The sequence below is a fragment of the Sprattus sprattus genome, assembly GCF_963457725.1.
Source record: "Sprattus sprattus genome assembly, chromosome: 5".
Lineage (NCBI taxonomy): Eukaryota > Metazoa > Chordata > Actinopteri > Clupeiformes > Clupeidae > Sprattus > Sprattus sprattus.
The window spans coordinates 18,369,022-18,513,200 of NC_137924.1; the positions used below are offsets into that span (position 1 = coordinate 18,369,022).

General features: G+C 45.1%; 5 protein-coding genes across 5 annotated transcripts in view; 2 read left to right on the plus strand and 3 right to left on the minus strand.

Moving 5' to 3' along the window:
- The window catches only part of ppp1r1c (protein phosphatase 1, regulatory (inhibitor) subunit 1C), a gene marked incomplete at its 5' end in the record, with an annotated part of 15,054 nt that extends 7,140 nt beyond the window's left edge, over positions 1-7,914 (minus strand). Inside the window, 4 exons of the mRNA XM_080838434.1 lie at positions 2,259-2,325; positions 2,967-2,998; positions 6,489-6,549; positions 7,834-7,914. Coding sequence (XP_080694560.1) covers positions 2,259-2,325; positions 2,967-2,998; positions 6,489-6,549; positions 7,834-7,914 — 241 coding nt within the window. The remainder of the gene's footprint in view (positions 1-2,258; positions 2,326-2,966; positions 2,999-6,488; positions 6,550-7,833) is intronic.
- Positions 7,915-12,073: 4,159 nt separating this feature from the next.
- On the minus strand, positions 12,074-33,244 carry itprid2 (ITPR interacting domain containing 2). Its single transcript, XM_080839695.1, has 18 exons — positions 33,141-33,244; positions 31,888-31,930; positions 29,849-29,898; positions 29,071-29,124; positions 27,057-27,099; positions 26,615-26,713; positions 25,978-26,204; positions 23,107-23,810; positions 22,481-22,529; positions 21,452-21,537; positions 18,723-20,222; positions 18,048-18,122; positions 17,532-17,647; positions 15,459-15,603; positions 14,950-15,006; positions 14,211-14,666; positions 12,886-13,022; positions 12,074-12,275 (listed from the first exon to the last, which is right to left on the minus strand). Exons 1-17 carry the CDS (start codon positions 33,172-33,174, stop codon positions 12,918-12,920), a joined length of 3,843 nt encoding a protein of 1,280 aa, XP_080695821.1. The 5' UTR covers positions 33,175-33,244; the 3' UTR covers positions 12,074-12,275; positions 12,886-12,917.
- Positions 33,245-48,508: 15,264 nt separating this feature from the next.
- Positions 48,509-49,570, plus strand: neurod1 (neuronal differentiation 1; the record flags this gene model as incomplete). Its single annotated transcript, XM_080840012.1, has 1 exon — positions 48,509-49,570. The coding sequence occupies one exon, from the start codon at positions 48,509-48,511 to the stop codon at positions 49,568-49,570; it is 1,062 nt and encodes a 353-aa protein (XP_080696138.1).
- Positions 49,571-52,733: 3,163 nt separating this feature from the next.
- On the plus strand, positions 52,734-94,237 carry cerkl (CERK like autophagy regulator; the record flags this gene model as incomplete). The annotated part of the gene is made up of 13 exons (XM_080839483.1): positions 52,734-53,091; positions 63,754-63,987; positions 74,735-74,866; positions 78,538-78,601; positions 83,482-83,624; positions 87,686-87,760; positions 90,505-90,682; positions 90,913-90,981; positions 91,255-91,286; positions 91,421-91,526; positions 92,332-92,428; positions 93,667-93,866; positions 94,156-94,237. The coding sequence occupies 13 exons, from the start codon at positions 52,734-52,736 to the stop codon at positions 94,235-94,237; spliced, it is 1,770 nt and encodes a 589-aa protein (XP_080695609.1).
- Positions 94,238-95,413: 1,176 nt separating this feature from the next.
- On the minus strand, positions 95,414-118,538 carry itga4 (integrin alpha 4; the record flags this gene model as incomplete). The annotated part of the gene is made up of 28 exons (XM_080840009.1): positions 95,414-96,147; positions 96,532-96,651; positions 96,922-97,020; positions 97,365-97,490; positions 97,990-98,115; positions 98,604-98,711; positions 98,827-98,914; positions 99,119-99,208; positions 99,789-99,862; positions 99,935-100,033; positions 100,180-100,330; positions 102,103-102,179; positions 102,345-102,497; positions 105,657-105,811; positions 106,476-106,630; positions 107,128-107,173; positions 107,896-107,986; positions 108,473-108,567; positions 109,263-109,371; positions 111,786-111,923; positions 112,054-112,119; positions 112,874-112,959; positions 114,931-115,060; positions 115,153-115,220; positions 115,481-115,607; positions 115,861-115,967; positions 117,885-117,997; positions 118,345-118,538. The coding sequence occupies 28 exons, from the start codon at positions 118,536-118,538 to the stop codon at positions 96,055-96,057; spliced, it is 3,084 nt and encodes a 1,027-aa protein (XP_080696135.1). The 3' UTR covers positions 95,414-96,054.
- Between the last annotated feature and the right edge of the window lie 25,641 nt (positions 118,539-144,179).

Here is a 144,179-nt window from a genome sequence, read left to right on the forward strand (position 1 = left end):
TTCCTGCTGCCTGTATCTTTAACTATTGTAAATAAACCAACAATGGTGACCTTTTACAGCTCCCACAGTCCCTGTTGGTTACCCACACACTAACACACACAGCAACACAGCAACACACCAACCACGTCACTGCCCGGAGTGGCTTCTCCCATTATTACAAGGGTTACGATCTATGACCACGTAACGCAAGGAAGATACAATCACATACTGTGAAACTTCAACACAGAAAACAGGGGGGTATACGTGAAACATCTAAACGGTCATGCCCTGTGTTATTCATAGCATATTCACATTCATTCACTCTAAAGTGACACAATAAGCATAGATGATAATGTTATTCACAGTTCAGGGCACTCAAATCCATGACTTTAGGGCAGAAAGCAGAATATTCCTGATAGCTGAACCATGGAAAATGAGCCTGTCAGCCCTGAAGGAGAGCTATGCTATCCAAGTGCTCCACTCACTGAGCTAATTCACCAGTGTCTGAATAACACCAAAGTCTTGGGCTAGACTTCTCACAGAGAGTATTATGTATAGACCTAAAGTATAGTAAACCTCAACTGTAAATTGCTGTGGATATGAATATCTGTTACAAATTAATTTAAATGCTGTAAGATCTGCTTCTTGAAAGAAAGCAAAATTACAGTGAAACTGTGACTGCGCAACTTGTGTGTCTACGTAATTTTTCATCCGGGTGATTGTCACAGCCTCAGTAAACTGTCCTGGTTAACCTGTAACTCCTGTGTTTTCCTGGTCTGTAAGGTGAGCACTGAAGTCAACAGCAGGCAGAAGAGCAGACAGACATCCATAACCCCCCCAACCCGCCCCTTCCCCACCCACATCCCCACCCCCCTTTGCTGGAATGAGATGAGTGCCGTTCTACTTAATGAGATTTGAAAGGATGCTGAGTGTTCACTCATTACATAGAGCACTGGTCCGACGGCCGTCTGTCCATTTGAAAGCTGGGGTGGGGTGGGGAGGGGAGGCACTAGAAGGATCCGTGGATCAATAGAAGAAGCTAATGTGGATTTAGCACGTCCATTACAGGAAATGCCTTGGCCATGAGTCAGCGAATCAGACATTTGGTGCCGTTTCATATTGTCTTAAAATTCCCTGTGACAGCAGCCACACGTGATTTCGTCGGACTCAACGACCGAGCCAAGATTCTGCTCCAGTGAAAGAGTTTTGCCCTTTTCTGAACAACAACCACATCAACAGGTCTTTCATAGAAGAGTTGTTGTTCATTCACTGACTTGAGAGTCCATGATGCAATGGGCATGATGCTTTTATAATGGAGAGGCAGATTAACAATACTGAATGCGAGCATGTGTGTGGGACAGGTTTCGCTTAAATTTTCAATCAACGTAGATGTGACCTCTGCACTCATCCCTGTAATTATCTAGATGTGCAGAGCAGTTTCAATCAGGGTTAACAATCCAGTCTCTGTGATGCTATAAAAAAACGAACATGGTCTATTCTACTTCCAGGAGAATGAGTGTGATTAATCTTCCAGTCCATAATATTCTGCATCCTTTTTATGATCAACTGTTGAGGCCTAACAGTGCTGTTTCCTTTTGCATGCATGCTAACATACTGAGACGTTCTCTGTCCCCCTTTGTAAGAGGCCGTGCGCCACCAGTGTACCACTCTCCACAGACCCACTCACTAAGGCGCAGGAAAACTTAATAAAGAAATGAGGCTAAACAAAATGTCAGAAATGCGGGATGGTGGAGCAGGAAGAGACAAACTCAAGAGGAAAACAAGCCTGATAAAATGCAGGAGGCCAACAGCCAATCAGATGTCTGCAGTTAAAAAAAATAAGTACAGTGATTGGCTCAACATAACATACATGAGTGAAGATACAAGGCGGCCTAGCACAGAGGGTGTAGTTTATATGTCAGACCTTTTTGTTTCTGTGTGTGTATGCGCATAGATATGCATAATCATGACAGTATATGTACTGTAGGTTTGGGCCTGTGTGAATATTTATGTATAAGCATGCGTGTGTGTGGGTACGTGCACATAAGAGGTGCATGTAAATCTTCCTTTTTTTATGTGTAGGAGTGGGTGTATACATATGCATATGTGTATGTAGGTGTGAGCGTGCATGCATACAATGATGAATATGCTTGTTTGTGAGAATGTGCCTGAGTGTGTATGTTTATATATATGGGTGTGTGAGTGTGTGTTTGTGCATGCAAGTATGTATGCATGCGTGCGTGTGTGTGTGTGTGTGTGTTTGTGTGTGTGTAAAGCACCTCTCATGGTGGGCGGCGTGTAAACACTCTGCTTCCTCTGTGCAGGGGAGAGCTGTGTGCTGGGAGCCTGGCGGCAGCGAGGGGAATGGAAAAGAACAGCATGAGAGCACAGATCTGATTTCAACAACCCCCCACCCCCACCACACCCCACCTCCACTCTATTTCAGGAGCTCCGTCCCTCTCAGGTAATCAATGACAACCGCATCAGAGAGAGCGTCCTCCATACCGCACCACAGACCCGGCCTGCTGCTCAGGCTAACCTGGGCTAATGTGGTCAAGCATGTCTGTGGGGCAGTAAGTGAGGAGTGGGGAACTGCAATACGAGTCCAGAGTTGGTTCACGGGTGGAGTGGGGAGGATTGCAGTAATGAGGCTGTTGAGGATGCTCTTCTGGCTTTATACTATACATGGTAAATACAAAGGCAGTTGTATGGTACTTACACCTACAGGACTAACACACATAGCACATACAACATACTTAATATATAAATATACTTATATAAATATTTGATTTTGTATTGTAAGTATGTAAATAATGTAATATTAAAATTTGAAATGCCCTGTTAACATATGTCATGCCCAAAATCAGTCATAAAACCATTTGTCAGGTACAGTTGATGCTAAGTTTTGTAATACCCCATAGACTACAACTCGTAAGATACATGAAAAAACATGAAGCATCTATAGATTGTGCAAAAGATAAACATACCTCTCCCTGGCCGCTGGGTGTCTGTTTGTCATCTTTAAAAACAAACAAACAAACAAACAGAAAACATTCATGACTCATCCTGTCCATTTCCTCACAGTGTTCCCATTGATGGCTAACAAAATAGGCCTGTCCAGCCAGACAGCAAGGTCCAGTTTAACACAGAAGCAACACACCCGCCATGATCATAACCTGCTTAGTCATGGTTGTATAGTGAATCATTTATGATCTAAAAAACAACAACATATATTTCATTTAATAACACACAACCAGCAACGAGCAATTAGTCGAAACCATGAACCATGACTTTGTGGATGCGAAAAAGAAAGGCATTAGGCTATGCTGCGGGAAAGCTCTGTCCGTGAGATCGTAATTTTTCCCAGATTTAGACCCAGAACACATTCCGTCGATCATTCCCTTAGCCTTAACGACCTTTAGTGAAGTAGGATCGACCTGGTTCACGCATGAAATGACAGCAGAAATGCCTTAGACAAAAATTACTATCAATGGTTCGTTCCTTTAGCTGAACATGCTCTTTATGTTTGCCTTACATTATAAATTATAATATTTTACATGTTTGTTAGTACAGAGGTTATACAACTGCAGAGGGTTTGAGGTTACGCAACCATGATTTCTTGACACATTACGTGGAACGGTGTAATGTAATTTTCCGGGCCGAGACTAAACCGTCCTAAAATTACGTCTGTTTTGACTTAATGGAAAACCTCTCATCCACTGATGGAAATAATCATCATTAAATCTTTAAGGAAGGAAAATGGACACTAGCAAGTTCTTTGGCCACAAGTTACACAACACAATCCCTTATAAAAGTAGGGAAACGCGGGTAGAAATATGAATGAAAGTGGTCCATCTGTGATTAATACGTCCATAAGCATAGGAAAAGCGGGACATGAGCACGCTTACTCTCAGCTTCCAGTGTGCCCTGGAAAGAAACACTCTGAACGGTCCCACGTTTCGCATGAAGCACCTGAACAGCTCCCACTTAGACTTTGCCTTTATAGACGCTCCAGCCGCTTTGGGAAGCTAAGGGAAAGAGCCTGTTTATGGCCTGATTAAAACGAGCGCGGCGACACGGCTAGCTGAGGAAAAAGAACACAGCAACCTGTTTTAAACTTGACTCACCAGAGAGGGCTGTTTTATTACTAAGGCTATTACTTCGTCAATGCACCACTTTGTACGCATGAGGATGTTATTACTGAGTGGTATTGTAAAAGAGCAGCAGCTACCAGTGCCCATAGGTTTGGAACGGATTCAGTGCACAGTAACGCAATCAGCAGCGCCAGGGTAATGCATCCAAGCTGCTGGGCTTCAAACATATCCTGAGAACTGTAAAGATATGTCCCAGAGACTGTGAATCACGTCACAGAGCGGCCATGTGACGCAAAAGTTTAGGAATCTACAAAGATGGCTCTTTTAACGAGAGAAAAACTGTTTTTTTTTTGATCGTGTGAAGAAATACCAACTGGACAAAGGCCTGCTTGTTGTTTGAATGCTGTCCTGTACAGCGCTCCCACGTACACCCCCTACTACTCGCATCCAAAAAGTGGAAAATAAGCCCCAGTCCACCACTCGAAGCACACAGCCACACCAGCCCAATAGCCCCCCGTTTGTGTGAGAACCAAACCAGTGCATATAATCAGGGCTTAAAGTGGAGAAAAGTAAACCATTTTAAGGCTGATGCCTTCCAACCATTTGTCCATGGAGGATGCCAGCTATCATACAGCGGGCACAGCTTGGAAAACTAGGACCCAGGAAAAGTGTTTTGGAAACAAATAGGGTTTTGAGAGCCAATCATCCATAGAGCTCTTCTGCAGTGGAGTGAAATAATCACTTGCTTTGGTACACTAGAGGGGTCCCATTGGCAGCAATTGCATAAAGATGGGGTATGATAGTGCTTTGGCTGAGGAGGGAGGACGATATAAACACATGCTTGGGGGGAGAGGGAGTTAGCTGAGGAAAGATCTGGACCAGCGTGTCTTATGGAACGTAGGCCTACGTAATGAGGCCATTTTCAAATCTGCGGTGTTGCATTAGTTGGTGGGTGATGGGGCTGGCTTCTGTTTGGACATTTTAAAAGCAGCCTTCAAGATTTGTTGGCAGCTTGTCAAAGACTTAGAATATAAGATGGCTGCGGGTGCCAGATCAGTGAAAAGATCATGGGTAAGCACGGCCCTCATGGGTTCACAGCTTAGCAGTTACCAATGGAATATTGCCACTCTCTTCCTTGATGGACATGATTGTTGTGCAGTCCCACCAATAACCATGGAAAGTTACCTCAAAGGCTGAACACGATTTCAATCCATCGCTGTATACATTGTTCATTTTGAGCTGCTAGACCACCAGCTCCACTTTCTAGGACCATTATGGAAGTTGACACCTTACATTTTTCAGCGAATTCAATTACATTTTATTTATACAGCGCCATAACAATACAATTGTCTCAAGGCGCTGTACAGAGCCTGAACCTGAATTAAGTAGGGATGTTTTGGCTGGAGGTGTACTGTCCTGTTTGAAGTAATCTCACATGGTCACATGCCAGCTCAAGGCCATTTTGCGGCCTAATGATGACTGTGCCTCAGTGGAGGGGAGTATGTACTGAACTCTGTGTCTTCAGCATGTAACAGATGTTAGGTTCAAGGGAACGGACGAGTACTGACAGTTCTGCTACAAATGGCTGATGATACGGGGTGTGAAGGGCAAGAGCACAGAGTTGTTCTGTTCTACGTGGTTCTCGCTCGTTAACGCGACAGACCGTGAAGAGGGTTGTGGCGTTCTTGCGATGACTACGTTTGTTGGATTTGCCGCCACCCCACTGGCTCCATATGCTGAAGCCACATGGAAGGATGTTTATGCTGATACCAGCCGGCGACCCCAGCATCACACACACACACACACACACACACACACACACACACACACACACACACACACACACACACACACACACACACACACACACACAACATGCTACGCTGCTCTGCACTCAAGGTTAGATTACAGAACACAGAATCTCCATTGAACTCAACTTAACAACCCCCCCCCCCCCCTTCAGCTGGCTCATAGCATGAGACAAAACATTCCCCTGCATCATCACTTACGCCACTGATTATCAAACATTAAGGTCATGTTTGGAAATGTCTTTGTTTTAGTGCCTGTGAATGTAAAAAAAAACTTCTTTTTTTAACTAGTGTATGAGTGTTAAGTGTTATTCTTAATTTACCTACACTGGCAGAGCTCATTTGTATGGTAATTACGTTGATGGGAAACAAATTCATATTTAAATTCTGTCAAGCTAATCACAGCCTAAATTATGAATCGCAAATGATTCCAAACAGAGCTCATTATATCAAGAGAACAATAAATGTAAATGTCTACCATAACTGTCTCTGAGCTACTACCTCTGAGTGTGTCTGAGTGTGTCTCTGAGTGAGAGCTTCACGGCTAATTTCTCTCAGCTTTCCCCTTCTAAGCTCATTCATGCACAGAATACCAGATCAGTCTTACCTGCTGCGTTTGGATCATTGTAAATAACCAGAGTGGCAGGTGTGGGCCTTCTCTTTCGGATCTAGAAGGACAGAGGTTTTTACACATTACATTTGATAAGAACTTACCCCCTTCATTAAGTCACAATCCTGTTCCTGTAACACAAACTCAAGCCTTAGCATAAGTGCACTTTTCCAAACTGAACACTGGAATCTAATAAATGAGGACACTAGCGAACAGTGGATTCTAGACTGCTTCATTCTCGGAATTTCCCTTGGACACTGCGTGCACATGTGTGTCAAACTATGATGCACGGAGACTGGACATCAATTCAATCAATGACTGAGAAGACATGGGGGGGGATGGGTTGCGAACATTTACAATGCTCTGTTGGCGACACATGTCCAATAAGACATGATCTCATATTAAGAAGGCCCAATTCATTCTCATCCAAGGACATCACAATCAATGCAAAAGCACTCGAAAGAACAGGCAAAAAAACACTAAACCTTTCACCTACAATCTCTTCCATTTTGTTACATCATGGTTTTCACGCCTGTTCAGTGATATAGTTGATGAGGCACAAAGGAAAAGGCCTGATAAAGCCTGTTCTAATGGCGGTCTTAGTCAGCACAGCCATGCTTGAAACTGATTGGACACCGACCTAGCATCATCATAATTTTTTTTTTTTTTAGCACTTTGTTGTTGCCCCACCGTCAGCAAAAGTTCACCCCAGATAAAAGAGTGTAGCACATCGTTTCTGGCAGGGGAGCTGCTTGTGTGAAGCGTTTCTTATAATACAGATGACAGCCTCACAATGATGCACACTATGGTTATTGCTATGAGCATTTGCTTTTCTAAAATAGAAATGTCCTAAATGAAAAGAGGTATCAAGGACAATCAGTGAAGGCACCTGAGATTTCCCTGAGAAATGGAGTATTTTTTTCTTTGTGTAGCACTTGACACACAGAAGAAAGAAATCATCCTCTCCACAAAAACACCTCACACAGCAGAGCTGTTCCATAGACTACCATTAGCTCTAATCCCTATAATGTGCCCATATTGCAAAATAGATTTACCAGAAACCTGAACAAAGCAGAGAGCCCTTTGAGTGGGTCTCTAGAGGACCCCAATCCCTCATCCCCACCACGCACACACACACACACACACACACACACACACACACACACACACACACACACACACACACACACACACACACACACACACACACACACACACACAGACACACACACACACACACTCCATTACCCTGAGAGGAATAGGAGCTTTCCCAGTCCCAAGCACTCTCTCTCTCTCTCCTCTCTCTCTCTCTCTCTCTCTCTCGCTCTCTCTTTCTACTCACATGTTCGGATGCCTGTGGGTCCAGCTGGCTCTGGAACAGTGGCACAGAGAACTGGATCTTCTTGGGACTGTTGGGCTCCATGCTTTCCTCGCAGGACACGCAGAGTGAGACAGAGACCCGAGAGAGGAGGGAGGGAGTGGGGATAGTGAGCGTGAGAGAGAGAGAGAGAGAACGAGAGAGCAAGAGAGAGACTGAAAGGAGAGAGAGAGAAGACCTACTACTGGTGAGCAGCTGTGTGGCCAAGCTTACAGCTTACAGCAGCAGCAGCCTCCTCTCTGGCCCCCACCTCTTATGAGCACTCTGACTGCTCTCCCTGGACTGCCCGCCTCCCTCTTGCTCCACTCAGAGGGAGAGAAAGAGAGAGAGGGAGAGAGAGAGAGAAAACGTGGGAGGTGTGTATATAAATATACGTACAGGAAAGTCAAAGGAAGGAGAGATAATATGAGATGATAAACAACAAAAGAAGAAAACTAAATGTAAAGTGAGAAGTAAGTGCGAAAGAGGAGAGGAAGGGATGAGAAGAGAAGGGAGGAAAATACTTTGGTCACGTCCCGACCCAGAAAGAAACAAAACAACAGATTTCTTTCCCCGGCCTTCTTCCACGAAATCTCAAAATCAGGCAAAAGCAGTGATGGGGCTGCTCCACCAATCTCAGTCTCCAGCACCCCTGCACTCGCTCTCAGACTACCAGCAGCGCTGTCCTCCTCTCTGCACTGGACTCCCTCTCCAATCGGCTGCCTCCCACGATGGGCTGGGCTGGGCTGGGCTGGGCAGGGCTGCTATCTGTGAGATACAGCGCTGCCTCCTCCCTCTTTCCCCAGTATCATTAGCAACACTCACAGAAGTGCAATATAAACCCCCACCGGGACCTGCTGATGCGTCCTCCATTATTGATGATCCAAGTTCAGGAAGCTGCTGGTAATTTTTTCCCCCTCCTCATTCCCCTTCCTCCCTCCCTCCCCCTCTGCCCTCCCTTCCCAGGCTCTCTCTCGTCACTTTTCCCTCCCCTTTCTTTTTCCCAGGCCAAAGTAAACCTCTGTGTTTTATAATGCAGGACGTCCTCAATCAACCATGGCACGTCATTTGTGGATTTTTTAATTATTCAAAATGACTTCGGTGGAGAGTTATGCATCAATGTCCTAACAGGCTTTTATTTTTAGGTTGACCTGGCTAATATTGTCAGTGCGGCAGGTTTTGTTCATTATAATTCCTTCTAATGAAACATTTACAAATACTGTATTAGCCATTTGTTCAGCTAACCTCAATGAGAGGACTTGAGGAAAGACTATAAATGGACCACTCTTTGAAAAGGTATTTCTTTGCTCTTCGGCTGACAATCTGAATGAAAAACACAATGAGGCCAGGAGGGAAACTTCAAACAGATACAATAGGGGGCACAATTCTGAACTCTAAACTTTAACTTTTACAAAAATAACATCACTGTCTTTTACACAATTATTCACAAGTCTGCACACAACCTCTCTAGCACAACACTGTAGCCTAGTATTTGATAGAGAGCAACTAGACGCTCGACATCCCTCCATACACTCATTAACTTTCCTATGTGCTGGTAAGCTTTTTTTCTGGACAGTTCCATTGCATATCACAAGTGCTTCAAAACACACTGAGGTGGGACAAAATGTTTTTCATGACCAGTCAACAAGTCCACCTCTGTAGCCGTTGGCGCGGGGCCCTTCTGCCCCAGCTCTTGTTTGTGCCAGTGCACCAATGGTGCCCATTGAGGTGGCATGAGGTCATCCCCCCACACTCCAGGAACACCCAATGCACCTGAGGAAATGCCAGGGAGTTAGAGTAAAGCCTTCAGGGGGTCGAAGGGGTTGGAGTGGAGCCAGAAGACCGCGGCATGGCTTGATGTTGGGAGCTAGGCTGCGTTAGAAGGGACCCCTTGGGTGTCGTGACTTGAAATGTAGGGTAACCTCAATCGACACAGTTTAGTTGTTTAACTAACAGCTCACATTTATATTCAGGAGGAATTATCTGTTGAGAATTAGGTCATCGGTTTTCCACTGGGTTGCCAGGTTTGGGGTGCCGCACGCACGGCGCCACACTCACTCCACACCAATCCAGGAAAAGCACATTTTCCAAAACACACACGCAAGCCCCTCTCTGCGCAAAACACCACAACCCAACACAGGCCCCGTTGTTTCCTCCCAGAAGCGAGAAGGAGTGATTGGAGGGTGAACAACAGTAGGAGACTGAGAGTGCAGACATGCAGGGTGCACACGAGTCCGCCAGACTCAGTCTCTGAATGCACAGCAATCTTCTGGTGCCAGCAGTCAGCACACAGGACACAGCAGGTACACAAGCCAACTTCCACAAGCTGCAAATCCTCCTAGAAAGTAATAGGCCCAACAAAAAAAAAACCCGGCACAGTTAATCTTTTGTAAGAGTCTCTATACATTTTTGGAGGAAAAAGAAACCCTCTCAAATGATCTGAGATGAACTCGAGGCTTGGTCTGTAGATGCAGTTAGTATGTATTATCATGACTTTACCTGACCGCTCAATGACACCTGTGTGTCAAATCACCAGAGCAGACCTCTTCAGCGGCAGCTCTTTCAAGAGTTTATCCCTGTGGTGTGTCTGCCAACCCCATTCTGTGGCCCACTGCACAAAAGGGCTCCTTATAATATCAAATCCCTTAAGCACCCATTCAACCTGCAGTGCCACCGACAGATTCATAATGTGGCCCTGTCTGAGAGACACGTTTCTATGGCAACACGGGCCCAGATTGCACAGCCAGTGATGGGGAAATGAGAATGACATTTATTCATTTTCTTCATAAACATGGGTGTGTGTTTATTTATTTTAGGGACCTTTTTGAGTGCTTACAGAAAAGGGCAACAGACAAAGAGGCGATAGCACTTAATTTAAATGAAGCTGTTGGAAGGGCCTTATCATCAAGAGCAGTGTGAATTGCTGGGGCATTGTGCATATTGTTCACAATAAATAGGAAGTGGCGTTGAGTTGAATGTTCAGCTGAGGAGATGAGATTTTCTGCATGGGACAAATTAAGGACCAGGGACAAATGAAGAGACAAAAAAAACTAAACACAATGGTATGAACCATTGTGAGCAACACCTCGAGAAGATGTCATACGGAGGCAGATCCTTGCTAAGCTGTCTGCAATTATCAGCTCCCTATTGTTTTATCTGCTCATTTGTAAAGCACTTTGAATGTGTATGTATGTGCTGTTTTGCATTAGATAAACACCACCACAACAGATTTACTGAAAATAAATAAATCTTTATTAATGATCTGCTTTAGACATCATCCCTCATGCATCCCAGAGGTGACAAGTTAGCAAAGTAAAACATAGTGCTTCCCTAGCACATAAACTGCAGTCATACGTACAGGTAATACGAATCAATTAGTATTACAAATCATTTTAGGACTTAAGACAAACAACAAGAACAACAACAACAGCAATAACAACAATAACAACAGCACAAACAACAGTGATGCAACAATCCCTGTGGTCTCTCTCCCTTGCTAAGGTGAGGAGATAACACTCTGTGTACATCCTCCTCGTAACACTTAGCTCTAGTTTCTCCATGTTACACCACATTTAAAATAAAGACCTAAAGTAGTGCTGTCTACAGAGGCAAAACTTATTTAGGAATGTGCTTTAGGCTATTTTAGTTCTTTGTCCTCGTTAGGAGAGCGTGATAGATTACAGACATAAATATAGCCGACGAGCGGAGACAAATACGCATGGCTGAGTAGGACCTTCAGAAGTGGCACACCTAAAAACAGTAGTTGCTATTGGTCAATTCAAGTTGCGAGTGAAATGTATTGCACAGTTAGTTCCTCACAGAGGCTGCATTAAAAGAGGAGGGTGGGTCTGTTTGTACAGTAGACACTGATCTGGAAAACCACATGCACAGTTTCACGTATGCATCCAGACAGACACACAGGCACATTCACACACAAGTGCACTTGTACAGTATATATCGACACTCGACAGCCGCTCTCATCGAACTTCCTCACCTTTCGACAAACGGACATGCACGTGGACCAACAGCACATACTTAAGCACATCCGGCAAAGTATCAGCATTTACCATTGTACCATCAATACAGACGGGTCACCACCCCCGTACCACTCCCCAATAACCCCCCCACCCTATCCCCATGACCTGCCCCCCGGCACCATTCCCAGCCAACAGCGGGGGTCACAGTTCCCATCAGAGGCAAGAAACGGTGTTTGCCAGTAGGGGTGCGTCGTACACATACAGCAGCGTTGGTGTGTCGAAGAAGGGGGTCTGCGTCTGTGTCCCCCCACTGATAAGGGACGAGACCGGGGGCTGGTGGTGCTCCGGGCTGGGGAGATCTCTCCTCAGTGCAGGCTTCAACAGTGTTCAGCACATAAACCTCTTCAGTAAGAGTTTGTGTTTTCCTTTTTTTTTTCTCCTCCTCTTCAGCTGCAGAGAAGGAGGGAGGAAAGAAAGCTCAAAAAGAGGAGGTGATGTGCCAATGTGACAGTCGTCAGTGACAGCTCTGAAGTACTGTGAGGAGAGATGTCTTATTTCATCATGCAAGGGTGGAGATGACTTTATTCAATGGCTTTATGACTCAACAGGACAAAGTGGAACTAGTGCAGCCCCCGGCTGTCTGTCTGTCTGTCTGTTTGTCTGTCTGTCTGTCTAAAACACTGGCCGCAAAGACGATCCACGTCAAACTTTTATTACAAATGATGTAGTCATGCGATATAAATAAGCTTACCATTCAGGTAGAAATGCTTCCCCAGCAAAATTGTGTAAAACCAGGTGTGTGTGTGTGTGTGTGTGTGTGTGTGTGTGTGTGTGTGTTTGTTTGTGTGTTTGTGTGAGGGGGGGGGGGGGGGGGGGTGTAAGGGTAAAGCAACCTTTCTTTTGTTCATTGACTATGCTGGAATGGTACGTAAGTGCTCAATTTCCTGCCCACTCAAGCAAATCTAAACATCTAAATGAGATGGGATTGCTTGGTTTATTAGAGCAAACCTCGCTGGCATTTTAAATGGGTGAAAAAAAGGTGCACTGCGCTTGGCCTTACCTCTCTCACAAATCCCCCAGTCTGCTCACGGCTCACGGCTGCTCTCTCGACACCACCACACCTCTTCTGTGAGACACAGCGGCGAGGAGCTCGCTCAGGATCTCTTGCCGGATTTCGTCAGCGATGCTGTCTTTGATCTGAGGAAAGGTGACGTGTGGGGATGAAGTGGGGGAAGACGAGAGGAAGGGGGAGGGAGCCCAAAAAGAAAAAAGGCTGTTTGAGAGAGAGCAAAGAACAGAATGGCAGTGTTTTTTTGTGTGTGTAAAATCTCCTGGCTGGCCCTGGCCTAGCCTGGCACGGTGGCGTAAACACATGGTGGAGTTAAAAAGAGTGGCTGGCATCGCCAGGAACATACTGTTCCACACAATACACACACACACACACACACACACACACACACACACACACACACACACACACACACACACACACACAGAGAGAGAGAAAGAGAGAGCCATGAGAGAGGGAGGGAGAGAGAGAGAGAGAGAGAGAGAGAGAGAGACTGAGAACATCTCTCTCAAAATGCACAAAATCCTGCCAAACCTATGACATCATTCTAAAAGACACACGAGGGGAGACAACAATTATAAATTCACACACACACACAAAGTTGTGACTCAAAGACAGGTCCACTGATCAATTCCAAGTTTCCTTTAAAAGCTAAAGGAGGTGTAAGACAATTCGCCAGGGTCTTAAATGAAGCTGACAAATCTTTTTAATGAGCCGATCTAGGCAGTAGCGATGTTGTCACCACCGCACATCTGTCAGAGGAAAGGCAAGGACAGGAGGGAGGACATGTCTCAGGTGATGCCAAGGACATATTAAATGTGTTCAGGACAGAGTTGCTCCTTCCTCTTTGGCTCTCAGATGACCAATGAGGTGAAAGATACAGAGCCCCACTCTTTGAAAGAGAAGCTTCTAGAATACATTGTATAATACATAGCTCTTGTGACAGCGTAGCTAGTACCAGTACAGTACACTGTGAATGGCACTGTATAAATAACTCGAAAAGAACACCCATTTTATGCAAATACAAAGCATCAATGTGCTGCACACTAATACTTGTTGGTTAGCAAAAAAGTTGGTTTTGGAAATTGTTTTAGTTGGTTAGAGACATACGATTCAAAGGTTCTTCCCTGCTGAGAACCAATAGGAGGATGGCAGCCGAAGGGTTCTCAAGAGAATTCACTGGGTTCTTTTAGAAACAGGTATTATAGGCTAGGCCTCCCAGCTGCATCCCCACCCTGGGAGAGCTCTGCGGATGTGAGGCATGCTGGGAAGCATTAACACTCAGAGTGGACATCCCTCAGGCCGCTGACACTCACCTCTTTGATCAGCTGTTGCATGTGCGGGTTTTCTGCTCCTCTCTCGACTCCTACTCTTCCTCCTCTTCCTCCTGCTGCTCCCCCTTCCCATCCTCTCTCCTCCAGCAGGTGGGGTTGAATAGCTGCCTGGCTCCCCTGCATCCCTGTGATGGAGCCTCTCTCCATCCCATCTCCTTCATCTCCCTCCACCGTCACGGATGGCCCTTCTTCCCTCTCCGGGTCCAGAGGCTGCGAAGCCTCCACCCCGGGCCGTGGAGGAGGGGCCGGGGTGAGGCAGACTGTGGCCCGGTAGAGGCCTCCCTTCTGGGGTGACGAGTGTCCGGAGGCCCTGCTGCTCCTCGAGGGGCTGGCCGTGCCTGAGGAGCGCCCCGACATGGGGGTGGTGGCGCGACTGAGCCCCCCCTCGTAGCCCAGCTCAGACTGCAGGTACAGCTGCTCCCTCAGGAGGTCAGACAACTGGGGACACATGAAGAAAAAAAACAAATCAGACAAATAAAAACAAACACAAACGTGCACATGAACACACACACACACACACACACACACACACACACACACACACACACACACACACACACACACACACACACACACACACACACACACATATATATGAGCCTATATATAAGATATATTAGCCTGAAAGAAGAGCAGAGAGTTAATTCATAAGTGCGCACACACACATACACACACACACTAATATTGTTATGCGAGCCTGTAGCTGTGGCGGCACACTCACCGGCTCAAGGGCTGAAGAGTTGGACAGGCTGTCCAGACTCTGACCTCTGTGCATGGCCTGTAGGAAGAGTCACTCATTACAAGGGGACTAACAAACGAGGGTATGAGCAGCTTAAAACAGCCGTGTGGTAGTCTTAAAACATGAACCCTAGCCTTATCTCAAAGACAAAGCCAGCTAAGAAGTGATGGTTTAGGACTACAGTGACAGTGGTCCCAGTCTCTTGTCACACAAGGCTTTACATTATCATCATATTTTAAATAAGTTAACAAAAGAAAACCCTGAGAATTTTATTTGGGGTACAAATATGATTACAATTGTCACACTTTCAACAAGACAGGAGTTGATTTCATTTCAATTGAAAGGAGACTTGCTTACTGGATTCAGTAAAAAATATTGTTGTACTATGACAATGATGTTGGGTCTGTGAAGGATCCCCAAATGCGTAATGTTAAATTGTTCACACAACAGTATTTCTATGGTATGGAGATGCTGTAGTGGAAGACACTGACCATAGGGTGGCGGTAGAGGCCAGGATGCTGAGCGGCGCGGAGCTGCTCGTTGAGAGTGAGGAGACGATCCTCCACCTGCAGCTCCAGGTCCTGCAGCTCCTGCCTGACTGCACCACGCAGACGCTGCAGTTGCTCTGCCTCTAGCCTGATGGGTGTGGGGAGAGAGAGAGCGAGAGAGAAAGATAAGGTACAATGACAAACTTCATCTCCTCACGGTCATGGATATATACTACTGCAGAACATCAGGAATATATATATGGATGTCAGAGAGATAGAGAGAGACTGTTGAGGGGGAATATATTGGGTACCCATGAAGTAAGTATAATTTGGGACTAATAAGAGCATTATTTAACTCCATCGTTCACAATGAAATCTCCCTCTGATAGTTGTACATGTTTCTCTTCAGTTTGGTCTGTTGGACATTCTATATACTACACGTTTACAATTTAGTTCATAAATAGGATCTGCAAATCTTCCATAATCCACCAAATAACTGCAGTTATTAGTTTCAACTGCGAAAGAAGATTGAGTAAACGTCACAGCTAGACTAATCAAGTCAACTTTACGGTTGTGCTTCAAATACAACTTCTAGGCACCACTTCACTGGAGATCAATATTTGAATTAGTGTTTCCTTCCAGACACACTGAAAGCTATCAAACACTGTGCACACAACTGTGTAAATTAAGATGTTATTTCTCTGAGTGGCAAAAGAGAAACTAAATCCAAGATAAGTACATGTACACTTCCTTCAGCAAACCATGCTAGTTTCCTTTGATATGCACAAAATGAGCCTTAACAAATACAGACACTGAACTGTGGATTGCATCTATTGAGTGTCAGTAACCTCATCCGCATCTTAAACCACATACCACACCCAGTGGTCTAACAATACAGGGCCAGTAAGTGCAGCTTCACAGAAAAATCAGTGATAAGTGCGATAATGGCAAATTGCACAATGTGTGGACACACACAATGTGCAATCTATTAAGGCAACATCAAAGTTTCCTTGTATTACTCTCGATTATGTCAAACAAATATTTGAAATATTAAATATTTCTAGAAATGTGGCTTTTAAACGTAAAAGGCAAAACGAGAAGAAATGATAAATCTTACTGTTCCACAGATGAGCCTATTTGAACACACATAAATAAAATGCATTTGCTGCGGCAGACAAACACACACTGCACATGGCACCATCAAACTTTTACAACACAGATTGCGATGCAAACTGAAGTGTTTGTATAGATGTGTGTTGTTATATGAAGTAGTTCAACAGACAATAAAGCCTCCGCATATGAACACTCTATGAAGTGGCTTACACAGTCCCCACTCTGCATCACTAGCTTGGTGAGAAGTGCTCTGGAGCACACTTCACTTCAATGCCAATTTAACATGTCTGTCTGTCTGTCTGTCTGTCTGTCTGTCTGTCTGTCTGTCTGTCTGTCTGTCTGTCTGTCTGTCTGTCTGTCTGTCTGTCTGTCTGTCTGTCTGTCTGTCTGTCTGTCTGTCTGTCTGTCTGTCTGTCTGTCTGTCTGTCTGTCTGTCTGTCTGTCTGTCTGTCTGTCTGTCTGTCTGTCTGTGAGGAAGGCGTGATGGGTGAAAACATGATGTCTACAACAAAGAAATATCCTAGCAGGTGTACTATTAGGGCAAAACTGAACAAGGCTTGTCCTTTTCTACACAGAAGAAACACAGATCCCTATACACCCTGGCAGAAGACCATCAAGGATATGCGTGTGTGTTTGTGTGTGTTTGTGTGTGTGTGTGTGTGTGACTGAGTGTGTGTGTGTGTGTGTGTTGGGGGGGAGGGGGCTGGGTTGGGCAGATGATCAAGTTCTAGTATCAAAGAATCATACTACTTGGCATACATCAGTTTCTCTGACAGAGAGAGTGGTGAATGAACTGTACAGAGCTCTTGAAATTGGACTTTAAGGCCAGACAGGTGTCTGTGTCTGTGTCTGTGTCTGTGTCTGTGTCTGTGTCTGTGTCTGTGTCTGTGTCTGTGTCTGTGTCTGTGTCTGTGTCTGTGTCTGTGTCTGTGTCTGTGTCTGTGTCTGTGTCTGTGTCCTCACCTCTCCTCTTGACTAAGGTGCTGGTAGACTTGAGACTGCTGTCTCATCAAGGCCAGCTCCAGGTCCATCATCTGCGTACGGAACACACTTAGACTCCTCTTCCTAAGCTGCAGCTCCTGGAGCAGGGGTGGGAGAGAGGGAGGAAAGGCTCATTACAACTGATAACACACACAAACACATACGCATGCACACACACACACACACACGCACACGCACACACACATACTTATATATATAAACACATGCTAAAACAGACACAAACACACAGTTATAGCCACACACACACACATACACACATGCTTAAACACACACAAACACACACTGCAGATAAACTTAATCTCCAGAACACATTCATGTTTTTCAAGAAAATGACACAGTCTTGGGAATTATAAGAAAATTGATTTTAGCTCTTGACCACACCACTAAAAGGGGGACCAGAAATAGCCACAGGGGACCTTATGAAATCAAATTCCCTCTTCTAGGAAAATGTTTTCACAGAGAAAGGCAAAGGCTTACCTCATACAGCGTCTGGACAGAGCTCTGTGGACTGAAGGCATTGGTGAGAGGGTCTTCAGGACGTGGGGAAGAGCCCTGCCAAAAAACAACCACAAACCACACAGAGACTTTCAGGAAAACATGTCTCAAGGCAAACCACAACTAGCTCACGGTGTGTGAGTGTGTGTGTGTGTTTGTGTGTGTGTTTGTGTCCTTGTGGCTGTTTGTTCTCTGGGAGGGACAACCACATCAGAGCAAGAGCCTCCCTTATCACACAGCATGTCTCAGTTATGGTTAGGCCTGACATGGATGCTGTTATCAGTATCAGTATCTGTCATCAGTTAGAAGTCATGGGTTCCTCTTTCCTGGAAGTATGATACGGGTCATGCAAAAGGATATGGACATGGTCACATGCTCTGTATCAGCCACAAGATGTGTTTAAATAAACAATATATTAAAATGTGTAAAATAAATAACAAATATTGATTTAATAAAACCACACAGTGCCACCCAGTCACACTTGATGACTCCTGTTGTGTTCTGAGGAATGGTAAAGAAATTGTGTGTGCGTGTGCGTGTGCGTGTGAGTGTGCGTGTGCGTGTGCGTGTGCGTGTGCGTGTGTGTGTGCGTGTGCGTGTGCGTGTGTGTGTGCGTGTGTATCTGTGTGTGTGCCTGTGTATGAGCTTGGTACCCACCTGGGCCAGGCTCTGCACAGTTCCTCGGATCTCGTGCAGGACCCTCCTGAGCTGCATCTCAGTGGTGGAGGGGGCTGGCAGGGGTGCTGGCTCGTGGGGGAAGGGAAAACACGGAGGCCCAGAGTACTGTGGGTTGTAGGGCTGTCCGAGGCGACTAGGGGGTGGCATGCTGCTGGGCAGACTGTAGGGGGCGCTGTGAGGGTGGACGAGGGGACTGTAAGGAGGGATTGGAGAACTGTAGCGACTATCAGGCTGCTGCTGCTGAGGGTACTGGGGATGGTAGGGGGAGCTGTAAGGCGAAATGCCATGTCCTTGACCATAGGGGGTACTGTTGAGCATGCTGGTACTCTGCGGTGGCGTGAAGAAGGCACTCTGAGGCGGGTTGAAGAAGGGAGTCTGGGAGGGCGTGAAGGAACTGCCAGTGGGCTGGGGGAAGGCGCCGTTGAAGGAGGAGTGGAGGCTGTTGTAGGGCGAGCTGCCCGGCCCTGTGGGGTATGGGGAGTGGTAATGGGGGAGCTGGTGGTGGGGGAGGGCGTGATGGTGTGTGGGGGAGAGGGCGTGATGCTGGTTCAGGGTCAAGTTAGGCACGCTGCTCCAGCCGCCGGCCTCACTGAGCGGCCGGTGCGGCCAGTCGGGGGCGCTGTAGAGGGAGGTGTTGGAGTGGGCCAGGTGGCTGGGCAGGGTCAAAGGGTACGGGGGGATCCGTGAGAACGGCCCGTCCGTCGTGGCAGAAGCGGAGCTCCTGTCACCAGCAGGAGAGTTTATGATGAGAGTGGTTCGGCAGCTGGACTGCCCTTCCTCATCCTCCACCTCTTCTTCGCCCCCCTCATTGTGGCCTTCCTCTTTGATGGAGCCTTCCTCTAGCGCCCCCTCCGGTTCTGGAGTATAGTGATAGGCGAAGGAAGTTGGGGTGCGGTGCCGGATCGAGCCGTGTCCCAGCTGGATGCGGAGCGAGGAGACCACGCGTGAAGGGGTAAGCATGGGGGTGGGCAGCGAGCTGGACCGCAGCAGAGGGTTCCGACCTAGACGGGCCTTGCGAAGTTCCTGGGCCCGGGTCGGCGCCCGTCCAGCGCTGTCCTCACACACCGAAGAGGAGCGCTCCTGTGCCCGGTGCAGGGCTAAGTGGACCTGATCAGATACACCACGTCCGCTGGCGCCCATCACCTCACCTGCGCCATCTAACGAGACCCCAGCCTCTGCTTGAGGTAAGGCCTCTGTAGTAGACTGGTTGGCAGTGGTAAGACCAGGCTGATCCGCGGAACTGACTGGCTGGAGGGCTTTAGTGGCGGTCAGGCTGGAGATCTGGTGGACGTTGTACTCAGGCACCTCCTCTCCCTCCTCCTCCACCTCCACCTCCTCCTCCACCTCGCTGTGGGTCTCCAGCCCGGCCTGAGCGTCCAGGTCAAGGGGTGCAGTGTCGGCGGCCAGAGGGGTGGTGGGGTCACCTGCGTGGGACGTCACCGTGGTCTCGCTGTCGCAGCTATCTGAGCTGTCCTGCACCTGTTTGTGAAGGAAACGAGGATTAGAAACAAACTAGAGAGCTTTAGGCCATTCATCCTGTTCTTTCTCCATGCTCTACCCTTCCACATTTCACTAGTCGGGACAATTGTAAATATTTTATATTTAGAGAATTTAGAGAAGAACTACCACAAGTTGCTTCCATCCCATCACAAACCACACCCCTTAGATAAACCACTTTGTGTGTGAACTACTAATTCTACCTCAGCATTCCTAGTGACTCTGGGCCTTCACATGACCCAGGATGATTGAGAAGTACAGAAGCAATGCAAGTTATTTGGGATGACGTGGTGTTCAGGTAGCAGAAAATAATGCACGCTTGAGGGTGTAATGCTGGAGTAGCTGGCTGTTATTCAGCTTACATAGCAGTTGCCGCACATATATTTAGGCATTTAATATATAGCCCACAAAGGAAACACTTGCATCAGTTTAGAAAGAAGCTAACCTGTTTAAATGTCAGTGCTACTTTCTTTAGTCACGAACAAGCATAGCGTTGGATGGTTTGCTTGGTTACAATACATTTGTTGCTAAGGCTGTATCCTTTCGCTTGCTAGCTGTTTCAATGCTTGCCACATGTTATGTAACTAGAGAATTAATCGCGTTTGCACCACTTGGCAAAATGAAACAATGAGAGTTTATTTTATTCATTCTTTAGCTTGTCTGACAACTATCAACTGTTATTTATTATGGTTGTTATAGTTTTAAAATACATAATATAGATTAGTGTTTCCCAAACTTTTTACAGTCCCGTAACCCCCCCCCCCACACACACACACACACACACACTCATAAAAAAAAATCATGTAAACATGGAATGAGCTCCCGCTTCTCTACACAGGGCATCAGCGAGTAGAATTCTGACGAGGGAGCTAACCGTTGTGCCCATGTTTTGACTTACATACCTGTAGCTATTTTTGGCAGTGTAATTATTTAGCTGAACACTACAATGTATACATAAGTGTATTTTTGATATTGTGACTGGGCTATTCAGACTATTTAAGATGTCATATCTATTTATAGGTCAGTTTGAAAATGTAACGGGCAAATCACATATTTCCGTACCCCTGGGGGTACACGTACCCCAGTTTGGGAAACACTGAATGATTAAACTTTTTTACCAGATCTACTTTATAGGTATCCTGTTATACAGAATATATCGCCAATCAGACAAGAGGATCTCTCATCAGTGGGGTATAAAGCGAGTTAATTACCTTCAGATAATTAGCTGAGCAATCAGTGGAGGGGTCTTCAGCAAATCCACTACTGTCAGACTGCTGGCTGGCTGTCCTCAGCAGTTCTGTGGAGACAGACAAATATTTATAATCCTGAATAAATCAGATAACCAATGAGCCTAAACAGGCTCTTACAAGACTCATAACTATAAACAAAAGGACTTCATATTTACTGACCAATAAAGGCCTCTCAACCAAATCTAAGACAGCTGTATACTTTCTGTTTAGGGAGCAGTGGTTCAGCACAAGCATACCTGATTTAAGGTGCTATTAAATTCTCATTATCTTCCTGAGTAGACACGTTTGAAATGAGAAATGAGGGGGGAAAAACATTCATGTTGAACGGTCAACTCTGTCAAGTGCTACTCTGCAGCGCTACCGAGCAGTACACAAAAAGAAACTGCCACAAGGGGGCAGACTTGGATCAGTTCTGGAGATCAAAGCCTAGTCTCAGGGGGTATATTCTACCGAGGGTACTGAGGGGGCATTATGGAATGTTTTTGAGCTGATGCACATTAAGACTTAATGACTTTACCAAAGTAGTTTTGTCCCTAAGAAAAAGAGGTTAGTTTTTAACTGGTCAGGCAAATTAGATTGACGTGACCTGTATTCTTAGCAGCAAATGTTCTGCATTTAGCACAGGCTTAACTCAATCCCTTAATCAAGAATAGTCTTTGAATATCTGCTTTCACTTGAATAATCAAAGGCTTGAGGCCACATTGTTTTGGAAAATGGCATAAGAATTTAATTAAATAAAACTGTTTATAACACTTGTTTGTCTCAAAGGGCAAAAGCACTGTGGCTTTACGTAACTGCAGAACCATGAGGAATATATTTAAGCCTCAAATACCCTGAAACAGCTAAAAATAGCTGACTGATATTGGCTGAAGGCACCGTTGATAAGTCTCACAATAGACAGGGTTAAGGACAGACAGCATTCCTGGCATATTCAGTGCAGTGCTTCTGGTGTTTTGCGGAGAAGCAGGTTTCACTGCAGGGCAAACTCACCACTGCCAGCTCGAGAAGTACTGCGTGTGCCAGGCTCGTCTTCCTGCAGCTGCAAACAAAGACAAACACATTAGAATCACTCTTTTAATACAAATTTAGAACATTTCAGACTTAAAAACAACTGTTTCAATTATTTCACACATTTAAAGCATTTAACCACAAACAACTGCTCAACCTTGGTGTTCAACACAAATTTAGTTATATGTCAGACTGTTTTCTCAGCTACCCTGTGCAACATAAAATCCACTGTGGACACATTTTCTTCGACTTGATAATTAAGCTGTCCACTGCATCACCACAAAACCGAGTCACGTACCACCAGGCATTAGAAAGACAAAACCAGTCACTTCTGCCTATTCTCTAAGGGCAAACATGTTCCCGTGCTTCCTTTATTTTTAGCTTCATGTCACGACCTGTGGCTTTCTCACAATGCTGTAACCACAGCGATACTGTGGGAGTAGTATTGGATGTGGGAGTATGGGAACAGCCCGCCTTCTCCATCCGGCGTGGGTGGTATCTACAGCCTTAAGCACTAACCCAGAGACTAGTTCTATGTGGTGGCATAAGTCAAACGAAAACAGACTGAAGCGAGGCGAAACAGAAACAGGCTCGAGTGGTTTCTCTACCTCGTCCATCTCGAAGGACTCGCGGGCCTGAGGGGAGGTGCGGAGGTGGTCGAGGAGCGGGTTGGGCAGCAGGTTGGACGGCTCTTTGTCCGGCGTGGAGGTGATGGTCCTCTGGAGGTCCCGCTTGCTCCCCAGCTCCTCTGCCTCGCTCCCCGCCAGCCCGCTGTCGCTCTCCTCCGACGCCACGCTGATGCTCACCAGCACCGGGGTCTCAACGCCCAGCACCAGCCCCCCGTTAACGGAGCCCAGGTGTGGGGAGGTGGCGACGGCGGGGGCGTTGGGGGCTTCTCCGTTGCTGGAGCTTTCGGTGCTTCCGTGCAGGGCCTCCTCGTCCACCGTGGCCAACGGGGGCGAGTCCTTCTTCCTGTATGCCTTCTGGGTCTTGACCTCTGTGGGGCTCAGGTGCTCTTCGGCTGCGGTGCCCCCGAGCCTCGGGCTGCTGGTGTCAGGATTCGTCACCGCGGCAACACCCTCAGCCCCCTCGGCCGAGCTGGCGAGCAGGCTGTTGCGCGTGAGGCTCTTCTTCAGCATCTTGACGGCGTTGAGGGTGGAGGGGGTGCGGTTGAGAGGCGGCGGCTCCTTGGCTTCGGCCTCGGGCTCCACGATGTTGCCGATCTTCTGCATGGGCAGGCCCGACACCTGCGAGTAGAGTGACGAGAAGGCATTGGCCACCGTGGTCAGCACCTCGATCTGCCGAAAACGACCTTCAAAACAAAAGACAGAGAGAGAGAGAGAGAGAGATGTAAAACATTCCAGGAGGCTTAGTCATCAGAATGCAATGCTTTTGTAAAACAAACAGCCTGAAAGTATTCTTAAAATACCCACGCCCAAAATACTCAGCTCAGAAACAGCACCGTTGATAAATTTAGCAGCAGAGATGATTAATGCTGTGCGGAAGGGAAAGGTGTCAGATCATAGAGAAGTACAGTACATGCAGCACACTACACTGGGATGGGAGGGGCGCCAGCCTCTCCTATTTATCCCCCGTTCACAGCCTTACAAGGCACTGGGAGACAGACACAAAGGCAGGAAGATGAATGCCATGTACATAGATACGAGGAGTGAAGGGGAGGAAAAAAGGCCCCACTTCATTTCCTTTGACATGCGTGTAAGTGTGATATGACATGCTACATTAAGCCAGCCAGGCCGGGGAATTTATCACTTTCTCTGCAGACTTTTCCTGCAGTCGCAAGAGCCCACTGAGTCAGCAAGACGGACACCGAGGCTGAGAGAGGGAAAGGCACTGGCAACACAAAAAAGGGACTGAATGTCTTCAGTCGTCTTAAAAAAAAAAAAGGAAAAAAAACACACAAAAACAACTCTCTTTTTTCTTTTTCCAACAAGGGGAAGAGGACACGTTCTCTGGTTGATCAGAAGACGCAGGGGGACATTTTTTCAGAGAGGGAAAACAGCACTTACATAAGAAAAGTCAACATGCCTATGGGAGAGCCATGCACCCCGACTCCAGGCGGTCTCACAGATCCAGCGGGTTATGAAATGTCCCCAGTGCTGGGGTAGTGTGTGTATGTGTGTGTATGTGTGTGTGTGTGTGTGTGTGTGTGTGTGTGTGTGTGTGTGTGTGTATGTATGTGTAGGCTGGGGGTTTGGGCTATGAAGCTTTATGAGACCTTTGATATTTAAGACTGCTCCACGCTCTGCTTTTCCGAGCCAATGCATACAGTTGGTTGCAACTTTAGCCAAATTATTATACATAACTGTCTCCTATAATTATACACAGATGCACCCTGTGCAGTTTAAGGTCCTTCTTACATCATTAGGACTAGCCGAGAAAGACTATACTACACTACACTACACACATTAGTTGTGTCAATGCAGGACGACGCATAGTATACATAGTATTTTGCAGAAACACAAAGGGAAATGATTGACAGACACTGCCATCAATGACCAGCACTACTGGCTAGAGCAGAGGAGAGTTATGTAATCAGCTATCAGGTCCCAGCGTGCGCGAGAGGCCAGGGCCCTGAGGCCGGTCTGCACAGACCCCAAGCCTCCAGCCACTTCAAAAGAACAACAAGGGCCCTGTTCCGGCCTGTTCACACATCCTCACGTCCCCGTGTTTCTCTCCCTCGCTTTCTCTCTTCTGTTCCTTCCTGTTTCTCTCAGGGCCTGATTTGTGGCACCCTTTCTTTGTCCGGTCATTGCCAGTTTCACAAGAGCTATGCAAATGTAGGGCACAGCTCGGGAAACTGGCAGAGGGTTGGCACCCCCCTGGCAGCAAGTGAGTGAGCAAGTGAATGAGAGACAGAGAGAGAGAGAGAGAGAGAGAAAGAGGGAGACAAGAAGAGAATCGGGTCTACCCCTTCTCCAATGCCTGCCATGCCATGCTGTGTACCCATGCAGACAAAGGCCCTCTTGTGCTCTTGGGCTTCTAGCTCTGTCTCTGGCCCTCTGTTTGTCTGTGTCTCTCTGAGAGGCTACTGGATGGACGTGGGCTTTGGGGAGTAGAGATGGGGTGAGAGAAAAGAGAGAGAAAAAAAAAAGTGTTGTGATGTGGAAGAGACGTGGTAGGTCGTGATCTGAGTCATCTAACTGGCCAGACCCCAATTAATTGCTGTGCAAACGTGCATGCACACACACACACACACGCGCGCAAACAGAGAGACATTTTTCCAAGTATTTATAGTTTCCTTTTCCCGTTTAGAGGGAGATTTCCCGAAAAATAACAAAAAAAACTAATTTAGCAACAAACCTCAACACTTGTTTGTGAATGACATTGCACACATACATACACATACAAACACAAGCACACACACATACAAACAAACCAAAAAAACAAACAAATAACTCCCCCCCCCCACCCCTCCTCATATTGTACACCCACGGACACTACTTCGCCTGCAGACCTACTTGTCAGGGCGTAGTTGGGGTTCTCCAGCTCCATGCGCTGCAGCTGGGCGCTGAGGTAGACCTTAATGTCAATGCCACGGGCGCCGGACGAGCTGTTGAAAAACCGCGAGGGCACCTTGGAGGACATGTTGGGCTCCTCGCGGCCGAAGCCCAGGTTGTAGAGGATCTCCTCGGGGTCCTCCTCGTACAGTTCCAGCAGCTCCGACACGCTGACAGAAGACAGACCACTAATACACGTTAGAGACGGCCGCGCATGCAGGTCGCCATTACACATCGCCTGAGTGTGCATTAGAGGTTGGATGCAGAAACTCTCTAAATGACACGTCCAGGGGAATGTTCAACAAAGCAGGTTTAGAGGTTAACTAGATAGCTGCACTACAAAACCCCCAACGCTTTCTTACTTAAGTCTGTTTTTAAGTCTGTACATAAGTCTGATTTGGGAATTTGTCAGGTATTACATCAGCTGGCTAACTGGCTAATATTGGCTAATATTACTACCTGGAATACTCCCCTGAGCATGGCCCAGAACCATAACTGATGACTAACACAATAATGACTAAACCAAGGCCACACACACACACACACACACACACACACGGCAAAGCAACAGAGAAACCTGTTCTGCACTGTTTTGTACCTGGACACTGTAGTGTTGCTCTTGCCGGAGCCCGTGGAGTTCATGCTCCTGCCTTTCTGCTTGAACTGAGTGCGCTTCTCCTCGGCTGGCACCCCATAGCTGACAGACACACAGACAGAGAGAGAGAGAGAGAGAGAGGGAAAGAGAAAAAAGAGAGGGGGAAGGAAGAGAAAGACAAGTCAGAGGATGAGGGTCAGCTATAGGTAGAACCCCCTCAGTTACGCCGCCACAGACGGTGAGCAGAGAGAAGGGAGACTGACACACACACACACACACACAAAGACATAAATGCACATACAGACACACACCCACATTCACAGACACGTAAACAGACATAACATACAGACATAGACACCTACATACACAGACGTACATGCACAGACAGACAGACAGACAGACAGACAGTCAGACAGACAGATCCATCTTAAGGGGGCTCACTTACCATGGGACCTCAGCTTTGGTGCCGTTGGGCTGGAGGTGGTTGGCTGCAGTGGACAAGAGAAGAGGAACAGTATGAGAGTGTAAAAGTGGAGAGAAGATGAAGAGTATGAGAGAAAAAGAGGGAAGCATGTGAGAGGTGTGAGAAAGAGGAGGGCATGAGCACAGAAATCAGAGTCAGATGGCTTTAAGGTCAGGCACCACCCAGCTCCCACATGCTGCCGCATACCAGTGGCTTTCCTTGCTAAACTACACACACACACACACACACACACACACACACACACACCACACACAGACACACACACACACACACACACACACACACACACACACACTCAAACAGAGACGTCTTTCCAAGTATTTTTAGTTTCACAATCCTTTTCCTGTTTAGAGGGATGAGACCTTGCCCGGAAAATAAGAAAAACACTTTGCGCAACAAATGCCAACACTCATATGTTAATGACACAACTGCAACTTGCACAGTGTAACTGTATCCACCTGAAATCCTCAGGGACCTAGACTGATGGTAAGCGCTGGAGCTCTGGTCTCTCTCCAGGCTTGCTCTGCAGATCAAGCCAGGCTCTAGCTCCCACTGGTGGGGAAGAGAAGTGCAGAGGGCTGCATGCATTTACCACCACCTTCACCCACCCCAAAGCATTAATACACACACACGCACACACACACACGCACACACACACACACACAAACGCAAACACACACACAAACCAAACACACACACACAAACGCACACACACACACACACACAAACAAACACACGCCCTGGAGGACCGTGGATCAAAGGCACCATTTTCCACTGAATTAGGCTTCATCCTCGCAGGAGTGCCGCTTTAGAGGGATCAACGCGGCCTTCCATGCTACACTGCGCTGCCGCCTACACATACTAGCTCCCAAGTGGAGCGGAGCCGAGACGTGTAGAGCCAGCCAGCTTGGACACGCCTGCCCCCCCCCCCCCACACACACACACACACACACACACACACACACACACACACACACACACACACACACAGGTGGTTGGAGAGGCAGACCTGGCATCTAATGACAGCGAGACAATAGATGCCCCCGCTGTATGAGATGCTCTCCCACCCCGGACCACCATCCCGTGTGTGTGTGTGTGTGTGGGTGTGTGTGTGTGTGTGTGTGTGTGTGGTTGTGTGTAGCAGAGTGGGCATGTTGATTGGTTACTGTTGCAGCCCACTATAACACTACCATGACAGTATATGCAATACAGTCCTCTCTGAGTGTGTAGTGTGATATTAGTCCTCTCTCAGTGTGGACAGAGAAAGCCAAGGCAGACCTGTGAGCTGCGCGTGTGTGTTTTCTGGCCAAATGGAGCCTTTACACAGCAAACACACTCTTTAATTATTTATCCCCTGCGCTCTCACGCTCTCCCTCCCTCCCACACACACACACACACACACACACACACACACACACACACACACACACACACACACACACACTCACCAGCCAAGAGGTCAAGAGGAGGGCAAAAGCATGAAGGGGTGAAATGGGAGATACCTTATCTGATCTCACAGCCCCCCAGTCCTTTGAAAAAAGAATACCAAATATGTACGCGTGTATATGTGAGTGCCCGTTCTAGTAAGAAGCAGTAAGAAGCAAAAAAAAAGGAAGAGAAAATTCCAACAGGATGAAGTGCTCAAACCAGGAGCTCTCTCTTAACAGGACTGTTAAGGGATTGAATTCCAAGACAAAACACAACACTCATTCTCCCTCCTTGTGCTTGTTTGACAGCACGCTTCTCTTATCGGCTCAGCTCCATCCGCACACCGTCGCTAAACCGTCAAAACACTCGGGCAGGCTCTGAACAAGGCAACGTACTTGAAAGTAATTAGGGGCTCTATTGAGAGGAAGAAAAAGGAGAGAGACAAAGAGCGAGAGAGAGAAAATGAATGAAGAGGGGAGAGATAGAGAGAGAGAGACAGAGAGTGAGACAGAGAGAGGAGGTTGGAAAGAGGTGGACCAGGACTCACCCTCAGCTCCCAAGGAAAGGTCGTCTTCAAAGCTGCAGCCATTCTTTAAAACTCCTGTGAAACCCAGAGCACAGCCGTCATGGCTCAATGATGCCACCAAATACATGCAGCCAAAACCGGCAAACCTCAGCTGTCGGAAACACGGCAAACTGAGAAAAGGTTTTGAAAGCATTCAATTAACACACCAACACACACACACACACACACTGTCCTTACTCCCAGACACCCATACAAGAGCTATCGCTCAAGGCGAATGCCAAGGCAAACATGTACGGTCCACCCTCAGCCGTTTAGCTTCCTGCTGGACTTACATTGTGAATGATCAACACGCGCTACCGTATCATATTCCTAGGGTGTAAACGCACAAGTGTGCTTTTCAGCTCCGCTTCGGAGACCTGAGGTCATTTCTGGTTGAGGTAGAAGGGTTGTGGGACTTCAACAGATGATCCCTAGTCCCAGTGCAGTATGTGTGTGTGTGTGTGGGGGGGGGGGGGGGGGGGGGGGGGGATGGGTGGGAGTGTGTGCTCTTGGTGTGTTCACTCCAAAGTTCACGAGGTGTGGTGGGTTGATGCGGAATCACTTGACAAGCGGATCCTAGCGCTGAGTAATCTTATCGCCTTATGACCTACCCTACAGACTGCAGGGGTTGTGAAAGCGAGGAGGAACAAGTTCCGACACCATGACCGGGACACACACACACATTTTTGCTCTGACTCTCTCTCTCACGCACTCTCACTGACACCCTAACATACACACACAGTGTTTTAGTGTAACTCACCCTTGGTTGGTGTTCCACTCTGTTCATCCAGAGAAGCCCCCAGGGGAGTCCTGCAGACACAATAGATACACGTCATTCCACCCACTCTGCCAGCTCTCTCTCAGACACACACACACACACACATCTCGTTTCCAAAACAGCGCCATATTTCACTCATATTTCAACACACAGCCCACACACTTAATAACTCCACCACCACACCTATCAGTTAACAGTGGCGCCACTCCATACCTATAAAAACAATACGTATGTACTGACAAACACACACACACACACACACACACACACACACACACACACACACACACACACACACACACACACACACACACACACACACACACACACACACACACACACACACACACACACACACACACACACACACACACACACACACACACACTCTTGCTCTCCCTCAAATACACTCATTCTACAAATTCTATATACCCTAAAAGAAATGCCATTACGGAAATGCCATTAAACAGCTGTAGCTTAACTGCCCAAGCAAACTTACAATCCACCACCATCATACTCTCCTGCCTCTTTCATGAAGCCAGTTTGTAACGCTTCAGCGTCTGTAAACGTTGTGAGGAAAAAAAAAACAGCAACCCATGCAAGTCTTTTGAGGCTAAAAATAACTCAAGCGACACATTACACAGGCATTACACAACTCCGACAGGGGCGCTCCAGTATCGATCAAAAAATGGCCTCAAGACAAAAAAAAAAAAGATGACTGCCTGGGTCCAGGAAAGACTATGGCAAAATGCACACCCTGTTTCTAGACTCAAGGCATCAACAAAGTCTGTTGCCAGTGAAGACTGACACGACAATCAACCAATGACATTCAGCCAAACTGACTATGAACACAGCGCTAAAGAGATAGCAAAAGGCAGCTGATGAGGGTTCAGGAAGGGTGGCCAAGATCCCGTCCGTTCACTTCTGTTCTGGTATTGTGGCAGAGGTTGGGTGTGTGTGTGTGTGTGTGTGTGTGTGTGTGTGTGTCTGGGGGGGGTGGGGGGGGGGGGGTCATGGGGGGGCGGGGTTAAAGGAAAACTTTGGGATTTTCAAACCTGGGCCCTATTTCTAGATCTTTTTGGGTCGACAATTTGACAAGGGACACTTTACAATTCAAATCAGTCCAATATTGTGTTACAATGCAGTGAACCAACAACCGGGTTGCTAAATGGTTGCACAATGGAATCCTATGAGGCAAGCATCTGCGTCAAAGTAAACCACTTTTTCGCCACTGACAGGCTCAAAAATGTTATTTTAAGTGTCTGACAACATCTTTACAGTTATTGAGCTAAACAGATGCAGGTGTATCTCTGTAGGGATCCTAAAGCATGTCCGAGCTACTCTCTCCAGCAGCATGAAACCGTATGGAGGATGGCCATTTGGCTGGGCCAGTAGAGGCAGGAAATCTCACCTCGTCCCCCCACCAATGAAAAAATAAATAAAAAAACATCAAGGTCAAATATTTAGAAGAAATACTGACAACTTTTGTGGTTGGATGTACAAGGGGCCCAGAGAAAACTATGTGACAGAGAAAACTATGAAGCCAATGTGAACCAGGAAGAGATAGTTCATCATGGTCTCCCTCCCAGCTTTTTTTTTTTTTACTGTAATGCCGTGTTCACAAGGAAACTCAAAATGTACAGTGCCGAAGACAAGACATAAATGTAAATTAGAGAGTGGGGGAAGTAGAGTGAAAAGAGAGTGGGAAAGAGAAAAAAAGGAAGAGATAGAGAGAGAGAGAGAGAGAGAGAGAGAGAGAGAGAGAGAGGGAGGGAGGGAGTGAGGGAGATCAAGTGAGAGAGAGGCATAGACAAAGAGAGAGTGAGAAATAGACCGCCAGAGAAAGAGAGACAGAGTGAGAGAGAGTGAGAGAGAGTTCTCCTTGCCAGAGACTTTAGAAAATCCTTGATGTTCTGTTCACTGAGCCTGTCTGGCTACTTAGAATGCAAGTGTAACCGTGAACATTGTTCTCATCATTTGCATTTGAATATATGAAGTTGCATAATGTTGCACCACCCTACCTGCAGTCCTGGAGCCAGCTTGCTATTTTGTTGGGTATACGGCCTAAAAAAAAAGGAAAGAAAAAAAAATGTTAAAACTAAATGACCACAAAATGAATTAAAGTATGTACATAAGCAATGCAAAAAAATGTTTGTACTGCCAAGGCTCATCTTAGTAAGTAAAAAAGGACGCTACCACTGTGCCAACTGAACTCCTCCTCTGGCAAAAGAAAGCGAGCAGTTAAGGCTGTTTATTGAATCTTAATCATTTTATGGCGGCTTGCATGGAGCTGTGTCAAGAAAACGATGAAAAAGCCAAAGCCTCTGTAATCTCAAAGCTATTGCCTTCTGCACTTCATCAGTCTGTGCTTACACCAGAGCATTTTTGCTGAGGCTCAGCAGAGTACTAAAAAACTTTTCACCCTCCTGGAGTGTGTGTGTGTGTGTGTCTTAAGATGTCAGGTCAAACTCAAGCCCAACAGTGCATGTGTAAGAATGATGCAGGCGTAGATCATCTCACCACTATTCCCTCTGGAGTGAATTATCCCAAACAATTATCACCAAGCATTTTTTTCTCCTTTCTTGCCACTTAACAGACCCCTACAAACCACAGCCCTCCTGCCACGAACAAATGTTATGGCATCCCTCAGATTTGGGAAGAAATTTCACAAGTCTGAGGTTTGCCAATCAGTGGGATTTAGACACCAAGGGAACACATGCCTTCTCTCTCTGCTGATCCGACTACATCACCAAGCATTACCCAGCATTCCTCTGCAACTTGCCTAAACATTAATAATTCGATGCTTACAAATTGTTACAACCCTTCAAGCTACTAAAATGCAGGCACCTTTGGGGCACAGGATCAAATCAAGCTTTACCGTAGCCAAGGAAGCATTGTCAGTCAGTAAGCAGAACTAACCTCAGTGTAGTTCCTTCAGTAGTTTCATTACAGCTCAGCATTTCTCTGTGCAGTGCAATCTGGACCTTTAAAGCCAGAGGCTGGATATGTGTGTGCAGTGTTCTCCAAACCTTTAAAGCCAGAGGCTGGATATGTGTGTGCAGTGTTCTCCAAACCTTTAAAGCCAGAGCCTGGATATGTTCTGTGCGGTGTTATCCAAACAAATCAGAGTCTGGACATATTTTGTGCCACGTTTTCCAAGTATATCAAACTCTTGCCTGGGTATGTTCTGCACATTGTTCTCCTAACCTATGAAGCTAAGCAGACTGCTAACAAGGAGTGTTGGTGTTGGTGTTATGAGGGTTAGCGGACCTACCTGGCTCTTCGGCAGCGGAGGGCTTCTCTTCCATGGACTTAGCGGGCACTGGCTCTTCAGACCCGTCATCCTGGGACTCAGGCCCCTGCCAGGAGTCTCGGCTCTGTGCCCAGGCCCTCCTTTTCATGGTGGCAGCCTTCCATGGGTGGTCACGCCCGCTCAGTGGTTCACACTGCTCCATGTCCATCTGCGCTGGCTCTCTCTCTCTCTCTCTCTCTCTTGCTCGCTCGCTCCCGCTCTCTCACGCACACAGCGTGTGTGTGTGTGTTACCACAGCAGGGGGCAAGTTACCTGGGGAGGGAAGACAGAGATAGGAGATCAGGCTCAACATCACATGACGGCAGTCCTGAACATTCCCTCAACTGGCGCGTGTATGTGTGTGTGTGTGTGCACACGCGCAGACACACAGACACACACACAGACACACAGACACACAGACACAGACACAGACACACACCTCGATTGATGTCTAGTTTACAGAGAGGTGCTCCGTTACATCACATAGGCATGCAAGGGACATGGCCGTCATTGCAAGATGTGCATCCCGTGAACCAACCTCGTAAAAGTCAAAATATTATTCCTCATATGTTTATATGGGTAAACTCTTCTTAGTATGTCACCCAACAGACCCTCACAAAATGTACAGTACAGAGAGAAGTCTCTGTGAAAACACTTTGAACTTCTGATTTTTTTTTCTGGCCTATATATGGCTGCATGCATTGCACACCCACCAATACAATGCATGCACACAGAAGACAAACCTTCAGAGGCAGGATCTCACAACAACATGCATAGAAACATGCAAATACAAGCAACGCACACCAAAAACAAAACAACATATTAGATAACCTCTTACCTAAGCAAGCTTTAAAAAACAACAACAAATAAACCCAAGTAAACCCATTAACGTTTAGGGCAGTATTCTCTGAAGGGGACGCTGGTGGTAATTCTAATAAGAAGAGATGACCGAACAGGCTGAGGAGAAGTGACCAATGCCTCAGTGTTCGTCCTTCCCACAACACCAAAGGAGCTAATGCGCCGGCGCTGGCCGCATGGGAAGCTGCACCGTACGGCGGGATCTCCGACTGGGATAGATGGTGGAGCTAGAAGTCAGAAAACAAGTAGAGCAGGAAATGTCTGTTTAGCTAAAAGATTACAAGCTGGTGCCGAGTCATTTCCTGTTTTTTGGGGCCCGCCGCTCTTCTGAAGGAATCGGACAGGGAGAGTCGGCCAAGTGGGATGGATTTATCATTCAAGAGTATAATCTCCAGAGGCTCAAATAGGAGCTATTATTAGGGCATGCCTATTTCCAGAGCCATTTTCATAAGCAAGCAGGAACTAGACTCAGAGGCCCTGTAAATACAAATGAAATCAACAAAGCACGTGATGGGGCTCGACGTGGCATGAGGACCAGAGAAATCAAACAAGGGAGCGCGTGCGTTTGCTCTGAACCAACATCCCGGTGTCTGGTTCCAGGCCCGGCACGACCGACCGCGTGAGTCAATGCAAACTGGATGCCGTGCGTCTATCCGACCATGACGCCCACACACTGCCCTCCCTCCGCGGTTTCACTGCGCTCCGTCAGACAAGTAGCAGCGCAGACAGCACCACAAAGCAGAGGTCATATAATGTAGCGCCGCTCGCATACTGCAACAGGACTCATCGCAATGGTTCTGGCTTATTCTCAGGCAAATCCAGTGACTCATCTGGAAAATGCTTAATGATTATGCACTCTGTGACTTTCAATGCAGTCGTCAATGAATGTCAGCGCTCCCAGGAATTCTCTCTCCCTACTGACAGGAAAGCTTACATATGGGCAAAGTTTGGAACATCAAGGCACCTCTATCAGTTCATATCATATTTACGAGGATTACTGAAACTCATTAAAATAAAACACAAACAGAGGGTTCCTCATTGAGTATTTACATTGGTACCTAGCAAACCCCAGACAAACCAGTGTGTGGGTGTGTGTGAGTGTGTGTGTGTGTGTGTAGTCTTACCAGTATGCGTGGAAACTCTTGACATACAAACTGATGTCTTTGTTGGGGATGCTCAACAAACAAATTAAACAACCATTGCCGGCAAAAGAGGAAATTAATTTTCTTTTTCCATGACACAAAGCCACTCCACGCTAAACACTGTGATTTACTTAGACAAAGACTCCAAACAAACTCCTTTGTCATTGGAAGCGCAGCCACACAAGATGCATCTGCAAGCTGAGGAGGACTGCCCTTTAGAGATGACGGTCTCTGTGTAGCGTCGCAAACAGAGCGCAGCCCCCCCCCCCCCCCCCGGACCTGTGGTGCCCAGCCACCACTGTAAACAGCCCCTACAGAGAAGCATAGCCTGCTTTAAATGGACACAGGCTGCAGAGAGACAGATGAGGGGGGGCATTGTTTTAATCTAAATAACTGTCAGCCTGCTCCGCAGAACGCGTGCTGCACTCCTGCTGCTGCCTCAGCAAGATGAGTGATGTCGCTGGCCCCCCACTCCCACCTCCCTGCACATATAGTTTTTGCTGCGCGCAGACAGAGGAAGCCATTTCTCTCTTGTGCTTCGGACGGACGTAGCCGCCAGATGTTCAGGATGCAAAGATAATCATCCAGATATCATGTAATTCAACCCCCCCATCCCCATCGACACACACAGACACACACAGACACACACAGACACACACACACACACACACACACCACCCACCCCCCACCCCTCCCAAACATCCAGGGATTCCAACTTCACCATCCCCAGCGCAGGCTAACAGCAGGAACAGCACATCCAGCTGTTTGCCTCATGACCAGCACCAAAACCAACACCAGCATTGCACAAAAACATACAGACAGAGGAAGCAGGGAGTCCTCCTAATAGGACAGCCCTTTACCATCTAATAGGGGAAGCAACAGAGAGACATTAATCATGTTTCAGCCTATCCTGTCAAAGAGTGAACGTGATGAAGAGAAAAGAAAATATGCGTCAGGAAAGAAAGAAAGAAAGAAAGAAAGAGTTTTCCCCTTTGATTTGACAGAAGGTGTGTTGAGCATTAAGTGTACCCCTGGAAACTAAAGCCTTGCCTCAAGCGTTGATGTTATTACAGAACAGGAGCGACACTGGAAACCAGAGGGGGGCTTTTTCTCTCTCTGACCAGAATAGACTGTTAAAGCTTTGAACGCACTGACACTGTGCAACACATCACTGTTTTCTTTCCTGGTTTGTTTCCACTTCACAGGAATGAAGGAAACACTGGCAACAGTGACCATGACAAACACCTGGATGTCAGAGCTACAACACAGTCGAACAGTGGTACGTACCCCCCATCCCCCATCCCCCATCCCCCATCCCCCAGCCACCAGCCACCAGCCACTTTGTCCCATCTCCTCCCGGACAGAGTAAACATCAGGATGGCTAAAATTAAGCATAGAAATAAAAACCTCCTGCTTTTAAAAAAAGACAACTATTTTTAGGCTCTTTAGTGTACCCCCCCACACATAAACTGGCCTTGACCCCTTTCTTGAGAACCATAAAGTTCTAGTTCCCACATGTTCACTGCCAGAATGGGCCGGGAGTTGTGACAAAGCCCACGTCCCAAAACTTTTGCTTAACTTCTAAGACATAACAAAACTCCTCTCTCACTCATGTTTGCCGAAAATAAATTATTTAGAGATGCAGACACCAATGTGGGATTGCACACTCTCTCAATTTCACATTCGGAGTCAATAAGTGGTTTCAGTAAGCTGATGATTATACAAATCTGTGATGTTGGTGACTCACACTTCAAATTTAGCCAGATGGCATAATCACATTATTCACAAAAATTAACTCAGTGACACATTACCTTCAAAACAACAACAGCAACAAAATGCCTAGGCTAAACTTGGCTAACTTTCGACTTACCAGAGATATATTTGATTACAGAACAATATTCAAAATAGAGGTTCAAAATAGAGAGCACTAACTCCTTTCACACGCCACTGGAACCACACCTGCTACACCTTCTTCCTTGCAGGAACACATGATACACAACACTCCTTAACTGCCACACTGCACTGCCACTTCGTCTGAGCTGGGCAGGGCTGGGCTGCTGGCATCACGAGCGGCTGCTGCCATCCTGGCCTGTCAGCAACAAGAGAGAAACGTTCCGGCACAAACTAGCTGCTCCATTGTGGTATTGTTTTTCACAAGGTGGAGCGCCAGGCAGGGTCAGATACCAGAAAAAAGGGCAGCTACCTTCCTGTGCCACACCTCTGGAGTCCTTCAGGGACCAGTGAACGGACCCGAGCTAAAAAGCTCCCCTGGGACGTGAACTTTTAGATGTTTTATAATAACCAAGATGACGCAATGCTCACATCAAAGCAACAATGTGGGTTGTACTGCGCCAAGAAGCCGTGAAGCTGGGGGGGATTTAAAAGTTAATTTGGCACACACCAAATCACTGATGCCTGTCGTTATCTTCTCAATCATCAGCAATTTAATCAGAATCAGCGCCTGAGCGACATACTCAGACGCTCTCAGCCAAGTGCAAACAGAACCAAACAGAGGGCCATTGCTGCAAGGTCTTTCATCACATCCCCAACCTCTTCACAAAGCCAGACAGGGATCTGAACAGTGCAGAGCAGTGAGGCTTTCCAGGGCTTAAGCCCCTGTCAGACATCCTCAAAAAGGAATTATGAAACACAAGGGCTACATGCATGAAAACGCCAAGCCCAAGGAACGATTGGTAACGTCCCTACAAAAAAAACCCTTTATTTTAGATATATGAGACAGGCTGCTTACAGCATCAGCACTTTTGTTAAAGCTTCTCCTCCTCTTGGCACCAAGTACATTTCCGCTCAGGCTTTAAACAGAGAGTAGTGGTGAACTGGGGTTTGCCGATAAATCCAGCACAGATCAAAATCATCCCTATCTCGCAGACAAAGGACATAGCATATGTCTAGAGTGAAAGCGTGCTTGTAATCTCCAGGTGTTATGTTTAAAAAGTGGTAGAAGTTATACCTCTCTCTATTGTCTTTCAGCATACACAGATTTAAACCAGATTACATCAAAGTGTCCCCTTTGCAAAAACGTTACAACCAGAGAACTAGGCAACCAGAGGTGAATCTCCCTTTGCTGAAAGTGCGGCAAAAAAACAGAGAAAGATTTTAATTGAAAAAAGCCATGTTACCACTGCCAGAGATCACCACAACATATGCTAAAGGAATCTGACAGAACCCTGCGCCAAATGTAGGGGAACCTCATGAGAGGCTCTGTCCTTGGACATCAACAGGCCCATATTTCTTCTTCAGTGGAAAAGGGGCTTTTGTTGGACAGCAGGAACACAAAGTTTCTTCAAGCCCGCACAGAAGGCCAGAGAACACAAACTGTACTCTTTGGACAAAGCCACAGGCTGATCCTTTAGATCGGTTCAGGTTGTTTGCTTTGCTTTTTTTTCTGTGTCTCAGCCATGTGGCACATTTCGTATTCAGGACATAGCAGTACTGGCCAGACAAGAGGGGGCTGCAGAGGAGATGTGAACAGGGGTACAAACTAAGACAAGGTCAACCGTTAGAAGACACCTACTATCACATGAAGCAGATCAGAGAATACTGTATTAAAGATTGTGTAAAGATTTTATAAAGAAGAAAGGGTAACAGGTTCAGCATGTGATTCAGATAAAATACAAAAGCCACTGAAAATTCTGCCCAAAAAGCCTTGTGCTGGGAGCCAAAGCACACCGTGTCATGGCTAAGGAAACATTTGGGCCTAAGAGTGATGACACAAATAACACACTTGCCAGACTCATTTTGGAGCCTGCTTCTCTTCCCTTGGCTGTTCCACTGCCAGAGGTAGAGCAGATTCCCGCAACCCCCTAAATCGACCAGCTGACAATGGAGCAGATCGAGTTTAAACCTGCCAGACCTGAGCCAGGCCTGGGCCGAAACCCAACCACCGTCTGGACATCACCACCCCCCCGTTCCAAGGCTGCCCGTTAAGGTACAACAGCAGCGGGCAGGGACACAGCATGTACCAGCATTATCATAACATGGTTTAATCATTAGCCCGGACAAGGTCAGTGTTGCCCGGGGTTTCAATTTCAGCAACACGAAATAAACCTGGTGCAAATGTCCAGAGACTGCCATAAAGGTGAGGTTTCGCTTCCATTTCATATAATGTGCGAGGCAGAAACACGAATGCATCCCAGCAGAGAGGATATTGGGGAAGGATAAAACTCTGCTTATTGATGTTGGATTAGCTGAGTATATAGTAAAGTGCTTGAGAAAACAAGCGTGTGTCAGTTGTTCTGAGAAGCAGGAAGGTTCTGGAGCTCACTGGAAACAATCCAAGTGCTGAGACCTTCACAGAAAAAAATCAGTTGCAAAACAAAAGACTGTGAGACTGTTAAACTGCTAGGATAAAGGTGCATACCCACTGACACGTAGGCAGTCTTATGTTTAAAACATGAAAACTTATGTATGAAATAAATTCTAGCTGTGGTTAAAATGCATGCTGTGTATCAAAATCAAATAATTTGATACTTACTCATTTCAAAGTTCAAATACACTTATTCTGGGTAGTTTCAAACAAGGTAAATAAAGTGTCTATACATTTTGAAATGTGGGCATTTCACGTAACCTTGCCAACAATGCAATTCTACCGCCCTCGTAAATCTACTGCGATGCCGAATCCTGGACAGATGTTATAGAACATTCTGTGGTTGGAACAGTCACTTTGTGTCACTCCTCCTCCCCCCCCCCCAACCAACACACACACACACACACACACACACACACACACACACACACACACACACACACACACACACACACCAACAACAACAACAACAGCAAACATAAAAGATAAAACACACAAACAGTTAATTCATCCTCATATCGATTACACACACTGCCTGTTAGTCCATCCATCTCTGAGTCACAGCGCTGGTTTTTGGGGTCTGTTGGTGGGACTACTGCCAACTTAATTTCCTGTGTCCGCAGCCTCAATCCCTCCCCAAAACCCAGAGGGGACTCACTCTTTTCCTTCTCCCACACTTGAGAGGTGCCCATCAGTGTGAACTGACTGACTGTGATGTGTCTGAAAAAGTAATAGTGATGGTAATAGATGTGAGGGCCTTTGCCTATCAATGCGTGAGGAGTGTCCTGATTGGGCCAAGAACAGTAAATTCTCCCTGATTCTGAATAAACTTGACCTATGGAACTCCGTGATGCTATGGCAACACAGACTTCCTCTCTTCCTGAAACAATAATCCTGCCCTGAACACCATGTTGTGTGCTTTGCGGAACTGATACAGTGAACGTGAACGATTACATAAACGCACCTAGCTTGGTGCTACAACTAGGATTCCAGCCAAAACTAACTAAAACTAAACTGCTAATGGAATGCGAAACAAACAACCAGCAAAGTTAAATACTGGTCACTTTTATAATGATTAAGAAATCTGTGCAATTTAGGAGCCTACACAGTGGCTGATGTGTCGCCACAAAAAAAGGGGAAGGTAGGCTTGTACAAGTGGGGAGGCCTCATTCTTTTCCGGATTAGACATAAAAAAAAACTCCACGGTAGTGATCGTGGCTTTCTTGTTTGGCAGGGGTGGACTGACTCTCTTTCACATCTCGCCCTCTGAGAATAATGTGAGGGAACATGGATCCACCCGTATTGGCTCAGCAAACACAGAGACATAAACCAGCCCGCTGAGCTAACACCTGTAGCCGGTGCTCTTATCTACAGGCGCCCTTACAAGCCGCTGTGTTCCAACCTCAGTTTGCACAGAGTATGGTTGCCCTACTTTTTCTACATCAACAATCAAGAGTGGAAAATACACTGTGGGGAAAAAAGGGGAACACATCTGAAACAGAGAACTGCATTGGCGCCCTGTTATAAACGAATGCCACCGTCACTAGGTCAGCAGTTAACTAGGTTAACAGAGACGTAGGGCTTTAATTATTTAATAGTGTAACCGAGGACTGATCTGAGAGAATAGTTTTTAAATAGTTCCCAAAGAATATGCAAAAGAATTTTACGGATTAGGCTACTTCCTCAACGCAGACTACATAAGCAATGGCCTATTAGTAGATTCTATTACGGTAAGAAGACATGCAGTCACAGGAACAGACAGAGAAATACCTGCATACTAATACTAAAGCGGAAATTGTTATCCCCTCTATCTATCGGTCCATTTATGACATGTGCTAAATGGAATGTTGGAGTTGCCGTACCTCCTAGGAGGGCTTAGTACGTTTAAATTTCATAACACGGTCCCACTGCTGAAATGTGCACATGTTGAACCTACCTTGCCTGTGCACAAACACACACACACACACACACACACACACACACACACACACACACACACACACACACACACACACAGAGGGATAGGGAGAGGGGGAGAGGGAGGGAGAGAGAGAGAAGGAAAATCCATATTTTACCAACCTATCATGCATACAGGCTATTGATTGACTAGATTTTGCCTTCATACTTTTTAATTATATAATGAGCGGCTACTTTACCAAACTGTTTCTCTCATCAAGTGTATCCCAAGCGGAGAGGAGTAAGCGAATTCGAGTAGCCTAACTGAATTCTAAAGGTGACGAGCATAGTTTGGCAATCCTTACTGCCAACAAGCTTACTGAATGCGTTCGTAAATCATGAGAATACTTTACCATGTCATATTTTAATCTTTCAAGAATGTGTCAAACAAATGCGCAAGAACAAAACTGCAAACACACGCGCTTTCACTGATGGCGACAAACTGGCTGTCCTCCAGGTGATATGAGCATGATAATACCACCTACACGTAACGATGCTTCCCACAACCCACACCCTTCACGCGCAGGTACCCCTACTTCATCACCCAGTTAGACTGATTAAGCATAGGCTATTAGCTGTCCCAGTGTTAATTGCTGGTTGAACTACAAAACAATGATATATCATGTAGCTGACGAACGAGATGATTCAGTTCATGACTTGCACCTTGTCGTACCCGACATGGCTTGCAATATTCTTGTAGTGCCAGGATTCTACAGCCAACAACGCACACCTTGATAACTGAAAGCAACATGGTGACAAGGATGAGATGGTAAAACCTTTTCCGCATTCCTGACAAAACACTTCTCCTGCTCTTCTTTTCCTTCTCCCAAGTACAAACTGTCATTACCCTCTGCATGCGTCTAAGAAATTCTGAGTGAATCCTAGACTGACGCAGATAAGATAATATACGCGCCCACTCTATTAAGACATCTCCATTTGAATGACAATGAAATGTAAGGGAATTAAAATGATCTTACCATTGTAACACTTCTATGTGGAGTTCAAAAGATCAAAATCGGTGCTGCTCCGTATCATCTGCCAAACTTCACCGAACTTCATGGAACTAAGAAACTTCCGCTTCCGGACAAAGTATAAAGTAACATAACAAGGGCGAGTCTGTCTGGAAAACAGAGAGAACTTCTCCAAAACTTTGACCGCCCTGAAACCTGCTGGAGAAAAAGATAAAGTGCAACAACAAAACGGAACCAATGCAGACATTTTCCAGCTACAAAGTACAGCCCATGCCCCAAAGTCAGGGCATCATCATAGTATGAAAGAATTTTGAAAGCGATTACGAATAAGAAGGATAACAATTCACAGGTGACTTAATAGAATATAAGACTACGTTCAGAGCATCATTCTGTTTGAGGCACAAATGTTTCGAGCAAGGGGCGAACAGGGAAATATTAGAATAGCATAGATTTAAAAAGTAATATTACTGATGAAACAGACCTGTCCACGCAGCCCTTAGGAACCAAAAATCTCCCCATGTTATTACATATATTATGTATAATCATACAGAACTATGAGTTAGATTGCAGATGTTGTGCATGAAGTTATTTGGTCATACATGCAGTCTGCATTTAAAAATGGGATTTGAGGGCTATATCACAATTGCAGTGTTATGATTTCACCACATGAAGGCGCCATCGTAGGTGTATGCCATATTGTTGGGAATTTCTGGGAAAAAAGCCTCCAGACACTTGCAAAATAATATCGTACTCTTTTCAAAATAACATTTGTTCTAAGTTTTCAGTATTATTTTCTATATTGTCATGTTATATGATTATCTGAGATGATTATCATAAATATAAGACAAGTTCGTGGTTGCAAAATGATTCATTAGTGCAAAATGATTTAGTACGCAACATATTCAATCTCCTTGTGGTGTAAGGGATGTTATTGGCACTTATTTTCTTACTTAACGCCTGTATTTAATTCCAGCTTCAAACCAGAGATCGTTGCAAACCAGATGGCTTGTGTGTTCATGACAATATTCCAACATTTCCCATGAGGGTGCAAAGCAAGGTGATAAATGGCTCATTATATTGATTTAACTACGGAGAGCGGCAGGCTTAAACAATGGGTATATGCATGGGTATTTAAAATATCTTCACATATTTCTGTGTTTTCATCATTCTTTCGAAGTTATAATGGAGGCTAGCCGAGATTAACACAAAGAGATGGGGTAGCTGTGTCATTTTCTGGCTGTCAACATCTGTGAGCAAGCTCTTGTGGATACTTTCCCAAGGTATCCTATCCTAGACTGGCAAAAAGAGAAAAAAATAAACATTCTATAGTTTTAGTCAAACTGGGCCATATACGTAGGCTATAGGCCCTTCATCTGAGGATATCGGATATCAGAGGAAAACTTTAGAATATAAGTTTAAAGTTTTTACACTTTTTTAGTTGTTTACAACAACCTCATAGTTAACATGTATTAAACTAAACGAGTGATATGGGTTAACGTTACAAATACGACCTATATTTTACTTGACTTGTTTTGTGTAACTGCTGTTTCTTATAGAGGGGAAACCAGATACAGTTGTAACACTTTTTGCTTCTTTTGTACTTTTTGTCTCGTTGCAAACAAAAAAGCGACACCTTTGTGACACGTTACATTTGAACATATATACATCTTTCATCTCTATATATACTTAATTAATTCAAGCACATGCCGTACTTTTTCATCATCTGAATGCAATGAGTTCCTTGGTTACAGTTGGAACGTGTGGGGGATAGTCGTGACAGTTGACGGAGACAATTGTAACATACCAGTTTGAAGGGATAAAGTACAATTTACTGAAACTACATTCATTATTTAAAACAAAACAATGGTGAATAAGGGTTGTTCTGTATATTGCCGTCTCTACAGCGTTTGTTTTCAAAATGTCAGTGAGATAGACGCTTTCCAACCACAGTCACGTTTACACAAAAGTGACTCGACTATTTCGCTTGTTGGTTGCAACAGATTGCAATGGATTTTACAACTGTCCTCAGTCGACCTCTCCTAATGTCTGATAAGATAATTGAAATATAACACATTGTATGCATCTAATAATAATACTAGCATCTAGCTCGGATAAAAACAAAGATTTCTGTTTAATCTTTTGACAGAGATTGAGGCACAAGATGAAATGTTGAATGTAGCATCTTTGGACCATCACATGAGAAGGCTATATGAGTTTCATCGCATTAGTTTCGACACGAGTTAAGAAGTGAAGCAACTTAGAACTGTCCCTGTCAACCAGGTGTCCCTATAGCTATATCGCCTGTGATTATGTGTGCGATAGGCCTCATAAGTCGAAACCATTAATCACCGAAGCCACAAGATGGCACTAGTGTTAACGAAAAAGAGGCAATGACCAGTGCTCTATAGTGCGTGACTTCTCGGAGTATAGCCCGCTGAAATACTTTAAAGCTGTACTTTATGGGTGAACTTTTCGTTTAAGAACTAGGCTAAAGTGCTTCAGGGCCAGTTCGTTCAAAAACAAAACTCTGACTCTTGTTTACCCAACCATTGCTGCGTCTCCAAATATGTCAGTATAAACCTTACAACTGTTTTTAAGTTCCAACTCCCAAAGGACCAAAATCACAGCTTCCACCACGCCGTGATTGTAATTTTGAGATATGAGTAGCTCAGTAGCTGAGAAAACACCGTGTCGAACCCATATATTTTCGATCATGCTGCACACAATACAAAATACCTGGTATTCCACATTATTTCATCTGGGAAATTACAACAGCTGGAAATAGACTAATAATAATAATGATTCATCAATAACAATATAATGATTTTCAGTCGCAGTGACAACAAAAAAAATAAACATTATTATTATTATGTTGTTGTTCTTTTCTTTTTGATGGTGTTCGTTGGTGTTTTAGTTAGGCCTACTTAATATCATAATCAGTGGGCCAGTATATAGGCCTAAGCTGTGTAGGTTGGACAGGCTCGTAGATGCAGCAGGTGGTCTTACCTGCTATACAAATTCGCATTTGCTGAAGGGGGCTCCTTTAATATGAACCCTGTATTGCGCTCGGAGGCGCAGCTGGGTTATGAGCCAAAAATTAACGTCTGTAGGCCTACCTCTGTTCTAGCGTGATTTATTGCACCAAAATACCAAAGAACTAATCAGCAGTGTAACTAATTAATACAAATCTGCATTTTTGCATATGCAATTAGTGCGGTGGGAGCGCAATGAAACTGGAAGTTGAATTCGTTTAATAAAGGAGCCCACCGAAGCGCACACACATTGCTTTTAGGTACAGAAAAGCCGTTAAGGGAAAAAGTGCTATTTGATGAGGTACAGGAAATGAAAGGTCAGATCATCAATATTTAAATGACACCTAAATTTTTTTAAATCTTAACTACAGTGCACACAGAGTTAGCATCAAAATAAAATGTAGGCCTAATGTTCTTCGTTTTCTGTATCTCAGACCAGAGTTGTTTAAGACCGGTTTTGTCAGATTTAAGCGTAACCTCATAACAAAGATTCTCCTGAACCTGTATTTAAGTCATGACAGAGATAGTGCCCTATTCAGTTTTCTCTCAAAAAATATTTTACATGTGTTTCAAAACACAAGGGTGTTTAGGAGTTGGGTCTCAATAAGCACTTTTCTTGAAACGGATTGGAGCTACACTGTATCGTCTATACGCCGCATTTGTTCCACTGACTGAGAGCTGTGCACAGATTTAACAGAAAATACTGAAAAGTGTATTTTCCCTTGGGAGTTGCTGTCGGTGGTGCTGAACTGGCTCTCTTCGCTCCATGGTTTACATGGTAACGGGTAACGGAGAAGTAGGGCCAAGTAAACAACCCCGCCTCCCAGTACGGCAGCAGCGTGTGGACTTTCGACTAAGGCAACTAGTCGATTTATGAGGAATACTAGTAGCTCTCTGTCAGTGGATGGAGGCTTAGTTACTATGGGCACTTCACTGTTACCTGGTTATCAAATATCGACCTAGCTCCACGTCTTTGCGCTGCGCCATTAACAGATGTCAGGTGTAGATAAGTCAGAAGTTCGCAAACAGAGCAAATGAAATATTTGTCACGCATCACCAAGCACCCACATAAAGACCTACCTGTACGGTAAAGTCCACATGTTACAATTATTCGTTTGGAAATTAGTTTTGTCTTTCATTGAGACTGCAGGGAAATGTGTGCTTACTTAGTTTTGCCTATAAAAAGGTCAACATGTAGAATTGCACATCGGAACGTTAAAATAAAATTATTTTATAACTGTTCTAGATTTATAGTTTGTTTTCGGCTTCATGACAGTTGTGTGGATAGCAGATGCCTCCTTTCATAACATAAAGCAACAAGAAAAAACATTCACAGATAACAATTAACTTTCAACAAGTATGCACAACCACCTTTAATTGTTTCCCTATGGAAATTCATGTGGTCAGTAGTTTGACCATTGTGTCTCATTTGCTTCGCTGACTGTCCAACGGTCATCATGTCCATTTTTTCCATAGGATTATATTAAATTGAATAGAAAGCAGATTTTGGACGTTGGATCAGGTTAGTGAGCCGTGAAACAGGCTTTTGTTAGCGCGCGTGCAACTCGCGTGCCGACCAGCAGCTTGAAAAGAAAGGACTCATTATGAGGGTCTCGCGCCAGACTCCACAACTACTATTTACAATATATCACCCTCGGTGAAAAAATATGACACGACACGAAGATAACTCTTTCCAGCATACTTCATAGTCTACCAACACAGGGCCTGTACCTTCAACATGACCTGTCAGTCATGTGGTACATCTAAAAAGTCAAAGAAATTACTTACAGAAATGTTATTTTTGTTGTTGAATATTTCTTAAAATTACTATTCTTATTTTGTGCTGCATTATTAACTACACGCCCAAACAGTAACAATATAATTAAGGAGCGTGATCATGCTTAATATTTTCTCCTGGACACAGCTCGATCTGATCATTAATTATTACTAAGAAAAGCTGCTCGACGATTATGAGACTAATTTATGATTCCCAATAAAGAAAAATCCAAATAAAGACAAGGAAACACGTGTTCAATGGGATGGGCGAGAGAGATGGTCGTGATTGAATGTGTCCTATGCTTGAAAGGGTTAATTCATCCTGCGGGTACAAACAGGTCCACGGAGTCTCTAACTGGCGACAGATGGCCACTTTCTTTTGGCCACAAAGGGATGGAATACGGAGCTCTGGCGAATACAAATGGAAGATGTCACGTGACGCTTGGGGCCGTTTTCCTGACGTAGTTGGCCATATGGCGCGTGCCGAGGAAAGAGGTGGGGTTTGCTGCCAGTCATTGGTGCAAGGGTTTTAGCAGTAGCCATAGATATACATGTTCATCTCTCAGCATCAGCTGCAGCCGTATATAACCGGAGCATCCCTCGCACAGGCACAGTCCATTTCTACAACCTTGCACACCAAGAGGGGTATGAAACTATCATAACAAGACATTCAGCAAAAACAGGTATCTATGAGTCCCACTAAGTTTATTGTTGTTTTTGTTTAAATGCAATTGGGAATTGGGAATTTTCAAAAGTACACATTTGCTATTTACTTGTAGTGACAGAGACACATGCTGCTTGTGACAGGTGATGTCGGGGAGCGCCTGTTAACGGATTTCTAAAAACAATTTCAGAATATGATTGTCTTCGAAGTTTGATTTGGGAGTTGTTCTGATTTAATTGTCTTCAGAGTCTTTAGACTTGTTTCATTGCACTTTAGAACCAAATTTGTATTTAGTGTCCATGTACTAACATTGAAACCTCTCAGTTGTTTTTATTCGTTTCGTGGTTGAACATGAAATAACTATAAATGGTGCAGTTCGTTCACATGTCAATTGTCATCCCTCCTCGAGATGCATTTGAGTTGCTAAGAGTGTTATCGCTTTATATTCCGATTACTGCGTTACATAACAGCATTGACAGTCCGCAGTGATGATTTATTACAGCCTACAGGTGATATTTTGGTTTGCGTGGCACGACTGAGTACTGTTCTTCTCTGTTTGAATTTTGAGACAACCCTGATTGTCATACTTACAATTACTTTTTTTGTTCTTTCAAACAGTATTCGATCATGACCAAGTCACATACTGAGGAGAGCATGATGCTGGAGTCACAGAATACAGCCAACTGGACAGACGAGTGTCATAGCTCCCAAGACGAACACGACATGGAAAAGAAAAATGATACCATGCATAAAGATATGGATGATGAAGAAGAAGACGACTTTGACGATGAAGAACTCGCCAGATTGGAGGCAGAGGCAGAGGATGACGAGGAAGATGAGGAAGAAGAGGGAGATGACACCAAACCCAAAAGACGCGGACCGAAAAAGAAGAAAATGACAAAAGCTCGACTTCAGAGGTTTAAACTCAGACGCATGAAGGCGAACGCGCGGGAAAGGAACCGTATGCACGGACTCAATGATGCCCTTGAGGGCTTGCGTAAAGTTGTGCCATGTTACTCCAAAACCCAGAAGCTGTCAAAGATTGAGACCTTGCGTTTGGCGAAAAACTACATTTGGGCTCTCTCTGAGATTCTGAGATCTGGAAAAAGCCCGGATTTGATGTCTTTCGTGCAGGCCTTATGCAAGGGTTTGTCACAACCTACCACGAATTTGGTGGCAGGCTGTCTCCAGCTGAACCCAAGAACTTTCCTCCCCGAACAGAGCCAGGAAATTCACCCTCATATGCAAACAGCAAGTGCTTCCTTCACTGCACACCCTTACTCTTACCAGACACCCGGTCTACCTAGCCCTCCTTATGGTACAATGGACAGCTCCCACATATTCCATGTCAAACCACACGCGTATGGAAGTGCGCTGGAGCCGTTCTTTGAAACCCCCCTGACAGACTGCACTAGTCCGTCATTCGACGGACCGCTTAGCCCACCTCTGAGTGTGAACGGGAACTTTTCCTTCAAACATGAGCCTTCGTCTGAGTTCGAAAAGAACTACGCCTTTACCATGCACTATCAAGCGGCAGGTCTAGCGGGACCGCAGGGGCATGCCTCCCTCTACCCAAGCTCTGCACAGCGTTGTGACATACCGATGGAAAACATTATGTCCTACGAGGGTCATTCTCATCACGAGAGAGTCATGAATGCCCAGCTAAATGCTATATTTCATGATTCATGAATCAACTGAGACTTTGTAACAGACTTTGATTATTAAGCGTTGAGGTGCTCGGGTGTACCTCGGCGCGAAAGCGCAACAACATTATATGCTTAATCTTATGTATGTATGTATTTATTGTTGTTACTGCCTTTAGGAGAAGTGAGGATGCATATTCTCTTTCACCTTATGTATTGTATTCGATAGCGCTTCTACATTGTGGTCACGGGAGGATAGGTGTGACCTTATTCAGAATGTGTTAATTATCCATGTTACAAAATCACAAGCAATAATTTGGAAACTATGCAATTTTGAAACAAGATACTGGGCCAATTATGAAAATAAATAGAGATTTCTATATTTTTCAACCTGCATTTTACTACTTATCTATCCCATGCTGAATTATTTTGTTGTGATTTTGTATAGAATTGTCAATTAATTTTTATAAAGTCGAGTTCCTACATCATTCCAACCATCTCCATTGTCAATGTTTTATAAAATAGAGTTATCTCATGTTTATACGAAACAGTAATTATTCTAGTTATTATACAGTGATGTTACCAGCAGGCAAGTGCTTAAGAATCTGTTATGTTGCCTTAGCAATTATTTACTGTAAACCATGCAAAATTGCACAATTATGATCGTTTCTCTCCCTTACAGTGTTATGTTTTCCTAACAATCAAGAATGCTTAATCATTCGAGAGAAAACTGACAAATGAGTTGGGAGTCGCGACAGTCGCCCACATAATTGGTGTTGGAAGGGTTTTGCTGATGTACATAAAACGTTTGACTATCATCTGAAAAATGCATCCTCTGTACAATCTAAACAAGGGACTGTCATAATAGAACGATAATAAACAATCACCCTACATTCATACTCAATTCTTTCCTCTGGTTGTTAATCAGTACGACATAGATCATTCTTGACCATCCCTCCTCCCTTTGCGCAGTAGATGTGTTGCATGTGCGCCTGCAGTCCAAAAAAGCGTGGTTACGTCTGGATTTGTGCTGTACTTATGTTTGTAAAAATGTAGAGTGATGTATTGCTGCAGCATTCAAAGTTTGGTTGAAGACCTTTGAGTACCCTCCAGCGTGGTTCTAGTTCCAGTGGGATTATTGTATTTATGTTGATCTCATGGAGCGCACTCAATGATTTGTAGAATAAAGTGAATGAGTATGATTTTGCTATTGTTCAATGCATTAAATATTTTACTACTTATATTGAATGCTGAGTATTATCTATAGTTCAACATTTACTATCTGGTTCGGTTTGTAGCTACAATCGACAGGTTGATCATCCATTTAGGCTTGCTAGCTAACAGGGATTTAATAAAGTCCTCTAGGTCTACAAACTGCGTAAAGAATTTTGGCCTACACTGTCTGAGCTTTTTAGATTTTTTGCAATCAAGTCTTGGCTGGTTAATATTGACACAAGTCGTAAGAGATTTTATTTATTTTAAGTGTAGCGGGATCACTTTGGATCGTTGACAGTATGGCCAAATTTCAATGTCACTGCCCTCAGTGGCATTTGGTTCTTTTTCTCCGCATGCACTTGGACCAAGACAGGTACCTCTTCAGGGTCCTTCATACTTTGTTCTTCAAGACTTCAGGCACTGTATCGGATCTTGAATCACAAAAAGGGTATTGGGAAATAAAAACACGGAGCCTTTGGCTGAGAAATCACATTTTCCAATTAGCCAAAACTTGTGCTGTTAACACAGTGCATTGGCCTACTTACATCACTTGTCACACATCGCTTATTTACATCACACAAAATTCTAATGGTTTTCTAAAAGGTTTTTTTCCTCTCTAATAGTTTTACTTTTTGTGGGATGATCTGAACGCATTCCGATGTTATAAACCATTTCACGCATAGAGGGTTTCATATGGAATCTCATTGGATGACATTAAGAAACACATGGTCACAATCTGTTAATTGTCATCAAAAAGAAATAGAAAATATGACAAAGAAACTGAGTGCAGCGTTATCATGAAACAGGCTACACGGGAACCGGGAATCCAGAAAGTGTATGATTGATGTACATAAACGCCTGAAGGACAGAACTAAAGCTTTTCTGCCATACCACGAATTGCTGCAGTCAGTCAATGGGCATTCTCGTGCCACTATATTTTATGCAAAGTGAGAGAGGCACAGATGTTACTTCTGCAGGGGAGGTTTTAATTTATGAAAATGATCTTTTTTATGCATGAACACTCACTGCATAAACCTACATCTAACCCAATGGGCTAAAAACAAAAATCACGTCAAGGCTGAAGCATTGGTATTTCAGGTTCCTTTCTATTGACGCAGTTTAAGAGCAATGATCACCTCGCTGATACAAATGATCAACAACCTTTATGAAAGCAGTAGAAGAGCTTGTGCGGAGAATCAACCAGAACAAGCCAGTTGTCTCTCAGTAGGCCTACAGCAATTTGTATTTTTTTTAATCGGAAACTTCTGAGATTTTACACTGAAGTGTGAGTGTTTGTAGGAGAACTTATTTTTTTTAGGATCGAGTGTGACTAATGCACCAACAATAATTACCTGGCCAGATGAATGTATTAGAGTATTTGCGTTTTAACTGCATAATAGCAAGTTATTTTTAATCCGAGCTGAAGACATTTACACCGACACCCGAAGGGTTATAAGGCAAAGACGTGTTTTGGCGTCCATGCCTTAGGAACTGTCCAAGGTGCTACTAAAACACCTCCCACTTTAACGACGCCCCCCAGTTGAAAAGTTAGTGTTTACTAAAGTGATATTCTCCGCTAGTACATCTATGTTACGACATTGCTACTCCTGCTAAGGCCTAGGAAATTCATAACTTATTGTTGAAATGGAGGCTTAGAAACACACCATTTTGTTGTTGAGAAAAACCATAAACTGCACAATCGGGTTATATTATCACAATTTCTACAGTTTGACAGACAAGCAAAATGGATAGTCAGATGCACTTCTGTCAGCTAACGTTTACCGAAAAGAGTGTTCAAAACAGACAGCTATTGTGAAAAGTAACCGGCGCGTGACCACAATAAGGTACGCTCCGCGGGGGCGCGCGCCACTGAGGGAGTCCAAGCGTGCCGCAAAGACCACATAGGCTGCGAAATCCCAGCAAGCGGGAGCGCGCTTACTCTACAATTACCACACCGAGTCGATCTCCGAAACTTTGTCGTAAATAGAGAAGTAATGTTCGAAACTCCACGGAAATCGAACAGCGTTCGAGGAGGAGTCTGGTCAGAGAGCCAGGAAGAGTTACGCGAAATGCAACCGGTGTCTGCCGTAGACACAAGCAGTCGTGCTAAGAAGAAAAAGAAAAAGAAGAAGCCACAACCAGGCGGTAAACGCTCCGTTTCTGCCCCTCAGTTAAGCACTGAGGCGCTCCCTGAAACTGTTAGCTCCGAAAGTCTACAAGGCGAATGCACTCTAAATAACAATGACGAACCGATAGTTAGGGGGATATTTCAAATAGGGAAACGGAGCTATGATGTAGTTCTAACTGCAACGCGGGTTACATGGACTCCCATCCAGCCCGAGACCCCTACAGGTGAGCCGCGTAGTGTTTTCTCTGTTTCCATGACAATTAGTTTCTGTTCCTGCTTTTCTTTCTCCAAACCTGTAGGGCGGCCGCATTTTCACACCAAACATGGGCCAAGCAGAACATGGCCCACTTGTTGGAAATAAACCCTTTGATAAATACAATCTACAACGCTGGAGGTACATGCGTCAAAATACTCTATCGCTAGGTGTGACTGTAAATTAGCCACTGGTACAACAGGGATTAAGGATCCTTAGCCCGTGTTTACATGTAGAACTAGAAGTGGTGGCTGACCGACCATTACCTTAGAAGTAGGTTATGCCCTGTCATGTTTTTTTTTTTCTGTGACAGTATAACACTGTTGCAACCAATCAGAAAATACTTTGGCAAGGAAGGCCTGCCGAAAACCTAGAATGAGAAGATCATTTAGAAATGAATTTGTGACCACCATCGTTTGTTCAGTAGATGCATACAAGTTTCAATCTTTTTATAAATGAGCAAATAACACTATAACTCAAATGGTTATTTGCATATTATGGTGATTTGCTTGGAGAAGCTTGCAAGTATTATTACTATATATTTTATTATTATATTTATATTCATATATATATATATATTTACAAACTGTATCATTAAATCATAAGGCATGTGGTCATACAGATTTTCACACAGGCTGTATCATAGCATCCAAAGACTAAAAGGTTATGTTGAAAAAAAAAATGGAAAATGTTAGTGATGCCAAAAAGTCCTGTGTGACAGATGTGCTGGTAATAGACCCCGGTCCACTGTTGTGACCACCTAAAGTAGGGCATCTGCTAGTCTTGTAGACAGTTAGCAAATGTCCAAGTAAATGATACTCAAAAACTACCATCTGCATCACTGCACAAGGAAGATAAGCATATGACTTCCTTTTCACAGGGTAGTCTCTGCAATATGCTAGTGCACTCACTAATGAAGGTAACAAAGCATGTGTTGCTTTTTAAACTGGTGGGCATTTTGACACACTTTGATTTAATAGCCAAAATAAAACCATGCATTGGCAAACTCCAAACTTTCAAGTTTTTCTACTTATAAACTTAGATATTATTATCAGTATCAATACACTGACTGGCTGCCTATCTATGGTTTGACTTTGATTTCTTTCCTTCCACTGTATGCCAGGAAAGTCGGTCATTTGCTTTTACTGCCACCCAGGGAAAAAACATTAATGGGTGCATTATGTTTGATCATGAAGTGAAACTGTTTCATCAATAACGAGGAGAAAGAGAGAATGAAGCGTTTTGATTTGTGTCCAGGAGTTTAAAGGGAAAGCATGTAGGCTATCTCTTCGTGATGTTGTTGTTTTTGAACAGGGCCTTCAAAAGCCCCAGCAGTGCCTGGTGCAAGAGGGGCTCCATTTTGCTTAAGCTTTATAGACAGTACTTTTTTTATCTGTGATCCAAGCTAATGTTATTAAGCCAGCACTCTCATTACACAGAAAGCAGCCATCTAATAACCCCCTATGGCCTTTACCAAATGCTATCATGAAACTGCCAAAAAATGACACACCAGTGCTGATATGCTGGGATGCTTTATTTGATGCTTTGTGATTCTGTTGCCTGGGGATAGCGGATCAAAACATCTCCCTCTTTATTCTTCTCTAGAATCGACAGTGAATTGGACAATAACTCTCAGCACTTTGCAGTATTGTGTTATTAAATGGCAAAAAAACGGCTGTGCTAATTTGCTAAAGAGGGCATTTCAAAATTGCCACAAAAGTCTGATTACAATTTTCAAATGACACATTTCATAAAATGTTTCTCTGTTGTTCTCACGGCATGGTGTGAGATGCTACAGCACCTCAGAACAAACATCCCATTGTGGGCGTACTTCTGTGCAGGTGTCTTGTCAGTTTATGTTTTGTTTACAGTTGAGCGTCAGTGCCTCTCAGCAATGACCTGAGCACACAAAGCACAGAGCTGCCTCCTCTTGTTCTGAACTCATTTACTTGGTTTCTTAGTTCCCACTGAGTGTTGCACTGCTCTGCCGTCTGTGCGTCTCAATGATATTAGCACCTCCAGTCTGCACTGTGTGGAGATGGGATTATTCCCTTGCTGTTTGCTGTTCTGTGGTTTCATGGTTATACAGTTGACTTGATGCTAAGAAACACTAGAGTAGCCGGATATGTTTTTCAATTCGATTCAATTTGATTTCTAAAGTGCCAAAACAATGCAATAGTCTCTAGGCACTTTACAGAGCCCAGGGCCTGGGTTTTTGGAAATATCTTGAGAGTTCATAGCTGAAGAGCAGTGGGGAGATGGTGATGGTGTAGCCTATGTAAGTGCATGTTTAGGGGGAGATATCTCAGGCTCCATCCTTGGTTTGTTTACTGTATCGAAATGGAATTTGTTGATGGAAAAGTAGTGAGCTGGATTAAAATGCTATTTTTATGACTGTAATCTTTACATACACATTTATGCACTGGGGGATTTTATTTCTGTGACCTCCTATTTTAAAGTTCAGAATAGATGACTGCTGTGTGGGTTTATAACTATTAGTGAAAATATGCTTCTTTTTCTCTTTGGCCTGGGGTCTTGGGCCTCGTTTCCCAAACGCGAAAAAGCACTTGAAATCGGTCGTAAGAGGGATCCTACGTTGCAGAGCAGTTTCCCGACGGCGCACTTAGCTTAAATTGTTCTTTCGCTGAGAAGAATTCTACGTGTGGTCAGGACCAGTAGTAACTTTCACACTTAGCGAACTTCACACTTAGCGAACTTCACACTTAACTTCACACTTAGCGATGCAATCCACCAGGGGCGTCGTTCGCCCGTCGTTCGGAAGAAAGGGGAATTAAAAAAAAAAAAACATGGCTCCTTGAAGTGAGGAATATTTTACATTAATAAAGCTATCTACACAACTTTTTATATGTTTATAATGACTCGGTTTGATCTGAAATGTGCTACGCGACCGATGCAGAGTATGTATGTCTTAACTGAAGCTTTCAAACAGTAGTTTTAAGGCACAATTAGCGCTTATGCCACCACTCCATTGGCTTATATGGTAGCTTTTTAGCTAGCTGCTTGTTTCGTGCTCTACACAGTTGTATACATATACAGCCGCGGAAAAAATTAAGAGACCACTTCAAAATTATCAGTTTCTCTGGTTTTAGTATTTATTGGTATGTGTTAAAGTAAAATGCACATTTTGTTTTATTCTATAACCTACTGGCAACATTCCTACCAAATTTCAAATAAAAATATTGTCATTTAGATCATTTATTTGCAGAAAAATGACAATTGGTCAAAATAGCAAAAAAGATGCAGTGTCTTCAGATCTCGAATAATGCAAAGAAAACAAGCTCATATTCATTTTTAAACTACACAATACTAATGCTTTAACTTAGGAAGAGTTCAGAAATCAATATTTGGTGGAATAACCTTGATTTAAAATCACAACTTTCATGTGTCTTGGCATGCTCTCCACCAGTCTTTCACATTGCCGTTGGGTGACTTTATGCTACTCCTGGCGCAAGAATTCAAGCAGCTCGACTTCTTTTCATGGCTTGTGACCATCCATCTTCCTCTTGATCACATTTCAGAGGTTTTTTATGGGATTCAGGTCTCGAAATTGGGCTGGCCATGACAGGGTCCTGATCTGGTGGTACTCCATCCACACCTTTACTGGCCTGGCTGTGTGGCATGGAGCATTGCCCTGCTGGGAAAAACACTTCTCAGAGTTGGGGAACATTGTCAGAGCAAAAGGAAGCAAGTTTTTCTTCTGGGACAAAGTTGTACTTTGCCTGGCTGAGGTTTGTAAAAGACCATAAGTATTGAACCAAAGCGGACTGGAGGGTCTTCTAAGTTCGTCTTCTCTGATGAGTCCAATTTTCAGCTTTGCCCAACACATGGTCGTCTGATGGTTAGACGGAGACCTGGAGAGGCCTACAAGCCACAGAGTCTTGCACCTACTGTGAAATTGGACTCATCAGAGAAGACGAACTTGGAAGCTTGAGCTTGTTTTCTTTGCATTATTCGAGATCTGAATACACTGCATCTTTTTTGCTATTTTGACCAATTGTCATTTTTCTGCAAATAAATGATCTAAATGACAATATTTTTATTTGAAATTTGGTAGGAATGTTGCCAGTAGGTTATAGAATAAAACAAAAATATACATTTTACTTTAACACATACCAATAAATAGTAAAACCAGAGAAACTGATAATTTTGAAGTGGTCTCTTAATTTTTTCCGCGGCTGTATATTTGCAACCATGTTCTTCATTAAAACTTTTTTTAAATCGCTAGTTTCATAGCTCATACAGTCACGCATGACGTACGCTTCAACCCCCTCGACACCTTATCCAGGGGCGTCGTTCGGCCTATTATAGAAGAAATCCAAACGATGTTTCTGTGTATAGTACATCATGAGAATGTCATTGTTTCACCTGCCTATTCCCATCAAAATAGAAATAAAGTTATTATGGAGTATTTGAAAATAAAGATTAGGCTATACAAAACTAGTGCAGTGCCCGTAGGAATTATGCATTCTGTAGTGTTAGCAGACGTAGAGCTGTTGGGTAGTGTAGAGACAAGACATATTTGCACTCCACATAGGTACAGGTTACACTGAAGTATTATTGTGATTCATGTTTCCTTTTCATTAAGAAATGTGTTAATGGTAGCCTTTTTGGAGAGTTACCAACAAATAAAGTTTGAGATTATGTAGTGGATGCAGTTGAATATAGATGTCAACGTTGCTGTCTAAACTATAAACTAAATGTCATAAAGAAAGAAATAATTTAAAATGAAGTTATGGTTGAAATAGGATCACTTCTTTATTGTAAGGGTAAGTGTAGGGTAAGAATGGTCATGCAGTTGGACTCAAATGTAGGTTAATTTTATTGAATGTATGTAGCCTACTGTACTGTATGACTTTGATGATGCTAGCTTTGACAGCCCACTCTCAGACAGATCGTAATAAATGTCCTTACAATGGGAACACAGTTTAAATACTCTGCTGGAGATGGCGTTACTATCCCCGCCCCGAATTCAGTGCACAGTGCACGTTCGATGCACGCATAGGCTAGCTAATTAGAATCATGTTCAGTTGATGGTGTTGAATTTTGTTTAAACAGGAAATATTTCTGGATGGCTGTTTTCCTTGAAAAAGTCAAAACACAGCATCTAGGAATAGGGTCCCTGCCTGCTTAAATGTGAAGATTAAAATAAACTATATCTGTACTATGCGAGAAATGGACTGGGCATTTAAGGCGGTTTTAGGAGTGCTTTGAAGTTTTAGCGACCTGGTTTTTCTGGAACTCGGAGGAATCTTGTTGACCACTGAGGTCAGTTCAGCTCCTCTGCCTTCTCATCTCTGCCACTGGGCTGACAAGCCTGTCCTCAGATTTCTGCCTCTGATTTCCCCGCAGAGGTTCTCCAATCCCGTCTTTTCGTGTCTTGGGAACAAGAAGCGAAAGGCAAATATTTTAGAAAAAACGTTCTCCAAATCTGAAGCCTGGAGGCTAAATGCAGTACAGATGCAACATGAAGTTATACAGTGAGGAAACACAAACATCACACATAACTAGGAATAAATGAGCATTCTTTTGTCATAACATCAGTGTAGGCATTTTGTGATTATCATCTCTCTCTCTTTCTCTCTTTCTTTCTCTATCTCTCTTTCTCTCTGTTAGTCTCACTGTGTCTTCCCCAGTCTCTAAATCTGCGCCTGTCCTCTACCCTCTCTCCCAGGCCACAGTAAACAGACAGAGACATTTGACTGACAAAGCAAGGTGTCATTAGCATTCTCAGCTCTCATTATGCCAAGTCATGCACCGTTCATTCAGGAACACCTGAGACTCTGGTCTAAAGCACACTGGGGCAGGTGTACGCTAGTAATTAAAAGCAGTGGAGGAAAATGGACTCCACACCATGATTGAATTGCATATTATGAGAATCTATACTCAGGAGAAAAAAACATTCGTTATTGCTTTTCAAGTTCCCATCTTGAGAGTTAAATTGATTTTAGAGGATATTTATAACTGTGGCACGTAAAAAGAACAAATATCTCAACACAGCCAGCTTAATATCTTTGTTTACTTCCAAAGAAGACAAACATGTAAAGAGCATATTGACCTTAGAATGGAAATACCCAACCAAAACAAACAAACCTATACCATAATTGGCTCATAAAATCAACAGGATTGTTTAAATGAAGAGAACAAAGAACTGTATTTATTCTGCTATTTACAACTGTAAAACCTAATCAGTTGTAATGGCTCAGTGAACAGTCTTTCCCCCACTCCAGCAAAGGCTCAAAATGTGTGACCCAGCTATATTACGAATGGGATATACAGTGTCACAGTCTAATTGCACAAAAGGAGCAAACATACGCCGTCGTCTCCTTTGTTTGCTTCCTGGGGGCCCGAAGATGGCAATATAAAAATGTAAATATTGGGTTTTGGTGTTGTCTGTGTCTGGACACGCAGGCCTCCGAAGGCACAGGTGGAAAATATGGTCTCAGGCGCCACACTGGGAACCACATGGCCCCACACAACATGGGGGCAAAGAGCGGCGCCCAGGCCTGGCACGGGCCTCTATCTGGACTTGGACACTTGTCAACGCACGGTATTAGTTTCATCTGCAAAAAAAAAGAGGGGGCGGGGGGGCTCCACGGAACCTCCAACAACAATGGGAAGAGCCGATATGAGACAAAGAGGGTTTTTTTTGTTGAAAGTATTAAATGCCCCCCATTTTGTCCTAATGAGGTCACAGAGCATAGCTTGCATCAGCACTTTAGTGTGCTAGTGTTAAATGGGCCTACAAAAAGAAGGGACAGAAAGAGATGGAAATTTAATATTCCAAAAAGCCCACTCACACACACAAACAAACAGTAATCATTTAAAATGCATATTCCAGTGCGGTTTCTGTCAGTGAATATTTCACCTAGTTTTCCTGGAAAAATCCACTATTGAACGATGCCTGTCTGCATGTGCATATTAGATTACATATGTGCTGGAGATGGGTGTAGAATTGATTCCTTTTGTCCATACATTAATTGCACGTTGACATGCCGGCGGCGACGGGCCCCCTGCCTCACCGCAGGCAGGCAGGCAGGAGGAGTGCTGAGAGGAAGCTTGTATCCATCTGGAAGCAATAAAGTTTTCTAGGAGAGTGCACAGTTTTATTTAATCTCCCCGCGTCTCACTGTGACCCATATGAGGGGCTGTGCCCGTCATGTCATCTTAAATCAGAGTCATGTTCGCCAAGCAAAAAAAAAAAAAAAAAAAAACATTTGGCAGGATAAAAGGGGACACTTTATGCAGAGTAGCCATTGAGATCTGTTGAATCATTAACACCTTTACAGTTACAGAACTAATTATTTATTTATTTATCTATAATCAATGATACATCCTAAAATGATCATTTAATAAAAATGGTTTGATTCAGATAGCAGTACTTTAATATACCTTTTAGTGGACCATATTAAAATAAAGCAGGTGCATGCAGTTGTTCATTGGGCAGGATAGGACCTCATTAAAATGTGCCTTTATGTGTAGATGAAGCAAACACACACTGCACACAGCATCACGAGTAACATTATATACAGCTCTAATCTTTATGGAGAAGCCTTATAAGGGGGGGCTGGACTCAGTGCATGCACTGGATGTATGAACTTGTCAGTGACTGAGATAAGATCCCAGGAGATTGCAGGTTTATCGAGAGACAGACTGTGGAGTGGTCTCAGTGTCATCTGACCTGGTGTGCTACCAGACCAGTCATATTGATCCGGCCCATAGTGGCCCATCTAGAGCAATGACCTAGAGCATATGGCCCATCTTACATCTGAGCCGCCGTGCCCTCGAGCGAACACACACACACACACACACACACACACAAACACAGATACACCACCAGCAGAGAGTGCCCCCCCCCCCCATGGATCCTATGGTCCACTCATCCTGTATGGATTGAGAACTTGAAAACCATACCCCTGAAGAAGAAAAGGCAGGGAACAACAGAGACTAAGATGTCTGCTGGGAGGAAGACTTAGTCTGAGTTGTTTACCAGTCCTCAGCATGCGCTAAGCACCGCTCTTGGTCGCCTGACCCGTGTCAACACTTTGATGACACATACTATACTTAGAGGATGTGAAAGGACAGGGATTAACGATGCTGGCAACCAAATGGCCTTTATTGCATCTCCTGACAACAGCCTTTCTCCGAGATGAGCTAGCAGCTCTGATGCTAAGGAGCTGTAAACAAACAAGGGGCGGGCGTGTGATTGGTGGAAAATGACTGAGTAACTCTCTTGTGCATCATCATGGCCCACGTCAATGGAATATTGATTATATAACCTGCTGTGGATTCCTTCCATGTAGCTCCCCGTGGCTAAGTGGACATGAGTGATCATGCCTTTTAAAACAGCTCTGGCACCAGAAGTAGAAAGCAGTTAATTATATAGGTAGTACAAACAGAACAGACAACATATCTGCATGAAAAACACACTATACATGTGAATTGTGTTGATTCATTCATATTGTTGCCACACATGCAGCACCTAATTTATTTAGACTAAGCTGAACACTAAAAGGACAATGATAACATGTATCTATTTTTTTGTGTAGTGTGACAGCATGTTTGCTGTGTGAGTATTTAGTCATAGGAGCCTCGTAGCTCCAATCCTTAAGACAAGTGAAGATAAGTGTTGAATGAAGCCATCTCCTGAAAAAAAAATTCAGAAGAGCTGCGTCTCATTTTGTACTGTTTCCCTCTCATATCATGCATCATTGTATCGTGAGATTGTTATTGACTTTGAAGAGCCGAGCGGAATTGTTAAAACTACAGCGTGGCATGTGTTGCTGTTGCCAGCACTCTCCTTCTTTTTTAATTTCCTGCTTTGTGCTAAGCCCATTTTAACCAAACTGTTACTCCTCCTAATTGGGGGTTGAATACTAAATAGTCATTGCCAAGGGCTCAGACACAGACGGATCCAGCCCGGGTTACCCTCACAAGAGCTGAGCCTGCAAAAAAAGAGAAGCAGCTTGTTGTAGTTGTAGTTGTAGTTGTAGTTGTGGTGTTTGGAGACATTGAATGAAAAGCGGTTGCTGTGACAGAGTGAACATGTGCAGAAAACGGCAGCACAATTAGCATCAAGCAGATAAGTCCCTCTGTAATCCTGTTTACGGTTTGCATCAGACAGATGTGCCAAGATTGATTCAGACAGGGCGCCGGCTTACTGTAATGTAGCAGGGGAGGGGCCCTACCTCTCTCTCTCTCTCTCTCTCTCTCTCTCACTCTCTCCCTTTTCCTCTTCATCTTCCTCTTTTGCCACCACCTCCCCTCACACACTCTCTCCATCTCTCTCTCTTCCACCCTCTCTTCTCTTTCTCTCTTCAGCCATCTCTTTGCTTCTCTGTCTATCACTCTTCCCACCTCTCTCTTCATCACCCCCCCTCCCCTCTCTCCATCTCTCTCTCTCTCTCTCTCTATCTCTCTCTCTCTCTGTCTCTCGTGCTGTTGTATGGCCACACACCCTCTGTGTCCTCATCCTGTGAATCATCCTGAACAGGGGCCAGTTTTGTCATTCGACCACAGACAGCTCTGACGGAAGAGATTAGCTTCATTCCCTCTAATTAAATTGACTGTTTTTGGGGGGAATCTGTGTGTATACGTGTTTGTGTGTAAATGTGTGTGGGTGTGAGAGAGAGTGTATTTGTGCATGTCTGTGTCTAGATAAGTTTGCGTGTATGTCTGTTGGTGTGTGTAGTTGTGCAAGAGACACAAAGACAGCGCTGCAAAGTTGACCAAATAGAGTGATGCTGCTGATGCTGCTGCGTGAGGTTTGTGGTGGAGCGGCAGGCTGAGTGTGAACAGATGGCAGAGGGTGTCCTGTGCAGTAATGTGAGAGGGTAGTTAATGTTCTGAAACAGAGAGGTGCGGCTGGGGCTTGGCTAATGAAGAAAGGGTTTCACATGAGGAGACGCAAACACATTTAGGCTGACGCAGAGACAGAGGGATGGCAGCAGGGAAGGAGGGATGCAGACAGACAGACAGACAGACAGACAGACAGACAGACAGACAGACAGACAGACAGACAGACATCTTGGAGTTTGCATCTGCAGGAGGAGAGCCAAGTTGGGCTGAATCAGAGCTTGTCTGATGACTGTCACCATTTGTAGCTAGGGGTTGAGAAAGGGTCAACACATCAGAAGGATGCTGATATGAAGGGAAGGATAGGTCATATATGAGTGCTCTAATATATAAATATATATTATATATATATATATTTATATATACACTTATACATTCCACCCATCAAACGATGTGAAGGAGATGTGAATCTGATCAGCAGGAATAATAATACAGATAAATTCAACCTTCATGAACCAAGCCTTCTTGCTTGAGGAGTGTTTCGATGGAAAAGCACTTCAAGAGTTATAGAGAAAGCAGTGCTCAACCTTATCTCTCTTTTAAGTAACACCATCCATTGGTGTGAAATCTATCTAGTTATTTATAGATTCCCCACACAAATAAGTGCCTCAGTGCAATATGATGTATTACCATATGTACTGAAGGTTGTCATGTCATTGTGTGTGCGTGTGTGTTTTGTCACTGTGTGTGTGTGTGTGTGTGTGTGTGTGTGTGTGTGTGTGTGTGTGTGTGTGTGTGTGTGTGTGTGTGTGTGTGTCAGGGGACGCATCCTCTCAGAGGAAGGAGGCCTTTGTGGAGCTGAAGGACATGTTTGCGGTGAAGGTGAAGCGGCGGCGGACAGTGGGGCAGCAGAGCGGGGGCACACTGCTGGGCATCACCCTCTTCCACTGCAAACGCAAGGGCGCCAAACTCAAGGACCACGAGACCCACCTCAACAACCTGAGCGTGGACCACTGTGAGATCTGGTTCAAACACCTCAAGGCCTTACTCAGCGGTAGGTCTGCCTACTGTGGCTAACAGTGTTGGGTGACTGGGGTGTTTTAAATAAGGACTATCGTTCGTTTCTGCTATATTCCCATATTTTAAACATCTATTTTCATGTGTTCTTTAAACATATCCTGTACTTAAATTAAAAAGCTGGGTTAAAGTCGCAGTGGCATTCAAATATTGGGTCACTCTTTATTTGTATAGTCCCCTATAGACCAGCTACAGATGCTCAGATTATAGATCTGTTGAATTATCTGTTGGGACTCTGTTACGTAACTACAATTTATGGTTTAAGGTTTTCAAGGATTGAGTTTGGTTTAGCTGATGTTTAGTAAACAATTAAAGATTGAACTTGAATTTCAAGAAACCACCTGTAAAGTCTCTGTAAGCAGACTATTCAAATATGGTGTTACCAAATATTTCAATAACACATGCTCCAGCATCATGTCACCAAATGTGACCTGAACAGTGCAACCACAGCATTCCCTCCCAGACCTTCTAGGGCCATTACCTCATGGCCTGTTTGGTCTCAGGAGTCTGAAGGCCCGTCTCTGACCCAGTTGACACGTCTAAGGGGTGGGGCTTCTGCTGCAGAGCTGTTTCTCCTGTGAGTCACCGGGAGAGGTGGATGTATTTAACAGGAAGCTTACCTGATGACATCCATAGCTTTGATCCATAAAGACCTTTCGATGGGTGGGTCAGGTATTTAAATGTCTTAGTTTCAGAGGTTTTTACACACGTCATGTTGTCCTAATTAGTTCAGACTCTGTAATGTTTGCCTTACGCAGTGTGTTGTGTGTGTGTCCGTGTGTGTTCTCATGTATTCTTAGCATGGCAATTTGGTAAAGTTGCCGCCCAATTTAACCCATTGCCCTCGGAGCAGTAATCAAAGTCACTGCACACACCAAATGGAAAATCAAACGTTACTGAGCTTTCACTTTAATTGGGTGTCATTTCAGTGCCTTTAAAGAGATTCTGCTGTATAGAACATGGGGGGTAAAACATTTGCTGCCATTTGCAGTTTTATTACCCCCTGCTAATGCTAATTGAATGTTGAGTGGAAAGGCCTTGCCTTGCCCGGCGAGACACAGGCATTTGCGTTGAGCAACAGTCTGAAACTGATTCGCTGGGTGGGTGGCTTCTTCTGTTATTATTATGTCTCATTCCTGCTCTCGAGTCCAGTGGGTTTCTCAGAGGGGTCCTGGGCTGAGCTGCGGTGACCCTCTGCATGTGGGCCCTCAGCCCTGGAGAGTGGAGAGAGAGAGGGGAGTGTGGACACAATGTCGCTCACTGAGGGTGGAGAGAGAGGGGAGCGGATACACCGTGGCTCTCATTGAGAGGTTGCAGGGGAGGCCTGCTCTTTTGTGTGACGAGCATGTCATTGTGATGCTCGCGTCCGCTGTGCTTTGAGACACCCAAAGCTCTCTACTGAGGGGGAGAGGGAGGAGATGTGGGGGAGAGCACGGAGGGAGGGAGGGAGGGAGGGAGGGAGGGAGAGGAGGAGGCGTTGGCCGCGAGGACCTGCTGGATCTCCGTGGAGAAACAGGTTGGTTGCAGCCACCCCGGAGTTTTTGTAATTATCTGCTTTCCTCCAGCGCCAGCGACTGCCAAGATGCAGCCGGGGCTCTGGGGCCGGCCAGGGACAGGTGTCCCTCCCAACGTGGCAGGGCCCTCTCCCTCCAGCAACCTGGGTGGGTGGGTGGATGGATGGGTGGGAGGGATGGGTAATGGGAAGAGAGGATGAGCTTCTCTCTTGCCAGGCTGGATTGGTTTCTCGCTACCCACCCCCCCCACCCACTGACTGTCTCAGTCACTCATTCACCCACCCACTCACTCACTCACTCACTCACCCACTCCCCCCCTTCGGAGTCTCAAAAATCCCCCAAGGTTTCATCAGCATAACCAAGCGTTCATTAAAATCCTTTGTCATCAGAAAATACAGTGAGCGTCAGTAAGTGCTGTTGTCGCTGTAAATGATGGTGTGTAATCTCTGCTAATCCTCATTTAGAGAGAAAGCCACGTTGCATTGCATGCGCCTACCATGCCTCTGATTGTCGAGCGACTGTTTTATCATCATTTGAAAAAAAGTTTCGACAGTCACACGCACACAGCAGCTTTTTAATCTGAGTTTTAAAAAATGGGTCTAACCCTTAATCAGAGCATAAAAAAATATACTTCTCGATGGTTTCTGTCATTTCTAGGAAAGCTGCTCATATGACGTGGGCATAATACTGGTGGACTGTACTGTGTGTTGTCTAATCCATGGAATTTTAGCTAACAACTAATACAGGGTGATGTAACGAACGCTGTTCAGTAGGTGCGGTACTCACAGGGAATTACAGGGGATTGCCATGCGTGAGTCACTCAGCTTTTCATTATAATGCTGCCTCGGCTCTCTCTCTCATGCGTGCGTGTGTGCGTACGTGTGTGTGAGTCAGTACATGAGTGTCTGTGTATTTGTATGACAGTGAGTGTGACTTTATGTGCATGTGTGTGTGTGTGTGTGTGTGTGTGTGTGTGTGTGTGTGTGTGTGTGTTTGTGTGTGTGTGTGTGTGTGTGTGTGTGTGTGTGTGTGTGTGTGTATGTGCGTGTAAATCATTGAGTGAGTGTCTGTGGATGTGTGTGAGAGTGAGTCTGATTGTATGTGTATGTGTGTCTGTGTCTGTGTGTGTGTGTGGGTGTCTGTGTGTGTGTGTGTGTGTTTGTGCGTGTGAATCAATGAGTGAGTGTCTGTGTATTTGTGTGTGTGAGTGTGACTCTGACTGTGTGTTTACGTGTGTGTATCCCTTTGTGGACACCATGTACCTCTAGCTCATTGCGCATGGCCTTCGGGCTCTCAGCGGTGTAGATTTTGGCATAAACCTTGTTTTTCAGGGCCCTGTCCTCCCAGCCTTGTAAGGATTTAAACCTCTTCGCTTTTTTTTCACGGCGAGGAGCTTTGGTGAGAGGGCTGCAAGTACTTTGTACTTGACATGAATTCATTAACATAATTAAAAGAAAATGCCTTGAGGGGGCCTAAAGGACAAGGAACAGGCTTATTTATTGTTGTGTAGAAGGAATAAAAAAACACACACGTGCGTTCACACATCACGTACACACAAAGACAATGAGCGGAGCTCACTGAACACAGTTTGATATTGCCAAGCTGTTTTTGTAGCCTTCGACCCCTGAAAATGGAGATAAAACCATCAGACATGTGCACATCTCTTCAATCTCTTCTATGCTGTTTGTGATCGCAAACAGGATCCAATGATGAGATGGAGGTGGAGAGGAGAGAGACAGAGGCATCGTTATTGTTCTCATATTCTCTGAGCAATCGCATGTCGTGTATTTGCACAGCAGAGCTTGTTCTCCCCCATTAGAGTCTGCCACAATGATTGGGCCCTTTTCTGGAGACTGGCAGGGCCTGATGGAGAGAGGCAGGCCGCCGGCTCGGCAGAACATTAGGTTCCCACACGAGGCAAGCTGGGAAACGCATTGCCCCGCGCCACATGTCGACTGCGCCCGACCGCCCACCCAAATTACACCTTGATAGCACTCACACAATGCAGTTCATAAAGGATGTGGTGTTTCTCTGCCCCCACCTTGCTCTCTCTCTCTCTCTCTCTCTCTCTCTCTCTCTATCTCTATCTCTCTCTCTCTCTCTCTCTCTCTCTCACACACTCCTTTGCTCAGGTCTTTCCACGGGAGGATTATCTCTGTTGTTTTATAGGCTGGGAAGTCAGTGGTGCTGCTGCTGAAGCCCTTCTCCCTCGAGGATGGGTGTGAGTGTGTGTGTGTGTGTGTGTGTGTGTGTGTGTGTGTGTGTGTGTGTGTGTGTGTGTGTGTGTATGTGTGTGTGTTTGTGTGGGTGTGGGTTGGGTGGGGGTGTAGAAGAGACAGCCTGCGCTGGATTATAGTAGGCCTCACCTGTTACGGCAGCCTGGTGCATCCTGGGTCCCCAGCTTCCCATGGAGGCCCCTCAGAAGGGCACACAATGGAGGGTGGGTCTCAGCTGACACTTGGGGCACAAAAGGTGCGACGTAACCACCCCCACCTTCCCACCCCCTCCTCAAACACAAACACATATACATACACACAGACACACACATAAAGACACAGACACACTCACTCACACTGCCCCCCCCCCCCCCCCACTCCTCTGCTGTTTTTATTTTACTTTACTTTAGTTTGTAAAGAAGGTGGACTGAATGCTGGACGTGGAGCTGGCCAGGGGGCTGAGGGCATCGTCCTGACAGGCCATGTGATGTGCAGTGACACATGAGGTGTGGCTGGTCCAGCTGAGCAACTGAGCCGAGGGAGCAGAGATTAAGGCCCCCGGCAGCGGGGTCGAGGGCCGGGGGTCCGCTGACGGCAAGCGTGCGAGCCCAAGGCCTCGGGTCCCCCCGAACAATGGCAGCACCTGTATGATTGGGGGGGGGGGGGGTGTACAAGCCATCCGTCTGATAGAGTGCCCCCTGCACACACTGTCCGCCAGTGCCGCCGCCTCTGCACTGAATCTGTATTTCTATATATATAATAAAAACCTTTCAAAGATTAGCCTGCTTTCAGCCAGGGCAGGTCAATCAGGGCCGAGGGGCTGAGGCTGAAGAGAAGCCCCCAGTCACATGGCTCCGGCCCCTGATAATGTGGCCTTGGTGCTCTTGTCAAAGTGCGTGGTCACACTCTAACATCAAGCTGAACTTTTATTGTCCCAATGGCAAAGGCTTGCAGTGCGAAGAAAAGAACAGGGGGACAGGGGGGGGTGGGGTGAAACTTGTGGGTTCAGCAAGTGGCCCATCCTGTTGATCCACGCAGCATTGTGTTCATTCTTGAGTTTTATGTATGCATTGGGGACAAGGCGACCGACTCACCTCTCTGGCCGCGTATGCGTACACGCTGTATAAAATCGCATTGGGTTGTTTAACAGGATAAAGGCCAGGGGAAAAAAAGCTGAAAAATAAAGCTCTTTTGGTATGTAAGGTGAAAGAATGAGCCGCTGAGTTTGGACGGCCATTGTAGACACCGTGGATGTTGAATGACATTTACATTCTGTTTCGGCAGCGTGCCTAAGTGTATGAGGTTACACATTAACAGGTTTTCCATTAAGTCACACCGAGGGTATCCATGGAGACCCTTTTCTTCCCGGATTGGCTGGAAGTTATCAGTCTCTCGCATATAGCGTTTAGCCGCCCATGGCTCACTTACTGTAGTTTAGCACGACAATGAACCTTTGGCCCTTGTTTCACGAGCCGTGCGAGGCACAATAGAGGCTACTCAAAGATCCCCCTCTCGTGTGTATTGTGTCTGTGTTTCCCAGAGACATGTAGTCCAAATACACTGACTGGAGCTAACAGAATGGACATCATTTTGACATGTGTGTGTGTGTGTGCGGAGGTGATTGGCTTTGAATGAAATCCCTCAGTGAATTATCACTGTTCAGTGTCTCGTAAGAGACTACCTTTAGCACGAGGGGACGCCTGAATAAGCGCGGGAGAGAAGTATGAACCTCATTAAGGGGAAACAGTAGGTAACTGGGTGATCAAGTGAAGGAGTGAATGGAAAGATAGGAGAACGAGTAAGTCAGTGAGCCAGTTAGTGGAGGAGTGAGTGAATGAATGACTGAATCGGTGAGAGTGAATGAATGACTGAGTCGGTGGGAGTGAATGAGTGAGTGTTTGTGAGTGAGAGAATGAGTGACTGTGTGAGTGAGCGTGAGACCGTCTGTTCCTGGGGATCTCCGTAGGGGCTGAGGTGCAAAACTCGCCAGATGCTCGTCTGCGACGGAGGCATCACAGCAAGTATCACTTTCCCCCCAGAATGCTGTGTGTCGCTTTCTCAGCGAATTCCCTACAGACCTGCCTCATTTTTCTGTCTGTCACACCAGGCAACCCCCTCCACCTCCACCATCTCTCACACAACACACACACACACACACACACACACACACACACACACACACACACACACACACACACACACACATACATACACACACACACACACACACACACACACACACACACACACACAAACACTCACACACACACACATATACACACACAATTGCTGAAGGTGTTATCTGCCATTGTGGCAACTCAGGAACACATGTCGCTGTGATTCTCCCTTACGTGACACTCACAAAGACACACACAGACACCAAGATACACATACACACAGACACAAACACACACACCAGCAACATCACAGTGACCCACAAGGTTTTAGAGCATTGGGGTTGCAGCACCATGTATCGACACAACCTTCCCATCTGACACTGATGTATCCTGTCCTACTAAAACAATACCACACTTACCAAGAAATTACAAATGCTGTCAAACATTACATGTGAATTGTATGGCATATCTTGACCCATTATATTTTTGGCACTAAGGCTGACAAACGTACGTATATACCAGACTGTAATTACCAGAGCTGTGCGTTAGGGCAGCAATTAAATTAACTAATTATACATCGGCAATTATATTCATAACTAGAATAGATTGGAGGAAAGAGGATCAGTGTCATAATCTGGAATGCTGAAATCTGTATTGACCCACAGTCCCAGTGGCCCAGGCTCCCCTCTTCCCCACACAGAGGGGCTTAGGAGCAGATCCTGCCCAGTGATCCCCCCCAAACCCCCCCTGCTTGAGGGGAAAAATCTGGAGAGGGGCTGGGGGGGTCTCCCCCATCGCTAATGCGCGCTAATGCCAGTTCCTGACACAGCGCCAGATGCTCCAGTTTGGCAGCGGATCTGAGGAGACGTCTGGGTGTTTGGCCTCCCGTATGGAGGCCACGCGCCCAGAGCAGGAGAAGAGGAGACTGAGAGAGAGGAGGAGCGCTGTGGCACAGGGTGGCGGAGGACAGGGGAGCAAGCGCTCCTCTCCTCCCCTCACGCTCATCCCATCCTGAGGCGGACTGTCTCCGGTATATACACCCCCACCTACCCCCATCCCCCCGGCCACACACACACACACACACACACACACGCACACACACGCACACACTCACACACACACACACACACACACACACACACAGACACACACAAACACACACACACACACACAAACACACACACACACACACACACACACACACACACACACACAATGCTTTCAATGCTCCCTTCAGGTCTAGCCCAGTCCAGGCCTCTGAAGACATGACCTTTCCCACACGCAAAACTCCTGTTTGGGTTTAACCATGAGAGGGCATCTTTCCCCTCAGACAGCCGACCAGTCTGTCAGCCATAGACAGTCAGTCAGTCAGTGCGCCAGCCAGGGATTTCATAGGGAAAAAAAGACATCTGTTCCTAAGGATTAGCAAATATTCTCTGCACCACCTAGCCCTTCGGAGTATTATCAATGGAGCAGGGAGTTGAACTCGACCTGAACTGCCACTGTAATTCCATGTCATACAGTAGTGATTTGCCATGCTTGTAATTTTTTTCAGTTATAGTCTTTTAAAACTAGTAATTAGGTACGCTATTTATCTGTGAAAGATACAGCATCAAAGATAATGAGACCACACTGGCAAGATCCACATCGCAGGCTGGATAAATGGTTAATGACTGAGGAGAAACACACACACACACACACACACACACACACACACACACACACACACACACACACACACACACACATACACACACACACACATAACCACCAAGTTATTTCCTGTTGCATTGCTTTCCCCCGACTGTAGCCATGATTATAGCCTGATTATTGCTCTTACAGGCAATGCCAGCAAGCTGCGTTTGTCACCCGGATCAATGTGAAACCCGAGCCGCGGGCCCAGGTAATTTAACGGCTGATTACGGGGAAAGTAGTCCCCGGTGCCAAATGATCTCCTCCGGGGGGACAGACGGGAAAGGGCCTCCCACAGCAGGTCTGTGCAGATGCTCTCCTGAGCGGTGACCACAGCACCTCCAGGACCCACAGTGCGGGTGGAGGAGGGGAGGGTGAAGGGTGGAGGGTGAAGAGGAATTAGGGGCGGCCAGAGACAGATGCATTGATGGTGGTGCTGGGTGGCCGTAGGAGGGGAGGTGGGAGGACGACCCTCAGGGGTACTAGAAGCATTAAGCAAACGGGAGACGGAGGAGCAAGAGGAGATGGAGAAGAGATCATCATCCTTCTCCAGGAAAGCTAATGACCTCATGGAGCATGCACTGGTGGCAGCAAACTGCCATGTTTGTCTTAATTATGAATGTTATTACACTACGCGTGATTTTATGGATGTCACCAGCAGTCATGGTCTGGTTATAAATAAACACTGCTATGAACAAGAGTCGCAACCTGTATGTTAACCGCCACTACCAGACCTGTGGCTTATTGAAATCATTTTCCTCTTTGTTTACCCTCGTATACGCCACCGCACCATGTTAAATGCAAGCACTGACTGTTTGTCAGGATTGCCTTCATTGGTGGCCCCTGATCAGATTTGAAATTCACTCTCCACTAAGGTCAAGCTGACTCCTGTTTCATCAACGGAACAGTGTACACAGGTCAAGCTGTTCTGTGCTGTTTGTACCGCAGACCCTCGTGCGCTCTAGAATGAGCGCAAGGTAGAGTTGATGATGGAGAAACCTGACTCTGAGTCCCCCTGACTCCCTGGATCATCTTTCAGCGCTCTGCCGTGAGCCTGTCAGCCCAGCTCACACAAACACGGGATTATGTGCCATAGTAACACGGCGGTGCAGGGGGATCTTCGTTTGGCTCGAGCACGTGGAAGAGAACATTATTGCCTATTAACAACAGCCACTGCTACCACCACACACACACACACACACACACGCTACCGTACCGTACCGTAAGTGAATCAAAATCAACTTTTAAAGTCCCTTTATCAGAGCACGCTTACATCACAGGCACTGAGACTCAATGTATGGCACATCAGTAAGCCATTAGTGTCAATGAATGATACAAAATCGAACTGAAATAATCACAGGTCTCTTATTTTGTACTTTTGTCCAAGTTCCTCATTCCTGTGTTCATGTGTTTTGCTTAAGTTGAGAGTTTGACTGAAATGTGTGAGTATGTGGTGTGTTTATGTGCAATAACACCTGCCATGATCAGAGGTCTTTTCATTTGTACTGTTCTCCAGGTTGCTCAACCTATTGAGGAGTTTTTGCTGTAAATTGAGAGTTGGGCTGGCAACTGTGTATTTGTTGTGTATTACCTGCACCACTTGCAATATTCAGAGGTCTTGTATTTTGTACTGTTATCCAAGTTCTTCATCCTTGTGTTCATGTGTTTTGCTGTAAGTTGTGTATGTTTATCCACAGCGCTCGCTGTGCTGTGCTGTGCTGTGCTGTGCGGTGTGTTGCGTTGCAGTGAGTGTGTGTGTCGTTGTGTCGTGTGAGAGGGGAGGCTGTGTGGCCACGGCCGTCGGTGGGGCTGTGGGCTGTTTGGAGGCGCTCAACTCCCAGCCTCCTGAGCCCCACCATCAGCAGCAGCCCCAGCAGCAGGAGGAGGAGGAGGAGTCTCACTCCTGCACCTGCTCCCTCTGTGGCCCCAGTGTGGCACTGCCTCTCAGCCCTGCCCTGCCCAGGCAGAGCGCACAGCACAGCAGAGCAGAGCAGCAGTGCAGAGCATAGCAGGTCCCAGGAGGAGGGCCCAGGATGGATCGCATCACCCATCCCTGCTGCGCCTCCTCGACCCTCTCCCCTGGCAAACCGCTGCCCTTCAGCTCAGCAAAGCTCCCCCCCACCCCCCTTCACCCCCCTCTACCATGGTCCCCGTCTCTCAGCTCTGCCACCCCACAGCTTCTTCCTCCCAGCTACTCAGTCCCCCCCGAAATCCCCCTGTCCCTCCCCAGCCTCCTGCCACTGTCATCCTGGAGGACCGCATCTCCCCTGTGTCTCCCTCTCTCACCCTGCGTTTGAACCGTGACCTGGGGCTCACCCTCCTGACCTAGACATCCCCCCCCCCCACCCCCACCAGACACCGCCACCTCATCCAATCCTTCCGCGGCGAGGATGGTGGCTCGTTAGGCGGGCCGGGACGGGTCAGGACCTTCGGGGGCCAGATTAGAGCGATGAGCGGGATAAAGGGGAGGCGGAGGGAAGGGAAGGGGCGGTGGGTCCCATCGATCCCCCAACTCCAGGAAGGCCAGGAGGGAACGCTCCCTAAATCTGACTAATTATGAACTCGTTTTCCAGCACAATGGAAGCTCAGCATAGGGGAACAGAGAGAGGAGAGATAAAGATATAGATGGAGGGAGGGATACAGAGAGGGAGAAGAGAGAAAGATTGAGAGAGGAGGGTGTCCTGGGGGATGTTTTTATTCATGACTCTCCTTCAGTCTTGGCAGCCGTTCAGGCGCTGTAAACAAGAGGCAGGGCTGTGACCTTTTGGATTGGAGGAGAGTGAATCCCCCTCGCTCTGCGGGAAAGAGATTTCTGTAGCAAAGTGTCACACCTACAGCTGAATGCACAAGGAGAGATGGAGGCCGTGTTCATACGGGGAACATTTTCAGGCTTCTCGGCAATCAGATGAGAACTAATTTCAGGCTTCTTGACAATCAGATGAGAACTAATTTCAGGGTTCCTGTAGAGAGACTGTACAATTGGCATCCCTGTTTGAAAAAAAAAATCGGATTCATCATGGTTGAAGGTTCAGCATGAGCAGATGGAGGGAATGGCCCTCTCTGACACTGTGACACTTTGATTATAAAACTTTCCTCATTAAACCTTCTCTCTCTTTCTTTTCTCTCTCTCTCTCTCTCTCTCTCTCTCTCTCTCTCTTTCTGTATTTCCCTTGCTTTTCTCTCAGGTTTCCGAAACAGGCCCAAGTCACTGAAGGTCTTTGTGAACCCCACCAGTCATAAGAAAGAGGCCCTGCGGGTCTACATGGATGAGGTGGCTCCCCTCTTCAAGCTGGCTGACATAGAGGCTGACCTCACCAGTAAGTCTATCAGAGGAGGACTGTCCTGAGAGTGAACCAGGACACTGGCACAGACACATTGGGATTCAGAGCACATCATCTATATATTGAAGAAATATTTTATCATATAATGTAAATTGATAGAGATTATTCAGTTGGCAGTGAGGGTGCCAGGCAGTGAAGGTACGGGGTAAGGCAGGCAGGTTCCTGGTGTGTGGCCTCTCCATCAGGGCAGTGCTGGGATTGGTGTTTCCTCTGTTCCGGCTGGGGGCCGTGGGGCCCTTTGTATATGAGAGGTTTAGTGGGCCCTGAGGCGCTAGTCTTGGGTAAGGTGCATTAATGTCTGCCCTGCGGCTCCTCTCACTGGAGATCATTCACCCCTCATCGCACCACACTCATCCCACACGCCTCCCACACACATGCAAACACACACACACACACATTCACAAACACTGATTTACACTCGCTCACACACACACACACATACACACACTCTCTGTCTCTCTTGCACACACACACCCACCCACACACCCCCCACACACACACACACACATATACACACACACACACACATCCTGCTGCCTGGTGTTCAGCAGACTGTGTTTTTTTTCCCTTGTTCCCACCGAGACCATCAACCAACCCAGGTGGAAGAATGTTACATTCATGCCCCAGTGATGAGAGCTGTCAGAAAGAGTTTTTGAATATGAATTAAGTCTTCTGTATATAATGAAACTCGGTATCAGTATGGACATATGTGCACAGAGATATTATAACCAACAGATTTGTTGTGTTTGTTGTGTATCTCTGTCTGTGTGTATATCTTCAATAATGAGCTGTTCAGGTGTGTGCATAGGAATATAACAGTGATCTAGTTTATTTGTGTGTGTATATGTTATGTGTATATGCTTGTGTCTGTGTACCTTTGTGTGTGTGTGTGTGTGTGTGTGTGTGTGTGTGTGTGTGTGTGTGTGTGTGTGTGTGTGTGTGTGTGTGTGTGTGTGTGTGTGTGTGTGTGCGCGAGAGCTTGTGTCTGGTACCTGTGTGTGTGTGTCTGTGTACCTGTGTGTTATGTGTGTGTGTGAGCTTGTGTCTGCGTACCTGTGTGTGTGTGTGTGTTTGTGTGAGCGTGTGTCTGTGTACCTGTGTGTGTGTGTGTGTGTGTGTGTGTGTGTGTGTGTGTGTGTGTGTGTGTTTGTGTGAGCTTGTGTCTGCGTACCTGTGTGTGTGTGTGTGTGTGTGTTTGATCAGGCAAAGAAGCAGCTGTAGCACAAACGCCATGGAGGGTCTTAAGTGCGAGGCTCACACATAATGACTGGAGCAGTGTCTCTCTTTCCCCTCTGTAACCTGACCCGGGGGAGGAGCTGCACCCATCTGTTCTGACAGGAGTGGGGGAGTCAGGGGTGTGTGTGTGTGTGTGTGTGTGTGTGTGTGTGTGTGTGTGTGTGTGTTTGTGTCCCTCTACACCCCCCTCCCTCTCCCGGAGCAGGCAGACGCCCTCTGCTTTTAGGGAAGGGGATCCCACAAATCTGGGCGCTAATGAATGTGGCTACCTGACTCCAGAAGCCATCTGAGCGGTAATAGAATCCGCACGTCCTGATGATGCGCTCCTAGGGAGCAGAGCGGTGGTGGTGGTGGTGGTGGAGGTGGTCGTGGTCGTGAAACGGTCGAGGTGGAGCCATTAAAAGACGCTTTGCCTAATAGAAATTAAAGATCTCATTCACCGGCCGCGGGGGGAACTGGCCTCAAAGCAGCGCAGAGAGTCAGAGAGAGGTGGTGGTTTTTGTTGTTGTTGTTGTTTATGTGGTTGTTGCTCTACTGTAGGTCTTTTTTTTGTTAAAACAGGATGCATGAGAACTGTGCGTTGAAAGAATATAAAGATGCATCATAAGGCTGTGGGAAGTCCTTGGGGCTTGAGAAGTGAAGACTTAATTTATTAATACCCACACATACAAAAAAAGGTACTTGATTAAGAAATGCAATGCATGTACTAGAATACACAAGGCACCATGACTGCACCACACAAGGAAACATACCATACAGATACTAATTCATGGGACCATGTTGGAGATTACAGTTCATTTTAATCCTATCAGAGGACTAAGCAATTTAATTTGCATGATAATGAATGATAATAATGTCCATTATGTGTAGTTATTATGAGAGCTCCACTGTGATCCTCTGGACTGCGTCTAAACATGCCTCCGGGGCTCACACAGAATAAGTAAATAAACTGAACAAAGTGCCTCTGTTGTGGGGATCAGATTGACAAGGTCAGTGCCAACTGGTCAGCCTGTCTGGTCAGCACTGTCTGGGCAGTAGTTTTGGTTAACACACTCCCCCTAAAGGTCATCATCTGGCATTGCAGGCAGAGGAGCTGTTTTTCCTTTGGCATGAGTGACTGTGAAAATCACTATCAATAGCTATCACTATAATACAATTATTCAAAATGACTGAAAACGTATCTGGTAGCAATTCAGTGTGATATCTGGTGAAGATAGAAAATTGCAATAAGAAATGTTTAACCTTGTCTTTGAAACTTCCCTCAGTGTCTTTAATCAGTGTCTTTTATCACACAGACCATATCTACAAGAATCTTTCAGCATTCTGTATTCTGAACCTTTACTGAGTGTCTGAGTGTCTGTCTGATGCATTCTGGACAGGTACCGCACAGACACATGGAGCCAGTTAATCTGCCTCGCTGTGGCGCTGGTGCCAGGCATGGGGCGGCCATGAAGCATTCATGTGTGTGTGCCCGTGATGATGTGCATTCTTTCACAAAAAAAGAGAAAAAATAATCATCTGCTAGTGTCACATCAGTCAGCGAGGAGGCTTTTGATGGGTGTGTGTGTGTGTGTGTGTGTGTGTGTGTGTGTGTGTGTGTGTTTGTGTGCAGCTGGGTCTCACCACGCTGGTGGAGGTGCCCCAGAAAATGCTAAGTGGGGCGCGGGCACAGGGGTGCCATCTGCGGCAGGCCACCCCGCTTCCCCTGGATTTTTCGCCGGCATTTTCCCGGGCGGGTGTGTGTGGTGTTTGTGTGTGTGTGGGCCAGGATGCCACAGAAGTGGTTGCCACGGCAGCGGCAGCGCGGAATGACAGTTTCACGTCGTCTCTAGGGAGATGGAGAAATGGTGTGTGTGTGTGTGTGTCACCCCCACTTACCTCTCCCCATGAACATCCACACACTCATACAAACACACACACACACACACACACACACACACACACAAACACACACACACACACACGCACAAACACACACACACACACACCAGCAGCACCCTCCTCCTTCACTTCATCACATACGTACACATATCCACGTCCTTCCCCTGCCAGTGAACCTGCTCTGTTCAACATCACCATGCTGAGAAGCTTTCCACGGTCACAGAAATAGCACACAGAATGACCAAATGATGCACATTAGCGCAGACAGTCCCGACCTTGTTTTCTCACACAAACGAGAGGAGCAGGGACGTGCCAGCAGCGCTCTCTCTGTACCAGCACACACTAGCTTCTCTTGATTAAAAATGCAAACAGCATGCGAGTGTAAATTCTGCTTTACAGCCAGGACCATATGCTCACGGCATTCCATTTGCCAAACACTGGCTAAAGGCACTAAAGGCAGTGTTTGTTTTTTGTGTGTGTCTTTTTTAGTGTTCTCCTCTAATGATCCCTCTCTTCTTCTCTTTCCACAGTCACAGAGAGGAAGGGCCACGCTCTGTCCGTCCTGAAGGAGTGCGAACTGGACATCTACGACGGGTACGTCTTCCCACGCAATCCGCGCAGCGCTAACCCAGACAGCCTTAGCTGAGTTCATGCCAAGGATCACTCTAGACTACAAACACATCATTAGGCTGAGAGACAGAGAGGCGGCCATCAGAGAGGGAGATGTTTGACCCCCCCTGAGCAGCAGTGAAGCAGAGCCGACTGCTGTGTTGTCAGATCTGATGCAGCCTTCGCTGCCAGCGTGCACATGTGTTTTACACTCTCCTACTTTTTGGATATTTTGGATATTTGGTGTGTGGTGGTGATATTGGTGTGGGAGAGGAGGTTGCCCAATAGCTGGAGTGGAAATTCTAATTAAAAGGCAGCCTTTATCATAGGCTGGGTGGTGTATATCTTCTGTCTATATACTGTATAACAGTGTTACGGGGCGAGCCTTAAAAAAATGAGCAATAATGCTTTGATTAGAGTGGTGTGCTTGCAGAGGTGAGATGAGGTGTGAGTGTGTGTGTTTGTGTGTGTGTGTGTGTATGTTCGGGGGGGTGAGTCGCACCTCTCTTCTGTGCTGAAACCCCCCTCTCACTCCTACGTGGCCACGGCAGGTGGCCCTTTAATTACCTATTTTGGAAGCAGTGATGGAGTGCCTGTGTCCAGTGGACTGCTGGCACTGGGACTTATTTTTTCCTCCTCTTTTTTTTCCCAGTCTCGCCACACCATTGTTACCGTGCGCCATAGCCCGAGTCACAATTAGCTCCAGCTTAAATGTCTTTGCCCTCCTGTATGCCAGCCATCACTTGACCCTGCCACATAGGCTATAGCCCAGGACAGGACTGCCCAAGCCAGGACTGCCCCTGCCTCTGGGTGCAATAAGAGAGAGAGCGAGAGAGAGAGCGAGAGAGAGAGAGAAAGAGAGAGAGAGAGAGAAAGTAAGAGGGGAGAGAGGGAGAGTGCGAGAGAGGGAGAGTGTGTGAGAGAGAGAGAGAGATGAGTGGGTCTGGCACTGCGGGTCTTTGATTAAAAGCACAGCGTGGTGGTTCTAATAGGAGACAAACAGGACAAGGGCAAACTGAAAGCCTGTGCCGGGGAGGGGAGTGGTGTTATATTTTCACGTAGGTGTGTGTGGGAGAGAGAGAGAGAGACAGAGAGTTGGGGGGCTGCTGGAAGGATTGAGAGCATCCCTATGTATTTCCAGATAATTATGTTGTCAGAGAAAAGCCATGGCGTTGCACATTTCCTCTGTACCTGAGCTGGACTGGTTGGGAGGGAGGTTCTGTGTGTGTGTGTGTGTGTGTGTGTGTGTGTGTATGTCTGTGTGTCCCCGCATGTGTGTGTGTATGGGTGTGTGCATGTCTGTATGTCTGTGTGGGTCCTCTGTGTGTGTGTGTGTGTGTGTGTGTGCATGTCTGTGTGTGTGTGTCTCCGCATGTGTGTGTGTATTGGTGTGTGCATGTCTGTATGTGTGTGTGGGTTGTGTGTGTGTGTGTGTGTATATGTGTGTGTATTGGCATTTGCATGTGTGTGTGTGTGTGTGTGTGTGTGTACGCGGTGGCTCTCCTGCCGGGACTCGGCAGCTCTGAGGGACAGATGGAGCAGGTGAGGAGGGGTGGAGGTGGGTGGAGGAGGTGGAGTGGGGCGGATTGACGATGTGGAGATTGAGCCGGTGATCCTGCTCTCACGCACTGATTACCTCCTCCTCCAGCTCCCCCACTTCCCCCCCCTCTTGCAGGATGATGATGGCGGGGAGGGGGGGAGCTTTTTTGTCTCATTTCAGGCCAAAAATAGAATAATGCACAGTACAAAATGAACAATGGATGCCATCCCCGTTCTCATCTTTGTCTAACCTTGGTATTTTCCTGGCTGATTTATGCATTAGAAGACAACTATTCGATGTGGGTGATTTGGACAGAACTAGTAGCAGTAAAAATAGACTGTCCTCAATGAGGCTCCCGTACCTTAAGTTCAAGTGACAAATAGGTCAGGCTAGGCTTTGGCATTCCTCTTTTAGACTGTGGTTATGGCACAGGTTTGTGTTTATGCTAAAGAGGCATTTGTACACAACTTAACAGAATATCTGAAAAGATCAACAAATGTGCTGAAGCTATGCCGCTGGCATTTCTTATTACTGCTGATGAATGTCGTAATTACGGTTTGTTGTAGAGACTCGCTCGCAAATTAAATATGATGAATACCAGAATCCCTGGAGTGTGCACACAGGGTTAAAAGCTGATCATGTGATTTTTAGTCTGAGACGATTGAAGTAGACAGTAATACCTCTCTTTTTAAAGATTTACGAACACTGTAGCTCGACATTTTCTGAAAATGTAATTTTCTGTTCACATAGCTGCAATCACTGGTTAAGTCGCTCAGAGGAGTCCTAAGCTACTTAACCCTTACAGAAAAAACCTATTTCTGTTGTTTGCAAAACAGGATAATCTTTAAGCAGAAAAGTCCATGTCCTTCACATGTCAAGCAATGGAAGAATTACATCAAATATCACTCTTACAAATATGCAGTCCTTGTAGAAACTGCAGTATATGATTTATTTGGAAGGTTGTGCCAAAACTATATTCTAATGTTTGTAGATGTCAGAATGCCTAAGCAGAGATTGTTTATTTTGAGCAGGGAAGATGTCAGTATCTAAACTGACATGTCAAGTTGCAATGTCAAAGACTTTTTGGATTATATTAAAAATAATAAAATATTTGGACATGCAAAATTGCACCCCAGCCTGCAAAGACTCCAAGGATCTACAGTATCCTATCAGCATTTAAGTATGTCTTAGAATGTTCTAGAATATAAGAGTCATAGAATGGTGATTTGATTGTTAAGGCCATGCTCTTGTCTGGCTAGAGAGTAATTGGATTGGCATGAGGAAGGAACCAGTTCTCAGTGTCAGTGTGTGTCACATGAAAAGAGGTTAGAGCTTTAAGAAGCTAACTTTTTCCTGGCTGCGTGTGCGCGCGCCTGTGTGTGTGTGTGTGTGAGTGTGTGTGTGTGTGTGTGGGACTCGCATGATTAAATAAAGTGATCGGCTTTGTTCTCCGACATCTTTTTTCCATTGTCTTCCTGTAGCTTCTCCCTGAAGAGAGATGTGTTAGAGAACTCGGCGCCACATGTCACAGCAGTGCCATGCATTCTGTTCTCTGTATCTCACAACACATCCTTTAATTAACCACTAAAGAATTAAGAACAAGTAGGTAATACTGATCACACTTTTTTTTCCTGATAGATCATTAATTACAACTGCATTTCTAACAGCTCGCTTTCTGGGAATGAAACCAGGCTATTTTAGTTACATTTCACTGCAATAAGGTTCGCTACCTAGTGTGTGTGTGTGTGTGTGTGTGTGTGTGTGTGTCTGTGTGTGTCTGTGTGTGTGTGTGTGTGTGTGTGTGGGTGCACGCGTGAATGACAGCTACATCTGCAGCGAGAAAAAGTGTGGAACAATATGAATGTTAAAGAGTTGGCACCGCTACTATGGTTGCAATTATTCTGGTCACACATTAATGTTAATGATCAGCACCTCAAATTGAAAGCCCTTCTTTAGACCGAGTTTTACTGCCTGGGCGCCAGCCTGCTGATAGATGGCAAACGAGGAGTAGTTTATTGCCCGGGCTCTTGTTAGTGGGATGTATTGCAGAGCGACAGAACATTAAGCAGTCCGGATGGGGACGATGGCCCATCAGCCGTCGGCAGGAACACAAGCGAGAGCGTGTTCAGGTCAAAGCCCAACACTGCCAGTCAATCCCTCATGTTCTCTCTATCCAAACTCGAGGCCCCATTGCTCTTACCCCCTGAAACTCAATAGCCCTCAGCTCCCAGCCAACCGCTAATATCCAAACCCCTGATATGTTTACATTACAAGTGGGTATATATCACCCATAAATGGATGGATGAAATTAAGTTAAGTGGATGAACTTAAAGATACACATTTGTTGGTCGGAAATTAATGCATCCTCAATGTGTTTGGAAGGTTCTTTGTTCTACCAATTTGCTAATTATTTTGAAATGTCAAAACCTCTCAATTAGTGTTTAGTAAATTGCAGGGCCAAGCTCTAGCTTTATCTGGTTTCGCACAAGCCATCCCTCTAGAGCAGAGACAGAAGCTCAGAGCAGATCTATTTGGGAAATGGTGAGGTATTGTTAAAAGGCATTTCTGAAATGACTGTAATCAGCTTTGGTGTGGAGTCTTCATTTATTAGTAATGTGCTTAAAGCAGATTAGTGGGCTCAGCCGTTTTTAATGATTTATTTCGCGGGGAGAGAGAGATCTGACAGATTTGCTTTATCCATGGAAATAAAAAAAAGTACATTTTCCAATTAGAATGCATGTTTGAATCTATGTCTGAGGCATCCGTGTCATAATCCACTGTTCCATACATCGAATGGGAATTATGATTTCAATTAGTTGAAATGGATTCACCTAATATGCACTCGAGGTATGGAATTGTAATTGCACCCTTTGATGTGCTTATCTTTCAGAATATTACTTTGTACAAGACATGAATTCTATTAGACGTTTGCATGTAATTAAAATATAATGTATGCAATGAAAGTTTAGTGTTTCTTTTTTAGTTTTTTAATTGTTTTATGATAATGTGCTATTGAGCTCTATGTTAAAGAACCGTTCAGTTTCTTTCTGAGCTGTATCGTTTAACATGGTAGATTATAGAGCTTTCTCTTTTAGGCCAGCCTGCATGTTGAGTGTGTGTGTTTTCCATGTCTCTCTCACACACTGTGTATGTGTGTGTGTGTGTGTGTGTGTGTGTGTGTGTGTGTGTGTGTGTGTGTGTGTGTGTGTGTGTGTGTGTGTGTGTGTGTGTGTGTGTGTGTGTACATGCCTGTGTGTGTAGTATTCCTGTGCCAGTAAGCCCCTGGCCTTGGCCCTGGGTGACGTGGCTGCTCTCTCTCCCCCAGAGTGGTGTGTGTTGGGGGGGATGGCACAGTGGCTGAAGTGGCCCACGGGTTGCTGCTGCGGGCCCAGATGGACGCTGGAAGGGACACAGACTCCATCTTCACGCCTGTCCAAGCAGCACTTCCTCTCGGCATAATACCAGCAGGTGAGGAGCAAGGGTGGTGGCTTGCACGCTCCCTGCAGCTGTTCCCAATCTTTCCCAATATTTGAAACACCTTTTTTCCTCTTCCTGCACATATTGGACATCCCCCTTTTATGTGTGTGTGTGTGTGTGTGTGTGTGTGTGTGTGTGTGTGTGTGTGTGTGTGTGTGTGTGTGTGTGTGTGTGTGTGTGTGTGTGTGTGTGTGTGTGTGTGATCTTGCATTTGTGAACTTACAATGCCAATGTCTTGTACTTACAATGTGCATTTTCGACATGAATGCAGGGAGGCGTTACAGTTGTCCGTCGCCCTGATGATGACTGAATAGGAACAATGGTTAGAGTTAATTAGCTCATTCAGACATCACAAGAGAATGTTGACCTGTTAAGAAAAGCATTCTGGGATATATTCACATCAACATTAGCGTGTCAGAAGGATTTGGACAGGCTACACGACTATTTGGACCTCTTTTCATGAAAACAAACAGGAGCCTCGTAGCGACAAACCAACCAGAATTATTATCATTATAAAGTTAATTCAATTGCAGTGATTGTTCTGTATGGGAGTACCAGCGTGCTCATCCGCAACACATCCGCATGAGCATTACTGTTGGTTCTCCACTCTCGGAAATAGAGAGCAGTTTGATATCAGAAGAGCAGCGGCGTGGCGTTTCTTTGGTAGAACGACACGGTGCATCGCTTGCAGCTCAGACAAGGCAGCGGCGGAGCTCTTGAGCTTCATTTACAGACTGATCATGAGTGACCCAGGCCCCGCAGCCAGCCGGAAAGGTGGGGGTGGAGGGGGAGGTGTGTGTGGCGGGATGGGAGCACAGGGCCTACTTTTTGGGCCAACAGTTTGACCTTGACTTGTCATTCGGCGGGGCTGGCTGCGGCAAAGCAAGAGCCGGAGCTGTTGCGCGGGAAGCCAGAGCCCGTGGAAGCCCTCCAACTCTGCACTCGCCGTAAATTGGTCGCGCCGAGGTCACTGTTTCTCTTCATTAGCACGCCGCGTCCCGCGGGAGTATTTGTAAACAGTTTCCTGTCACCGGCGCGGGAGAGATAGGCACCCGCCGGGGAATAGACGTACCTCACCGGGCCCAGGTCAGTCACGGAGAAGGGAGGGAGGGAAGGGAGGGAGAGAGGAGAGGGAGGGAGGGAGGGAGGGAGGGATGTGATCAAGCCCGGGTACGGCTCTTTGTCTGGGGGAGAATGGAGGCAGCTGGGGCCCTCAGAATAAAATACCACACCAGTGAACATAAATCCCATAAACGTGTTCTCTCATAAAAACGTACATCAAGCCGCAATTATTCGCTTTAATCAAAAGTCGCACAGTGCAGAACTGGGCTAACTGAGAGATTAAAACATATTTTTCATATGTATTTTTTTCTCGACCTGTTCTTTCAACGGCTTTTTTAAACTTTGCTTTCCAGCCTCTCTAATCACACCAGCACCATTTTAAATTGAAATTATTCCTACTGTCCTGTGGTCGACCATTCTCTGCAAAGATGCTTGCATTTAAAAAAGAAAATGCCACACGTTTCAGGAGAAGGATGCACAAGCTAAGTGTGTAGCGCCGACCAATTAAGGCCTTTTCTGCATGTCACAATGTATGCAGGCCGAGATGTATAGAGCATATAAATCATGGGTTTCTAATTAATTTGCTGGGTCTTAAGGGTTTCTGGGGGACTGTTAATTTCTTTGATATTCCAGGCAAAGAACCAAAAATGTTGGTGTAGTTTTCATGAGACTCTCAGACATGCTTGACTAGCGAGTCATTGCATCACATTCATCTGCCTGGATGGGGGAGACATTAACAGCCTTATGAATATTCATGCTGTCTGCTTAATTAAGTTAATTGTTCTGCAGAAGTGCTTGCACTTCCAAGGACATTTTTTCCTCAACACCCCCCGCCTCAACCCCCCCCCCTACCCCCACTCCCTCCCCAACCACCCCCCACCACCACCACCACCACCGCCTTCTCCCCCCTCTCTCTTTCCCCACACAAATATCTGCATGTTTGCTACCTTCATCAGTCACACCGACCAGAAATGGATAATGCAAATGCATGGCTACCCTGACGTTGTTGGCACAGGCTGCCGCACTGTGCCTTCTGGGGTAGGGAAATGAATGAGGTGAAATATGGAAGTACCTCTCCTGTTCCTACAAAACAATGGCAACTCAAAACAATAGATGTGGCACGGGCATAGATGAAAGCGATTACATTAGTGCCTAACGGCAAGGAGTGGAGGTTGATTGGTGTTTGTTACATCTCAGGTGGGCTTAACAAATACAGCCATGTTAGAACATAGCCGAACAGAGTGTTGAAATGGCTGATGTCAGATTTTACTGATTACGTGTTTTCTCAAATGAAATGCAATTGATGTACCACTGGATGTGTTAATGTTACATATATGTTAATCTATGATGTTAAAGCACCAACCAGCTGTACATGTAAATTCCTTAATTTCCCACTCCTGTGTTTTTTCCTGAAGTATTTTCTTCACCAGCATTAGGGACCTGGCAGCTTGAGACCTGTGTAGCTTGTGTGCTAGACCATCATGTCACACCTGTCATTTTGAATATACTGTATATATGTACTACATATTAGAATAAAGGTATCTAGTGAATATGAGAGCAGAATTCTGTAGGAAATGAGAGTGTAAAAGTATCTAGTAGATGCGAGTGGAGATGGAGTGGAGGCAGATAGTGTGTTGGCCTGGAAACGGAGCTGTGAGTTGAGCCCAGAGCTGTGCCCTCCCGCCGGCTCCTGGTGAAATCACTGTGGCCATATGGGATCTCCCAGAGAGGGCAGGAAGTTTGAGGGATCTGTGCAGTGCTGGGGGGCCAGGGTGGAGGGGGGCGGTTTGGTGGTGGTGGTGGTGTGTGTGTGTGTGTGTATGTGTGTGTGTGTGTGTGTGTGTGTGTGTGTGTGTGTGTGTGTGTGTGTGTGTGTGTGTGTGTGTGTGTGTTTGGGAGGAGGTCGGGGGGCTTCCAGCACTAGTGTCATGGGAAGTCAGGCCGAGCCCCCTTTACCTGTGGCCAAGCTGTCAGCTCCGCAAAAGCCCACCACCCACACACACACACACACGGACACACACACACACACAGGGAAAGTGAAACACACACACACACATCCGGTTTCTCCACCCCACCGTCCGAGGGGGGCTGCCACATGTCGGAGAAGGAACGACTCAATCCATCACCCCTGTCCTGTACTCATTTACAGACATTTGTTTTCATACCCAGTTAATCTGAGCAAACAAAATGGCCGAGATAGCAGCATGAAAGGAAATGCCTACTCACCCGACAAGGACAACCTGCTCTCTCTCTACCTCCCTCTCTCTTTCTCTCCCTCCCTCTCTCTTTCTCTCTCTCACTCTCTCCGTTTCTCTCGGCTGTTTGTCCCTGCCAGTAATCAGTACAAACACAGACACCTGTTCTTTCCTCGCCACTGCCAACAAGGTAGACCAGCTTAATTGGCACAAGACCGTAATAAGTGAAATTAATGCCCTTTAACAAAGTGCTGCCTCCTTTTAATCATTAACTCCATCTCTCTTTGTACCCCACACTCGTTGATTACACTCGTCACTTTGAAAAGAAAATATGTGTATGGAGAAGACCTGACCTGTGGTGATGGCGGTGGTGGTGGGTCTGGGGGCAGCAGATACAGCAGAGGCCTGTGTGAAGTGAACACACACACACACACACACACAAACCAGGTTAAGGGGAGGCACAGTCTCTGCTGACAGGAGTTAAGGGGAGAGTGGGTTTGAGTCATTGTGAGTCTAGAAGTGTGAGTACATCTACGAGAGGTGTGCGCTGTAATGCATCAACAGGAAATCTGCAGAGCTCACACCTACATATACACAAAAACAGAGAGTGACACACACACAGCCACACACACCCTGAGTGTTAATGTGTATGTGTGTGAGAGTGTGTGTCTTCAGTATCCATTGTGCTGTTCATATTTCTTATGTTTTGTGTGTTTATGTAACCAAGTCATGCAGTCGTGCGTTAGTATAGATAATTAATCTGAAATGAGTAACAGGCCTTTGGCCTCTCCGCAGGCTCTACTGACATTGTGGCCTGTTCTGTCCATGGAATCAGACGTCCGGTCACAGCGGCCCTCCACATCATCATGGGTAAGAACACACAACTCTGACACGCTACAGTAATAGCTCCTCTGCTTCATGACATGGAGGCCTGGAGGTAGAGGGATTTAATAGAGCAAAAATATACACTTTATTAATATGTAAATGCAATTCATATTTACTCTTCAATTCCACTGAGTTATGTGTGCAGGGGCAATGCTATCGGTTTCTGTCTTGGAAGAGGGTCTCTCGCTCTCTCTCGCCACTATGGCAGCGTGTGCAGTTTGTGCAATCTGCTGCTTAATTAATTGTGTGTGTGTGTGTGTGTGTGTGTGTGTGTGTGTGTGTGTGTGTGACAGATATACTGTAGAGATGAGTGTGTTTGAATGAGTAGATGTGTGTAAGTGTGTGTTTGTGTGTGTGTGTGTGTGTGTGTGTGTGTGTGTACACAGAATAAAAGTACAGTGAAAGGATTGTGTGTGTGTTAGTGTGTGGGGGGTGTGTGTGTCTGTCGGTTCTCTTTTTGTCTCCCGACTGCGAGATCTGGTTAACAGGTCCCCTGGAACCAGGAAACAATCCCTGGAGAGGTGGGAGGGGAAAACCGCTGCTGTCAATCAGTCATCTCTGGGCTCTTGTAAAGACCGGAGCTTTCTCATACCACTCACTTCCCCACTGCAGTGGCAGTCTACCTCCCCTCCCCACCCCCCTATTCTCTGGCCCATCAGTTTTTTGGCTTAGTTGTCCATTTATTTTTCAGGGAAGAACATCGTGTTGTGTCGTCTGCGAGGCGTTCTGAAGTGCACACTGATACGTCTGGTCCATTGTGTTGACTAAAACAAGCTCCTCTGGGCTTAGCATGACAGACAAGCGGATTTGCCTTGTGTCAGGGGATTACATGCAACAGATAGACTCGCTCGCACTATCTTTAAAAAAAAAAAAAGCATACATGCAAGCACAATTGCAGCCTTAGCTTAGTGTACTTAACTTTGTCAAATAATGAGACGAGAGACAAGAAAACATATAATAAATATATATATATATATTTTTACTCTATGTTGGAGTTGAAACATGTTCACATAAAAAGCCATTATTACAATTTGACTAGAATTGTCTAGCTTTCCCCTAAAGGAAACTAATGTGATATTCCTGCTTTTTGATTATGCTAAAGCAGTGGTGTTTTCCAAAATGGAACAAAGCTTTGAGAGCAGGAATGGTGTGGGGGTGACGGGGTGGGGTTGATTGGGTGGTGTTCCCTTGCATGGAGGGGAGAAGTCCTTTTGGAAGACGTCATGCTCTTCAGTCGATCCAAATGATTAACTCGATGCTGACCCCTTCACACCAGAGAATCTTGCTCATCATTAAGACTTCAGTCTTAAGATGGGGGCCATATGGTGTTGTAATTCATAGGCCTTTGACTAAGGAAGGCGTGAGGTTTTTTTCTTTTCTTTTTTTTTCAGGGAATGGGACCAGGGCCAGTTTTGTGAACACTAACTGGGACTGGCAAATTGGTAAGCACCTCCGTCTGTTAGGAGAACGGCCGAGTCTCTCGGAGTGGCCAGGCTCCACAGCATCTCTGAGCTGTGATTAATTAGTCTACCGCAGAATAGCAGCGTCTGGTGTGAGTTTGCTGAGCTAAGTCACGATGCACGTCCACATCTGCCAAAGCAGAGAACCTGACTGACAGCGCTTTCTCCTACTACCTGACAACTCAGCCAAGCGCACTCGCTGAAAGCCCCCGTTTGTGGAAGCAAAACAATTATAATACAAAGACGCCAAAAAACAACCATGTCCTATCTTAAAATGTCTGGCCTCTATTTGCCTCGAAGGCAAAAAGAAGCGAAAACAAAACAAACCGCCATAAAAAAAACACATATTAGTGGCTCCTAGGACACCTGACACGAATGAGGGCGCAGAGCTCATTTGACTGGGCCAATGGAAGCCCTCTTCATTTCTAATTAAGCAATATTTACGCATGTGAATAAGGCCAACTGGCGGGATTTTTCACGAGGCTGATGAATAATGCATGAGGCTGCGTGGAGCTGCTGCGCAGGGCCAGACAAGAAGGAGGTCAGGAATGTGCAAAGGGATGATGGGAATGGACCTGTCCGATGGGTCCACCAGATCTGTGGCAGTGGCATGCTTGTGCAGCACTCCTGTGTTCTCTCTGTAACGTGGTGAATGAAATCTGTATCAGTGCGTGGGACACGACTTCAGTGGAGTAGGTACTTAACACCTGATGACAGAATGTTCTTGGGATACACAGACAGATTGTTTATGAGGTCCCAAACTAAGACTGTGACCCACGATTTGTGCTGGGGGGTGGGTGGGTCTGGATTGGTTTGATGTTATCTTCAAATCCACAAGTGTAGTACACCCCCCTGGTAATGCAGCAACCGATCATTATGTAGACACTAAATGTCAGGCTCTATAGGAGGCTTCAGTGTCAGTTAAGGTACTGTTCCTTTGGTGGGCGTTATGGTTTTGCTTCCATAAAATAATCACCTCTTCAACTTATTATTTTCTAAAACTCATCTATTCTGTTGACTGATGTTTATTTTCTTTCATGTAAAGCAGCCTACAGAGGTTCAGAAAGATCTTCACTTCTTGACTTGGCACATATTAACACAAGGACTGCCTTCCCAGTGTGAGGCCTGGCTTATTGATGACTGTTTGTGTTGTTGTCTTTCCTGGGTATGTTTGTGTGTGTGTGTGTGTGTGTGTGTGTGTGTGTGTGTGTGTGTGTGCGCTCGTGTGTGCGCTCGTGTGTGTGTGTGTGTGTGTGTGTGTGTGTGCAGGACACCGGCAGCCTGTGGACGCATGCAGCTTCAGCTCACTGGGCCGGCTGCTGCGCTTTGGCTTCTCCGCCATGTTTGGCTTCGGCGGCCGCACACTGGCGTACGCTGAGAGACATCGCTGGATGCCCCCCAGTCAGCGGCGGGAGATGGCTCTGATCAAATCGCTGGCGAATCTCAAGTAAGTTGCGGATTCTGACCCCAACTTCACCTCTCTGTGTCTCTCTGTGTTTCTCTTCCCACCTCTGTCGCTCTTTCTCTCTCTGAAGCTCTCTCTCTTGTTGGAGAGTGTGGCCGAGGCCTCCAGAGAAAGGTATCAAAGCCGAGCCAAAATCGATCCATCTATCCCTCCATCCATCTATTCGTGCATCCATCCATCCTCACCCTTGTCTGTCCTTTTGCTGTGTGCAGGCCTGAAGACTGTGAGCTGTCCTTCCTACCCCTGAAGCCTGGCACTGATGGAGCTCAGGAACAAACAAAGTAGGTGGTGTGACGGGCAGCTTTCTGGCCTTAGCCTCATTTCCTTGCTTGCCTCTCGGCTGAGCTTCGCTAGTAATTGCCTCTGTGCAATTTTAAACAAGCTCCCCCCTGCTTAATTGGCAGCTGGAAAAGAATCAAAACGCTTAAGCGCTGAAGGTCACCCAACTAAAGGTAACGGTGGGGGAAACTGTCTCTCTGTCTGGCTGTCTACAGCAGATTACCAATTATGTGGGGTTATATCATCACCTGAGTTGTTTGTGTGTCTTTCCACAGAACAAGGTCCAAGAAAGATGTCAGAGATTCTGGTAAGAATGGATGATGACTATGGTTTATCTGTGACAGAAAATGATATGATTTGTTTCATAATAACCTCCTTTCTGAATCTCTCTCTCTCTTCCTTATCTATCTATCTATCTATCATATTTCTCTGCTGTCTAAGAAGGGGGGTCGTGGCAGACCACCCAGGGCCTGTTCCTGAACATCAGCATCATGGCCATCCCCTGTCTGTGCTCCATGGCACCGAGAGGCCTGGCTCCCAACACCAGGTCAGTGGGGCGATTTATTTCTGGATGTTACCTACCGCCAAAGCGGCATGACCCTGCGTGCAAGGCACTGAAGGAGCGCCTGACTTACAGAGTAGTGGTGATTCCTGTCATGGTGTGACAGCAAAAGCCTTAAGACTAGGTCAGTGGGTCTTTAATACATAACACTAGACTACCCAAGCCCTTAAATCCAGTGTCCTGGCACGCCCTGGCCTTTGGGTGGTACGGGTAAGGCAGGGCTGGGTGGGGCGGGGTAAAGGGGTTGGTGCCACGTAAAACTCTGAAGGAGGTAATCCCAGGGACTGGAATCAGTGGCTGGATCAGACCACTGAGGTCAAAGGCATCTAGATGGACTAATCAGCACATAATTACTCTGATTAAACGGAGTGACTTAGGAGCGGAGCATCTGTCCACGGGCCTTTTGGGACGTCTCAGTCCCCCATCCCCCATGCTCCCCTCTCTCTCATGCTAGGTGCAACAAAGACACAAAGCAACAGGGTTCCTTCTGTGGTCACTTCAGAGGACCACTTCAGGTTAGTCAGACTCAGAGAGTACGGACCTCACCATACAGATGAGAGCGCAACTGCTTCTGTGCTTCCAACACAGTGGAACAATGGAAATGTGAATGCCACACTTTTGTGTTAAGATGAAAAGCTTGTGTGCAGTGTACATTTTGGGGGCATCTTTATTAAAGCAAACACACTAGTTACTATGAGTTGCTTGGTCTGAAATATATATACACACAACCACACACACACTATATCAGTATTGCAGTCTACAGTTTATTTGATATATGTCTGGTTTACAGGCTGAACAATGGCAGCATGGCCTTGATAATGGCTGGGAACACCTCCAGATCAGATTTCGTCAAACACCTGAAGAGATACAACAGTGTAAACAATCAGGTGAGGTCATCCTTTCCAAGCAATGGACTACCCAGCCCAGCAATGGGTGCTAGCCCCCCACTGATCCCCCACAGGAAATCCAGCCGACGCTAATGGAGTTAGCAACCTCCTCAGCTTAAGCAGAATTAGCATACTGTCAAGTCAAATTAGTCCACGATTGTCAGATTCCCGTAAAACACTTTTCAGGCTAATACAGATTAGCCTATTTCAGAGCCTGCCTATCTCTCTCTTCTTTTTTCACTCCCCAGCAATCCAATTTAAGGGTGTTTGTTAACCTACATTCTATATTTACACGTCGTGTGGGACGATGTGCAGGCTGATTGGGAAGAAGGTGGCGTGAGTGAGATGCGTGCGTGTGGGTGTGGGCTGAAGGCAACGCCAGAAAGTGAAGACAAATAAGAACCAGAGATGACTTCATCAAGGTTCATCGGTCTGTGCGCGCTAACTATTTTCCTTCTTAGAATTATGCAGGAACAGGAAGGATCTCACCCGTATTGGAAAAAAACTAGGCTACTTCAGTCAGGTCCTGTTTTCCTTATTTGTGTTGATGTTGGAAGGATATGTTTGAGGGGGAAAACAAGGAATTCAAATAAAGACCCTCTCACATCCTGGAAAGGCTGTTAATAATGGATAAAGGCTTAATTTAACAAACATAAACAAACAAGGCTGAATGGGAAAGATATGTTTGATGTGCTTTGACTCCATGAGCCATGAACCCTCTCCTTGCTTCAAAAATATTTTTTTGCACCGAATGGATGGGCAACTAGCCCGCAGGTCTGGCTAATGACCAAGTTCACCCCAGGTCACGGTAAGGGATAGCTGGTGTCCACATTTATAGACCGCTGTCTCGCTGTTCGCCAGTGCCCCCTTGTGGACACAAAATGATCTACACATGTATTTCAAAGGTTACTATTTTAATTAGCAAGAAATTATTTTGTGCAAAAAAAATAAATGTTTTGAATATGTAACATTTATTAACTACTATTATTTTAGCGAACAGGTTTACATGAGGACCACCTATTTGGTTGTACCATTGAATGTTTTGGAACATTAAGATTTACTAACATTTACGTTTATCCCAAATAAATTACACAATAGGAAAGGTTTACTTTTTGTCAGGAGGAACATTTCCTAGGTTTTTCACAGCACTGATTTTCTACTCCTTCATGGACTCCCACTATTGCACTTTGAAGACCTATGCTGCCAGGACCTAACCCAACCTTTTCTTGTTTCTACAGTTCAGCTTCTCGTTTGTGGAAACACACACCGTCAAGGCGGTGAAGCTCCGTCCAAGAACTCAGGGCTGCTGGGCTGATGAGGTGTCAGAGGACAATGAGGAGTCTGATTCCAAGAGCGCCCCCATAATCTCCTCCGATGGCTCATACCCCTGGAATATAGACGGAGATCTGCTCGAAGTCCCTTCTGAACTTTACATCAGGTACTGTGTTCCCCCTTCTCGTTCTTCCTCTTGACTGTTCGAACGGAACTGCCACGGTGAATGAGGCCAGCATAGGAAATGCCTTGACTTCCTGACAGTCATTCCACCCATAACTCATCATGAATTCTAACTTATGGCAGTTTTTACGCAACATTTTTACAGCTGTGTTAAATATATTCAGCTTATGTTACAATGCTAGTAAGGGGCCAGGTTCTGTTACTGTTTGTTTGAATGAAAACCAGGGGCTGAGGGAAGTGTGTTGATTCAGCTCTCTGTGTGTTTCTCGCAGAGTCCACCCTGAGCTTTTAACACTGTTTGGAGAAAACCTGGAGGAAGCGGAGGAGTCTCCAGTAAAGTGCAGCTGCATTTGAAATATGCACACACACACACACACACACCCACAGGCGCACACACACACGGACACAGGCACAGGCACACACACCCACACATACTGTACATACACAGAGACATATACACACACATGCTTACACAGGCACATGTAGGTAGACAGACATACAGACACACAGTACACACATGACTGGATGATTGTAAGGATTAAAATCCAAACACAGGACAGTGTCATATTTTTTTAAATAGACAAAATTTATATAAAACCTAAACACACAATGCATTCCAGTGCATGATAACTTACCAAAGTACAACCAAATATCAACATCTGATGTTTTTTTTTTTACATATGTATTTTGAGGAGTTATGCATGATGCATATTTTTACTTCTTCCAAATAGCATTATAAGAAAAAAGAATTGAAATATAATTTCCTGAAAAATCGAATTACATTTTCTCTCCGTCTTCATCAGCATGATCTTAAAATGCACACAAGCGTCTTAAAAACCCGACCACAGTCCTTGCTGCTGTCCTAATCTACAGATAAGACTCCATTTTCAATCCCCTCATTTGCACAGCTGGGTGCAGATTTTGGAATCTCCCCTGGGACAACACGTTCTCGTGATCACAGCACAAACAATTCAGTCTCTGAGCTCCACTTCGCAACTGTTTGTGTCATTGCTTTTTTTTCTCCAATCTTTTCATTTCATCACAATCCAAAGTTGATCTTACTGGCCTCGTTCATGTGTGTGTTAAGGGGTCTTTGTTGGACTTCCCAACACTAGGAGTCCAGAGGCACTGTGTGGCATGCTGGCACAGACGCTCGCGTAAGGCGTAGTTTTTGTGTTTTCAAAGTCCTATGGCGCTTGTGTCCTGTGTATAACTTGAGGAGGTTGGGCTGTACGTCTCTGGTCACATTTTGCCACCCCACTGCCTTGACAGCTTGTGCCATCGCCACCGCGCTGCAGCCGCCTCGGCAACAGTGTGTGATACAGAGACACCGGCCGCTGGCCAAGTCACCTCACAAAACACCAAAGTCAATGTTGCTTCACATCTGTCATCTCAGAGAAGCACCTCTATGCAAACTCCCCATGGCACCCTTCAGTTGGGGGATTGGGGGGGGGGAGGTGGCGAGGGCCCCTCCCATGGCCTGCCAGTGGTGCAGAAGTGGCAGAGGCCTCTGCTGTGTGGCGTGTAGCAAAGCTCAGCAACCTCAGTTCAACCGGAAACAGGAAGAAGTGGCGGTTTCAGAACAAGTTTTTCACTTTTGCATCGTGCATTGTATGCTTTCGTAGGTGTGAGGAGTTGTACTTCTTCATTATGCAGTGTCAAAATGAGTGGATCATTTGTGAAAGGGGATGTGGGGGGTGGTCAACATGGTTGAAATTTCAACAGTGCATTCAACAAAACAAAAAGAAAAAAATAACAGTCTTTTACAGCAGGTACGAGTGAATAGCCCTTCAAATAGTAAAATGGAAAATGCTGGAAGGAAGAGTGGAATGCACTGTTGGCAAGTGGCAGGCTCATCTCGCGCCTCCAGAACAGCCAGAACAGCTCATTCCAACTCAAGCGTTCCAAACACTAAAGTGCATTTTTGTCGTTCGCACTGACAGAAATCTCCAATTCATTTATCTTGCCAGGATTCAATTAGGAGATGCTTTCTTGCATTTTTGGCACAATTATTCTACCATTTAACAATCATATCAGTGGTGTCTTTGCCTCCATGCTTCTGGGCTATTGTCACAATGGAGCAACAGTCCATGTTGTTTCCCTTGTCTCTCCTAGTCTTTTCCACATGGGTTTTGGGAGTCTTGTCCGTGGCATAAGACATTGCCTCTCAATTATGAACAAGTCTCGCTTTTTGGCACATAGTCCCAGCTGTCCCTTCGGAGATCGTCCTGCTTCTCCTTCAAACTCCTCTTGAAGAATCCAGCCTGAAATGGCAAAAAAAATACCGTCAACAATGGAACTTTACTAGTCGAAGTCAAAAAAGTGATGGAAATCAAGGATTTTTTATAACCCAAGAAAGTGCTTTGAATACTTGATGGTTATTTTTTGTAAGTCATTTCTTCTACTACGACATTTGAAAGGAAATCCTGCAAATTGAAAAGCAAGCAGTGTAACACTACTGATACAAACACTGTCAAGCGAACACCACAGAACTTTTTAACCTCCCCCAAGGGCCCAGGGTATTTTGAAGCACCTAAAACCATCAGTGGCATCCCCATCCCCTGGGGACAACCGATCTGTAGTCACTTATCACTTCATTCTCTCTGCAATCCAAACAGTTCCACAGAGATTCATTCCAGAGCACTGACCTTCCACAGCATCACAATGAGCAAGAGCAAGATGACCAGGCCAATGATCAGACTCAACACGATGATGAACACGCCCACGGACATGTTAGGCTTCTGGTTGTGATGGCCCTCCACCAGGACCTGTGACATTTGAGATTTTAAATTAGCATAACTCATTAGTTTCGGGTAGAAAGCACACAAACAGGAAGTTAACATGGCTGCTGTCTTCTCACTTTCTAGATGATTTTTTATGATTGCACCTGGGCTAGTTCACAGAAGTACAGCTACAAAAGCACAATAAGTGACACTTTATTGGATTAAAGACATGAACATTCCCTGATCAGCTTTAAGTATTTTATTTATTTGACTTGCACTGTTATGTAAATGGGTGACTTGAGGTTTATAACTTGCCGAAGCAGAGATGTGGTCTTGCAGCAAAAATGTATTAGGGTCGGTCCTAGGAGAGGTGACTGTGGCAAGGCTTTCCATAAGCATCACTCCATGTCTTCCCTGAAATAAAAAAAGACTTTTCAGAAAACGATCATATCCTTCCAAAGCACATAATAAAGAGCTCATTATCGATAACAAGGGCTTGATAGCATTTTAAAACTTGGGACCAAATAGTCAAACTTGGGCAGGTGTGGAGCTGTTCCTGTCAAGATGTTAGTCAGGGTTGGTTCCCAATAGCTTTTTTACTGTGCAGTGACCATTATTGAGAGACTATTGAGAAGTACAGTCTGGTTTGAGTAGTCTTTCTTTTAGTTCTGTCGTATGTTATTTCGAAGCAGCACAATGGTTTAAGGGAAACCCAGGCCAGACTTGAGCTGAGCTGTGCTGGGCGGGTGAGGACTCACGGGCATGATCTGGAGAACGCTGGGGTTCAGCTCCACCCCTATCTGAATGGTCACCTCCTTGCCCATCTCCAGATCTCCCAGGTTACACTCCACATTCATGCACAGGCTGTCCCCTCTGGAGCAGTACTGAAAGAAACAAAAACGTTGATCCAGTCAGGTTCTCTAATTACCAGCTAGTAGTGTGTGTGTGTGTGTGTGTGTGTGTGTGTGTGTGTGTGTGTGTGTGTGTGTGTGTGTGTGTGTGTGTGTGTGTGTGTGTGTGTGTGTGTGTGTGTGTGTGTGTGTGTGTGTGTGTGTGTGTGTGTGTGTGTGTGTGTGTGTGTGTGAGTGAGTGAGTGAGTGAGTGAGTGAGTGAGTGAGTGAGTGAGTGAGTGAGTGAGTGAGTGAGTGAGTGAGAGAGAGAGAGAGAGAGAGAGAGAGAGAGAGAGAGAGAGAGAGAGAGAGGGTATATATTTGTGTGAGTTCGTGCATGAGTGTGTGCATTAGTGTCTGAGTGTGTGTGTGTGTGTGTGTGTGTGAGTGCATGCATGTGTGTGTGAGTGCGTGTGTGTGTATAAGTGCATGTGTGTGTGAGTGTGTGGTAAGGTGGTTTAGTGAGAGTAAGCCATTAAGCCGTTGTGTTTACCATTCTGCGTTTGCTGACTTTGGAGAGGAAGAAGACCAGTTCGTAGAGGAATGCAGATTTGGGGACATCACAGTCATCAGTTGTCCAAAGTGTGTCATTCCTCACAAAGCATTCTCCAGATGATGACTGTAAAACAAAATGGTGTGGTTTACCCCTCTGAAGAAATACCTCAGCCTAACATGCCACTTTAGTCATAATCTGCTCATGCTGATACCAATGGAGGCTTTAGGCTTTAGACAGCAAAGTGCCTCGTGTTTTAGATTGCAGCTAATTTTTTACCCAGTGAAAGGGGATTGTAGGCAGGTCTTACTGGACTGTTTGCCTGATGTCTCAGTTTGTGCCACACTGACACACAAGCCTTACAGGGTACAGGTGGTATGAGGTTATAGTATGAGATTCAGGGGCGAAACAAGTGATAAAAGATGCGAACCAAAGACAAAGATGCCTTTGCCATCCTAGGAAAAAAAATGGCCACAGGATGATAGGTTACACCCCACACACACACATGATTCACGTGGAGGATCTATTCCTTTAACAAAGTCTCAAATATATAAGCAAATACAATTACAAGCACATACAGAGTGGGTTAAGAGTGTCCCTGTCTATAGCCTTACCCGAAGCTCAGCAACCCTCAGCAACTGGTGCTCGTACGGGGCAAGGGATTGAGGAATATCAATTTCCACTTTTGTGTTGACAGATTTACTCGGACCAAGATTAACAACCTGGAGGTCAAAGCGACAACATCAGTATCAATAGAAACATTACAGTGAGTAAAAGCAGCTGGAAGTAAAAAATATGACTTATTGTATTATGAGACAATTGGATATGAACTTATACCTTGTATGTGTAATTTAACTTCTCCATGTAGCAGTCAACTGGTATGGGTTCTTGGTCTCCAAATACAAATGATGTTGGAGAGACATAACTGCATGGGCAAAAATGCATTTAATTACACATCCATTAAGCCCAACTAAATCATCCTTGAAACCCTTTGCACACCATATGGAAAAACCAACGTGGTCAACCAATAGAAGTAAGTGATCTGCTTCGGTGGGTGTGTTGTTGTGTGACCCTCTATACAGCGCTATATAAAATATACAGTACATGTCACAACTGAGTCATAGCTTACCCATGAACAGTAAGGTCGACGCCATATTTTAAAGGTAAAGAAAGGGTTGCAGTGTTGTCGTGTAGAAGGTCCTCATTTTCATAATTATCACTGGAAAGAAAAGTAGACAAGAAGGAAACTAAACATCACGAGATTATACAAAACATCCATAAGGCAAGTCCTTTTATTAAAAGATGTGTTGCCTATGCTGGGAATGCATGCTTGTGTGTACATCTCAAGTGGATTATTTAACATTGGACGTGGCCTTGGCAACCAGTCAAATATTTTGGTAAACCACAGTTTCTTCCCTAAAACATACAGACTCCTTGAAGCACTTGAGATGCTGATTGGGGAACAGTTAACTGAACCACAGGGATTGAAATGTCTAGGACAACATAGCTATGCTTTTAAAAGCTCCCCTGAATGGTCAGAGCAAAAGCACCATTCTCAGGTTGCATGGAAAATGTACCCCACTTTAGCCCTTCCATGCAATTAGTAGCTATTAGCGTGACATTCCTATGTCTATGGGAGCGACACGAGGTAGCAGAATATCTCTTTGTGTCAGACCCAAACATGTGATTGATGTTTTGGTGTGTTCCAGAAAGCTCTGGATGGAACCTTAACTGACCCTGGCACACAGTTCTAGATCTGTTTCAGACGCATCTTCTGTTTAGGAAGGGATGATTCTTACCTTGCTGTGTAGATACTGATGGTCATATTCTCAGGACTGCTCTGGGTCACGTCCAACAGAAAGCTGATGTTGAGCTGCATGGGAGGAGAGTTAGGATTCAATTTCACAAATTCATTTTGTACAGGACTAAGAGGAGATTCATTTACCTTAGCAAGCGCTGGTAGGTACAGATTGCCAACGTTGCAGTCCAGTCCAATGGTGGTTTTGTTTTCCTCCACAATGTCACAGCTGGCATATTTCTCCTCCTGCAAATCAAATTATTTACAGTGAAGCCAAACACTGAATGGCCTCCATTGCTGCCTGAAAATTCACACTTACATCTTTTCAATGTGTATCACCACTACTGTGTCGTGTAAAGCAAGCCTTGAGGGAAGAAAAGTGTGGCACTTACGGCGTCAAGGACTTTAATGTAGTGCAGAGTGCCGGGGAATCTGAGGTGCATCTTGGGAAGGAAGGCGTCGTCTCCTGCGTTGAACAGCGTTGTGTTGAGCATGATGGTCTTTCCAGACCCCAGAGCAAAGTATGACATGTTTCTGTAGCTCCTGCCAAAACAAAACACCTTTTTGTCTCACATACAGAACACCCAAACAACAAAAAGACACATGGCATGCCTTTGAAAGTGTTGAAAGGATTCCAATGGATGCACTTGGTACGTATAAAGGGTGGTCTGACAGGAACATCAGAGATGGTCAGAATTATATCTAATATTGTCACCAGGCATTATGACAAGGAAATCACTGGGTGCAAGACACTGTAGTGGCTGTATGTTAAGTTAAGCTACAGCACAGCAAAAAAGGAATGGATGGCAGATTGTCATTCCAATGTTAAACACATTCATTTTGTATGTTTTCCCGAAGAGAAAGCAAAGGGATAAAGGAGAGAGGATGGGGATTGGTCCATGCTGGTAGTGGAGTTTTTTATGGGTCTTGCAATGAGGGACTCAAGCCTGATGTTTCTCATATACAATAAGAGCACCAGGTGCGCATCTGCTTTGGGGACAAGAATCGAGCCCATTGTTGGCGCACACATGCACACACACACACACACACACACACACACACACTCACACACACTAACACACACACAGATGCCTAAGGAGTAATCAAATCATGTAGTATTACCAAGCTGGGGGAAAGGGAGGTCTATAAATTATGATGTTTAAGTGCAAATTTGATTACAAATGTGAGCACTTGCTGTTGGATTGTGTGACTACCTGTGTTTTCCCCCCTCTATTTGCATATTCATATATTCCAATCTGGAAACTGTACCCCTAGAATTCCTGAAGGGGTACTCTTTTTGTGTTTTCTTTCTTTGAAGCAGCACTCACACCACATCTAAAGCTTTCTACCTTGGAGAAGCATGCACCTGTTATTTTGCACTGTGTCTGCAGGAGTTATGTAGCTGAAACTCTGAGCATCTGAGTCTCATGCTCTAAACATTTTCTCTTTATTAGTCAGAGGTGAGGTATGTGGGTGGATGGGTGACGTACTCTGTGGTTCCGTCTCTCCACAGCAGCGACACCACAGAACCACCGTGAGGTTGAGAGATGTTCATCACACAAACCCACCACACTAACCACCGACTCTTATCTTAATCAACTTGTGTTTATCATATACAAGCCACTGAGGCTCAGAGCATGGTGATTGTCACCTAGACTCTCAATGTCTCTGTGACTGATGCACAGGCTGTGTTATCTGACTGTGTTTTCCATAAGTCTCCAGTACAGCATAATGTGATAAACATAGATCCATGCTTTCATTTCTTCTTGTGGAAATGAAGAGTGCTGTGCTTTCAGTTCTCTTTAAGGTAATAAAAAGGTTTACATTTAGGTTTTTTTTTTTACTTATTTTAACACTTGACTCAATACCATGTGCACTTTTTCAGTGTAGGTTACTAACACGCACCTAAGCACATCAGTTAACCTTTCATTCAAAATGCCTTACAACCACCAAAACAATTCATTATTCCCCCAAAAGTGACTATAGCATATGCTCATTCCAAATAAACTACTTTATCACTCAATGAACAATGAACTAAAAACAACTTGAAACATTCCAAAATGCATATCTTATGCGATGCTGTATCCTCTTTTTTTGCATAATTCCATGATGCATTTCAAAAGAAAAGAAAAATGTGTGACACAGCGTATATCTAAATGTCTGTTCTGGTGACTGAGACAGTTATCCATGAATTTCGGAAGAAGTGGTCATTGAATGCATTTCGTATCGCATGGTCTACTGATATAGTAAATGTGTTAAGTGTTTGGGTGGAAATTATTGTAAAAAAAGAAATGCATTTTCTAAACATTACTTACTGGGGTAAGACCAGGTGTGCTGAGACCTGCAGGTTGGTGGAACAGTTTTCCCAGGCGCAGTATCGAGCAAACTCAGTCTATTAATACATGCCAGAGAAAAAAAGAAATCGCCTTTAATGTACTTTATAAACATACAAACAAGAAAATTGATAGGGAGTCATAGTTTTGTTTACAACAATGTGACAACAGTGGCAACATCTGAGTGAAGGCAGCGTTAATAGATATGGGGGTGTGAGTCCTACCTTCTCCATCACCAGGTTGTTGTGCTCTCCTGTCTGCTGCAGCATGGGCTTGAGCGGGGGGAAGTTGCGGGATCCTGCCCTTGAGGTGCTGTGTTCCCCCAGTTCATACCGCACCACGAAATGGATGGGAGTGAAGATGTCACGGATGTCTTTCTGCAAGAGAGAGAGGGGGAAGGGAGAGAATCATTGAGAATTAGCTACAGAAATCTTCAATCTACAGAAAATTAATTTGCACTCATATCTGAAAGGCATAAGCTCATTTCTGCAGACTACCAGCTGAACTACCAGAACAAACATGGGGGATGAAGGTATTTTACTTCAGTTGGCTTTGCCCAGCTTTGCTTTTCTGAGGCAGCCATCCAGCCCACGGCCAATGCCCTCCATCCTGGTAATTGATGCTGATGAGGCCTCATCATCAGTAGGGTAAAGCGTAAACCCTCCCCCACCCCCTCTCTATGTCTGGGCCCAGCTGGTGCAGGTCTCATACCGGGCCTCTCCTGAGCCCGGCTTGGCTGCCGAAGCCGCAGTGTGTGACCCGCCGCTCGGGCTGACTCCTCTGGCAGGCAGCGGAGCTCCGCTCCGAACGAGCTGGATGGCGGCCACCGCAGCTGTCACGAGGAGCTCCACCGGCAAAGACAGCTCAGCTGGAGAGCACCGCACAGGTCAAAGTCAAAACCAAGAGGCCTGACTGCCCTTAGTTCAAGGAGGGGGATTAGGACACTACACACACAGTCTCTTTTTCACACACACATACTTTCCAACATGCATGGCTATGACGCTTTTGGTTCTGTGGCAGTGCCAAACTTTGAGGGGTTCATTAGAGAGCTTGGGGAGGCTGCAGCATTGGCATGAGTGATCATATTGGAACACACACATAGACACACACACACACACACACACACACACATATACCTGGTCACACATGCATTGAAAAAAAGAGTAATTTGAGGTGTACACGTATACACACAAGTACATTTCCATTTTTGGGGGGAGGGCTGGGGGTGGGGCTTTTGACAGTAAAGAGAGACAGGAAATAAGTGAGAGAGAGTTTGTGTGTTTTCTCTTTTCATTTAAAAAAGGATTCTTTTAGGTGCCACACCATTTTAGTCCACTGTGCATTACATACATACACAAGCAAACTGAACACAGTAAAAACACCCAGGACATCATCATGATCAGTATTCAGATACCGCTAACTGAGGCTATTCATAGAGTAAGTTCAGTAGGTTGAAAATACAGAACAGAGATACTCTGCGGTTTCGCCCCCAATCAGCACTCTTAACCCTCCCAGCGTACTCTAAGGGTTTCTCATAGAGGTATTCTTTATTAGCCTGCTTTCTTACGGGTGAAGTTTCGTGTGTTCTGTTTCTCGACAAAACCACACACATTTACTGAAATGCGGACCTTTTTATATTCCCCTCTTTGCTTATCTCCAAAACAAGAACGGTGTCTGCTTCAGGAAGCCTTAACCAAACATATGTATGCATGATGGGGCACACCCATGTGTGTATGGGTATTTGTCTGCGGGATTGCGTGCATGAGAACACCTGTATTTGTTTGTCTGTGTGTGTGTGTGTATTGCTGTGTGGGCAATTTGTAATATAAGTGTATGTTCAATTGCTACCCATCCTAGTGTCACTGGAATATCACGCTGCTATTCTCACACCACATACGTATGAGAACCAGAGTGAGTACCGGGGAAAACTTGAGCTGGGGCAGACTCTTCACTCGCTCTCTTGAGCGAGAAGAAGCTCTCCACAAGATCCCTGTCACATCTGCTCCTCTCCTACATATCTACTTCAATTCCCCCTTCATGTCTGCACTGGGAAACACACCAGTAGTACAGGTGCATGGTTGGGGTGTTTTTTTTTGTTTTTGTTTTTTATCTCAGGCAGATAATCGCACTTGTTTACACTCAACAATTTCACCAGTGTCTATTTATAATAGGCCAGTGACTGAGAGAAAGATGGAGGTAGAAATGAGAGCAAGAGAAAGAGGCGGGGGAGAGCGGGAGAGAAAGAGTGCAATGGAGAGAGTCATTAATTACCCTAAAACACAAGTCTGATCAGAAGGGACTGGTTAACATGAGGAGAGAATCTGGGGATGGGTGCGGGGTGATTAGGGTTGGGTGGGGAGGAAGAGTCCAGAGAGGCTCCCACAAACACCTGGAGCAGTGAACTGTAACGTTACTCATTATCTTTCAGCCCTGTATTCTCAAACCACTACAGTCACTATCAGCTTCATTAAAGCAACATTGCTTTTCAATAGTCCTCTATTAAATCTGGGTAATATGAGTCGTCCTGAGTGCATTAGAGGACATCTAACCCCAAGGTCAGATCTTGACGCTGGGGTCAGACACTGTGAGCTTTGATGTGCTCTTAAGACACACACTTGTGAACGTCCGGTTGCGAAATGTGGTTTTAAGACGCACGTTGTCTGAGCTCCGAAAAAACATAATGTCCCCCCCAGAATCACAAAAAAGTATCTTCAATCTTCAATCTATGATCTTTTTCTCTGTTCTCAATCATCTCCTCTTTTGGGGCTAACATGGGACACATGGGATAAAGAACTTGGACTCAAATTAGACGAAATCTGGTGCATTGCTTAGGGTTAACTCAACTTGTGTATGTGCTCGTATGAGCCTTATTCAGTTTAAAGTGCTTTACAGACTGCATTATACTAGGGCCAGACTGAAAAAACGGTTGTTTGCTCACTGTGTATCAGGTGTTTCCTGTCCCCAGCAGACCATGAACACACATTTTTTTCTTACCAAAAGCTTCACTGTTTCTGGATGTCTTTTTTTGACGCACTTTCTGAAGTTCTCAACAGCTCCTTAACTCCATGTCCATTGATTGCTATCCTCATGTAGTGGGCAAGTTTACCAACTACCAGTCTGAAGATACTTTTTTGTGACCGTGTCGCATTCGCAGCTCTGGTACACTGGAAGAGTTCTAAACCACCGGGCACAACTTCCTGGTTAAAAGATTTAATGTGTTGTACTCAATATGACACAAAGGGGATGGGTGGGTTGGTTGGATCGGTGGCAAGTACCAAATTTGTTTCCTGTTCATGTGGTTACTGTTTTGAAACCGTTTTAAAAAATAAGAAAAATCACACTTGTGTGCTCCACCAGGTTAAGGTCAGTGTATTTCCGAATGGTTCTCAAATACACTTGGTCCTCCTCTGGTTCTGGGTCAGAAATCTAAAGACTGCTTTAAGTGATGTGTTTGTGCTCACAGTGACTCCTCGACTGGGCTGAGTCTGAGATCCACATGCTCTGTGATGATATGCTCTGTGACCATCTGTACTCACCCTCATGAAAGCCTGGTGGGTCTCACAGACGAGCTCCCCAGTCTTGGCCCAGACCTGGCCGGTGGTAATGTTGGAGGTTCCATTGCCATGGAAATAGAAGCGTGAGGGGAAGCCTTCTTTGTGATGCACATCAGCAGTCAGGTTGTAGCGCAGTTCTGAACAGGAGGGTGCAGGACAGGAAAAGAGGTTGTGGTTATGACAACCCGACAGCATAGTGCCCCTGGAAACTGTGGTCAATACACTATCCTTGAATTTAGATTAATGCTGTATATGGACCTACAACATTTATAACTTGGTATCTATTCATTTTGGCAAGTTCAAATATTACATTTTAAATAAAGAGCACTACCAAGACCAAAAAAAAGCATGACCACATGTGGCCGATTGTCACGCTTGTTGTTTATGTTTGGAATGAAGCTCAGATAGATTTGCCTATCTGCAGGCCCACGCCTGAGCTCACACCCTGTTGCAGGCAACGGACAGTTGTGTCCCTGGGAGTGCAGAACACAGATAAAGGTCTGGACAGTTGGGGACCGCCGGGTGTCCAGCTTCCTCAGAGTCTCAGCAAGGACCGATAAGATGAGTGTGATGCTTTACAACTGACAAAGACCCAGGGAACTAAAAGGAGACTAATTCTACTGGCCATAGGACTTCTTTCGATGAGGAAATAATCGCTTAGTCATATGTTGTTCAGATGACATGCTCTGCAAAAAAAGCATGCACACATTGCTCCGGAAATTGCATTGCTTGATAATGGTGACTATTGCAATTTTCCAACAAGTGCTGGAGCAGAAGAGAAGTGCTTTGGTGCTGACTTACTGATGCGTCCATGGAGGCGGCGGCCCGTGACGCTGAAACACAATCTGGCGGAGACGCAGACGGCACGCTGGCCATGCTCGGAGCAGAGCGGCAGGGAGCGGTTCACGCTGTCCGGCAGCAGAAGGGACGCCTCCACCTTTACCACTGGGCGTGTCCTGCAGGGAACACAGATACAGAGATAAAGAGTGGTACCTCACACCATACGCATCACATGCATCGCCCTTAATAACACATGCAGCCGAAAAAGCAGAAGAACAATCACACACGCCCACACACAGACACACACACACACACACAGATAGTGGGCCCTGTTTGAGGTGAAGGTCCCTTTTTAAATACTGCCAACATAAGATGTTCCCACATTTAAGTTGTTTATACACACGCCAATGGCATTTTGTAATGATATAAAATAGGAGAGTAATGCTTTGATGCTATTCACTCAGGTCTTACTTGCCCACAGCTGACAACAACCTTACACGTCACTGCTATGCAGAATTTAATCTTGCAGCTTTGTGTTAGTGTGTGTTATGGCAGGTTGAAAAAGATTTTGATGTCACTGTGCCAACTGTAGCTGGTTTCACACGTACTGAGCATTTGAGGTTGACACCCCGAGGATGGTTAAACAGAGATAGGGGAACTACACCATTCTTACCGAAGCACCACTGCTGAATTTGAGAGGAACGCACCAACGGCAACATCTGACAGAAACAGAGAAAGGGTCAAGGTTTAACAAAATCATCTCAAGCACTTTTTATTCTTTTTTTTTTTTTACTCCTGCACAGGCTATGATTTAAAAATGTCTGACTGGCTAAATATTCAGAGCTGTTCTAAGTAAAACACCACACAACTAATAACTGAGAACAAAAATGGATGCATCTCAGCCATGGTCTGAGGCATATCCTGTTTATGTTACTATGCATAGACCATGACAAATAAGACAGCATGGATATTATGGGACCACCAACAGAGGAAGAGGGGGGGGGGGGGGGGGTCCATGTTTGCCTCAGCAAATCAGCAGTGGACTGAAGACTTTTAGTAGGTCATGCGAAACACTGACTCAGAAACAAGAAGGAACTTTTGTAGATGTCAAAATGATTGAGGGGGTTGTATACTACATACATGCCTTGTAACAGACCCTGTACAACCTCTCAAGGTCCCTCCCAACAAACACTAACAAATACAAATGAAAGCTAACAGGCTTGGATTTTCCCAATTCAAATAACCTTTGTGTCTGCTAGTTTACTGGTTGCTGGAGTTTGTTAGGGCACTGTTAAGTGGCCATTACAACGCCATTCCTCTTTCAGAAGAGGGTTTGCCTGTTAAATTATTCACATGCTTTCCACCTCAAACACCACACAGAACATACTCATGGGAAAACGAGATTACAGGTAATGTGTTAGCGTGGTAATAGGGACATTACCTGGGAAACCGTTGGCATCAACATCAATGCCTCCAGAGATGGACTGGCCAAACATCTTAAGCTGGTTGCCCAAAGTTTTTCCTGTGATTCTCTGTTGAACGGAGGAAAATACAAGTATATTTCACATTTCACAATCTTCTGTCAACTTTTGGCACCACATTATTGCTCAGTCAAGCCCCATATGACAATGGATCCACTTCAGCAGTATATTCCCATGTAGTCTTTTGTGTTCTAATGAAGCCATGCTTCTTTATCTGCATATTTATACTCTTTGAATTGCTTAGTTTTAATTACCCTTCCAAAACACTATGAAAAGGGGGTTGGGGTGTGTGTGTGTGTGGGGGGGGGGTGCTCCACACTATCAGGAAATTGCAGCAATTCAGCTGGTTGGCCCCCTCCCTGACTATTCCAAGGCTCGTGCATGAAACAATAGGACAATTGTCACAGGATGGAGAGCCCTGGTCCGGGGAGACAGACCCTGAACCCCCCCAACTCCCAACTCCCACCCCCGCCAATCCCCTCCCACGGATCTGTTGGCCCAGCAGCCCCCCGTGCACAAACAGCAGCTGGGACCTACTTGAGAAAAGCTCTGCCTGATGCCATTCTTCCTCCCATTGTAGATATATATAGCGCCTTGCAGGTCATCCTCATGAGGGGCTCCCACAGCCACGTCTGCAACACATTCAGAGGGGGTAGGGGAGTTACAGTGACACCCTGGAACCAGCTAACACCATCATCACTTTACAGCTTCCACTTGAAGGTGTCTTGGATTTCTATCTTCTGAATTACAAAAACTCTTATCTCCACACTCTACAATTGTCATCACACCTGAGAGCAAAAGGCACCAGTATAAATAAATAGGCAGAAAAGGGTAAGAAGGCCTATTAACACTGTTATGGAGGCAGCAATTAAATCCCTAATACTTTCAAAAACAAAAACAGACCACACTTTTGAAAAACGGGGGAAAAAAGCAGAACTACACAATAGAACAAGGAACATATGACTTGAAGAACTGGGTTCAAGTTCAAACCATATATCACTTTTTCAGGCAGCTCAAGCAGCACCCCACATGTCAACAGCATGCTTCCGGTAACTCCAGTATCTCACCAAACGCACAGAGGGAAATGAAGCTCCTCTCACTCCCTCATCTCTCTATGCATCTGACAGTTTCCTGACCTGGAGGCTGTATATGCTTGAGGCTTAATCTACTCTTCTCAACCCTGTCGTTGTCATTTGCCATTCAAACAAAAGCCACCCATTTCCAAAAGAAATTAAGAGATTGAAGGAATCAAAGCAATTGGGCATTTCTCAAGTACAACGTCTTTTGCCAATTTATTTCCAATTTCCAAGTATGTAGGCTGTCTTACCGGAAAAGCCATCGTCATCAATATCCCCGAGATTAGTGATGGTCTCTCCAAAGCGTGCGGCGTACGCGTCACTCCCCACTAAAGCAAATTCCATCTCCTTCATGTCCGCCTGAAAAGAGCACGCAATGCATTCATATTATTTACCACTCTGCTGAATGACTGATTTCTTTTAAAACACAACCAAAAGGGGGAAGCTCAATTATGATCAAGAGAGAAAAACATGGTCTTTGCGTCTGTAACTGAGATGATTATTGGGAGTTTTTCATTTCACAGAGTGTCTGAGTCTCATCTCAAGGCGGTGCACTCAAGACAAATTGTTGCCTCCTGTTTAAACAGAGGTCAAAGTCAAAAAGCATCGCACAAGTACTGCCTCATGACAGTTATGACTGTCAGAGACATTTCAAAGCAGCACTTCCTCAGAAAGAAAATCCACTGCATGTGATGAGATGAGATGAGATCTGCCGAAGCACATGAAATACGGGCAAGAAATGTATTTAATTTACTAAAAAAAAAAAAAAAACTGTTCCAATGACAGAGTGTGGGAAGGGATCTGTTTTCCCAACTGTTAATCTTTTCCAAACCAAGGCTAACAATCTAATCTGCGTGACCTTGGTGTTTGTCCAGTTTCAGGGACATGCATTTGCAGTCTTTTTACAACCGTTTTCACACTTGACTCAATACCATGTACACTTTTTTTCAAAACACTTCACACACACTTCACAAGCACATCAGTTAACCTTTGGTGCAAAATGTGCTATGATCTCAAAATACTTCATACTTCAAACAACAAACAACTTGAAGCATTGCAAGTTACATACATTAGTGTTTTTCGCAATCATTTTAACACTTGTTTCAATACCATGTACACTTTTCAAAACACTTAACACATTTAGCATATCAGTAGACTATGTGAACTACCCTGAGGATACTTTTACATTGCTTAGATACAAAATGCATTCAATACCACTTTTTCCGAAAATCGAGGATACCTGTCTCAGTTAATTCTCTCTTGCCTTAAAACTTAAGAAAAAAAATCTTTAGCACCCCTAAAATCCCCCATATTCCACAAATATTTCAAGGCATGCGGTTATCACAACATCAAGAACCAACTTTTATGATCAGTTGGTTTGCCTGTCTGCCGCAATACTGTAGATCCCACTATTGAGTTTGGTTGGCTTTCTGTAGTTGCATCATTGGGCCAATTTCTCTCATTGAGAGCCCATGACTTACATATACGGCAGTAACAGTGGAATAATCTCTTCAGAGAATATATAACCATTTTGTACAGACAGTACCAATTAGCAAACATCATAGCAAACAAAATTGTAGTTTTTTCCCCCACTAAAATCAGCATAATCAGTTTTATTTAAAGTGTTTCATCCATGTATCCACATACAACTATCTTGAGTGATTTCAAACTGAAAGTTAACTGCGTTGAACATAGTATCTAAATGTTTACAGAATTTCTTGTAGTTGTACAGAGTTTTGCTAGTGTTGAACATGAACTGAGAGAGGTATTCATGAATTTTGGAAGTGGCTTTTTGTATCAAAGCAATGCACAGTTTAGTGAATTTGTGAAATGATTGAAAAAAGTGGACATGGTATTGAGAAAATAAACAGTGAAAGTTGTAATGTGTGCAAATGATTGTCATCAGCTTCAAGCTGACAGGCAGGGCGGAATGCACTTACAAAAACAGCAACATCCTGACTTCTATGTAACACCTTGTCTTACATAGAGATGCACAATGTCTTCGCCTTAAATGCACCTCATTTTATGAGCTATGTTTACAATCAACACCAGTTCATTTTGCAAAACAGGAAGGGCAGCTTGGTTGATGTGTTTTTTACACTATTTTCCACAGTGGGCTTTACAGACACACAACTGAGCACATCCGCTAACCTTTGGTGCAAAATGCACTACTGCCACCAAAAGTCCAATACCACGTGAACTAATCTGTGGATACTTTTGCATTGCAAAGATACAAATTGCATTCAATAACCACTTGTTCTGAAATGCATGGTTACCTGTCTCAATCAATGGTCACCACCAGCAAAACCCAGTTCAAAACATTTTCTATGCTTTAAGTTGAGCATAAGAGAAAATATGTTATAGTTATGGCAGCATGAGTCACTTTTGATTGATGCATGAAGTGTTTGGGTGGTTGTAGTGTATTTTGCACCAAAGGTTAACTGATGTAATGAGGTATGTGTCTGTAAGTCCAAAGTGTGAAAGTGTGAAGGTGTGAAGTTTGAAAATGATGTCAACTTGAGTTCATGATGCAGATATACGGAACTTCAGGGTATAAACACACTGTCCAGAGTGCTCCATTTCTGTCATGAACGCACGTTCACTTACAAAATGTTCAGCATATACACATACACACTCCTCACTTAGAGTGGATTTAACAAACACACACACACACACACACACACATACACACACACACACACACACACACACACACACACACACACACACACACACACACACGCACACAAAAAAAACATGCACAGGAGCCCCACCTGGCCTTGGTTGATGTAGACGTGCACTCGCCCCTCCTCCCGTACGGTGCTGTACATGGGAGCCCCCACCAGCAGGTCTGAGAGGCCGTCTGCGTTCAGGTCCACGGCACACACACTCGCCCCGTAGTAGGAGCCCAGCTGCAGGCGGCCAGAGAGCAAGAGCCAAATAAATAAGGAATGTAAAACGTAACCTGCCCTCTGATTCAAACCACATGGAGATTCCACAATGGAGGAGCATGGAGGAATGTCCTCAGATGGAATGACTCACCTTGCTGCCTTTGAGATTCGTCTCGACTATTTTCAGAGTGTTCCCTTCAGTCTGGAATATGTATGCCTGCAAACAAAAAAGTCAGAAGGAACGGTAACAAAAGTCAAAAACGTACAACGAAATGTACCGGCCCTCAAAATATGTCCAAAGTGTACCTTTGGTAAGGCCATCAGATGTTGCCAACATACACAATGCTCGTAAATATTTATACTGCACACGGAAAACTATGCTGCATGACTAGAAATAACGACCTACTTCCTCTACTGCACAGATGGAGAACATTTTAGCTAACTGTGACAGAAGAAGCGCCAAATGGATTCTCTTTTGTAACAAATGATATGAAAAAGGGGCCTGCCCTGCTCTGGCCAGAGCGATTCATGGCCTTTTATCCGAATCATATGAATGGCAAAGTAACCATTTGTAATACTAATCCCTTCCATCTGCACAGGGGTATCACAAGATCAAACAATAATAACTTTTCAAACTGAAGTAAAACCCCACAGGCATCCCTTTCAACAGTGTGTTTTATGCCCCTCACTCAGCAGGAATGTGACACACACACAAACATTAACACACTAACACACATACTCTTTCTCTCTTTCTCACACACATACACACACAATAACAGAGAGAGAAAGCAAGGAAAGAGATATGGAGAGTGTGAGAGAGCGAGAGAGAGAGAGTGAGAAAGAGAAAGGCATAACCAGGGGCTAAGCCTCAAGAATTCACAAAGACGCAGAAACATACAGAGACTGTACACAGCATTGTTCTCACAAACCAATTTAAAGGAGAAAGAATATGACCAAATGTGAACTCTTACACTACCAGTCTGCCCATGCTGGGGTGCCCCACCCACGACCTCTGTGCTGTGTGGACTGAGGAAGTGTCCTGCACCCACAGAGTAACCTGGCAGGAGAAAACACACCTTTAGCTTGTAGGCACAGGCACCACACCAGCAACCATAATGGCCTTGAGTCTAGACATCATCACAAACAAGGTGTAACACAGCCCTTTGGAAGCTCCTCATAATAATTATTTTTAAGATGCATGAAAGCTGTAATTCATGCTTAAACAAAGTTGAAGTTTAAAGATGGCTCCTTAAGTGCAAACAGATAAGACATTGGCTAATAACATCCTTTTGTTATTTGTATTTTTTTTTTTTTTTTTTTTACAGCTGCAAACATTGAGCAACTTGGTGCACCTGACAATCAGCTTCCTGTTCTCACAAGACAATGTCATGTGAAAAAACATGATCAACTTCAAAGACAAAAACACACTCTGCTATAACTATCTGACTCCTGAAACATATAAACATATATTCAAAACAAAACAGGAAAGTGTACAGCTGGCTTTTTTGATGGTGTGATCACTAGGGATGGGAACCGAGAACCGGGTCTTGTTTAGAACCGGTTCCCAATGAGCCGAATCTTTGGAATCGTTAGCCAAATTCATAACCGGGTCTGTTAACGGGTCTCTGTGCCTTTTGCGCATGCGCGAACTCTTATAATAAAGTCAGAACGCAGCAGAAATGGCAACTCGACAGAAGCAATCTAAAGTGTGGCTTTATTTCACCCGAACGGATGCGAACACGGTCACTTGTAACCTCTGTAAAAAATGTATTTCCTCAAAGGGAGGAAGTACATCTACCATGAATAAGCACTTGAGCACACATGGTATAAAATTACAAGAATGTCATGTTTTCGATGCCACCAGCAGCTCAACTAACGTCGGCGCTTCATCCCTTACTAGCCAAGGTAAACTCCTCAAAATGTTTTATCATAAGTCATAACGGTGTTATTCGTGTGTTATCAGCAAACGTTTGCGTTTTCGTGTTAACCATAACTAAACTTAGCATTGAATTGCTTAACAGAATGGGCGATGTTGGACATTGTCTTATATTATATATAACTTACATAACTAGGCTAGCTTAACGGTATAATCTTCTATTTTCAACCGTTGGCTAGAGGCAGGGGCAGTGCTTGCCTCCCCTCTGTTGGTCCTAGGGTAGGGTTAGGCTGTACAAAAGACTCCGTTAATAAGCAAGCAACGCTTGCAGCTCCCTCAGTTTGACAGTTCGATATGGATACGTTTCTCGTAGCCAATTCAGTGGCAGCAATAGCTAAGTGTTAAATATACTGAGTGCCTAGTTTGTACATGATACAAGTAATTATGTTTCAGTACGTTATTGTGTTTGTACATTTGTGGACTCTACATTGCTATTAGAAGCGTTTAGCATAATAGTTCGCTATTAGCAATACAACCAAGCAACCTACAAGAAAATATACAGTCCTTTACCTCAATAACAAGGGCTGTATGTCAGATCAGAAAATTCAGCGATTTTGTTAGTGCCATTTTTTTCATTGTGCAAACCAGCGTTCGCTCTATAAATAATCTCCATTTCCATCCAATTAAGCTGATGATGACGTTCTAAATCAGACGGGCTCAGAGGCTGCTAGTCTGTCATCGTTACAGGCTGCAGTTAGTACGTCTTCTGTAAGGAAGGAGCATTGTTATTTGTATGAACGTTTATATTAAACAGAACACATTTTATTTAAGTTATGTAAGTTTTATTTAAATGTGTATGTAAACATTCTAGAACTGTATATAAAAGAACATTAATGTAAAAAACCCGTTTGTGCTCTTTTTTCGCCCCTTACCAAATTATAAGAATCGTTAAGAGAATCGATAAGGAATCGGTTCGATAAGCAGGAATCGATAAGGAACCGGAATCGTTAAAATCTTCTCATCCCTAGTGATCACGCAACTGATGTTGTCTCTGAGCACGTCAGGATAACATATAGTGCTTAGAAAAAATACAAATAAACAAGGAGTATAAATGTAATGATCATGACCCATTATCATGGGTGAAACACATACCAAGATAGCTGCCATAGAGGACTATGCTGTCTTCGTCCAGATATGCAGATAGGACATTGCTTGACGAATTATAGACCAGAACAGACCCAGTCCAATATGATGTTCCAGGGGCTCCCATTATAATCAAGTCCTACAGTACAGAGAGGCATCAGATAACTTAATAACCCACTTCACTGGTAAGATTAGATGCACATCCAAGAGAGAATCATCAGGATTAATCACCTCTGTCATAAAATTTGACATTCCTGCTTGACAGGACCCATAGTCCTCACCAAATTTTCGCTGGTGATCTAATGAGAAGAAAGAGAGATATTCATTATCGGCAGTTGAAAGACACAAATACACCGGGAGATACAGGAGAGAGATATTGATGACAGTCAATGATATGAAAGACTAAAATAATAACGTCTCTTGTTATCAGTAGGCCTTCACTATTACAGCAAAAGCAGAATGCTAATCAAGGAGGTACTTCAGATATTCTCCTTTACTTTCTAGTGATGAAAATGAAGCTGAAATGTTCTCTTTTACATGAAATAAATCCATGTTGTACCTCTGTAGCATGGAGTGAGTTGAACAAACGTGTCCAGTCCAGGGTTGAGCTTAAAGCATATGCCATGTGGCAACTTGTGGTTCTCTGACTTGGAATAATAGACATTTTTCCAACGATGTCCACAAGCCTAAAATCCAAAGAAACAATGGTGGACTTGTTTATCAGCTCATACTGAATCTCAATAGTTCTTTACATAGACATAAGCCTCTACAGTATCATCCCACAACTGGCTTCCAAAAAACGACTCTTCGTCAAGAGGTTCTCGGTAATACCAGAACCTTTAAGGGTTCCTCTATGGAGAGGAACCACAATGTTCTTTTTAACCGTAACCCTCATTTTGACTGCACTCTTTCTAAGAATATTGCATCACAGTGGCTTACCATCACAGTACCGCTGCTCGGCTCTCTCGACAGACTCACTCCCAGCCACTGGTTCTCGCTTTCTGGAGCGCAGGTTTTGCCACAGGATCCACCCTCTGCAGTATTGCCTGAGATATCGTCACAACAAAGTGGGTTAGAAGCACAATCACACATTAAAAGATCTCAGAAGATAGTAGGGCAACAGGCCATACAGTGACAACAATTTGGCAAAGTAAAAACTGTAGTGTGCACCTAGATTCAAAAGCTCAAGTCATCACAGCTCAAACCCAACTAACACACAATTCCCCAGGTGGAAAAACTCAAGAGTCAAAACTGGTCACACCAAACAGAACCTGAGAATAGATGGGCCATGGGGCAGTTCACTTGTTTTGAAACAATGAATCCAAAAAGGACTCTTGACAATCAAGAAAAACTGTCTGTAAACTTTAATGTTATTGTTGTAGTTTTGAATACCTCTGCTAACAGCTCCGGAAAATTAGTTGAAGGTTGAACAGTTGGTAAAAAATGTAATACCTTACAAGCTGTTGGGGTAACAAAGCTAATGGCATACTGTGAAGCAAGGGCGTGCCGGTGATCCCAGCATGCCGTGCGAGTGAGAGATTGCTTGTTCAGTAATTTTTGGTATTCTGTTCTAGAATGATGTAGATTATTCCTCATTTTAGTGTCTAACGTGTGACTGTTATCAGTTCGTCTGTGTGTTATGTTGATTTAAGTCCTGTATGAGATCACTGTTATAGTCTAGCGTCATCTGTCACTGTCAATGTCTTCGTCAGTGTAAAGTAAGACCTGCCTTTTTCCCATTCTGCGTGTGTAAATGTGTATGTTTTTTGCTGATGTGAACAAACGGCATTCCTGGGGCTGAGTGGTAATATTGGAGCTGCAATTTCAGCCTCCTGATGCTTCCTTCTACCCTAGATCACTTCACTATACTGTATGCCGTAACCAAACTGACAATGGCATGGGTGAAGCAAGGTGTTTTTGTTAACTAATGGGGGAAAATAGTCAAATGAGGAAAAAGTTCCAATTATATGGCCTGGTAATGTCCTTGATATTTAAGGAAAATAATGTCTCTGTCTTTCTCTATCTATCTCTTTCTGATTGGCAGGGGCCGGTCAGGGTGTATAACTGATGTTACTTTCAAGTCCGATGAGTCAACTTCTTGGTCTCTTTTAAAGGTCTAACACAAAATGATATCTACTGTTTTCAGTTTATGTAAGGGTTCTGTCTGACGAACCCTCTTGTTACTCAAAATCTGAATGTAAAGACTGTATTGGCATTGTCCATTTTATCCATCTAAGTGTCCTGTCATCCCAGAGAGGTATCACTGGTAACACTTGTGGTTGCTACCATGTAATGTTGACCCTCTGTGGGCACTTGTGCCTAACGCACAAACTAATCATAAACATTAAGGAAGACTTTCGAAGCATTGGTATAACATTGATAATGCTGCTGCAACTGCCACATCTGCATGTCTGAAGAAGAACTTCACATTAGGCAGTGTGGGCCTGTGTTCCTCAAGGTCTTACAGCAGCAAATAAAACCTGCCTGGGTTTTCATATCAAGCAATCTAGGTATTTACTTTGACCCCCCTCCTAACACTTTAGGGTAAATACAACTCCAAGTTAAGCCCCTAATGATGATTGCCATCCCAAGCATTTCAGAATGGGGCGGGGGGCTCACCACTGACTTTCAGGAAGTTCATCCTCATGCCTGAAGTGGACTATGGATAGACTTTAAGCTGGCTTTACCAAACTTTACTGGTCTGAAGTGAAATGCTGCTGGACAGTTAAAACATTACTCAAAACATTACAAAAGAACTATTACAGACTCCTGTAGTACAAGCAATTTGCCACCAAATATTTTAGCCATGATATTGTGACAGTTTGGGCATCCAATGAAACAGCAGTTGCTTTCCATCATGTTCAAAATTACCAAATAGAGACAGCAAGCATTTTGATTAAAATTGATTCAAGGAAGGAGTTACAAATCGTTTCATTATGGAGGAAAGAGAGGAAAGTACAAACCAACAATCATTTCCTCGCAGCTGCCCTTGTTTGAAACAGTGCATTTATAGATTGCTCCAGGATTTTTGACCCTGTTGAATTTTGAATCAGCGACAGGAGCTCCCACTACTAACCTATGGATGAAAATAAAGTATACATCATTTCAAATGAGATAAATGATACAAATATAGGTAATGTTTCAATGGGATGTCTGGTTAGGCACTGAGTTGCATAGTAATTGTCTGTTCCAGACGGCTGAATGAAGTCAACCAGCGCTTTGTTGCAACCACACCGATGGGAGCGTTGCTGATTAGTATGCCTTGACGTTTTAACACATGCAAGAACTAAATGGGTACTTTGTTTCAGTTGCAACAGTTGATAACTGAATGAATGGTTACATAGTCTATCGGAGCCTAAAGCAACTACGCTAATAGTCCTAACGCGTATATTTCACTTGAATAAAGTCGAGTTTCTGCCTTACCAAGCTCGCTTGTCATTCTCGTGAAGCAACACAGAATATCCAAAAAGAGATCCGTTTGGTCCATTGAAATTAAGTGAATTGTCAACATCCAAGTTGTATCCCGCGCTGACGCTTAACTGACACCATATGCAAGCGAGAATTGACATCAACTTGTTAAAGCGCCAACAAAGCTCCAGAGATGCTCCCCTCTCCATTTTTGTGTTTTATAGACTTATTCCAGATGAATTCTTCAAAGTATGTATGAACACAATAAAAAAGACTGAACTGAAGTAAAGAATTGATGAAAAAGAACTATTCTCATCTCAAAGTTTGAGGAGTCACAGGCGGACAGTCAACTCCTAGCCGTGTCCCGCCTGTTGCGCACAGTTCATCTGCTCGTGCCCAGCCCAAGCCAACATCAGCCTCATGGTTAAATACCGTCACGTGGAACTTCTCAAACTTTCTTACGCGCCTTGACCCTCTAGAGAGCGCACGAGGGAGACGACAGGCTCCCCCTCCAGAATAACGTGAGGGCCGGGCAACACACTTCACACTTGTAAGTTACAACGTTAATGTGACAGACAGGAGAGTTAGCAAACATTCGCTAAAATCTATTGGCTGAGAGAAACGAGGAGGAATAAGTTGAAAGAGGGTTTTCACTTACAGAGCGCTTACTTATTTCTCACTGTCCTACCAATACATCAGAAAGATGTAGTGTATCCTTTTGGTAGAGAGAACATATTGAGAGACAGAGAGAGAGAAAGAAAGAGAGAGAGAGAGAGAGGGATAATTGACTTATTTGAGTAGCAGTGAATTGGAACTGTTGCATTTGTATAGGTTTACTTGAGAAAATGTTATGTATCCACACCATACAATAGCGTCACTGCCCGTTATTTCCCTTGCAGAACAGGCTCTAAACATGAAACATTAATGAGTTCCTCATGACTGAGATAAACTGTTGCCCTTCAGCAGAATCCCACTAACACACACATTTCCTTATTCAGTGATTTCCCAAATGCCAGGAGAACAATCTCCCACAGAGTCTGGCGGCAGCCATAATGCAGATGTGGACAGAAGTAGACGTCGACAGAGGAGTGTTTCACCACATGAGCATTGGGACAGACGTGTGCCTTGTGCAATCTAAACACGTGTGTGTGTGTGTGTGTGTGTGTGTGTGTGTGTGTGTGTGTGTGTGTGTGTGTGTGTGTGTGTGTGTGTGTGTCTGTCTGGAGTCATTCAACTCACTCAATATGTAGATGTCTTATCCATCTTTCATTACCTCTCGAGATGCTTTTAATCTCCACACACTGCTACTGGGAAGAAGTAACAGAGGTCTCTTTTATAATTGTAAAAACACGTGTTCTCTCCATGCCAGCAGAGAAAATAATGAATTTATGTGTGAATTTACTGACTTTTATCCAGTCAACCCAGCCATCAATAACAAAGTTAGTCTCCATTTCCCCCGATAACATGATATGAGTTGACAGACTGTTATACTCCAGTCTCTGTAAAGTTTGTGTTGTTCTTGTCAATTTTACTTTTCATGGATGAGAATTAGAGTTCCTTCAGTGGCTGCTCCCCTTGTAAGATGAGTTGATGAAAATGTCATTATGTAAACACTCAGTCCACTCAGCAGCTCTCTCTCTCTCTCCTTCTCTCTATCTCTCCTCCACTCTGATGTAATTGTGCAAATTAGCGGAAACTGCCTTTGGGGTCCATTGAAGCAGGGACAAAAATTGAATTTGGGCATGAGGAAACAACTCTATGTTCAGCTTGTATGCACAAGCGTGCACACACACACACACACACACACACACACACACACACACACACACACACACACACACACACACACAAACATGCTCGCTAACCCATAGCACACAGACATATGATTACACATGTATGAGTGTGTGTGTGTGTGTGTGCACACTCACCTAGACTAACACACATATACAAACACATAGCAGTGGGATAATTGATGCTGCATATTTGACGAAAGCTCATATTGAGCAGAACATGAGACCTGAAGTCACTGTTGTTTGCTCCTGATGTTGCCAGCTAATGTGACACCTGACTGCACAGCGCTGGGAAGCATAAGGCACAGCATGCTGTGTGGACAGGATGTACACACAACACAGCCACTCCACATCATCATATGACCATGTCATAGTCTCTCTCACATAGTCTCTTGTCCCTCAAACTCTTGCCCATGCAGATGTTTGACCAAATTTACAGTCTCAGGCAGGGGACTCCGTAAGGCTGTCTGTGTTGTAATATTCCTAAATCCCCCCCCCCCCCCCCCAATTCTCTTTCTGCCCTGGAGGTCAAGGCTTTCCAGTGGATCCAGGCCAGCCTCTCCTCATCAGTGTCCTGCCTAACACTGCCCAGATGGTTCGTAATTCTACCACAGCTTTCCGCGCTTACTTAAGCCATTTCATGATGAGAATTAAGCCAGTATTTAATTACATAAATGGCCATTACTATGCTTTGGGATTACTTAGATTTAGATAAACAAATAAATGGCGACATAGTTCACAGAGAAATATTACACAGCATCGCTATATGATACCTTTACTCTCAATGTAAGCCTTTTTAAAACATTTAGTGTTATCTGTGAATGGAGAAAAGAGATAAAGGCTTTACAGAACATTAAATGAGAGAAACATAAAAGCAAAAGACAGCTGCTATATCAACGTGAAATACAATTCACTGGAATGTTCTCATGAAGTTTACAGTAACTTAACAGAAACCATGCTGTGTTTGATGGACGTGGCTCCATGTTATCTAAGCAATTTATTGCCATGCCAAAATGTTGATCCCCAGGGGTGTGGCTAAGTGGGACACGTCACAGGTCTGGGACAGCAGGGGGGCGGGGCGGGAGACATTTGCAGGTGATCATTTGGCTGGAGATGTATGAGGTAATTAGTTTCACCTCTTACCCCTTGTCTGCCACAGGATGTGGTCACCCTGTGGGGAGCAACCCCCAAACCACCTCCTTTCAACCCCTACTCCCTCTACCTCCACCCCCTACTCCGCTTACCTCCACCCTTCACCCTACAATGATGTTTGGCAAGTCTCACTTTTTCAACCTCATATTACAGGCACAAATTAAAGGGCTTAGAAGCACTTGAAGTCATGAAAGCATATTGGCACCACGTAGTGACTCCAAGGTGCCCACCCAGTTTCTTTTAGGCCCGGTATACCCAGTCTTTCCTCCTCTTAAAACCGACATGAGAGGTGGAAAAAAACTGTATTTCTCTCCACGTAGGAGAATATTCCATTTAAGAGGAAAATGAGTAGAATGGTTATTATGATTCACTCCCCACTGCGTCAAGAACATGAATCACCAAAGACATCTTGACACCAGACCAAAGAAATGTAGCTCAGTGAACAGAATTCTTTTAGTTTTATCTATCCCATATTTCAGACCATTAATGAAATCTCAAACCAAAAAGAGCGCTTGAACTTCCCGAAGTCCCAGTGATGAAAGGAGAAGGAAAATGGTTTTCTCACTCTGTTGGCTTTTCCCATTGCGCTCGAGAAAACCACAAGGCTCTCAAGGGGACCATAAAGTGCCGCTACTGAATTCTACACTGAGCCACAACTTACAACTCCCAATCTGGGTCTCAGGGTTGGGTACAGTATGCCCCTGTGTTCACAGAGCTGAACTCTATATCTGCCACAGGTCTTTTGAGTACCAGTGGCTGGGCAGGCTGTGTCTACATACAGTCCCTACTCTGGTATAGGCTCTATATCTTTCTCCTACAGGACAGACTTTGGCCTAAGGGGCCACTCCCATTCTACAAATGGGAGCACAGAGGGGGAGCTGTTGATTCTGAGCGTTATCAAATTAAATTAAAGTTTAAATTATTTATGGCATACAGTTAACAGATGTTGGTATTTATCAAAATATCCACGTCCTTTTCAGAGTTTAAGAGATGAATGGAAGCATTGTGTGCTAATGGAGGAAGGATGAAGAGTCAACCCTTATGGAAAAGCACTGGCTTTAAAATAAATTGCGTTATGCTCATAATTGGGTAAGTATTTTTTGCAATTCACCAAGGACCAGTAATATTTAATAATGAAGGAGCACCACTGAAAGCAAGACACAAAGGATGACAGAGGATGTGGGTGAGCCCATTCCTGGCACCAGAATGGCTCACAGGCAAACCATCACGGCTTAAATTTGTCCATGGGCACTGATTCATGGTTGTTAATTAAATCCATCACCACACAAGTACAACCATGGAGAATCTGAACCACAACCTTGGGAATAGGGGATGAGTATTTAAATCTTATGACGTTGCGATGATGAGTGAGAAAGAGTCAAATTTCTCACAGGGGACAGTTATTAGTCATCATTAATGTTTACCCCCCCAGGATCCAGTGTCATCATATTCTGGCACCACATGGATTTTATGTGCATCATGTGCTTCTGTTCCTCGGAAATTATCTTTCTTTTATACTTTATCCTTTAATTTGGCTTCATTAAAAGATTGTGTACATATTTACATGATAATTATATCAACAGTTTGCGTGACAACAGATTTTAATATTGTTGCCTTTTCTTACACAAATATCTCCAAGGTCCCTGACTGTTCCTGTAACAGTTCATCCTTGGCCCTCCTTTATTTTCAGTTTCCTCTCCCTCGCTTCCTTCCTCTCCTCCCTCACTGACGTCCCTTCCCCCCTTCTCTATCTCTCCCCCATTCTCTCTCCTTCTCTTGTCTCTATTTCTCTCTCACCCTTCCTCTTTCTCTCTCTCCCTTCCTCTATCTCCAATTTCTTCTCTCCAACCCTCTCTTACTTTCCATCCATTTCTATTTCTCTCTCACCCTTCCTCTCTCTCTGTCTCTCTCTCTCAGCAGGGCAATCCACCTTTCCTTCCCTCTTTCTTCCCCATTTTTCTCTCCCTCTCCTCCTATTTCCATCCCTCTCTGTCACCCCCCCCCCCCCTCTCTCTATCTTTCCCTCTCTCTCTCAGCAGGGTAGCCCTCTCTGTCTCAGCTGTGCTGCTGTGCGAGCGTGACAGCGGGCCCGACGGAGGCGACTCATCCAGCTGAACGTGAGCTCCACGCCGGCTCCAGTGCTCCATCATCCAGATGAAATTACACTCATCTCATTTGCACCACCGCTGCCCCAGACACTTGGCACCGCTCCGGCCCCTATCACTGACATCTTCATCGCAGGGAGAGGACAAATGTAAGCTGGATGGGACTGAATGTTAAAAATACAGACAACCCCACCCCCCAACACACACACACACACACACCTCCCTCCAGTTTTTGCGGTGCGGGACTCCACTGTCAGGAGCTCCAACGCCCTTTCAGGAAGGTTACTTCACCCCAGTAAGCCATCCAGGGGGGGCTTGGGGAATGGAAGGGGGGCACTCTGGGTGTTCGGGGGAGGCACAGGCAGATCGCAGCGAGCCAGAGGAGCTCAGCTGCGGCTAAGTTTGGCACCAAACCCCAGCGCCCGGCATATACCTGCACCATCCTGTGAATCTAATTGGCATTCAGTGGGTTGATAAATGGATTGGCATAATGGGACAATATACTTGACATATGCAGTGCTCTCCTGAGAGCCGGGATTCATCTTTTGTACTTCACACGTCGACATGCTGCAGATACCAACACAGCCTCCATTGCCAGCTGCGCCCCCTCTCTCCCTGACAGCAACACCCCCCACCCCACCCCGCCCATCCATCCCACCTCGGCCAATCAGATCGCTGCCAGGTTCACGGCCCAGCACCTCGCTCCATGGGGGGTGGAGATTAGAGCGGAGCGTAGCCAAGACGCTGGCGAGTGCCGTGTGCCATGCTCCTGTCCGACTCTCTTTCACTAATATCCCCACCACTGAGTCTCTACATACCAACCCCAAATATGACATTCATAACCCCACAGACACTGTGGTCTACTGCCCCATCCGGAGAACTTGAGATCAGGGAGGGGGAGCTCAGGCTATGTGTCTTTCAATTTATTTTTATGGGCAAAATGTGGACAAACAAGGATCCCGAAAAAACAGCATCAGAACCCCATTTGTCTCAGGGGCAGCAAATAACAATGAGCGTGGATCAACAAATTTGCATATCCAATGAATACAAACTGGTCACATCTGTGAGCGAGACGCATCACGGCACTCTTTGGAGGTCGCCATGGTGATGAATGGCAGCCTCCTCCTTCATCCCCACCCCCACCCTCACCCCCCTTCTTGCTTAATAAACCAGGGAGTTTGTCTTTTGCTTTTTTTTATTGTAATTTTTTCTCCCTGTCTTCCACAGTATATGTCTTCCAATTAATTAAAAATAGCTCAAACACTGTAAATCATATGTAAACAGAGCCATCAGTGGGGAACTAACGACATTCATTCCCCCATCTTGAGGACCACCAGGGGTAATCCTATTCTAGATGGAGGGCTCAGATGAAAGTGGGGTGTGGGGGGGGTGGTCTCCGTCACTCTCAGTATGTGACCTCTGCACTGCCTATGAGTTGAGGGTCACGACAGGCATTTTGCTCGGGCAGAGCTGAACCCCACCTTCCTTATCAGTTTCCATATAGTGGGGCTGGAGGTAAGGGGGGGTCAGAGGGGAGGGGTTACAGTCAGTCGGGCAGCACTGGAGTAATCCCAGAACACCATGAGGAGAACTGACCTGGATAATGACATCACATGTGTCACTGAAGCCCTCAGAGGGCAGCATTGCCAGGACGAGGGGAACCATTTTGTTTCCTCAAACAGTGTACTGTGTGTGTGTGTGTGTGTGTGTGTGTGTGTGTGTGTGTGTGTGTGTGTGTGTGTGTGTGTGTGTGTGTGTGTGTGTCGTGTTTGAGAGGGAGAGGGAGACAGAGTCAGTGTGCGACAGACTCTAATTACTGTGTAAAAACAACATATGGAAACTTCATTGTCCATTTCATCCCTCAACGTGTGCCATCAAGTCGCATTTCTCTTGCTCAATCATCCCGTGTGGAGGAAGCTGAGGAGGGGAGAGCTGTGCGTGGTGAGGCGGAGCGAGGCAGGGGCCTCCTGATGATGCTCCTCACCCAGGCTGCCATTACACCTCATTAAGTCAGCCACAGATCCTGTGGTAGGCCCACACGCCTCCTCTCCAAATCGCTTTTCTGTCCTGTTGTGTGATGGTGGAGTTTTAGATGGCATTTAGTGCCCTCCAAGCTAGTTTAATCTGATGCTGAACATGTTCAACACATGTTTATTATTTGTGATAAGTGCGATAAAGTTTATGTCTTTTATACCCTGCAGCCCTTTCAACTATCAAACGTAAGAGGTAAGTCTCGATGAGCATGCTGCGGTTCACGTGCGAAAATGGCCATTGTCCATCACCATTAACTGAGCCACAGTTATGAGGGTGTTTAAGACGTGCTAAAAGGTGAATGATCGACATCAAAACTCCTCTTCTAGCCCTCAATGTTTCTCATACATCACCTTCAATGTCTACTGCGGGTTTGACGGACATGCTGTTATTATCCCATCTTATCTTGTTTTGGGTGAAGGGGTAAAAAAGCCCATGATTTGTGGTCATCAGTGAGACTGTAGCTCAATACACACACATACACAGACAGACACACAGAAAGACACACAGAAAGACACACACACACACACACACACACACACACACACAGACAGACAGACACACAGAAAGACACACAGAAAGACACACACACACACACACATACACAGACAGACACACAGACAGACACACACACACACACACACACACACACACACACACATACACACACACACACACACACACACACACACACACACACACACACACACACACACACACACACACACACACACGCACACAAACACACACAGTGAGGGAACATCTCCCAGGCATTGTTGTTCCCCTCCCTCCTCCTTCCTCCCGTCGCCTCTCTCTCTCTCTCGTCCCCTGCCCCCTCACCCAAATCTCCCCGTGCATCTCTCACTGTAAAGCCCTCTGGCCACAGCAGCAACGTCAGTTAATGAATCAGAAAAGAAGCTGGTTACCAGATGTCCCAGCTTATTAGCGCACTCTGTGACTCCAGCCCTGCCTGTAATGGCATGCTGTGGACAACACAATAAGAGAGACAGAGAAAGAGAGACAGACATATATAAATATATATGTATATATACTGTATACTGTACACACGTGCGTCTGTGTTATATATACATATAAAGAGAGAAAGAGACAGACAGACAGAGAGAGAGAGAGAGAGAGAGAGACTGAAACAAGTCTCTTTTAGATGGAGGCAGAAAAGGGGACACTCAAAGCCACAGTGCTACTTTACACTGCTGCAAGGGACTTAAACAGAGTGGGGACAGCAGCTGATTATCAGATCAGTCCCCTGTGACCTCTCTTTCTGGATGCCCACGTGGGTCATTCTGTTTCTGGGGTGACCAGATTACAGGAAGAGCCCTGCTATGACTTGGAGACAACCAATAAAAGATTGATAGGGGTGACTGTGTTTGTGATGCCATTAGCAGGCAACCGTGGGTGGATGTACAGACGCACAGAAGAAATGCGGTAAGCTGATGCAGTCATGATTCTTTTTTTTTTTTTACTGTTGCCCAAGATTCATATGGACATGGTTAAATGTTCACATCATAAGGTTATCTGACGGTATAATGATAGAGATACAGAAGCAGCTGCTGAAGCCATTAAACAGAGATCAATTGAACCCTCAACCCACAATATCTGCACAGCCCCTTAGTTTCATTTCAAATATATCCATGGACCAAAGTTGGACCATGAGTTCTGATCTGAGCATTTGAGAACCAAAGGTGACAAGCCATCTAACAGCAGAGAAAGGCTGCGGAGGAGCATGGATTATTGGGAGATCCCTGTTGGAAATGGCACAATGTCAGCACTTTCCCCGCAGAAGGGGAACTGTGCAGGGTTTACTAATGAGTGACTTATCTATGATCTGTTTGTGTGCCGCTTTCAATGGGTAGCAGGCAGACCACAGGATCCTTCCTGACTCTCACTGAGAACCAAACACCAACGTTCGCCTCGACATGACCTCAACTTCCCTCTTGCTGTTGGGTTGACTGTTAGAGAAGTGTCACTGTAACGGTACATCGTATGCCTTTGAAAGGGATAATGTGCCCACTCTTGTACCTCCCGCGTTCTGTCTTTACAGTCTGTCGTGTAACATCTATTTTTGTTGTCTCGAGATCTCAGTGTATTTGTGCAACCCCATGCCCTTCTCTGTGTATGGCATCCCTTGCTCTCAGACATTGTCCTTTGTTGTGACTGAGAGGTCAGTCCAAACAACCAACATGCAACTATATCCGTGCCAATTGTCTTTTCAGATTTATTGACAGAAAGTCCTTCATGACAATGAAGAAATGTAATCATGGCTCAGATTACCCTCTAACCCCCCTTCTGACAGTTCTACTAAAAGATTGTGAGAAACCTAGGCCAACACGAATAAGAGATACTCTGCATTTGATGTTGATGTTTAGGTTTGCACAACATTTATATGCAAATATTAACATTAATGCAAATATAAGGACAAAACCCCACAGAGTTAATCTATATGAATCAAGGCCAGATATATTTGAAAACAAACATGAATTGAAACATAATTCCATGCAGCAGGTTAATGAAATTGCATGAAAGTTAATCTCTGGAAGAAATCTAAAAAGACAGTGCTGCGAAAGATTAAAGTCAAGTAAATCGAAAAATATAATCCTGGGATGGTTGACTTTACAAAGGCAGAGTAATTGACAGACATTTGAGTTCAATTTAAAAAATGACTTCTTGACATTTTTCCCCTCCACCAAATGCATGCGAATGTGTGAATGCGGAAGAGTAAGGATTTGCCTTTGCAGACATAAGCCGCGTTCATCAGGTTCAGGATAGCGGCATTCCACCAAAACTAATGAGAATTTCCATCTTCACTTCCCTTATTAATTTTCGTCAGCTGCATCTGCAAATGTTCGCTGTGGATTCAAATGATCTGGATAAAGTACTTTCAGATTGTCTTGTGGGCGTGTTGAGCTGGCCCTAACCACGCTCCAGGCCAAGCTCAAAACAATAAATGGTCTAGTGTCTGACAGCTTTTTGTGAAAAGGACAGCTAGCACAGATGCATCAGTGTGACAATCAAAGCAGGACACATAGGGAAACCATCCATTTATATTATACTCACCTAACATACTTAGGACTAAATGTTCTGCTGTTTGAAGCTGTTTACTCGCTTGTGCAGTTCAGTGCTCCATCATGGGTGCCGCGCAGGGCCAAGTTTCCCAGCGGTTCCAGCTGGCGTGAACTGACCACACAAGGTCAGACTCTAACTGCCTTTCCAGCATAACCATTAAGGGGAGGCTGCATTGTTGCATTGTTATCAAAGCACAGCGCATAAATCCTCAGGTTCCTGCTAATTCATCAATTGTAAACTTTTGGGCAGCAGAACAAAGCTCTTTTTATTTTATGTTATTTATTATTTATATAAAAAAGGCTCTGTTTACTATCGAAGCCCTTAGGACACTGTTTGCAGAAAACTGGGACATTCAGATTGATCTTGAATATTTGATAATGGATTATATAAAGGTTTGTGTAAAGGATTACTACAGATGATTATGATTATATATCTACCCCAACGCTTCATTGATAAATAACACTGTCACCTCCAGATATCTCACACCTGCCTATTAATCTTTTTTAAAATGCAGAGGGATTGTGCACACTGGTCTAAGTCTGTCTTTTATAATTTATTTCGTAACAGCACAGCACAGCACAAATTTGCTAAAGCATTATTCATTTGAATGTTCATTAATTATGCAAATGTGTTGCAATTAACTAATCTGTTCATAAGACGCCATTTGCATGTTAATGAACTGCATGCTTGTGACACTATTTAATTGGGTAGATAGGTACATTAAATGCACGGTGTGGGTAGAAAATCTCCAACCGCTGCTGCAGTGGAAAGCTAATTCTTCTGAAAACGTCTGCACAGACTAATAATTCTCCCAGGGAGAAAGATGCCGGGGGCAGCCTAATGATGCTATTTTCTGAGGGTGTAAATCAAATGGTATTCGACTTTGAAAAGGTAGAACCCAGATAAGATTTGCCTATGTTTCTTTGTTCTGATCTAGTAGCACCTCTTTCTAGTAAAGAGTTCCTCCATCCCACAGTACTCTTTTCAGACTGTCCTCTTAGACTACTGGAGTCATAACGTCAGTGATAAGAGAAGTGTCTTCATTAAGTTGGCTTCTTCCACAATGGGTCTGTTGTACGAAGAACCAAGCTCTGCATCATCTCTAGCATTTTGCTAACTGCCAAGAAATTCTGACATACTGGCCTTGAACACACATTACAGGCATGAATGAAGTGAGGTGACTGATGACAGGTCAGGAGACATCCCGTATGTCCACTGCTATGAATGAGAGGGTCTGTCAGATAGCGGTGTGCCTCTCTCTCATTGAGAGACAGCTGCCAGGCTTTCCCTCCCCTCCATTTGCCACCTTATCTGATGCAGCAAAATGGGTCTGGGAGATAATGACAGATCTCCGGGCCCATGCTTGGACCCCTGCCAGGTCTCTATCTCTCCCCAGGAGGGGTTATCTCCCTGGGCCTCCTCCCTTCCACTGCCCCTGCCTCTCTGGCTCCATCCCCAACCATCCCCACCCAGCTGGAGTCCCTCAAGCCACTCTCTGACCCGGCACTCCGGACTTCCGCTGTCAGACTGAAGGGTCAGGGTTCCTTCCTGCCAGACAGGAAGTGATGTGCTTCCCCTGAAAGGAAGTCCAGGAAACATGGGAACCTTGTACACGTGCTGTCATTGTGGGGGTCCTTGTGTAAGGCATGATTGTGATCTCAAAGGGACATCCTGACAAGGATTAGGTTCTGAAACATGTAGAAGAACTCAGGCACACACTGACATACATTCATGGACACACATACACACACACACACACACTCCAACGAAAACACCTCCAAGGAAACAGCTGTGGAAGAATGGTAATAATGGCCTGTACGTTTGCTATCCCATTGCAAGCAATTTATGTGTTCACACAATTCCCTGATAAAAATTCAAAAAAAGATTTCACACTTTATATTTCACCTTTTTCGCCACTTCATCCACAGTTCATGGCAACCAGTCCTGAGAATCCCCTAGCCAGTAACAATGGGATGTAGGGTGTCTGAGTGTGTGACGTGTCGGTGCATAATTAGTGGTAGCATTAAAGCAAGGTGGTATTAATTATTACGATTAAAACATTAGCCATGCAGATCATGCGCTCGGTGTGGTGAAATGGCCCTGGCGTCCCCCTGACCTACAAACCTCCACACCGCGGCTCGCACCAGAAGGAAGACATGTAATTGTGTTTCCCGTTCTTTCTCAAGACACTTGCCATAATTAGCTAGCTTCGCGCCCGAAAGAATAGGGGGGTGATTTGGAAAGCGTCCAAATTGGAATGCTTAATAAAAAATTAAAAAAAGGAAAAAATTAGGCAATGAGGTGAAGGGTAGTCTGTCAAAAAAAAGGGATGCAAACTTCTCTAGGGCGAATGTGTTCGTGTGACTTGGTCGTGTTTAAATGGAGTCGATCAATCCCATGTGGGGAAGGAAACAGTGCTGGGTGGGGTGTGGTGTGGGGTGGGGGAGGGGACTTGGGAGAGGGTTTGGGGCGATACTAAACAGATTTTGAGCCAGAAGGGCTGTGCAGTTAAAGTTTAATGAAACCATTCACACAATAAGGGACGGGGCCGTGCACAAAGCACAATGGCTTTCAACGAGCTGACCCAAACTGGGGAAGAAAAAACCCTTTTTCACTAAAAGAATTGAATGTTCAAAAATGAATTTGTTTATTCATACAGTTCAGCAAACATGTCACTATGACATTGCTAATGTTGAAGCTGCATGTGAAATGAGATTGATTATGTGAAAATTGATTAGAAGTAGAAATGAACATATTCGATACTGTAAATAACAGATGCACTGTTTAAATGGTACACACTGATCAAAGCAGTCATAGTGTTGCCTGCTGACAGTCTGCTTTCCTGGTTATTTTGAAAACAAAATTGGACAGTTTATTAGAATATTACTATTCACATTGAAAACTGAATTAATGATGGCAGATATCAAGAAAACATCCATTGACACAGCTGCATGCCATTAAAGAGAAGACAGACCATTGCAGTGAAATCCTTAAAAAATGTACATAATTTACCCCCTCATTTGAAACAGCAAATGGTCTGGCAATAGTGCTGAAATACAGCACTGTCTTTGAACCGCAGGAACGCGAGTCGGGCAGAGGGACAGATGAAAGTCACACAAGTTCCATCTCTCCCTCACACACTCACACACACACACACACTCTTTCTCTCTTTCTCCCTGTGTCATCTCACTCAAATAGCTATGTGCTAATGAAGACACTCTAAACATAACCCGTATCCCTCCAGCACTAACACCTCCCAATTAACACTCCCCAGTATGAAGCCTCCCATTACCTACCAAACGGAACAGGCTAAGCACCAGTATTGGTCCCCCGTAATGGAAAATAATTGAGGAGCTAAGAGGGTTTGATTAGTCAACTGCAAAGGCCCTCCGCGCGCATGCAAGCTAATACCTGGGTTCATCTCAAGAAAATGCCTTTGAAGATAATTAAATTGGCTTCCTACCGATGATTATTCATTAGGCACTTGTTCTTTAGTTGAGCACCATCTCTGCTGGACTTTTTGTGTGTGGTCCGTACGTGCCTGCGTGTGAGCCTGTGTGTGTGTGTTGGACTTATTATAAAAGGCATTGACTGCAGAGAGTCGAAGAGAAAAATAAGTGTTTTGATGAGATGAGTGGAGAGGGTGGTCCCGTGCTAACTTTCATTCTCTCTTTGGATTGACTTTCACACTGACTCACTTGGGAGGGGAAATGGGCAACGAAAATACTGAAGAACAGCGTGAGCACGATGGCTGCATGAATCTCAAACGCCTCATGCAGTTACATGGAAAGTGCTGAGAGCAGAGAACGAGAGTTTACAGGAATGAGATGGTGTGGATGATAAGCTGGTATGGATGATTCTCAACAACTTATTGTGGTAGAGATATCAGTCAGTCAGTCTTTTTTAAAGGCTATCAACTGCCTGCTCTCTGCCATATACACACACACACACACACACACACACACACACACACACACACACACACACACACACACACACACACACACACACACACACATACAGAACATGATTTGATCAGGTGAGAGAAAGAGGGTGAGCAAGAGAGAGAGTGTGTGCATATATGTGTGTGTTTGAGTGAGGGAGTATTTGTGTGTGTATCTTAGAAAGAAAGAGGAAAGAGAGGGAGGGGAGATGTCTAGGTTTGACCTCTTGTGTCCCTGCAGTGCCATGGTAACATCCAGAAAAAAAATACACCAGACTTGGGCAAGACATCCCACACTGCAGGGAACGCAGGGAAGTGCGTCAAGTCACTGAAAGTTTACACAATGTGTCTGGACACAGATCATTAATGAGAAGTTGTCCCTTAAATGAATGGTGTGTGGTACTTTCGTTATGATACAATAAGCCACTGACTATGATCATATTAGTGGTCTGCAATACTCTGTAGCCTAATTTGTTCACATTTGGTATTAAGTGTCCTTAACTACTATGTACTTAACCCTTAAGGAACAGATAACCACAATTGTTTGTGTAAGTATATGTTTTCACAAGGGTTATGTGCTTTATGTATTTAGGCTGTACGCATTACTTCAGTCAGTATACTGTAAGGAAACTCAAGGCTCTGCATCTGTGCTGTAAGGATTTTCCATATGACTGGGAGGGTTCTCTGGAGATCAACATGATCTTAGTTCTGCTAGGAAACTTGAGGTGAAATGGGCATACTGGACCCAAATACTGACCCTAATCACCCCACTTCAAGGCCTGTCACTGGCCACCATCTCATGATTGTTTGTTTGTTTATTTTTGTTCCTCTTTAGTAGGTTCTTCCCTGCCTAAAGTGGGTCAGTGTATTAACTGTAAGTCTTATCAGCATCTCTACAGAGGAAACAAACATTACTTCTGCCCCCCTCCCTGAAATTATATCAAGGTAAGGTAAACACTCTTTAAAAGCTAACGGACACACAGTGGTCACATAGGAGGAGCTGGCAATGCCAGAAGCCAACTGCAGTGTGTGAAAATAATCAAACTATAAATGTGTGTGTTGAATAAAAATGAGATTTACAACTACAGCAGTCCCATCACCAGCCATTTGGAGAGGTTATGTGAATACATTCTTTCGTATTGATGTTTTATAAAGCATGGCTCATCAAACTACACCTCCTTGCTTTACTGTAACACTCTGACACTCAACTTTCTGCATGTCAACCGGGGAAAAAAGACAACATGAAGGGAGACAAATGAGAGATGAGAGAAGACAAAGTGAGAGAGGAAAAGACATGGGGGGAGATAGAGTGGGGGGTTGGGGGGGCAGAGAGGAAGTGCTTCCGATAACAACTGACGCGTGGGTGCATAGGGAACAGTGTGATGCTCCCGTACCTGCTGCTGACAGTGATGTGCAGCTGTGTTTAAGAATTCAGTGCTCAGGGTCACCATGTTACCCTCACACTTCACACGCACACACACTCATATGCTGATTCAGTCTCCTCATGTCTGTCATGCAGCTACCCCACTCCCCACCAGCCTGCCCCACAAGCACCCTGCCATGGCCACTGTCACAAAGCGAGCGCTACACACACACACACACACACACACACACACACACACACACGCACACACAGGATACGCCGCCTCAGCGCTCTGCCTGAGCCCCTGTCGCCGTTTGACAGGCATCAAATCCGCAACACCTCACACAACAAACGGTGTCAGATAGCGGCGCTGCCGTCGAGACGTGTGACATTCAGCTGGGCAGATTTACAGCTGCGGTGGAGCGCGGGGCTTCTGCTGCCACAGCCACACCCGCTCCACGCGTGCACACGCCGAACGCCTCGCTTCCTCTTCTCAATGATACCTCAGCCACCATAGCTATTTATGGTCCAAAATGCATTTTTCTCTCTTTCTCGCGCTCTCTCTCACTGCTTAGTCTGTGAACAATCTCTCTCTTGCTCGCTCTTTCTCTCTCACACACACACACAAACACCCATCCAGTCTGAACTCTCTCTCTCCTTTTCAAGTTTGCTGGCTTCTCTCACAAACTTTGTTTTCTAATGTTAAGAGAAAAAGTCTCCATTTTCGCCCCCTTGAAAATCGATGAAAAACAGACTGAAGCAACTCAGTCATGGTGGCATATGTAAAACGCCTTCCCTGTGGTTTCTCATTACTCTACTTCTATGCTGCCATGCAGAGAACACATGTCTAACTCGAACATCACTTTATGATGTGCAGAAGCTATCTGAAAACCATCCTTTCATGGCTATTTCGAGGGTCTAGAAGAGGAAGCATGAAAAATGAAAAGGCATCAATCTGTTCTTTGTTCCACACCATGACCTCAGGCTACAGTGTTGTCATACCGGTATCTAATTCCAGTTGCCACAACAGAACCGTAAACAGGAACTCTGATGGGCGTGCATAGTGCAACAGAAATGAACTGTACATTTTTTCTGGTGATTTTTCTTTTTATTCGGGCAAACACCGATGCTGTCTTTTTAAACCAGTTGTTCCTGTAGTCTCTAGTCCAAGTCAATAATGCAGCTAAGCTATTTGTTGCAAGGCGCGTTGCCAGTGTGGCCTTATAAAGGATAAATACACACCATTTAGTGTCTCTTCCCACCTCTCTCTCTCCCCCTCCCCTGCTTTCTCTGTGACCACAACACAAGTGAGTGATTCGATAAAGAGGAGAGAGAGCAGCTCATTGCATTACTAAAGACGGCAATATCTTTACAAGGCGAGCAATGCGACACTGTGGGGCCTTTCACAGGAGGAGGAGAAAAGAGATAGAGAGAGCGAGAGAGAGAGAGAGAGAGAGAGAGAGAGAGAGAGAGAGGGGAGAGAGCACACCAGCACTGAGAAAGATACTCACTATTTCAGAGGCTTGCTCCTCTTTAATGAGGATTATGCAGAACAAAGATGGCCTTGATGGGGTTTCCACTGGGTGCCACTGACTTCACAATCCACAAACAAAACAGCCAGACAAAATATCACTCACTTTCAAGACACAAACTCATAAGACAAAAGACACAAAATCACGGCTTATTTAAAAAATTAAAAAACACATGTTTTTTAACGGTTCTTCATCTTCATCTTTAGATTTATATACCATATTCTCACTGCCAGTCTGGCAGACACCATTTTAACAGATGACAAGGTGCTGACAATTAATGTTAAATATAGTTTGTTGACATGTTTGTGTTAATTTGTGCATGGCGTATGTTTCACATAGTTCACTTGGGACACATAAATTATGTGCAGTTTTCCAGGTGTTTTATTGAGAGGGGGGGGGGGGGGGGGATAGAGAGTGAGAGTGAGAGTGAGAGAGAACACATTCGCGAAATACAGCCGCACATGTTCGTGGTCATACTGTCAAAACTAGTGCAAATGACAGGCAGGGGGTTCTTGCTCACTCCCTGGAGGTTTTTACAGCCTGCAGAAACACAGCCAGCAGAACAAGGTAGCGTCTTTCGCATGTGATGTTTCAAGCAATGTTTGACTCTTATCTCATTTCAGTGACAATTTATTAGCCTTCTACCAACAGCCTACACAGGGTGCTGGAGAAAACATGCCTGGGTGTTTGTTATAGTAATAGACAAGCTGCTGTTGGGTTTGCTGTTTAACATGCTTCTAATTAGAATCTCAACGGTCATAAAGATTTTCTTGATAACCAGCAAGAAGTCAATATTTATAGACGATTATGCAATGACTGTGTGCACTAGGCCGCAGATTATTTCAAGCATGAAAATCAAATGTTTTTCCAAGTCAGTTTAATTATACATTAATATAGTTCATACAGTTATAAATACCATTAGGCTCATTAAACACATATAAAGTTGAATTTCACTTCTAAACATAATTAACTAGTCAAAGCAATGCCCTGTTCTGTGTTCTCACTTGGAGCGATCTGCTTCTATGTGGTTTCATCAAATTAATTCATGAAAAGTGTTGTCACAATACTGTTACTTCCTGGAGATAATGTAATCAAAGACTGCACTTGGAGCCTTTCTGGTGGTCCTTTCCCTGACAGGCTAAACTGAAGCCCCGAATCTCTGAGCACTCAGCATACACACAACACACACACACACACACACACACACACACACACACACACACACACACACACACACACACACACACACACACACACACACACTGAAAACGTAGCTAATCACAGACGGCACACTCAATTACAAGCTGCACATCAAAGGGCTTCGCTTTAACGGCCCCCATTCCTTTGGGACAAGCTGTCCCCCTTTCAAACAGAATCTCAAATCAAGATTGCAAACGACTCAGCAATTACCCAAATTATCTTAACTTCTCAAAGTCACTTGGCACGCCTTGCAGGGCCCAGTCATCACAGAAATAGCTATCTGAGCTAAGCTGTGCTTGATGTATATCATAAATCCTAGAAGTCCAAGTGGTTGAAGAAAAGAGAAAAAAAGACCACGAGGAGAACAACCCATGAAACACTCAACTGGCTAGATTTTTAATAGGAGGATATCTAGCCAAACACCCAACAGGTTAATGGAACTGAACATCTTAATACAACTACACAAGGTGCAAAAAAACTAATATCTGCAGATATTGCTGTTTGAATAAATGCTGACTATGTATCTCCTACCAACAGCCTTAAAATCCATTTTATGACTTTTATGACGTTCATGACTACAGTATGGAATCCATCAGCCAGTTGTCAGGCAGTGATTTCATCACTCAGGGGCTCTGTGAAGAGGAGGTTTATTGAGCAGTGGTCGCCATGGCACTGAGCGCCATAACAACGCTGTCCTCATGGTGAAAACAGAACTGTGGGTGTGGTTTTGCTGACTCTGCATCTTTTACAACGGGATGCTTCTATAGCAAGGCACCGTTCTCCTCCTCCGCCTCCCCCTCCTCCTCGACCCCCTCCTCCGTTAGGACCTCTCCGTCAGCTACTCCTAGGCTTTAATTACAACACACGTGTTCCCTGTTCCGCATCACAAGACGCCCTGTGACAGAGTCATGGCAACGACACACACACACACAGACACACATCTGTGAAGCTCAGCCGGGGGTCAGTAACTCGTCACTCGTGGAGCCGTTGACCGTGATATCTGTGAACCAGAACGGAGCCCCATTTGATTTCCCTCTCTGCACTCCTGAGGTCATCTCCAATAGGGAGGTCTGCTCAATGTCAGCACCAACAGTAATAAGCACAAACGTTGAAAGGGTGAAATGAAGAGATACAAAGAAATGGAAAGCGAGATAAAGGGATGGAAGAGAGAGAGAGAGGTGTGTGGGAGAGAAAGACATATAGAAGAAAGGGAGTACAATAGAGGTTAGAAGCAAAAGTGCAAGGGCGGAGAGAGATGAGAGAGAGAGAGAGAGGACAGGAGAGCAGGGAAGAAAGAGAAGGAGCGTGTGTCCCACATGTGATGGGCGTGTAGCACGAGGGACCAGGGGCCGTTATTGATGAGGGCAGATCACAGAGCAGCCAGGCCTCCTGTGTGCGTGGGAGGGACTGGGAATGGTGGAGGGGGGAGTGGCGGGGTCAAGCCAAACAGCGTCCTGCAGAGAGACGAGGCAGCCGCTGGAGCACAGCGATTGTTTGGGAAACAGTGAGAGAGAGACCAACAGGAAGTAAGTGAAAGAGGGTGAAGAATGTTGCAGCCAGTGTTGAGCCTTAGAGACCATGGGGAGCCATGCATCACTTCAGGCCTGACAAGCCCACACATTCTTCAGTCACCTCACGGCTGGCTGGTGCTGATGGGTTCTCGTTAAGAGGGAAGCCCTTTCAGCTCTGCTCACTTACTGCCCATGCTGACCTTCATTTCTGGCCTTCATGCTGAGGTTTATTCTCCTGGAAAGAGTAAATGATGTCAAACCATGGTAGTGTAGGCCTTCATGCTGCTGAGGTCTTTAATCTTAGAAAGAATAATTAAATCAAACAAGACTTTGGCACAGATCTGGCACAAATGTGGCCCATCTCTGGCGTAGATTTGCAAAAGTGTTCCAGGGATAATCCTACAAAGCTCTTCGGAAGGGTTCATAAATCCATAAATCCTGGTCCACACAAAGAACTCTTTGTTTCATTTGATAGTTCCTCAAAGAAGGAAATGACCCTTCACAGTTGAACACTATTTCTGAACTGATAAACAAACTGTTCCAAAAGGGTTCTACAAACACGTTCTGTGAGAAGCAAAAGGAACCTTAATTCATTTCAGCTGTATGTTTCTTTCATCAATTTTTAAGTAACTTGTAGTTTTGGCCAGAGTCAGATGCATATGTGTACCAAAACATACATCCTAATTACATTACATAAAAGATAAGTGGTTAGAGAATACCCTTAGTAATTTACAGCACGATGTTACACTTCCACTATTTAATGTACAGACATATTTCATGTTCTCCATATGGACATGGTTAAACGCACATGTTTTGAGCGTTGCTTTTTCCTCAGACATCTAAGGATGAAAATTCTAAGGACTGACAGTGTGCCGGTAAATGGTGTTGTGTAAAATATGCCATCGTGTGGACTGATCAGACGCTTATGAGAGGAGAGGAGTGCCGTTGTGAACAGATTGTTTCTGTTTCCTCACTGTGGCGTGTCCTTCGGGGGCAGGATGGCTTTGTGAAAAGGAAGAGAGAAAAAAAACGCCCAGAGTTGTGTTTGTTTCTTTAGAGAGGAGCTGAGGACATCTTGCAAGGCGCAAACTCAAACCACTGGCAACTTCAAAGTGGGAAAAAACGTTGGGCTCATTACATTTCGTGTTTCCCCGCATCTGAACTCTGAACTTTGTCATTTCAGGTTGATCATGATCAGAAATGTCATATGATGCCTTTGAATGCGAATGCGGTCTTTGAGTCAACAGAACAGGCATGGCCGTTAATCTGATATGCAGATGAAAGCAAATGATGTTTATGGTACATAAATATCTGGTATTTGGAAAAATGGTCTTTTTGTTGCCTAATGCAATTGATATGCTTTTCGAATTCGAGTCAGTTCACCCCATGTGACATAGTGAAGTGAAATTAGAAGTGAAGTTAGAGAGAAGAGAAACGAAGTGGATGCAAATAAACTGAACTGGGCTTTTGTTGGTGCTGGAAGAAGTACAAACCAAGCTAATGTTAGGGATGCATTTGGCTAGCATTCCCGACATTCGTAATCAAAAGTAACAAACACACACGTAGTAGGCCTCAGCATGTCCAAGATGCACAAATGGTCTCAAAATTATATGGGAATTACACCAGGCCTAATAAAACATACGCACTTTACAGAAGACAGTCACTACAGCAGACACTAAAAGGCAGTAACTGCCACATCCATTCAGGGTGTTTTCCTTGGAGTATTGATCATCTGACAGTGTAGAGCATGGAAACGACCCTATGAACCAGACGAATGACTGAATCCAAGAGGCCAGCCTTGAGGCTTGTCGTCAGAGCTGTGGCAGTGAGCTGGACATTTTTCTTGAAGGTTGAAGGTTTCATCCATTCCTTCCTCTGACCTCAGCTATCTTCATCGGCTTGAAGTCCTCTGCATCAGGGGGAGGTAGGGGGGACGGGTGGTGTTATCTCACCACACCCTGCAGGGGGTCCCTTTCCTGCCGAGGCTCCAGGGCGCTGCCTTTGACACAGTGTACTGCGGTGGAGCAGTGGAGGACGAGGGAAGTGTGTGCTTCGCTGACTGCTTAGCATTTGGGGACGTGACTCGTGTGATTACTCATTCAGCGATGTCACTTTGGTTTGGAGAGGCGTTGATTACCATGTATAAGTGACTATGTGGCACTGCAAACAGTCACACTTATTTATCTGGGGAGGGGTGCTTCCTCTGCTTTCCCTCCTACCCTTTGTACCAACATGTGTCTGTGGGACATTTATTATGCATTCATTACTGCAGGAGAACCCCACAGATGTGAGCCAAACTGCTAGGCTGTGGGGAAGTGGGGAATCTCTCTCTCTCACACCTTTTCTCATCTACTCTTTTCTCTCCATCTCCCTCACACTTTCTTGCTAGCTTTTTTGTCTTACTCATGCTTTCTCCCTTTCTTTTCCTTCCTCCCACTCACTCACTGACTGATTCAATCTGTCTCTCTCTCTCTCTCTCTCTTCCTCCCCTCCTCCACTCTCATTGGAACGCCTGTGACATTCAGATGCACCAGTTAGCTTAATGAGTTGCATGGGAATAGGTGTAGCAGCAGCAGCACGCCTGCATGACTGGCTCTCCACCCTCCGAGAGCGGACTGCACACGAGGAAGTCTTTTGTTTCCGAGTGAACTGTGTCTGTGTTTGTGTGTGTGTGTGTGGACGTGGATAAAAAGGCACCGATCTTTCGTCTCGAGTGTTTTGAACAGCGGAGAAAAGGCACATGTTAATTCAGGTCGAGCACAGGCAGAATCACTCTATTGTTGGCGGCAAGCTGCGAGCGAGACTGGGCCTTTGTTTTCACACACACACTTCCTTCAGAGGTTTAGAGAGGACGGAGCCAAGGCCAGAGGAGTGGCATGGTCCCTCATCACAGAAACATTCAACTGAAACAAAATAAAGCTCTAAATCCCTGAGTGAATAAACACTGAGGAAAAAGGGAAGTGGTGGTGGGGGGAAGGGGGGGGTTGTCTTTATGAGAAGTTTTCTGGAGTGTTTATCTGTTTTTAAGCATTTACTCTCCCTCCCAACGCTCTGAGAAATCTGCGATTAGCATGGCAGCTGTGACGGGGTGAGCATGACTGGCAGCGGCGCCCCGGCTACGCGTTACCCAGCATCCTCCACTCCTACAACAGCTGTTCTGGCCAGAGGCAAGAGACGTAGTCTGGACTGAGAGGAGAGGGAGGGGCCTGGGCCACCCCTGGAGCTCTGAGAGAAAGAGAGAATAGAGTGAGAGAGACAGAGAGAGAAGAGGGAGAGAAGGAGGGAGACAGGAGAGAGAGAAGAGGGAAAGAGAGAGAGAGAGACTGGAAAGTGAAAAGGAGGGAGAGATACAGAGGGTTAGAGACGTGAGATGTGAGTGGAAGAGGGGGAGAATGGCAGAGACAAGAGAGAGAGAGAGAGAGAGAGAGAGAGAGTTTGAGAGAGGGAGGGCGAGAGAGAGGCCGCTTGGTAATTAGTCAGGGAGGGGCTGGCACGTCACACTGAAACTGCAGAGGAAACAGAGCGTCTGCACCTTTAATGCCGTTACACATCTGCACTGGTGGCCTGCTCAATGGAAAGTGTTGCTCATGGGTTCTCAAGAGACACACACAGGCCCTGGATCAGACTGAAATGAAACATGAAAAACGCCTGAACTAGAATGCTCCTACTGAAGACAGGAATGATTTCCTATTCTGTTCTCTACAAAATGATCATGTTCTACATCCAGAAAAACCCTTTTATCCAATGCACGATATAAATGGACCATGTCTAGGTTTATGACTTGTCGCAATCCTGTTACATTGCACGGTTCATTTTGTGCACATCGGCTTCCTGGCCAAAAGAAATGTTGTTCCATTTCTGATATACAGCATGTTTCTGCAGTGGGAAACATAGTGCTGAAAGCAGGAGAACAGCACCAACAACAAAGTCATTTTCAGTTTACAATGTAATCAAACTCTGTGTGCACAACTCTCTTGCACTGTTGACACGTGAGACAAACCGTGTCCTCTCTCTCTCTCTCTCTTTCTCTCTCTCTCTCTCTCTCTCTCTTTCCTCTCTCTTTGTCTCTCTCACACAGATTAGGAAATGTGCCATTTGAAACACATTAGGGGCCACTTGGGCTAGGTGTGTCCATCACGAAGGTAATGAGTTCAGTAGACTCCCTGGAATGCAGTCGGAATGCTGTTTGTGTTATAGTCGGAGATTGTTCCTAATGAAATTAGCCAGACTTTTAAACGCCCAGACTCGTCCTCTCAGGTGCTCCAACCATCTGCGAGCTGGAGGTACATCAAAAACATCCCATGCCAAACACGTTTATCTTATTCTTTGATGTTGGATCCCAAAAAAGGTAGGAGCAATACAGACTTAAAATGTGTAGCCGGTGTAGGATCATAACTTTAAAGCAGTAGTTGTAAAACACAACTTGGGACACTTCACACTGAATGCAGCCCAAGAAAGCTTAAAGCAGATCTCCGTCACATCAAACACTGAGTGTATCAAACCACTGGACCTGGTCCAGACCCATGTGACCCCTACAGCCTGACCCGGCTCTGACACATGATCCTACCAGTGAGTGGATTTTTCTCCTCCGTTCGGATGCCAGCGCCCATGGGAAAAGAGGAGAGCTTGCCACACAGCGAGCGTCTGGTGCCATGTTTATTATCACAGTGACAAATTTACAGCCACCCTTGTTTGGGGTGACCCAAAGTGCCCAGGGGACGATGACGTTGCGGCACAGCGCGGAACAGTGCATCGCAGTCTATTATTTCTTCTTCTATTTGTGTCTAGAAACACGAGCCTAGCTAAACGCGGAGACGCCCCCACAGAGTAAGATGCAGGGCGCGGACGTGAAGCCCAGACACAGTCACTGGGTTCCCAGACTCGCTGACACTGGGGTTGCCCTTTGTGTTCTTGCTTTCCCTGGTCGTGCCAAGTCAGAGGAGATGGATGGGCTTGCCGATGGCAGAATATAAACTAGGCAGAGACCACGGTTCACACATTAGTCAGAAGCTCCTCTCGTCTGAGAAGGAATCCTGGAATATCAAAGCCAAAAGAGCTTAGGGCAAAGCTCAGATGGTATTGGGCCGCCTGCCAGCTCTTAAACCTTATTACAAGGCTTTTATGTTCAGCTCTCGCCCAAAAAATAATGTCTCTGTGCCGTTACAAAGGGTATTATAAACACTGCTAGTGTTGTATCAGTGCTCCTGATATAAATGGAAGCTTTAATTGCAGGCTAAATAGTCGTTTCCTGTCTAAAATATTTCCCATGCCTTTTTCTGGTAGCTGCAGAGGCCTTGTGTGCTTTCCCACCGACATGGCAGTCATTTGATAACATCCAACTGAGTTAAAGTAAATCCGTGTCCTGAGATTTAACATTCTCTGAACTTTTTTTTCTTCTGTAACACCGGAATAGAAAATGAATCGCTGGAATGTTTCCTTATGTGAACTGAAGCCATTTCTTATTTATCTGTTTGTTACATAACGATGTATTTTTTTTGTTGTTGTTGAACACATAGCTGTTTGCTGTTGTTTATCTCGTGCATACACTAAGCAGTTTGTAATAGAGAGGTTTCAGAGTCATGAGCATTTATTACTCACCCTGACAACCTGACATTTGTTTATGTTTTGTGTGTCAGGGAGGCATGCTGCTCAGGACTCTTGTACTGTTGACATGCATGCTGTGCACATAAATACATAAATACATTTTGTTGCAAGAGTCTAAGGAGTTTGTAAGTCTGTGTATTTATGAGTGTGTATATGTGTGTACTTAACATGTTGATACACATGGGGGGGGTGATGTCTGTGACAGTGTGTGTTTGTGTGTGTGTGCAAGAAGCATTCAAGCAGTCCAATGTCTGCATATATGTATTGGTGTGTGAGTGTGTGTGTGCGTGTGCAGTGGGGGATGTTTGGAGAGGCCCTCCACAGCTGTTTGTTTACTGATGTTTTTTTCTTCTCACCGAGGAGCGCAGCTTTGTCCTCTGGAGGTGGGAAGCCGGGCGGAAAACGCGATGCGACGAGCGCGATGTGCCCACCCCAGCCTCCGCCGCTGAGCCTCCCGTGGGGCCTGCCAGGTGGGAGCGGGGTCTGCCGGGGTCCCTGGGCTTTGTGTTTAAGTGTGTATGTGTGTGAGAGTGTGTGT

Excerpts from the sequence above, each read along its gene's own strand:
- itprid2 (XM_080839695.1), bottom strand. The coding sequence starts at position 33,174 with ATGGAAGAGAAGCCCTCCGCTGCCGAAGAGCCAG. Across the intron at positions 23,811-25,977 it reads CCCCAACTACGCCCTGACAA|GTCGTTTTCGGCAGATCGAG; the intron begins GTAGGTCTGCAG and ends TTTGTTTTGAAG. Across the intron at positions 21,538-22,480 it reads TACTTCTCGAGCTGGCAGTG|AACTGCTGAGGACAGCCAGC; the intron begins GTGAGTTTGCCC and ends CTGTCTCCACAG.